We start from the raw sequence: 111,691 nt of genomic DNA, 5'->3' as shown, positions 1-111,691 counted from the left end.
GCTCACACTGAAGACACCAACACTGAAGACATAGCCATTCTTTTGTACTGCTTTTAAGTGAAACATCCTTCGGTCCTCGTCGGAGTGTCACCGAGGTTGTGGGCGGGTGGGTGCACGGGGGCTCAGCCCTGGCGCAGGGGGCCTCTTGTGCATCGACCTAACTGGGACGCTCTTCAACTGGCAGGGAGGTTGTTCCATCCTTGCAGGAGTCCACTCTGCAGGTGGGGAAGAGACATAGGAGAGGTGGAGACTAAACTTAACCTGGGTGTCTGTTGTCTTTTGTGGTCTGGGAGATGATTGAATATTGGGGTGGGTACAGTTTCCTCTGCGGTGGGGTAGGGTGGGCTGCCCCGGGTCCTGTGGGGCTTGGCAGTGCTGCTGCCGTAGGCCCCGGGCTGGATGGGCCTGGGCTCCCTTGCCTTGGTGGGTACCAGAGGACGGGGGTGCCTACTGGGGTCAGCGGGGGAGCTGGCCCTAGGGAGGGGCATCCTCCCCTCCCTCCTTTTCCTCCCCATCCCTGGCTATCTCCCTCTTCCCGCTGCACCACACCCACCCACACAGGTAGGGCCTTGGGGTGCGGGTGTGTCACCAGGGTGCAGGGGAGACACCCCGTCCCCCCGTCCCCTTCTGGCAACCTGTGCCTCAATTTTATCTCACAACTTAGACATCCACATTACTTACACTCTCATAACACACACATATATATAGGGCCTTGAGGGTGGGCACGTTAACAGCGTCCAGTGGACGGTCTGTGTACTCAAACCTACCTCTGGCGCCGGTGTCCACCTCTCAATTTTAAATCCATGTCGACATTGAGGGTTCTCGGGAGGGGCCGTGCTAACACCTGCTGCTCTCTGGCAGCAGCACCATGCTCTCCCTTGTTTTAAATGCACTTTAGAACAACACGCAGCAACACTACACATGAGCGGGAGGAGGGAGGTATGGGGTCTTCACACACCCCCGTTCTCTACTAGCCATTGGGGGAGGGGTGCTGGGAGGAGATGTTGGCTGTCCGATTGGCCTCCCTGCTGCTGCGGAGCCTGGGACGGTCTGCTTGCTTCCACCCTGGGGGGAAGGGTAACATCTCATGGGTCTGGGTGCCGTTTCCCCTCTCTGGGGGCGAGGGTACCTGGACCCGGGGTATAGAGTATGGTTGGGGAGTGTGATTGTGTGTACATGTCCATTTATGTCAATCCTTACGTTGGGTGAGTGCTGAGTGTTTGTATATGTGTGCATGAGGGTGGGAATGCATGTTTGTGTCTGTGTGTGCCTGTTTGTCTGTGTCTATATGTCAGGTTGGGTCTTAGACTCCACCTCTCTGGGAACTCCCAGGCCCTCCAAAGTGTGGAGGCCTATCTCCCCTCACCACACTCCCTGCCGGTGACTGATGCCCTCAGGGGTCGGTGCATTGGTGGTCCTTGGTGTCTTTGGCTGGGCGCTCAGGTATGTACCAGCTCACTCCCGGTGGCTACTTGGCGGGGCCTGGCGCCTGTTGCTCGGTCAGGCCTCTTCCGGGGCACGGGGGGCCCTCGGGCCTCCGGCCTCTGGGCCTGTGGCTTGGTTCACTCTGGCACAGCTGGCTGCCGGCAGAGCCGGCGGGCACTCCGGTGCAGCCCCCTCTAGCTTCTGCTCGGTGGCTACTGGGTGACCCCTCATCTGGGGATCCTTAGCCCTTCCCATGAGGGTGGCACGGATGCCCCTCCGGTGGTCCTCCTTGGGCTCTCGCACTCTGGGGCCTCTGGATGTCTGGGGCCTGGATCTCCTCCATGCCTGCTTCATGCCCTGGGGGACGGGGCTATGGCTCTCTACATCCTCTTGCAGACCATTACATGGGGAGACCATTTGAATACAAGCGCGCTGATCCACACAGGTATGCACACGGGTGTTCACTGTTTGTAGACTTAAATTACACCTTTCTTGGCTGCTACTTCAAAGCACATTGTGCGCTGTCTGTCCTGCGTGCTGCACAACAACATTCAATATTTAGTATTTACTGCTGTTTACACTTAGCTAGATTAATGCGATGGTGTTGTGTTTAGTATGTTGCTTTGTTTTGTTTTTTTTGCTTGTTTTCTATTCTTTCTCTCTCAACAGGTGATCCAGGAGATTTCTTTTCCCCTTTCTCACTGTCCCTCTCCCCTTCTGTTTTTCTTCTCCTTCCTCTTTCTTTCTCCCTTTCCTATCCCTCACTCATGTCTGTCCCGTCTGTAACAACTGAAAATAAAATAAATTAAATAATAAAAACAAAGGTCGATCAAATGGACCAATACGGCAATGCCATGATGATCCATTTGGCAAAATAAATCCATTGGGTATCCTTGTTGGTCTTCAGACAACAATTCTGATGGCTAAAGAACCAAATGGGACAGGCAAAAAAAACCCCCAAAAAAAACCAATAAAATGTTTCTGATTCATTTAAAATAGGGATGCACCGATACCACTTTTTTGGAAACAAGTACGAGTACTTGCATTTCAGTACTCGCCGATACCAATACCGAGTACTTAATAAAAACATGATTTAAATTTGCAGGTAACAGCTTTAGTCCTATAATTTAACAAAAAACAAACAAGGGAGTAGTTTGGAATTAAGAACATTTATTTAAAATGAAAAGCATGTTGTATGCAACATATTACAAAATAAATAATTATAAAAAAACAAAATTTAATTTTAAATTTGTTCGTCTGTTTCTCTGTTTAGAAGTCTCACTAGCCCAGTCACAGCTGGGATGACATCAGAGGCTAGTGCGTCGTAGCTGCTCACTTTTTTAGTTAGTTCCTCAAAGGGGGCGAGGATGGCAACATTCGTCTCCATAAGAGCCCATTGGTGAGCGGTGAGATAGTCAGGGAGTTCGTGGTCGTACACATACACGCCCAGCACTCGCTTTTGCTCAATGAGGGACTGGAGCATGTAATACGTGCTGTTCCAGCGCGTCTGTACGTCCTGCTGCAGTCTCTTTATTGGCTGGTTGAGCTGTCCCTGAATGTCCTCGAGGTGGGAGTAGGCTAAGGCGGAATGTTTAAAATGCCCAACTATTTTCCGTCCCACTGCTATAGCAATATCTATGCTCCTCTGTGCTAATAAGCGTGGGTAAACTCTTTGTACTCGTTGTTGTGTTGGGATTTTAGGTGCTTGATTAAATTGCTTGTGTTAAATGCGCTACCTTTAGAGCCTCCTCTGGACAATTTCGCTGAGTACAATTTGCAGTCCGCCTTTGTTTTCGCGTCTTCGTTCACTTTGAAATAGTTCCACACAGCTGATATGTCTCGCCTCGCTTTCTCCCCGCTCTGAGCTGCAGCCGGGGCCTGGGGGCGGGTACTCAGGGCCTGGGGGCGGGCACTCGGCGCCTGTGATTAACCCCTTACATTCCGCTCAAACATAGACAGGTCTCAGACCGTGGTATCGGTCCTCGGTATCGGGGGGCTTTTAACGAGTACGAGTACTTTAGAAAATGTGGTATCGAGGCCGATACCGTGGATCCCTAATTAAAAAAAAAAAAAAGCGAAACATCCTTTGTATGTGAGGCCAAGGATGTTCATCCTCTTCAGTTCTAGTGTAGACAATTGGCTCTGCCATGTTTTCATGTGTTTTTTCTTTCCTGTGTCCGCTACTTTGAAACGCTTGGGCCGCTCTGCCTGCCACAGTTTCAAACTGGTCATGTGACTGCATGGCCACATCTGATTGGTAAAAAAAAAGTTGCCGGAAACTCCACTGGTGGCATGTTATCTAATGTGTTAAACCAATTATTTTTTTAAATGTAACTAGTCGAATTTTGCAAATGTAGTGGAGTAAAAGTACCATTTCTTCTTCACAAATGTACTCAAGTAAAAGTAAAAAGTATCTTGCAAAAAAGGTACTTTAAAAGTAAATTTTTTTTCAAAAACTTACTCAAGCAAATGTAACGGAGTAAATGTAACGGAGTAAATGTAACTCGTTACTACCCACCTCTGTCAGTGAGTTACTGCAACCATACATAATATCTGGCTCTCTGAGGTCAGCTGATCAGTGCTTGTTGGCTGTCAAAGCTGTGGATCTCACTTCAATTAGACCCACAATCTGTGGTTCGAATGAATAATATACTGATGATGGGATTTCTATTTGTTATAAAGGGATAAAGCTTTATTACATTTAGTAAATGCATGTGAAGAGTGAAAGGATGGTATCAATATGTATCAATATGGATATATTAATAGGGTCATTTTATCCTCTTAACCCTTTAAAACCGGTCGGAGCGGGCACGCTCTCTTTTGCGTAACTATTTTTAAATCTCTGTAGAACTGGAACCACATAAGCTAGTGCAATAACTTCAAACTGTGATCCACTTACAAAACTGTCTCATTTTATTGGAACGATCCACATTTGCATCCATTCACGGTACATTTGACATCTGAACATGTTTGTACACATGATGAAAGGACAGATGGTGTTTGTGTGTCCTTCTTAAACTCAGTGTGAATGTTTCATCATGTAGAACTACTTAGAACAAAGTCTTTGGGAACATTTGGAGAACACGTTTAGGAAAGTAACATCCTGGTAGAACATTTTCTTAAAGCAAAGCAGAGCTGCAACATGACTGTGAGGATTCAGAAGAATAAAGTCAGAATACTTTATTATTATGAAGACTAACGTGCACCTTAATGCTGCCGATGAATACACATGTTCTTTGTGAAAGCATGTGTGAGCACAGCTGACATGCACCACACTGACCCCACTCGCCCCATTTCTTCATCCACTTCTTGCTCTTGTGCTTGAAATGAGACGCAGACGCAGCAAAAGTCAGAGGCTCTAAAATCCACACAAAGGGGGCTCGTTAGATCAGGATACTGGATGTGATCCATAGAAAACATGGATAATACACCACTTTATTTGAAGACATCTGTAGCACTGCCTCAGTTCTGGATGTTTCCACAGACTCCTCTGTGCACCTAAAGAAAAGGTCAAAGGTCAGCAGCACATGTAGTTGGGACAATTCTTCATTTACAAACAACAGTCGCACAAACTATACTATTATTTTCCTCCAATTACAAGTTTTCACTTGCAGAAATGGTCCTGTGTGATTTCTAGGTTGTGATATGAAGAACTAGTTCCTAATGGCAGCGATTTACTCAGTAAACATGTGTTTCCTTCACCAACCTCACACACAGGTCCAATAAGATCAGGAAGTGGGCAGTATAGTACAATATGTGTTATTTTGTACTGTACTGCCCAAACTAAAGATCTGCTGAAGTGTTGGAAATGATCCAGATGTTTATTTTGGACGATACAGCAGAAGATCAGACATGAAAGTGGAGATAACACAGAAGACCTGCAGCAAAGGTCAGAGGTCAGACTGGGCCACTGGATTCAACAATGAGCCAATGATCATAAAATAGTGACTAAAGCAGAGCCCTGACATTCTGACATTTATCACACAGTTAGAACAAATGTCTGCTGATGACTTCATCTCATGAAATGACTGATAGATGTCAGTTCATTGATCAGCTGAGCTGCTGATCTTCATCGTGCACAGAAACATTCAGCTTGTTTCAATCAGTAAATAACTCCCACTACTCTCAGTTCCCACTGTTCCCACTCAAAATGCTGTGAGAACAATGATCATTGTAGAACTTCACAAACATCACGTGTTGTTTTCCACATGTAAGATCAGCAAACACACAGAAACTTCCTGTTGCCACACACGGCCTCTAAAATCTCTTCCACGGTTTCTGTCTGAAGTCCACTCTCTGTGTCGGAGCCACAGGAAACAACAAGATCTTATTAACATGGTTTTCAATGTGTCTCCTTCCAAAAAGTCCAACCAATGAACAAATGTGTGTATTTGTGGAGGCCGAACAAAAGCATGACACATTTCTCTGTTTCTATAAACTGGTGTCAAACACAAATATGAAGAGTTTCACTGATAGACTCAAAAATGCCCCCACAGTGAATCAAAGGGAAATCCTACAGTGTGGCCAGAGAATCTTAACCCTTTAAAGCCGGTCGGAGCGGGCACGCTCCGTTTTGCGTAACTATTTTTAAATCTCTGTAGATCTGGAACCACATAAGCTAGCGCAATAATTTTTTTGGCATATGAAACCAGAGGAGTTGTACTTACATCTTATTCATTCAGCTTGTCTTAGGCCACGGTTTCCTTCCACATATAGCTTTGCAAAAATTGCATAAAAAGCACTTGCAGCAACAAAAACATAGTATTCCAGAAACACGCTTTGCCGATCCGATCAGCTGTTCATAACACTTCCTACATTGGAATAGACGTCAGCACGAACTATTGCATGTCCGAAATTGGAAGTGACGTCATTTCGCAGAAAATGTAGTTTTTTTTACATATGGGCCTTGCTTTATAAGCCTACACTGGTGTTTTTAAAACTCATGTTTGACTTCATGCTTTTCTGAATAGTTTCTGGGATGCTTAGAACTCAAATTGCATGAGAAGCTCATCTGTAACCGAAAGGTTGCCGGTTCGATCCCCAGCTCTCACTGTCCTGGTGGTTGTGTCCTTGGGCAAGACACTTTACCCTACCGCATACTGGTGTTGGCCAGAGGGGCCGATGGCGCGTTATTGCAGCCTCGCTTCTGTCAGTCTGCAGGGCAGCTGTGGCTACAACTGTGGTTTGCCTGCACCAGTGTGTGAATGTGAGAGTGAATGAATAGTGAAATTGTAATTGCAATCCATTATTATTTTGATGCACATGCTGTTTTTTTTTTTTTGTTTCAAATTTGCATTGTACTATTTATTTTCTTTTTTCCTGCTGTATATAAAAATTGGTGTATCTCAAAAATAAAACTATGAAGACGCTCAAAAGAAATTTCCTGTTGTTGGAAACTATTTTGTGCAATTTTTTTGTATTTACAGTTTTGAGGGATAAACCTCTTACATTTCTCTAACTATAAATATATGTAAAAAAAACAAAAAAAACAACGTTTTTTTTATTTTTTTGTAGTTTATTGCACTTTTTTGCAATTTATGTAGTTACTAGAGCAGAGCGATATAACCAAAAGTATTTATCACGATATACATTTGAAAATTTGCGATAACGATATAACTGATGATATAATTGACACTAGACAAAATAATTTACAACTTTATTAGTGTAAAACAAAAAAAACCAATGTATTTTCACTTAAACAAGCAGCTGTTTTTTTTTAATGTGCATTAAAAGTTATATAATATATAATAAAAATTTAACAGTGCAAATACAAATTCCTCGCTGACAGTTTAACCAAAAGGCATTTCCAGTGGAAACTGGCCGACAGATCCTGAGCATAATCATGTATACTATCTACAAAACTTAAAAAGAGGTTATACACACACAATACGGTAATATTATGTTGAAGCACAGTACATATTACTCCGCGAGGCTCCGCCTACGACAGCCGTAATGCTCCGACAATCCATCAAGCGGTGCGGGTTCGTAGCTTAGCAAAATTGTACTAAAACATTTGACAGATTTTCAAGCGCCGTGTACGTAAAATCGATTCGATGTCAGTAAACACAACCAGAGTTCATACATAAGACACACGGGATTATAAGAGGCACTGTCGATTTTCAGAAAAATCAAAGGATTGATTTGATGTGCTGTATTTTCCAAAAAATACAGTAATAACGACGGCCCGCTAGCATGCTCTACCAAAAATAGTGCTTTAATGTGTACGAAAGCTAAACCAGTTCCACACCACTGAAGTTGCAGCATTTTTACAAACGAATTCTGGTTCATCCGTTTCATTTAACGATCCACTTTCGCCCTTCTCATTCTCCGTCGCCGCCATGCTTTTTCCGCCATTTTCGTATGAAAACAAGGGCACTGCACATGCGTTTTATCCATATTCTATTGCGATATTTCATTTTCTTATCGTTGCCCAACATTATACCGGTATTACCGTGAACGGTATGATATGGCCCAGCCCTAGTAGTTACTATGGACTGAATGCATGCATATTATTAAAATTTGGGCTATAACGGTTGTATTGATATATAGGAACTTGAAATGCTCCCAAAAATGTCACGACAGCATGCAAAAATATAAAGATAAGTCACCGCCCTGACCCACTGGTGTCAAGACAACCATCTTACCCTCAACATCGCAGAGGGTAAGATGTCAAAGGAGTTGGAACATTTCCAACTGCCAACCTCTGTATATTTTATTGTTTATTCTGTTTGTGTGTGTGTGTGTGTGTGTGTGTGTGTGTGTGTGTGTGTGTGTGTGTGTGTATATATATATATACACACACACACACACACATAGATATACATATTTAGTATACACATTCAGTAATGCACGTACACTCTTATGTTGTATATTTATTCATATATTTCTCAGATTTACCCATTCTTATATTTTTCTTCTTCTTATGTTATTGTATTTTTACACACCTCTGTTGCTTGTGCAGCTTACACACAAGAATTTCACTCGCAATTTCACAGTGTACCTGCACACGTGATGTGACAATAAAAGTGATTTGATTTTGATTCGATTTGATAAGCTCTGGTGGACTTGGTTCTATGATAGGTCTTAAAGGGTTAAATAAAATATCTGTTTGTTGCAAACGACATCAAATCAAAACTCATTTGACCTTTTTTCTTTGCAACTGTTACATTTTTTTCAAACAGGGGGGTACCTACAGGGGGACTGTCTTCCTGCTGTACAGCCCGCAAAGGGGGGGGGGGGGTCATAGAATGACTAAACAGCTGATACATGAACAAAATGACTCACAAACTTTTTGATTTGGACTTGAAATCAGTTCAATCAGTGTTTTCTTCAAACAGGACACCTGACAAACAACAAATGTGATATTGAACAATATTGTCACTTTTAACAATGTCCAGAGTAACTAAAGTTAGAATCAGTGCTGTGCTTGTTTTGGCTCAGCCAAACAGTTAAATGTGCTTCACATCCACGATACAGTACACACATGTAGTCAGTTAGAGCCAAAAAGCCACCTCTGATTACTGAATGACATTCACTTCATCAATGAATGCCAATGAGAACTCTTTGGGCTCTTTACCTTACAATATAACGAGCTTTGAGACTAAACATGTTTGTTTACTGGTGCTGTATGAATAAAGCTGAACACATCTAAAGAAGGTGTTCCTGAAATGTATCTTTATTAGAACAGGACGGATGAATTAGCACAGCCCTCTCAGCACAGGGCTGACAGGATGTTTTTACACCAAACCTCAAGATCAAAGTACATTTACTGGATTTGTTGCTTTTCAAAGACTGTTAAGAGCAAAGTCAGAGTTCCACTAATGTAACCTTATTGTTTTATTGACATATTGGATTTGTATATGGTGTGTTTGGATAAATGATGTATCACACTGTGACATGTCCTGCAAAACAAACTAACACACTAACTTTGTGTTCTTCAAATACTGAGGAGTTTTTGTTAGGTTACCAGGTTAGCTTGTGTTGGCTTTTTTATATGAGAGAGAAGACAAATATGCTCCAATGATACGTTTTCACACTTTATGATCAAACAGAATTTCAGATGAGTTTTCCACAGCTCCATGGACCTCTCTGGCTCAGAGACAAAGGCTGCCTCACCCAGGCAGGAAATACTTTTATTTTATTTATTACTTTTATTTTATTATTGGTAAAAACTGATAGTTAATGTGATCGCTCAACAGCTGGAGGAAAGCCTTTAGACCCATGCACGGCTCACGTTTCATCTCCTGCACCTTTCCCACATCTCCCTACATGGAGATGTCGCTTCTCACATCACCATGGCAACCGTCTCTGGTCCTCTGGTCAGGCCTGTAGAGTTAGAGAGGGGGCCGTGTCCTAACAGCAGAATTTATAGGCCTGTTTTTCTCTGGGAGAGTCAGTCTCAAAGGTTTGGACCTTGAGGTGTCATCACGAATCCAGGCAGACCATCTTCAGAGAAGACAGCTTCTCTTTGTTTCTGTCTGTTAGTAAACTTGTAGTCAAGACCGCCTAAACCAAGACCAGAGGGTATCGATACCAAGACAAGACCAAGACAAAGTCGAAACAAGACCGAGACAAAAAAGCCTTTAAACTGCAGCCAGACGCTGCTTTGTTTACGGATGTCAGGCATATTTATGTGTTTTTGCGATGCACTCACACAGCCCTCCTCACTGCTGTCTACTGTCTCACTCACTTACTGAGAGGACAGACACACGCTCCACTTGACTGTCGCGTCTCTCACCCTCTGTTTTTCACATAATGATATTATCCTATATCCTCGCATGAGATTGGCCACCATATTAAGGGATAGGAGCATAGCTGAGCCACTGTGTGAGAGCTGAGCAGCGAAAGGAAATTAAGTGAGGAGCCAGCTCTCACTCAATGGGAGTCAACTCTTCTGATTCACTACAAAGCACTCTCTAAGCACGGCTCTTAAAGCTGATGCTTTCGCGCATGACATATTATCGAACGTTACATAGTGTGTCATGGATACTGTTGACTCCAAATCTCCCGACCACTACGTCGATCTGAGACAGCAAGACCAAGGGATCTGAGACTAAGACAAGACCAAGACCACATAAAAGTGAGACCAAGACTGGTCTCGACACATCCAACTCTATCTGTTAGTATCTGAGTGTAGCAGTCGAAATCCGAAACTATACTACGATGCACATCTGTGCATCAAAACACAAATATGTGACACAAACCACAAGGCAGCTGTGCAATATAAAATAATGGGGCTACATGAGCCTTAAAGTGTTTAGTAAAGCTCTGTGTTGGACAGGTGCTCATGGCCAGAGTTAAGTTACATCAAGTGTGGCAGAGATTTGTTGCATTTCAGCTGATAATGCTTAGATTGATTCACTCAGTTCAATCTATATACCAACGTTCTCCTGTCTAGTATAAAGATTGGATAGTGTGCTGTCAGCGTAGGGGATGGAAATCAGCTAAGGTAGCTGTGAAACATCTGTTTCCATCTTGTTGAATTCAGCTATTTAAATGAACAAAGAGCAGCAGGTCAGCTGATCACAGCCTGTACTGAAGCTCACATTAGAAATCATTGTGAGCTGTGATTCTGTTCTCCATGCTGAGCCACTACAAAAGCTCTGAGGGTTTCCCCCAACTTCCAAACCCTTTACCATGTAAACAACAGGAAAGAGTTCTGTTTAAATTTTCTTTCACTGCTTGTGTCCTAGTTGTTCAAGGGAACAACTAGGATTTACATTAGAACAACATTTGGATTTTCATCTAATTATTTTATATTATATTATATTATATTATATTATATTATATTATATTATATTATATTATATTATATTATATTATATTATATTATATATACATACAGTTACAATAGGTTACAATTGTCCTACAATGAGCTCCTTACTTTCAGTACATTTCAGAGTCGTTACTTTATATTAGAGTATTTTTCAACACTAATATCTGTACTTCTACTTAAATAAATACTGTGTGTACTTTCACCACCTGTGCTGACAGCTTTGCATTGTTAAGAGGTGTATTTTCTTGTACAAAAGGCACTCTCCAACATGGATATATGAAGAATGTGAAGGAGGAATGGAGAGCTGAACATCCGAGGGTGTGCGTGTGGACAGCCCGACCACCCGACTGTAAATGATTGCTGTAATAGGTGTAGGCTGCTGGGGGATTCCCATGATACACTGGGAGTTTCTTCTTCATCACTATGTGTTAATAGACCTCTCTACACTGAATCATACTTGTTATTAATCTCAGTCTCTCTTCCACAACATGTCTTTATCCCGTCTTCCTTTTCTCACCCGAACTGGTCGCAGCAGATGGCCTCGCCCCTCCGTGGTTCTGCCAAACGTTTCTTCCTGTTAAAAGGGAGTTTTTCCTTCCCACTGTCACCAAAGTGTTTGTTCATAGGGGTCATATGATTGTTGGGTTTTTCTCTGTATGTATTATTGTAGGGTCTACCTTAAAATAAAGCGCCTTGAAGCGACTATTGTGATTTGGTGCTATATAAATAAAACTGAATTGAATTGTTGAAAGTAATGTGCTAACAATGGTAGCATTACTGCGTTGAGCCCAACCAGCACTCATTAAAGATCATGTTAGTGTATGAAAATATTACGTCCCATGACAATATTTAGTCTCTATAATTGTGGAGACAAAATTTGAGGAAGAAAAATGAGAAGGCAAAAGATCCTTTCTTATTTTGATATCTGATAGTTTGAGATTCACTAACATAGACATCTACCTGGGTGTAGGCAGCCATTAACATTCAGTTTTATTGAGCTGACATGTTACAGAACAATACGCACAAACAAACACAGAAATTGTGTTCGAATGAAAACACGAAGCGGAGGACACAACACCGTGAAATACATGTATTAAGGTGAATCTAGTTCTTGTTTTTGCTGCCATGCACACACTGGTAACAACAAGAGCTGTCTCACAAATACTGCACTTAACATGACCTGTAATAACTCTGCCTGTTTGGCTGTTTTTGACCCTCAGGGGGATTTGTGTAGACATGAAGCCTCCACATATGAACCTCTGTGAGGCTAAGTTAGCTGGAAGGCTTCAAAGCCTGATGAAACTTTATCTCACCATCACAGGTGGAAACACAAACTCACACACAATGAACACAGTGTTTCCAGACCCATGTAATCTGATTACTTTTCTGTGAGTATTATTATTATTATTTTTCCCCTTTTTATTTATGCAAGTTTCAATTTTTTTTTTTACACAGTCACAAACAGCAGGACAGAGGAACACAGACAATAAAGACAGTGAGTATTATTATTTTTGAGTCTGCTAAATGTCTTTAATAAAAATCTCCTGCAGTTAAATTGTGGACGTTCCCTTTTGAACCCTCTTACAGGTGACTCCAGCCTTTCAAAGTAAGAGTCCATCGGGACTGTCCAGGCCTCTAAAACCATCCCAGGTAACAAGTTGGTAAGTCCATTTAAAGCTTTGAATGACAGCTATTAAAAGGAGATTCTTTGATCAGCACCAGATTCCTGTTGATTTTCAGAATAAAATGATACATCCTTTAATACGATGGCTGATAATTACCAGTTTGATTATTTCAGCCAAAGCTGAATCTGCTCAGAGAAACAGGACAGAAGAAGTCACCCCAAGTTACTTTAATTCTGTCAACACAAAGTTAAACAGTCACAAACCGTCAGCGTTACATTAGTGACAGAGTGCTCTTATTGTGAAAATCTGCCTCCGCTCAGGTGAAGCCCTGGCTTTCCAGGAAGCAGATGAACTATAATGAAGTAAGTGGAGCTTGTTGTTGGTGTGTGTGAAGAAACTGTAAGTTTGCTTAGTACACAGAGGACGCAGCATCCGTGATAACGTTATAGGCCTTTACCTCCTTTACTGTCACAGTAATTAACGATTAATTAATCACCTGCCAGAGCTCTAACGCTAAGCTAGCCACACGGCATGCTAACGCTAACGCTAATTCACAAGTTAAAAATGTGTTTGAGCACTTCGTGAATGAGAGCAGCAGCAGCACAGAGCTAGTTGATGGTCATATGGTTACAGAGAGAGCAGCAGACTTTGTAAATGATTATTTACTCACATTTACATTCATTTTACTGTCAAATACACGCAGTAACTTTAAACAGCTGTTGTTATCAAGTGAAAATAGCAAAGATGTCAGGACTGGGCTGAGTCCCAGTGTTTCATCATCCTAGTGACACTTCAGACAGTCAAAACTCACCAGAGCTTCTCATTATCATCAGGACAGATTTAGGTCAATAACATTTCACATTTCTGTGTCATCATCCATCAAATGTTGACACATAGTGGGTTTGTCATTCTCTCGGCTGACACTGAGATGAAGCAGGAAAGAAACAGCTGATATTTGGACAGCACACGGTTGATGTGCACATGAATGATTTGTGTTTCCTCTGCAGGTGAAGGTAGAAAGTGTGTGTGAGCTGATGTGAATTGAGCAGCATGGATCAGTGTGAGGACAGAGAGGAGGGAGTCCCTCCCTCTAAAAGCACTCTGTGTGGGGAACATGAGAGCCAGACCAAAGCTCAGAGGTGAGATGACCATCTCTAACTGTCCATGACTCTTCTCCATGTCACAGCTCAGCACTCACATCACTGCTCCATCATTATTCACAGGAATAAACGAGGAACAAAACGTAAATATGAACCTAAATCCGGCTGTGTGTCCTTGAAGAGTGATTTGTCTGCAGATCGTCCCATTAATTTTAAAGTCCAGCCTGTGTCTGCTGCAGAGAGGTGAGCTGTTGGTAACATGAACTCTTTGATTAACTGCTTGATGTTTTTGGATACAATTTGCAGTGCAAATATGTCATTCCCTCAATCCCATTTAAACTCTCTTAAAAACAATCTTTTGGTTTCTAAACAACTGAAAATCCACTTCAGCAAACAGGAAGTGATGCTTGTGCTCATGTTTTCTTCCATCAGTTATGTTGTGCTGTATGTTGTAGGAAGGTAGAGGAGGTAACACTAAGTTTGCTGCACAGATTTCACTTTCACTCATAAAACTCATCCATCCATCCATCTATCCATCTTCTTCCGCTTATCTGGGGCTGGGTCTCGGGGGCAGCAGCCTATGCAGAGAAGCCCAGACCTCCCTCTCCCCAGTCCCCCGGACAAAGTACTTACTACTATCTTTACTATCATCACAGTAGTAAGTTTGTAGTAAGTAGTAAGTTTCACAGAAGGAAATTTATGTTTTTCTTAATGAAAACTAACATCTCTACCTTGTCAGGTTTGAGCCTGTTTCTGTTCTCATCAAGGACGCTTGCAACGACACTAAAATATCTCTCACTGTCCACAGAGCTACAGGGGGCACTGAGATACTGGGTTTCAGCATCAGCCATAGAGGGAAACTGATTAAAATGTTCTTTCCAGTACTGAAGTGGGTCGCTTTTCTTAGAGGTGTTTTTTTCTGAGAGGTAGGTCTGCACTTGAGGTTCTGCTGATGTGGTACTCATGGACCATCTCTGTGACTGCCTCTCTTGCAAGATTTCCTCAAAGGCAACGTCCAGGCTGCTACGTGCTTCACGATGTGGTGCCTTGCTCACTGGCTCATTTTCCTCTGGCACTGCACTGACAGCCCTCTTCCCCTCTGTCTTTGCCACCTCCTGGATAAGTTGTTCCTTTGCAAGCAACAGGTTGGCTGACTTTGTGAAAAAGCTAGAAACAGATAAAAGTAACACACAATTCAAAACTATAAGACAAGAGGCGCCACATAGTGCAGCTCTTCAGTTAGGCAACTGCCTACGCACATACTTTTAATAAACAATTTTAAAAAAAATCCAACTTTAGAACTAAATTACCCAAAACTAAATTAAAAAGGAAGTAAAAAATAAATTGGCTTAATACTGGTGTCTGTTGATGACTTTACTTTATATAAACATGCTGTACAAAAGGTACATTTTAATTTCACTATACTTGCCCATCGTTGTATCTGGTATCTAGAAAAGTGGCTCAGTTCAACATCAGCATAGGGCTTCTCCACAGCCTCCAGCAGAGTCCTCTTAATTGTTTTTATTCCCTGGTCATCACCATCCTCCCGAGACAGAACACATCTGAGGACTCATGAGTGAATGGATGACTTAATGAATGCACTTAATGAGGTATTATGGTTTGTTTCAAACAATATAAGTAAGAAATAAAAATACCAATTACCTGTTATGGCGGGGATCACATCAGCTGCAGTTACAGTCTCCCTGCTCACGTCCCTGGTCAGTTCTTCAAAGGGGGAGAGCACATCAGCAGTCTTATCCATCAGCTCCCACTGGTGAGCTGTCACTGTTGCTGGTAGAGTGTGCTCAGCTGCAAAGACATTAAGAGCACGTTTTTGTTGCAGTACGCTCCGCAGCATGTAGAGGCTGCTGTTCCATCGTGTCTGCACATAAGAGAACATGATTCGCTTTATTTTTGTGCAAAGCAGGTAATGTATTAGTGCCTTACTAAATCAAGTGTATGGGAAATAATAATAAAATAGAAATACATTAAAGAATGTTTCGAGAGGACTGTCACCTGTACATCTTGCTGTAGGCACTTGATATCCATATTTAGGTCCATCTGTATGTCTTCTAGTCGAGAGTAGGCCTACAATCTTCCTTGCATTGGCCAGGGTCTCTGTCACGCTGCGCTAAGACAACAGGCCCTCATGCACACAGAGTTGACAGGAATGGGCGACACAGCCCACACTCGGAATCCCTCATAGCTTTCTTCATATTTTCCGCATTGTCACGCAAAATTACATGGACCCGTTGCTTGTCAATTCCCCAGTTGTTCATCTTTTCAATCGATTGCTGGATGCGCTCTGCGGTGTGCGATCTGCGAAATTCCTGGACATGTAGGGTCGCACGGCGAAAAAAAAACTTGAGTCAATCCATTGCGCGGTAAGGCTTAGTAGAGACATGTGAGATGTCTATGGTGAACGAAACACGGGGCACATCTGATAACAGGACAAGTAGTTTGTCAGAAATTAGTCAGAAAGTTTGTCAGAGCTTTCTCTGTGAAGTAATGGTGAGACGGCATTTCAAATGGAGGTTCTACATACTCCATAACTATAAGAATTCCAGGGTTTTCTACAAAGGCAGATGGCAGGTTACTCATTGCGGTCATTTGTGCTATCTTGGCTGTGATGTCCTGTGCCTTCACGCTGTCACCGGGCATTTTTTTTTCTCCTCTTCAACCTCTCCTGCAGTTTGAGCGGACTCGTCTTCAGCTGGGTTGCCTGGGTAAATTGGCTGTATTGTGTCGGGTGTTTGTTTTTGATGTGTCGTATCAGGTTTGTTGTGTTACATACATACATAGATACATATAGCTGAGTCCTGATCGGAAGGTAACGTCAGATTCCGATCGAGTCTGAAACCACGTGATCAGGCCCGATTTCCGATCACGTGATCGGATCTATACATCTCTAATTACAGTGGGATGCAAAAGTTTGGGCAACCTTGTTAATAGTCATTATTTTCCTGTATAAATCGTTGGTTGTTACAATAAAAAATGTCAGTTAAATATATCATATGGGAGACACACACAGTGATATCTGAGAAGTGAAATGAAGTTTATTGGATTTACAGAAAGTGTGCAATAATTGTTTAAACAAAATTGTTTAAACAAAATCAGGCAAATATATATATATATATTAGGGGTGCAACGATACACAAAATTCATGGTTCGGTTCGATACTTTGGTGTCACGGTTCGATATTTTTTCGATACAAAAAAAAAATGTTCATGCCTTTTTAATTTGTCATTTATTAAAATTATAAATATATATTTTAACACAAAAGTACAGTTTTTAAATTTAACCCTAACCCTTGTGCGTGTTGTTTTTTAGCTCGTCATATTGCAGCCACAGAAATTCTTTTGTCCATGAAACCATAAAGCTGCACTTTCTTTTTGCCTTATAGTCTGATTTGTCATAACTTCTCCGTTTTGTGGTAAGCTTTTCTTTGGCTGTCACTTCTTCACCCTGACCTGTCTTATTTGGCTCAGCAGAACTAAAATATATATCTGTCTGTGAAGGTTCTCAATCATCCAGGTCATCGTAGTGAAATATATATCCTGTCGCACTCAAATAAGCTCAGCGATTCTCTGCGCGATCAACCTCTCACATGTTTAAGCTGCGGGAGATTTCACTTGTCATGTTTGCATAGTAAGCTAACGATTAATAAGACGATGTCAGAGGAATTGGTGCACAAATTATCATCACTCACAGATCAGTGCTGTTGCTCTCTATACACAGTTCGCGCGATTGCAAAGTGAAAGCAAAAAAAACAAGCGCAAATTCAAACACGATTTCAATATGTCACATATTGACAGTGGCTCACCCAATGACATAATTACCCAGCTACATTTCTGAAAGAATGCAAAAGCATTGACATATATTTTTCCTTCCTACAATAGCCCGACAGGCAGGGGAGAGATAGCCCCGGGACGTCGGGCTAGCGATATTGATGGAGGAATCACTCATCTTTGGAAAAGAGAGTTTATTACAGAGAAATGTCTCTTTCCAAAATAAAAGCTATACTATCCGTTTCTTCTGGGCTATATTCTCAGCAGCATATTAAACATATCAGGTCTCCATAAGGAGAATCCTGTGCTAACAGCTGTCTAAATGACTCGGCTAAAGTTTGTAGCATGCATGCTTGTTTTTGTCTTTGCACTAGGATGATGTCGGTGTAAATGTGCAGTCATATTCGTTGTGTTCCCACTAGTGCTTTCAGGTTAATCTCGTTGAAATAACCTTAACGCCACAACACGGCAAATCTCCGTTAACGAGCTACCCTATACAGAGGGGCTAGACGGCCAACACGTTAACGAGCTAACTGCGCTAACACACTAGTTCCCACCCATGTAATTGAGCATTGCGTGGCACATCCAACATACTGTTTTACTTTAGTCCATGACTCGCTTACCTTCAGGGTCATACGTCACATGAAAACCAAAATAATTCCAAACGCCAGATCTGAATGAGGGTGGGGAGGTCCACTTCTGTCTCGCTAGCTTGCCCTGCGCTCTTCCTTCTGACCATCCTGTCTGTGTTGAGTGCTCAGTGAATCTGCATTTGACTACTCCGCCTAGGCTCGAGAGTGCAGCCTAGGCGGAGTAGTCGAACGCAGATTACAGATATAGATAGATAGATAGATAGATAGATAGATAGATAGATAGATATATGGAGAGCCGGAGGTGTGGCGCCTGATCTGGCATCCCACACCTCCCCGCCGGATCAGATTGGAAGGAAGCTCTACCTGGCTGCTGCATCCCAGAAAAGGGAAAAAAGAGCAGAGGGGAGAAGAGCGGAGCATTTTTACAGTCCTCTGTTAGGTTTCTCTACCAAGAGGTTAACTGCACAGCCCTCAAGAGGACCTGAGACAGCTGTATCAGTTAAACTGGGTAAAAGTACTGCTAGGTCGTTATCCTGTGAACTAATTCTTCGTGATTCCTCCACAGAGCAGACCAGGAGAGCTCAGATGTTCCCAGTGGTCAGTCTGCTGAGCAGCATCAAACACCGCTGGTCTCCATATTCATGGTCTGTACATGTAAAACAACTACTTTTACATCTATTGTGTTCACAATCATCTCCATGCTGCTCTTTGTAGAGATCTGATGTTTGGCTCCATGATTTCAGTCTGATTGGCTCATTCATAAAGTATTCTGTTCCAGCTGCTGGAGGACAACATCATCACTTTTGTGAAGGACGAGCTGAAGAAGATCCAGAAGGTTCTGAGTCCAGATTACCCAGAATGCTTTGAGAGTCAGAGGGAGGATGAGCGGAAGCAGAGCAGCAGAGAAGCATTTGTGAAGATAACACTGGACTTTCTGAGAAGAATGAAGCAGGAGGAGCTAGCTGAATGTCTGCAGAGCAGTGAGAGGATTTTTTAAAATTTAAGCTGCTGGATGAATCAAACATTTAGTAATGTTTTAAGAGATGGACCAACATGTATTCAGTCAGTTATTGGGGACATTTTCTAAAACATGAACTGATTGTTGACAATGTCTTTTTACTATTATTATTCAGAGCTTCAAGCTGCAGTTTGTCATCGTAACCTTAAATCTGCACTGAGGAAGAAGTTCCAGTGTGTGTTTGAGGGGATCGCTAAAGCAGGAAACCCAACCCTTCTGAATCAGATCTACACAGAGCTCTACATCACAGAGGGAGGGACTGCAGAGGTCAATGATGAACATGAGGTCAGACAGATTGAAACAGCATCCAGGAAAACCGACAGATCAGAAACAAGAATCAGACAAGAAGACATCTTTAAATCCTCACCTGGAAGAGATGAACCAATCAGAACAGTGCTGACAAGGGGAGTGGCTGGCATTGGGAAAACAGTCTTAACACAGAAATACACCCTGGACTGGGCTGAAGACAAAGCCAACCAGGACATCCAGTTCATATTTCCATTCACTTTCAGAGAGCTGAATGTGCTGAAAGAGGAAAAGTTCAGCTTGGTGGGACTTGTTCATCACTTCTTTACTGAAACCAAAGAAGCAGGAATCTGCAGCTTTGAAGACTTCCAGGTTGTGTTCATCTTTGATGGTCTGGATGAGTGTCGACTTCCTCTGGACTTCCACAAAACTACAATCCTAACTGACCCTAGAGAGTCCACCTCAGTGGATGTGCTGCTGATAAACCTCATCAGGGGGAAACTGCTTCCCTCTGCTCGCCTCTGGATAACCACACGACCTGCAGCAGCCAATCAGATCCCTCCTGACTGTGTTGACATGGTGACAGAGGTCAGAGGGTTCACTGACCCACAGAAGGAGGAGTACTTCAGGAAGAGATTCAGAGATGAGGAGCAGGCCAGCAGGATCATCTCCCACATCAAGACATCACGAAGCCTCCACATCATGTGCCACATCCCAGTCTTCTGCTGGATCACTGCTACAGTTCTGGAGGATGTGCTGGAAACCAGAGAGGGAGGACAGCTGCCTAAGACCCTGACTGAGATGTACATCCACTTCCTCGTGGTTCAGGCCAAAGTGAAGAAGGTCAAGTATGATGGAGGATCTGAGACAGATCCACACTGGAGTCCAGAGAGCAGGAAGATGATTGAGTCTCTGGGAAAACTGGCTTTTGATCAGCTGCAGGAAGGAAACCTGATCTTCTATGAATCAGACCTGACAGAGTGTGGCATCGATATCAGAGCAGCCTCGGTGTACTCAGGAGTGTTCACACAGATCTTTAAAGAGGAGAGAGGACTGTACCAGGACAAGGTGTTCTGCTTCATCCATCTGAGTGTTCAGGAGTTTCTGGCTGCTGTTCATGTCCATCTGACCTTCATCAACTCTGGACTCAATCTCCTGGAAGAACAACAGACAGCCTCCCAGAAGTCTGAAACAGGAGAATCTGCAGAGAAGTTCTACCAGAGTGCTGTGAACAAGGCCTTACAGAGTCCAAATGGACACCTGGACTTGTTCCTCCGCTTCCTCCTGGGTCTTTCACTGCAGACCAGTCAGACTCTCCTACCAGGTCTGCTGACACGGATAGGAAGTAGCTCACAGACCAATCAGGAAACAGTTCAGTACATCAAGAATAAGCTCAGTGAGAATCTATATGCAGAGAAAAGCATCAATCTGTTCCACTGTCTGAATGAACTGAATGATCATTCTCTAGTGGAGGAGATCCAACAGTCCCTGAGATCAGGAAGTCTCTCCACAGATAAACTGTCTCCTGCTCAGTGGTCAGCTCTGGTCTTCATCTTACTGTCATCAGAAAAAGATCTAGATGTGTTTGACCTGAAGAAATACTCTGCTTCAGAGGAGGCTCTTCTGAGGCTGCTGCCAGTGGTCAAAGCCTCCAACAAAGCCATGTAAGCAAATATATACTTATTCCTTTACTTTTAAAATGTTTATTATTGGTGGGTGGAACCAAAGATCTCCAATGTGGACTCATCAGACTAAAGCACAGATTTCCACTGGTCTAATGTCCATTCGTTGTGTTTCTTGGTCCAAACAAATATCCGTTTTTTAGACCATTCATTTCAGTCGAGGCTCCCCAGTATATCTCTGACCTGTTGAAACCTCATGCTTCATCCCGAGCACTTAGGTCGTCAGGTCAGAGGTTACTTGGTGGTCCCACGTACTAGGTTTAAAACACGTGGGGATCGAGTTTTTCAGGCACTGATACTTGCACAGTTTAACATGAGGTTTCTAAAACTGAACTAGAGTCAGAAATTTGGCACCAAGAAGAAATAGTAATCAAAGTTACAGTATAATTATCTGATGATGGGGAAGCATCTTGTGATTTTTATTTGTGAAATGTGCTATATAAATAAATTTTACTTACTTACTAATAGGGGTGGGCGATATAAACAATATACGATAGAAACTATATAAATTTGGCCAGCTGTACTATTCCCATGTTGTTGCAGTGTATTAATAACTAACCTCGTATTGTGGATGAATAATCTCAGTTGTTCTCCTGACGTTTGCCCCGTGTATAGCATCCTACTATACGATTGCATTTGTCCCTAACCACCAGAATCCCTCACGTTAACTTTTATTGATTGGAAAAAAAGTTGGTGTTCATCCTCCAGCTTCACTGTGCTAATGTTATGCTAACACAGCTGTGTCGCTAGCACGACACACACGTAGCACAACATTATATACCAGGTAGTCCAACTTCAGTAACCCTACAAATGCCACTGCTGTTTAATTTTCTGTCTTCATTTATGTTGGAAGTGGTAGCAGAGCTGTACGTTTTAATTAGTTTCAAAAATCTCTCAGTCAGAACATGGTATGTCATGTTTAGGTGGAAACTAGCGGGCTAACTTCCTGTTAACGTCTAACTCCGTTAAATTTAATAAATTTTGTTTTCATGGATGCCTGGATGTTAAACTTAATTGTTACACCTGATAAAGCAGCAACGCTGATGATTTTATTAAAGATGAAATAATTTAGACCGTTTTTAACTCTTAGTGTTCGTTTGACTTTGGGACCTGAAACGGACGGAGTTTTGGACCCAGATTGCTCCGCAAAGCTCCTCACTACGGCAGCCGTAATGCTCTGACAATCCATCAAGCAGTGCGGCTTACCAACGTTGTACTAAAACATTTTTAACAGATTTCTGCACGCCAAAATCGGTTCGAGGTCAGTAAGAACAACCAGACTTCATACATAAGGCACACTTGATTTTTGAGAAAATTAAAGGATTTTAAGTGTGCCTTATAGTGTGGAAAATATGTTATACAGAAGAAAAGAATATATCGCGATATATATGTTACCGCACATGCTTCAAATTATATCGCGACATGAATTTTAAGCCATATTGCCCAGCCCTACTTACTAATTAATTGTACTAGTTGCTCAGTTGCTTTTCCGTTTAGAGGTATAATGGTGATTTAATGAGCAATTTTTTCCTGACATTTAGGTTTTTTGTTAACAAGGACATCTCTTGTACTGATTTTTGTTTCTTTTCTCTTTAGACTGAGTGGCTGTTTCCTCTCTAAGAGAAGCTGTGAAGCTTTGTCCTCAATTCTCAGCTCCCAGTCCTGTAGTCTGACAGAGTTAGACCTGAGTAACAACAATCTGCAGGATTCAGGAGTGAAGCTTCTTAATGCTGCTCTGCAGAGTCCACATTGTACACTAGAAAGTCTGAGGTCAGATTAGTGAATATTTTATTTATTTATGTTGAATTATTTTAGCTGAAAAGTAAAGATCTTTTTTTTGTAGCTTAGCATTTTTAATATTCCTTAGTAACAGTAACCTGCCACATTTCTGTTTAAAATAAGGCAAAATTTTCAACCATTTCTGAAATATTAAATGTTGCCAGTAGTAACTGCTGATTGCATCATCAATTGTTATAAAGTCAGTGTTTGTTTTTGTTGTTTTGTTTTTTTTTGTCAGACTGAATTGCTGTAACCTCTCAGGGAAAAGCTGTGAAGCTCTTTCCTTAGTTCTAAGCTGCCCGTCCTCCTGTCTAAGAGAGCTGGACCTGAGTGACAATGACCTTCAGGATTCAGGAGCCAAATATATTTCTGCAGAACTGCAGAGTTTGCATTGTACTCTGAAAACTCTGAGGTCAGTGTTTAGTCCTTTTCACTCCATATAATTTGTAATTTGTATCATATTCTTACTTAAAAAGCTAAGTCTTATACAATTTTAGACTCTGAATTGCTGTTTATAAATATTTTTGTAAAAGTTTGTAAAAATTAGTCTTGGAGGGTTTTTTTTCCAGATTATGTCCTTTAATGAGCATACTAAAGATTAATATAGTACTAACTTCCTGTGATTAGTATTATTACAATTTAAAACATCTTAGCCTATAATAGCCTTGGAAAAACCTGAATCACACACTTACTATTTTTAATAATAATAATGATTACTTTATTTATGCCCGTGGGGAAATTCCTCCGATCATGGAGCCGCCACTCTACCTACTGAGCTATCCCTACCCCTGACTGATATATTGCATTATTTGCAGGTTGTCCTAAAAGTTCCATGAAAAGCTTTAAGCTGATCCAAATTGCTGCAGTGAGAGTACTAAACTGGTGATGGCCAGAGGGGCCGATGGCGCGATATGGCAGCCTCGCTTCTGTCAGTCTGCCCCAGGGCAGCTGTGGCTACAACTGTAGCTTGCCTCCACCAGTGTGTGAATGTGAGAGTGAATGAATAGTGGTATTGTAAAGCGCTTTGGGTGCCTAGAAAAGCGCTATATAAATCCAATTCATTATTATTATTATTATTAAAAGGGGCTAAATGGAGAGAACATATTTCTCCCATATTAGCTTGTCTCCATATATCCATATGTCCTCATATCTGATACTCCTACATTACCCTATTGCGACACTTCACTGTCAGACAGCTGGTTGACCTCTGGTTCCTTGAGTTTCTGAAAGTAAAATGGGAGGTGCTCCCTTCAGCTATCAACCTCCTCCCTGGTGAAACCATCTCACAATTTTGAATGAAAAGATAGACATTCTCTCTACTTATAAGATTAGACAGAAGACATTGGTTTATGATAAAGCAAGTGAGGGAAAAGTCAACCCTCCCTAACCCTGGAGGTCTTTTCCTGGGAAAAATGAGTTCCTCCTTCCAGCTGTAGCCAAGTACTGCTCAGTAGGATGAGTGTGATTGTTCATATATGTTCTGTGATATTGTAGGGTTTCCTGCTGTACAACTTGAGACAACTGTTGTTGCTTTATAATGCTTACTCAGTTGGAATGAATAAGGGTCATTTTATCTGGAAAAAATGAAACCCAAGACCAACCTTCACTGAAGTGTTCATTGATTGATGTTTGTTTTGTGTGTCTGCAGTCTGTCAGGCTGTCTGATCACAGAGGAAGGTTGTACTTCTCTGGCCTCAGCTCTGAGCTCCAACCCCTCCCACCTGAGAGAGCTGGACCTCAGCTACAATTATCCAGGAGACTCAATAGTGAAACTGCTGGCAGCTGGTCTGAAGGATCCACAGTGGAAACTGGACACTCTCAGGTATGGAGAGAATGTCTGATAGAGGAAGAAGAGGTGGAAACATTTCCCATGTCCTTCTCTTATTTCCTGTTTGTTTCGTGCAGATGTGAAATGAACAATCATTTATAATACATTTTATAAATGTAATATATAATACATATATAATAAGTTTTTCCTTTGCACACAACAAAAACACTCTTGTAACTGATCAAGTAGGGATAGTAATGTTGGAGGCCTCCAGCGAGAGCTTCTCCATTAACAAGCTGTATATATCTTAGTATATTTAACAGTGCAGTACTATGGTTCTTTCCAGTTACCCCGATTCAGGTTAGACTAATTTCTGTATAGATAGGCGGAGGACATATTTATCCTAGCTCAGTACAAACACTGGAAACAGGATAAATTGTTACACTTTGTTAGATTCTAATATTATTTCATGTCATGTTATACCCCGAATTAAAGATTGTGAATTATTATGTAGTTTTAGTTTGCATTATTCTCCTGAATTAGAAGAAGCTGATAACTATTACATTAGTTAAACTGATTTGCATTACATTAAATTGCTGACTTGTTGTGAATGAATGATATTGTTTTATGATGCATTATACTGCTGAGTTATAAGAAATACTGTTCGCAGAAAGTTATTGTCTAATTTGTCTGAGTAGAAGAGAACAGAGTGTGCTGGAGTTTTCTGCCCCATCTCAGCAGGAGCAGATAAACGGGGAGCCAAGGTCGTAGCTTAGGCGCTGTGTGAGAGAAAGCATGTGAATGTTTAGGTTTTATGATAAGGTGGAGACACCAGAGGCTATAAAAGTTTGAGCAATGCTCCACCATTTTGAGATTTTGAGGCTGTCTGCATCAGTGTCCATCTCCCACGCGTGTGATCATTAAAATCATCGTTTGACTCAACCCGACCGGACCAGTGTTGTTATTGTGGGTTTTTCCTCTGGTGTCCATCCCCAATATTTTTGAACCTTAACAGCTTGGGGGCTCGTCCTGTGGTATTGGGGTGGAATTTAAAAGTTTGGACGGTCCGAGGTTGTCGAACGGACAGGCACGAGCCAGTGGTCTGATGTGAGTGGACAAAAGCCGGCTTATCTAAAGGTAAGGCACTACCTGTTGAATTATTTCCAGGTAGTGCCTTACTATTTGAATTATTTCCAAAGTGTGCCAAATTGGATATGACTAAATTAAAGTTTTTTTGGGTTGTATGGAAGCCCCAAACGCAATTTCATTGTTCTTGACAATGACAATAAATAAATAAATACTAAATACTAATACTCACTGAAATTACTGGTAGAGTGTTTTGATTTTGATGAGAATCACCGTGTGTTATGCAGTTAAAGTTGCTTAAGAGTATTTAATGAAGTTGAAGAAATATGAACGTAATAATGTTGGGTTTGAGTCCCTGGATATTGAGTTAAAGGCTCAGGTAGTTTGGTAGGGAATTGGCTATGTGTTGTTATAGAAATTAGGTCAGAAACTGTTCCCAGAAGTAACAGATACTGTTTAATTGATTACAAAAAAGTTAACTTTCTTCGGTCGGACCCGTTATGATAAATTTGTCAAAATCGGTTAGGTGAAAATTATTATAGGACGGCACTGGAAGTTGCTAAGAAGCGCATAGCCCGGAGGTTACGCTCCCTCCTGGCCGTGGACGCGCGGCTTTGACCTGTCGTCGAACAGGGATAGTTCAGTTTGGCTTAGCTGTGGGGTACAGGGCATCTCGAGATTAAGCTAGGAGTTACCGAGTCTCCTCATCGTTGAAAACGGTGTCATGTGCTTGTTTGGACAAAGTTAAATTGAGTTAGGGACTTTAGAATTTAGGCCAGAGACTGTGGAAACAGATACTGGGATAAAAGAGATAAAAACCACTGAACAAAAAAATTCGGTATAAACTGACAACTACAGGGAGATGTCAACTAAAACTAATTCCACAAATTAAGGATTACAGACTTCAGACTTGTGAAGGGACGGTAGTAGAGGTACTGAGCAACAGCCTGTATAGTTCCTCTTGCCTGTTTCTGGAAGCTTCTGACAAAGAAACCAGCCAGTGCTTGTGACCAGTTGGAACTGGATGTGAGGGTGCAGAAAGTGTTGCTGCCTTCTGGAAAGTGTGTCTAACGACCTGATGAAGAAAGTGAAGAAAACATCAAAGACTGAGCAGAAGAAACTGGCAGAGGAAGTTTTTCACAAGTTATCTGTGTACAGGAAACATGATTTAAGCCAAGGTTAGATTTAGTTGTACATAGGCTTGATGTTGCTGTTGAAGCATCTGGCAATAGGAATATGGTTAGGTAGGGAAGCTCTCACTGTAATAAACCTTTAGAATCCTCGCAAAAAAAACTACAAGTTCACTGTTTTAAAAACATCAAAATGCCTCAAGAGTAAGAAGATAATGCTGTGTGGACACTTAAGTGCTCACATTGTACTCTGGGGAGGACAAAGAACAGATGGAAATGGTGAGGTGATTGGGCAGCTTATAGATAAGAAGGAATTAGTCAGTCTGAATGAACAGGGACTCTGGTCACTGTCAGCTTAGGGAAAGAGTCTTTACTGGATTTAAAATCAGGATCAAGAAACACAGCAGGTTTAATATTTAGTATTTACTGTTATATTCCCATAGATCATCGTGATGTTGTTTATTGTGTTGCTCTTTTTTTTCTGCTTGTTTTCTCTTTTTTCTTTCTCAACAGGTGATCCAGGTGATTGATATATGCATTTTTTGTCTGCTTATTTTGTTGGTTTTTGTTTTTTACCCTTTATCCCCGTCCCTCTTCCCCACTGTTTTTCTTTCCCTCTTTCTTTCTCCCCTTTCTTTTCCCCAGTAATTCTGATGGCAAAAGAGCCAAACGGGACGGGCCAAAAAACCCCCAAAAAGACAGAGCACAGCAGGAATTTAGAGCTGGGAAGTTTACCAGGAAGCAATAGTGGCAATTGATCACAATCCCATTACTTGTAAAATAGGACTTACAGCTGATTAAGAAAGAGTGAGGGGAAAAGAAAGGTGGAAGTTTGATGAGGCTTAGCGGTGAATATTTAAGTCTAACATTAAGCATGGGTTAGATAATGTTAGGATGGAGGAGGACAGAGATGATATCCATGAAAGCTGACTAAGCACAGAATAAATGCAGTTCAGGAACCTGCTCCAATGAGTAGCTAAAGAGTACAGAGGATGATGGTGCCATAGTGAGATCAAGAACGTAACACAGCAGTACTGGACAGAAACAGCTTTCAGGCAGCTTAAAAGAAGCACAATATAAAAAGCTCAGTAGTAGAGAGGAAACCGTTAGGAAAACTAAAAGTACATACTTGCAAGTACTTGCTACAGTACTTTAGGAAGAACTACACCAATTCAGAATGCATGGAGTACAGTTAAGAACATATATGGAGTCGGGAAACAACAACACTATCCAGTATTAGTAGATCAATGAGCTACAGGAAGTAAGCAGCTACAGGAAAAAGCAGAGATCCTGGTTAAAGAATTTTATCAGTAATTGAAGTGATGAAGAGACATGTGAGGAAAAAAATGAAGGAATAAGATTGAAATGTTGAACCAGGAAAATCCTGGAGAAGAGGATTGTTCTAATAATCAGTTTTCAGTGTGTAAATTAAATGCATGAAAATGACTTCCCCTGAGAAAGATCAGGTGTGTTAGAGGATGGATTGAATGCTCTGCTGCTCTTTTACAATAAAATATGGCAGGAAGCTGGAAAGAAGCTCTAATAATTCCAATTGTGAAACCAAGGAAAGACCTCACTAAGGCTACATTTACACTGCAGGTCTTAATGCTCAATTCCGATTTTTTGATCAATTCCGATTTTTTGATCAAATCCGATTTTTTTGTCTGCTTGTTCACACTACAAATAAAATGCGACAGCAAACGTGCTCTAGTGTGAACGCTCAAAGCGGCCCGCATTCCCAAAAGAAGACGTGACACACAACGCGCTCTGTTTAGACCCAGAGCAAACAATATTGTTTGACTGATGGCCCTTAATATAAAGACTTCGGACTTCACGTCTCCCAATTTTTGCTTTAAGTTATTTTGTTATTTATATAATAATGTAGATAACCTAATAATGATCCTTATTGCTGTTTTAGAGGAGCGGTGCTTCAAAGGATAGTTACAGATTTCTGTCAGAATCTGCAGATTATGCAGTACAAATTAACGTTTCTCCAACGTTGTCTTCCCAGCAGTTTCACCGGATGGCCAGAAAGCGTTCGCGATGTCTTATCGGGCGCTTCTCCGGCGCTGATAATTGGTGTCTGTCTTGTGTCAGTGACGTAAAAGACGGATTTAATGCGACTTGACCATTCAAACAGCAGTCGCTTTCTGAAACATCGGATATGTATCGGATTCAGTACCACATACGAAAGTGACCCAGATCGGATTTGAAAATATCGGATTTGTCCCGTTCACACGGTCATACCATGATCGGATATGGGTCGCATAGGGTCAAAAAAATCGGATTTGATGCGCTTTCGCCTGCAGTGTGAACGTAGCCTAAGACCACAGGTTATAGGCCTGTAACTCTAATTTCTTATCTAGGGAAAGTCATGGAAAGAATGGCAGTGGACAGACTGATGTATGTGACTGAAAGAAGGCACCTGAAAGAAGTGTTTTCACCTTTTCAGGAGGGGGAGGAACACCATGGACCGAGCAGTCTGCTTAGAATCAGAGATAAGGAAAGCTCAGGGGAATAATGGATTAGTGGGGGCAGTTTTTGGATATAGGATGTAGACTACAGACCTTAAGAGTGGAGAAGTCTGTTTTTTAGAGGAGACATGTCAGATACACCTGTGTAGACTTGGACAGGTAAATGCATTAGGAGATAAGGTGTTGCTTTTATTAGCCAGCTTAAATGATGGAAAATGAATGAGTTGTTCCTGGTTAATATTTTGTGTTTGCAAACAGTATCACATACCCAGGCCTAATCTGTACATACATCCAAAATATACTGATTTTATTGGAGGATAATCCACTAACATGTTTTAATGCACAAGTTCATGTGATTTCTGTGCCCGACTACTGCCGGACTTTGTCTGTGGCTTGCTGCTGATAATAAAAAGTTAAATTTAATGCAATTCAATTTTATTTATACAATGCTAAATCACAACAACAGTCACCTCAAGGTACTTTATACTGTAAGGTAGACCATAAAATGATCAGAATCAGGATACTTTATTAATCCCTAACGTAATTATGTGGCTCCAATTGCTCCAAGACAACAATAGTAACAGACTGAGCTAATTAAATAAAAGAATTTATTACAAAACACTTACAAAATATAAGAAATGGCTCTAATATGTAAACATTTTTGACATTTGATAAATAAAGTGGAAACATAAAGTATAACCTGATAACATCTGTGGACAGGTACTGAGAACTTGTGCTGATCAGCTGAGTGGGATTTTTCACTATATCTTCTCACTTTCTTTAGAGCTACAGACAGTACCTAAGATTTGGAAACATGCGATCATTGTTCCTGTTGCTAAGGGCAGTTCTCCTAAGGCACTGAATGATTTTAGGCCTGTGGCTCTGACTTCTTTAGTGATGAAGACATTTGAGAAGATAATTAAGAAGGAGATTTTAATGCAGGTTGAACACCATCTTGACCCCTTCCAGTTTGCTTATAGAGCAGGGAGAGGTGTGGAGGACGCTGCTGTCACACTCCTGCATCTCTTGTATAAGCATCTTGAGGCCCCCCACACCCATGCAAGATTATTATTTGCTGACTTTTCATCTGCATTTAATACAATTCAACCCCTCTTACTTGCTGACAGGCTTTACAATCATTTCAAGCTTGACACTAGTCTGGTCGGCTGGGTGACAGATTTTCTGACTAATAGGTCACAATGTGTGAGGGTGAATCGTGTCTTTTCTGATGTGCTCTCCTCCTCTACTGGATCACCCCAGGGTTGCTGCCTCTCCCCCCTTCTGTTCATTCTGTACACAAATGAGTGTCGCAGCAATCTCACAAACAGACACATCCTGAAGTTTGCTGACGACACAGTGATCGTCAGTCCTCTAGTGGGGGACGAGTCAGGCCATGGACAGGTTGTAGATGATTTTGTGAATTGGTGTGATGAGTTCTTCCTTTCACTTAACGTGTCAAAAACTAAAGACATGATTATTGATTTTACGAAGTCCTCTTATAGCTCATCACCCACTATCATTAAAACTGCCGATATTGGGATCGTTGAGAGTTATAAATATCTAGGTGTGGTACTTGACCATAAACTGTGTTTTGAATCTCATGCTGATGCCACTACTAAAAAAGTTCAACAAAGACTGTTCTTTTTAAGGAAAATGAGATCTTTTAATGTCTCATCTGAGATGTTGTCTTTGTTTTATAGAAGTTTTATCGAATCTGTGATGTCTTTTTGTATCGCTGCCTGGTTTGGTAACCTGACGGTGAAGAATAAGAATCGGTTGGGACTTCTGGTAAAAACCGCTAGCAAAATTTCAGGCCGCTGGCAAGATGGACTTTTGGCCATTTACAATAGAAACGTGCTTAGAAAGGCTCATTCTATTATTAATTGTGTGAACCATCCACTTCACAGTGAGTTTGAGTTGTTGCCTTCCGGCCGCCGTTTTAGAGTACCTCTGAGGAGGACTAAAAGACTCCAGGTCTCTTTTATCCCTACTGCGTCTTGTCTCCTTAATGGCAAATAATTATCCTTGAATTTTCTATCATTATTATTGTTATTATTGTTTTATAGTATTGTTCTGTTGTTCTTATCCTCCTGCTGCTAAACTAATTTCCCCTTGTGGGACAATAAAGAAAAATTGAATTGAATTGAATAATCTTATGTAAAACATTAGGAGCTATATATAGGCGGTGCAAAATTTTGTTCTGGGTTTCTAGCAGGGGGTTGCAAGTGAAAGTAGACCTAAGTATATTAATGGCTGCTTTCCAATCCTCCTCTGTGTATTGATTATTAAGATCTTCCCATTTTTGAATAACACGACTGTACAGCTACTATGAGCATACAGTAATGAGTAAAAAGTAGAAATAAAATGAGTTTGGTCCTTTATCATTTCTTTTTGTTGCAGACAACTAAACTCCACAGTGGAGATGGTTGTTTTGTTTTTGTTTTTACCTGTCCTGTCTGGCACTGGAACTTGAAGGGACAACAGTATTAGCATTAGCGGTTAATGCTAATTCACATCAAAGTACCATTAGCTGCTAATGGCAGCTTACTTAGCATTAGCTAGTTACACTTTTCTAACACAAGGGAAAAGGGTATTAGTGTTAGCTATTCACATTGTTAAAAAGGAAGGAAAAACAATATTAGCATCAGTGGATAGTGTTAATTCATTTCAAATTTGCATTAGCTGCTAACGGCGGCCTACTTAGCATTAGCTGCTGACATTGTTAATAAGCAAGGGAAAACGGTATTAGACGACTAATACTAATTCACCTCAAATTGACATTAGCCGCTAACAGCAGCCTACTTAGCATTAGCTGCTAAGATTGTTAGAAAGCAAGGGGAAAAGGTGTCTGAAGGTTCTCAGTCATCCAGGTCATCGTAGTCTAAGGAGTTTGGAAAGAAAAGCGTCTGGACTTCTTTAGGTTGCTTGAAAGGGAAGGTATTATCATTAGCTGTTTTTTCACCTTAAATTAGCATTAGCTGCTAATGGCAGCCTACTTAGCATTAGCTGCTCACATTGTTATAAAGAGAGGAAAAAAGGGGGTATAAAGGTCGTGTCCAAATTCATGGGCTGCATCCTCCTGAGGCCGCATTTGTAGACCGATTACGTCACAGCGACGCGCCGAAGGCTGTCCAAATTCGTAGACTCCTCCGAATGCAGTCGACAAATGCGTCCTCCTTTTCCCCGAATTTGAAGGATGGGTCGGGTGTATCCTTCATGGCCTACCATATCCCAGAATTCATAGCGCGGCCCAGCCAAACTCCAGTTTCCAACAATGGCGGCCGCTACTAAGTTTTAAAATTACTCATACTAATCTTTCTGGGTCACAACATAAACTTTTAACATATTTTCAGGCAAGAAAGTAGCTATGTAAACATCAAATATCTGCTCGTTTTATCAAGATATCGCATATTTGCAAAAGTGCTTCGACGTTTTCGGAGACGTCTACCCACCAGCTCGATAGCTAGCCGGGAGCTCGAGGGTTACTGATGCGGCCGAGAACGGCACAACTCCCGGCACATCATTTTCAGATCACCGCGGACTTTCGCTGCTCGGGTTAAACGTAATATATAAGTCACTTAGACAACCTAAAAATGTTATTGTTGGGCTTTTTTCAGTGTTTTGTTTGTTCGTGAGTAAATCGGTTTGGCTGAGATTAAAGTTATTAGATTAGATTAGATAAAATAAAACTTTATTAATCCCCCGGGTGGGTTCCTCCTTGGTTTTTACACAGCTGACTAAACGTGAAACAGAAAACTGATTAAACAGAAGTATGAGACAGTTGAGAATTTACGCCAGTGTCCTGTTATACTTTAGATAGCAAGGATTAGACGGCTGAGTTTATTAAACTCCACCGAGACAGCGGTGACGCTAATCAGAAGGCTAGACCGTCCAATTTCACGGCCGTTTACTTCCGGCCTACCCGATCTTCTGAGGACCCGGCCCACATAGACCGCGAAGGCCGGGTCCTCAGGAGAATGCAGCCCATGAATTTGGACACGACCAAACATTAGCTGCTAATGCTTATTCACCTCAAATTAGCTTTAGCCACTAATGACAGACTACTTATCGTTAGCTACTCACATTCATATAAAGCAAGGAAAACTGTCTTGTCATTAGTTACTAATGCTAATTCACCTCAAATTAGCAATAGAAGCTAACAACGCTAATCAGAGCTGTTAACCCTGCTAATCAGATGATAATATTCACATGACTCAACTCCTTAACTGTTATTGGTTGTGTCAGACGAGCTGTTCAGTTACCATGGTTGCGTGAGCTCTGCTTTATGTTGTCGGTGTGTACAGTACTGTATAGATGCACAGTAACAACAATGACACCAAAAGGAAAAAAAAACAGCTGGCAGCAAAGGCAGGGAGGTGTCCTTTCCAGCTTAACAGAAGAGGAATATAAAGATAGTGAAGGTGACAGTGTGAATCAGTCATATTTCATTTAATACAGGGTGTACTGACAGATCCAGGATCAGTCCAGTCATCAGCAGTTTGATCCACATATGGATTGAAGTGTATTTGTGAAAATGTTGGACTGTTCCTTTATCAGTGTCTAACAGTATGTGTATGAGAGCCATGTAATGTCCATGTGTGCATGCTGAAAGAGACTGTGCTGGTCTGACCCCCCTTCTCATTTCAGGGTGGAGCCTGCTGGAGTCCGATGGTTGAGACCAGGTCTGAGGAAGTGTAAGTGTGTTTTTATTGGGATTCCTTCACATCTCTGATGTGAGGAGTCATCATCAAAGTGTCAATCAATAAACAGATGATGGATCAATAACTGCAGCTGGATTGTGTTTGTTCTCTCCATCAGATTCCTGTCAACTCACAATCGACACAAACACAGTTCACACAAAGCTCAGACTGTTTGACAACAACAGGAAGGTGGCACGTGTGGAGGAGATTCAGTCATATCCTGATCATCCAGACAGATTTGATGTTTATCCTCAGTTTCTGTGTAGAAATGGTCTGACTGGTCGCTGTTACTGGGAAGTCGAGTGGAGAGGAAACATTTATATATCAGTGAGTTACAGACAAATCGGAAGAAAAGGAAACAGTGAAGACTGTTTGTTTGGACACAATGATCAGTCCTGGAGTTTGCACTGCGCTGGTGATGGTCCTCGTTGTGTCTGGCAAAATAAAAGATACACATCCATCTCCTCCTTCTCCTCCTCCTCTGTCTCTAACAGAGTAGCAGTGTATGTGGACTGTCCTGCTGGCACTCTGTCCTTCTACAGAGTCTCCTCTGACACTCTGATCCACCTCCACACCTTCAACACCACATTCACTCAAACTCTTTATCCTGGATTTAGGTTCAATCCTGGTTCCTCAGTGACACTGTGCTGAGTTGAGTGTAAAGAGTGTTGTTCTGTTAGAGAAACACTCTGACTGTTGAACAGGTAGTTCAGTCTGTACATGTCTGTCTCTTTCAGTCAGAAACGCATTTTCAGATTCATGGATATAATCAGTTGATGTTTTAAACTGTTCTAAATGATATTATGATGTCAGTAGACTCCGGAGAATACACAGTCCTAGTCTTGTTAGACCTTACCTCAGCCTTTGATACAGTCAACCATCCTGATAAACAGACTGAGAGACCTGGTTGGGATGTCTGGCTCTGTTCTAGACTGGTTTTCATCTTATATATCTGAAAGGAGTTTTAGTGTGTCTGCAAACCAGATCATGTCGGAACCTACAGAGTTGTTGTGTGGAGTTCCTCAGGGCTCTGTGCTGGGACCTATTCTGTTTTTAATATACATTCTTCCTTTAAGTCAGATAATACAGCAGTTTCCTGAAGTATCATCATCTTTTTGCTGACGATATTCAGCTATATTATTCGTTTAAGCCTGCTGAAGCTCATAAGCTCTCCAATCTGATTGACTGTTTAACCAACATTAAACAAAAACATGAAAGGGCTAGCCCGCCTACAGGTTGTTCAAAACTCTGCAGCGAGGCTACTGACCCGCTCGAACAAGGGTGCTCATATGACCCCTGTTTTAAAGTCGCTGCACTGGCTACCAATCAGATTCAGGTTCCATTTTAAAATTCTACTTTTAACTTTTAGAGCATTACAGAGACAGGCACCCCCCTACATTGCTGATCTGATTCATACACACACCTCCACTCGTAACCCGAGGTCAGCAAACCAAAACCTTTTCGTGGTCCCCCACACTCGTTTTAAAACCCGAGGGGACCGATCTTTCCAAGCTGTTGCACCCAGATTGTGGAATGCACTTCCCCTATTTCTACGGGGTTTGGACTCAGTGGAGACCTTCAAAAAGCAGCTAAAGACATTTTTATTTCAAAAAGCTTTTAATTAGACCAGGGTTTTCATGGTGTATTTTATGACTGTATTATGTTTTTACCTTGTAAAGCACTTTGTGACATATGTCTGTGAAAGGTGCTAAATAAATAAAGTTTACTTACTTACTTACTAAATGATTCCTTGTAAACTTCTTCCTCTTCAGTCCTTTAAAGATGTAAACTCCCATTATTCCAGGATCCACATGTTGTTTTTCTGTCTTTTTCCACTCAGCGCTTCACAGTGAATACCAGTATGTTGTGTTTCTCTGAAGCTCAGTTCTCAACCAGCTCCTCTGCATTTTCATCCCATTAAGAAAGAGAAATCAAACATTTGGATTCATTTTAATGAGCTCAGACTTGTTTCCATCATGGCTGAATAAGTGGACATCCAATAGTAGAATAGAATAGAATAGAATTCAACTTTATTGTCATTGCACATGCACAGGTACAGGGCAACGAAATGCAGTTTGCATCCATCCAGAAGTGCTTTAGTGATATAGATATATTACAATATATATTAGCAATAATATAGATATGTGAGTATATTACAGAAATGGGTCTATTATGGTATGTTATAATGTACACGGTATGAAGTATGTTGTGAATATTCTATAACTATAAGTATGTACAGGCTGTAGTGAGTACAAGCTATGTACAGGATATGAACAGGATATAAATATGAAAAACTATACAGAATATGAAATAAATAACTTTACAGAAATCTGAGATATACAGCTATACAGAAATGGGAACTATGCAAGTTGTAAACAGTTGTAGGATTAAAGATTATCGAATGTACAGAATGATTATTTACACAGAGCTATACAGTAGTGCAGTTAAGATAAGTGAGGGTGTAGATAGTTTCTACAGAGGCTATATAAAGTGCTAGTGGTTGTGAGTGGTGGTTCAGTCCATGTTATTATTGTGTTTGAGGGTACAGTTGTCCATTGTGGGTGTGTGTATGTTCAGTCCATGAGTTTAACGTGGGTCAGATGTCAGGAGGCAGAGTTCAGGAGTCTGACAGCTGTGGGGAAGAAGCTGTTCCAGTACCTGGTGGTCTTAGTCCGGAGGCTCCTGTGGCGCCTCCCAGAGGGCAGGAGGGTGAAGAGTCCATGTGATGGGTGACTGGGGTCTCTGATGATTTTCCCAGCCCTTTTCAGACACCGCTTCCTGTAGATGTCTTTTATGGCAGGAAGTGGTGCTCCGGCGATGCGCTGGGCAGTTTTCACGACCCTCTGCAACGCCTTCCGGTCCGAGGCAGAGCAGTTCCCGTACCAGACTGTTATACAGTTGGTCAGGATGCTCTCGATGGTGCAACGATAGAAGTTCACCAGGATGTCTGAGGACAGGTGGTTCTTCCTCAGAGTCCTCAAGAAGAAGAGGCGCTGGTGAGCCTTCTTGACCAGCTTGGAGCAGTTGGTCGTCCAGGTGAGATCCTCGGAGATGTGAACTCCCAGGAACTTGAAGCTGCTCACACGCTCCACAGCCGTCCCCTTAATGTGGATGGGTGGATGTGGGTCAGCATTCCTCCTGTAGTCCACGATGAGCTCCTTGGTCTTCTCAGTGTTAAGCAGCAGGTTGTTTGTGTCGCACCACTCAGCCAGACGATCCACCTCCTCCCTGTAGGCGGCCTCATCGTTGTCACTGATGAGGCCAGTGTATCAAATATTAAAGATATTTTGCATCTCTCATGTTTCTGTTATTCTATAAAAACAGCTGCTTTAAAAACCGATCCAATCAAAGAAACATGAACTTCCATATTGATTAGATCAATACGTACAGCTCTGATGTCACTAAAATCTCCTTGAACTCTTCATTGATGGTGATTTGTGGTCCTCTGCTGGTGAGAAGATGAACTGCATGATGTCAGTTTAATGAGCACAGATGAGATGAAGTGTTTTTAAGTCTGCTTTTTCTAATTGCTCAGGGTCCTGCTCCAGGAAACAGCTTCAACAAACACTGGCTTTCAAAATAAGACCTCAGTCTGAGTTTTTAAAAAAGCTCTTACCTTGGAAGGAATTGACATTTAATATTCATGTTATCAGCCCATCAATGGGTGTTATTAGCAGTTATCAGCTTCATAGCTGTGGCTGAGATTGGCCCTCCTGCACCTGCTAGCAGGCTCAGTTGGTCATTATCACCAATTGGTGAGCTGGATCGCTGTTGGAGGGACGATGATGAATCCAGATCCAGTACAGACAGACTCCACTTCACACTGAGATGGGCGCATGGCAGCTAATGTTACACCCCTGAAAACGGGGAAAGAATCACGAGAGTGATTTTGACTTGCGTCTCTCATGCAGTTCTTTATTGCAATCAAAATGAACATAAATGTTTCACATTCTGTATTGCTTAATGTCACATGGTGGAAGGAAAAGCTAAATAATAAACCAAAATGATAAAGTGCTTACTATACATATACCTGAACATGTTTCCTGACAAAATGGTTGACAATAGAAACGTTTCTAGCTCCTGCCGTTAGCTTAATGGACATTATACAGTACCAAACAGAGGCTCAAAACCACCTTGTCTCTGTGCACAAAACGACTGTGATATAATGCTTCTAAAGCTTACAAAACAATGAAGGGTTACCTATTAAATATCTTAACAATGTACAGATTGCCTATATATGAACTTTGAAACACTTTTACCTGAAAACAGTTGTGTCTGAGATTGTATGTGCAGTTTTTGTGTCTGAGCAGAGAGTGAGCTGGATGGTGTGAGTCCCTGATAATTCTCTCTGCTCTTTTTTGGCCGTGTTGTGTGCACAGAAGGGCCATGGGGGCAAGTTTTGTTCCCATAATCCTCTCTGCAGACTTTATGACTCTTTGCAAAGCCTTCCTCTCTGTCTGTGTAGTGTTTCCATACCAGACAGTGATACCTGCGGTGAGGATGCTCTCTATCAGTCCTCTGTATGCCTGGGTGAGAGGGCGCTGATTTCTGGCTTTCCTGAGCAGCCGAATGAAATAAAGCCTTTGCTGGCCTTTTTTCACTGTTGTTGTGGTGTTGAGAGTCCAGCGCAGGTCTGATGAAACCTGCAGTCCCAGGAATCTGTGGCTGTTTGCCTTCTCCACCTCTGTCATTTTCACGATAAGAGGTTGCAGGGGAGGGAGTTCCTCCTAGAGTCCAGTATTAATTCCTTGGTCTTGCCATGTTGAGGATGAGGTCGCTTTTCACACCATAGACAAGAACATTGTCTACTCCCCCCTTGATGAGCCACAGGATGGTGGTGTCCTCAGTGTATTGGAGTTTTCCTGGGTGGAGACACAGTCATGGGTGTACAGGGTGAAGAGTTTGGGGCTGAGGCAGCAGCCCTGTGGAGATCCAGTGCTGACGGTGAGCTCAGCAGACACGTGTCCTCCCATTCTCACCACCTGTTGTCTGTCTGTCAAAAAGTCTGGAATCCAGTTATGGGTGGGTGTTGGGAGGTATATCAGCTTGCCTGGGCGGATGGTGTTGAAAGCAGAGCTGTAGTCCAGGAAGAGCATCCTGACATATGTTCTGCTGCTTTCCAGGTGTTGCAGAGTGTGGTGCAGGGCTAATGCTGTTGCACCATCCACTGATCAATTGGGGCTGAATGCAAACTGGAAGGGGTCTATAGTTTCAGGGACAATGTGATTTGAGTCCCTCAAAGGAAGAATTCTGTATCTATAAATGGATCATGGACTTTCTGACCAACAGACCCCTATTTGTTAGGTCAGGGCATAACAGCTCTACCACCATCACACTCACACTGGCGCTCCACAGGGCTGTGTGCTGAGTTCGTTCCTCTATGAATGCAGACCTAGGTATTGATTCAACTCCATCATCAAGTCTGCAGATGACACCACGGTGACTGTCTCATCAGGGACAATGATGAGTCTGCTACAGGGAAGAGGTAAAGCACCTAGCTGTGTGGTGCTGACAGTAACCTGCTCCTGAGTACCAGCAAACCAAAGAGCTCATTGTGAACTTCAGGAGGGAGAAAACAAACACCCATGTCCCCATCTACATAAATGGCACAGCTGTTGAACGGGTCTCCAGCTTCAAGGTCTTGGGGACCCACATCTCTGAGAATCTGACCTGGTCAACTAAGACCTCCAGCCTGACCATCAGCGCTTCTTTTTCTTCAGGACACTGAAGAAGAACCACCTGTCTACTGACATACTGGTTAACTTCTACCACTGTGAGATACAGAGCATCCTGACCAACTGTGCCGCAGTTTGGTATGGAAATTGCTATGTTGCTGACCACAAGGCACTGCAGCGGGTGGTGAAAAGACGTCACAGGGACTCTACTTTCTGCCATTGAGGATGTCCACAAGAAGAGATGTCTATGCCGAGCACACATCATTCTCAGGGACTCCTCTCATTCTGCCAATAAACCCCTCCAGCTCCTCCCCTCCAGGAGGCGCTACAGGAGCCTTCAGACTAAAACCAGCAGGTTTAGGAACAGCTTCTTCCCCACAGCTGTCACTCTACTGAACTCAGTCCCCTGCTGAACCTTTCCATCCACACTCACTGTCCATCCACACCCCCCTATCCCTCCCAGTGACAATGATCATGACTGTCATTCATTCTCAACATTCACCATGTGCACACACTGGTTACTGCTATAGTTTAGGACACTGACATAGTATGGTCTCTGTGATAGTGCGTACACTGTTATCTATTATAGTCTGCTCAGAGAGCTACGCTTACACTGCGTTAGATGTATTCATAGCACTCTGTAGATCTGTTTACCTCACACCTCTACATCTGTATATATTTAGCAAATCTGTATATTTGTTCATAGTACATCTGTTTATCTGCCGATCTGTATAGCAGTATAGAACATCTGTATGCTATACAGATTATCTGTATATCTCTACATGTGTATACACAGTACATCTGTACATTTGTCTGCAGTTCATCTGTATATTTGGTCTCTCTGTACATAAACTGTTTATAACTATTCCACCTTTTACACTACCCTTATCTGTATATATCAGTATATTGTGGACTAGAATATGTTTGAGATGCCTCTGAGGATGTTTAGTAAGAAAAAACATTACATCATAAATATTAAGGTGCTCTACTGGAGTGAAGCAACTGGAAAGCTGCACAAGCAGAAATGAACGTTCACTTTTCAGCAACTATTATAGTGGAGCCTGAAGCCTGAACCTACAGCGAGTGCAGCTCTGCAGCCAGATCTGTGAGCTGAACTAAGTGGCAGCAACATAAGCATTTTTTTCCCACAATTTTAAGCTGTTTTTTAGGAATCATATCATGAGATTGGTGTGACTGAGGAGGTGCGAGAATGTATCTGGAAAAAGAAATAAAATTGCCTAATACAGGGGTGGGGAACTCCAGGTCTCAAGCTCCAGTCTCCTGCAGGATTTAGATGTGTCCTTGATCCATTACAGCTGATTTAAATTGCTAAAATACCTTCTAATGGTGGGTGTGCATCCTGACACTACCCCTCAACAGGTCTTGAAGTTCACTAGAGGCCTATAAATAAACTAATCATTTGATTCAGGTCTGTTCACCAGGGTGAGATCTAAAACCTGCAGGACATCGGCCCATGAGGCCTGGAGTTCCCCACCCCTAGCCTAATACATCTAGGACACAATTTAAAGCTTTACAAACTTAATTACGATTATGTTGTCTGAGAACTAACACAGAGCAGAAAACGTACCTTGTGATTGAGCTAATTTTTTATTATTCCTCCACAGAGTGGACCAGCAGAGCTCAGAGGTTCCCAGTGGTCAGTCTGTCCAGCAGCATCAAACACAGCTGGACTCCATATTTATGGTCTGCACATGTACAACAACTACTTTTACATCTATTCTGTTCACAATCATCTCCATGCTGCTCTTTGTAGACCGGTGGATTGTCAGTGTGTCCAACATGGATCTGATGTTTGGATCCATGATTTCAGTCTGATTGGCTCATTCATAAAGTGTTCTGTTCCAGCTGCTGGAGGACAACATCATCACTTTTGTGAAGGACGAACTGAAGAAGATCCAGAAGGTTCAGAGTCCAGATTACCCAGAATGGGAGGATGATGAGCAGAGGAGCAGCAGAGAGGCATTTGAAGATCACAGTGAACTTCCTGAGGAGAATGAAGCAGGAGGAGCTGCCTGACCGACTCTAGAGCAGTAAGAGGATTTTTGTAAAAAGATTTAACCTTCTGTGTCATGGCACTTGGTCTTCGACCCAGTCTTTCTATCTTTCTGGACTTTACTGGGTTATTGAAATATCGTATGAGGCTAGTTTCATGGTTATGTTTACATCATGTATAACGTATGATTTGGTGTAACAGCTGAATCTTTTACAAATATTGAACAAGTTCGCACAATCACCTCTTTACAATGGACTATAATGTTTAAATGATTTTCCTGTGTATAATAAACCATAACAGGACATTTCACATATCTGTAGTAAGAAAAATCTCTTTCTGAAAACACTGCACGTCTTTAATGTGCTGCTTGCTTGTGACTTCTTGATGTTGGTAAATACAATAAATGAAAAATACATGTACAACTGTTACGGATTCAAATATTGGGGATGGAGACAAGAGGAAAAACCACAATAACAACACTGGTCCGGCCGGGTTGAGTCAAACGATGATTTTAATGATCACACGCGTGGGAGATGGACACTGATGCAGACAGTCTCAGATCTCAAAATGGTGGAGCATTGATCAAACTCTTATAGCCTCTGGTGCCCCCACCTTATCATAAAAGCCTAAACATTCACATGCTTTCTCTCACACGGCGCCTAAGCTACGACCTTGGCTGCCTGTTTATCTGCTCCTGCTGAGATGGGGCAGAAAACTCCAGCATGTTCTCTTCTAATCAGACAAATAAGGCGATGACTTTCTGCAAACAGTATTTCTTATAACATCATAAAACAATATCATTCATTCACAATAAATCAGCAGTTTAATGTAATGCAAATCAGTTTAACTAATGCAATAGTTATCAGCTTCTTCTAATTCAGGAGAATAATGCAAACTAAAACTACATAATAATTCACAATCTTTAATTAGGGGTCTAACATGGCATAAAGTAATATTATAATCCCACACATTATGCTTCTGCTGTGAAGTCCTTTTTTTTTGTTATTACTGATATATGATATTCCATCGGGAAGACATGATTATTGAACAAATAATGAACAAGTTCTCACAAACAATTCAGCTGTTACACGTTTCAGTATCTGTTTGTATTTCGTGGAATCAACATTTGTGTGCGAGTACACAAAAATCAGTACAGTTATTGCAAAAGTACCAAAAATAAACTAAGCCGACTCACAACTGTACAATAAAACTGTTACAGCCTCATTTTGTTTTTTCACTAATTGAAAACATTTTAATCACAATAATACAACCTGATGTGTAAATATTGGGATGACCACTAGATGGCTTCAGATCTCCATAAAATAAAAATCCGCAGAAACATGAGACGTGCTCGTTTCTACACAAATAAATAAAACAAAGCATTTTAATTACGACATGAAAAAGAAAATACTCTACAGCAGTTGTTAACACTTACTACGCTGACCTATTATTGCTCTTGTATATTACAGATTAGTATGAAGCAATTGTGAGAGTTTTTACTGAGACCATAAAACTACATCTCCCTGATGATGACGACCATGACGACGATGTTAAAGATGATGGCGAGCGCTTCACCAGATCTTAAACTGCATGTGCTCCTTGAAGGCTGCTCTGATGATGATGATGATGATGACGATCATGATGATGATGACGACCGTGATGATAACGATGACCAGGAGGATGATGATAATGGCGATGGTGATGATGGCGAGTGCTTCACCAGATCTCAAACTGCGTGTGCTCCTTGAAGGCTGCTCTGATGATGATGATGATGATGACGACCGTGATGATAACGATGACCAGGAGGATGATGATAATGGCGATGGTGATGATGGCGAGCGCTTCACCAGATCTTAAACTGCATGTGCTCCTTGAAGGCTGCTCTGATGATGATGATGACGACCATGATGATGATGACGACCATGATGATGATGACGACCATGATGATAATGATGACCAGGAGGATGATGATAATGGCGATGGTGATGATGGCGAGCGCTTCACCAGATCTCAAACTGCGTGTGCTCCTTGAAGGCTGCTCTGATGATGATGATGACGACCATGATGATGATGACGATGGTGATGATGGCGAGCGCTTCACCAGATCTCAAACTGCGTGTGCTCCTTGAAGGCTGCTCTGTGCACGATGTTGTTGCTGAAGAGTCTAGAAAGAGACCAAAGCAGAGAGCAGACGTCACTCACACAGAACAACATGAATCCACGTGAGCTCAGGCTGTGAATGATTCCTCTCAGAGTCTGAGAAGAAACTCCTTCATGTTGGCTCACCGCACACAGTGGATGGAGGGGTTGATGGAGAGCAGCTGCAGTAACACATCGGTCGAAGCATCAGTGATCTGATTGTGACTCAGACTGTAACACAAACACAACATGTGGCTCTAACTGATCGCTGCACATTATATTACTGTAGTGTGTGTGAACAGGCTGATGGTTGTTGGTGCCTCCCACAGGAGGATCAGTGTGTGACACTCACTCTAGGACTTGGACTTTGTGCAGATGTGTGATGAGAGGGAGCAGCAGCTGGTCAGTGAGCTGACAGTGACTGAGGTCCAGCTCTGTCAGCCCTTCACACGAGTCCAGCATCTGGACCAAAGCCCCGCAGACCCTCTGATCCAGCGTGCTGTGACTGAGATCCAGCTCTCCACCCAGGGCTGTACACAGGGACACCGCCCGCCTCACTGCGTCCCTCTCACTGTTCACAGGAACCAGAGACAGCAGCTGGAGGAGGACAGTGTTACTGACTCTAAACAGGACAAACAGAGAAACTGTCAGGATGCATCAACACCAGCGTGAACAAGGTTCTCTCTGGTTCAGACTCTTCGGTGGTCTTTCCCACCTGAGGCGGACCCTGTGGAGGACAGGAAACAGCAGGTCCAGCACGCTGTCCTCCACCTCACAGTCTCGCAGGTCCAGCTGTGTGTCCCGGCTGCCCTGTGTCAGGATGGTGGAGACGGCCCTGCAGTCATCAGCAGTCAGACTCAGAGGCTCAGTCTGATCCTCCTCCGGTAGCTCCACACAGGAGGAGCAGGACAGATCCAAGCTGTGCTGCAGAGTCCTCAGCAGGCCTGACGCTGCCTCCTGCTGGACGTCACAGGCAGCACAGCAGTGGATGAACCTCAGCAGCTGGTTCCTGTCAACACTGGAAAGAAACGCATGGAGACAGAAAATCTCAAATGATAGATGCTGCAAACAAACTGCTGGCTCCAATAAAATGTGTTGATCTTTAAAACTAAAGGATTTTAAGAACAGCATCTATGAACTAGCAGCAGACACATTATTGTAATTAGATGTTGGATTTATGCACAGCACTCATGTTATTAAGACAAAGTCACACTGAGCCCAGTTTCCCTGCTTGGGCTGATTGTGCAGGTGGATGTTAACAGATAACAGCTTTAAATGAATAAGGACTCTGTTCATCTGGTAACTCGTTGTTCATAATTTACTGCATTTATCAGATTAAAAGCATCATTTGTCAGCAGTGATGAAGAGTAAATGTCTCCTTTGTGTCCAGGAAGCCACAGAAACACAGCATGTAGCAGATTATTTTAATGGGTCCAGTTCAAATGTGTCTGCAGACAAACTTGTGATTTGCAGCCTTCAGCTTGTTGTTCGAGCAGCTGATAAAAGTAGCCCAGGAGGTGTAATGACAACACTTGATAATAACTATAATTAATACAATTAAATTGTTAATTCGACCAATTTTAATTCACTAAGATTAAAATGACAATAACGCTGATGATACCATTTGGTAAAACCACAAATGAGACACACAAATCAGAAGCAACAAGTCAGAGGCTGCAGTTTGGGAAACACTGAAGATCACCAGAAATGTTTGGGCCTCATTTGTAAACGAAATGATTTCCAATAATATATTTTTAAACAATTATCTGTATAATTAATGAGAAATTGCAAAGCTGACATTTGTAAACTTTGTAAATAATTCATGAATATTGTGTGACATCTAAAAACAGGACGGCTAATGCTAAGCTGCAGTGTGTTCAGCGATAAGTCGGCCCTTAAAAAAAAAATGAAACTTTTGATTAGTCTGAATTTCTTTGTTGTTTAGTAAAGTTTGTGTTGGATTAAAATACAACAAACGGCTCTCACTGTTGCCATGACAGCGGGCTAATGCTAAAGAAAAGCGTGTGTGAATCTCTGAGACTAAACAACAGTCGGGGGCGGGGCATCTGTGATGAAACCCTCGATGATAAGTAGTGAAATAAACATCTGGTCATCATTAAAGAACACATACCATAGTGAGAACATGTTGTTTGTGTCATCAGAGTGTAATTATCGTCTCTTTCCAACTATGATATATAAGATATGAAGCTTCACCACATTGTTGTTCGTACATGTCGCCACTATGAGCACCACTATCAGCGGCTCTGGGATTCTTTTCCAGGGAAACTGAACTCAAAGCCGTCTTCAAACCAGCTTACTGTCTGTAAACATCAACATGAACCAGTTACTGTTTGATCCTGTTTCCTGTTCTGTGTTTGCTACGGTGACCCTGGGTTGTTAGACAGGCGCCCACTAATAAAATGTGTTATTGTTGCTGTTGTTGTTATTATTACTGCTCTACCTTTAAATGATCTTCACTCTGCCTGCTGTTTGAAACTTTCCTTGTAGTTTCTTGTTCAACTGTTCATGTAATCTGTTCCACACTAACAGTAAAATGTTAGCTTGTTTTTGAAGCATTATGTTACAATAAAGTGTGTTGTTCAGCAATCACACAGTGCAGCACAGAAACGAGCTCTAATATCTGACCTGAGACGAGAAACGCTGTCCAGCATGAGCAGGATGGACTCTACTCCCCCTGCTGGTATGGAGGTCCACAGCAGGTTCAGTCTGACTCCGTCTCCGTGTCTGAGGATGAAGATCAGAGCAGCACAGTCCACTGAGTCCAGCTGTCTGCAGCTCAGGCTGATCACATGACCGAGTGACCTCAGCAAACTGGGAACAGCGTGACTGTCGTGAGCTCTGTAGAGCTCTCTGATGGAGCTCATCACAAAGCTGGGACTGGGCCTGAAAACAAAGAGTTTATTTCCAACTTTGTTTAAAGGATCCATGAAGTGCTGATTAAAGATGAGACAGCATTTCAAATCCTCCTGATTAATCAGCAGAAACTGTGTAAAAGATCAAACCACATTCAGCACCTTTTAAACACAATCCTGTCCAGAAAGGGAAGCAGACGTGTGGTCTCCTCCTGTAAGAACAGGTTCTTCCTCAGGTCCACAGTGATGGTCGGAGCCGACGGCTGCTGCAGCAGATAGTGAAGCAGCTCCCAGCTCAGGCAGCAGGAGGTCAGGTCTCCACCAACCTTACTCAAGAAGGACAACGTCAAGTCCTTGTCCTGGGTTTCATGGAGGAGAGACAGGAGCTGCTGGAAGCTCTCTTCACTCAGTCTGCAGAGATCATCAATATAAAATAAGCTTTGAAGTAAAAATCGACATTTTATTTGTCCTGTGATGTTCAGAAAGACATTTACTTGACTGTCAGAGGACCATGATGGAGCAGCAGTGCAATGAGACCCTGAGCAGGGATGCAGGTCTCAGTCAGGTCTAACCGTCCGACTGTCCAGTATCTCAGCAGGGAAGCCAAACTACTGACGGCCCTCAACAATACTCTGTGTGATGGTCGGGCTTTCTTAGGCACAAGAGAAAGCTCTTCAACAGCCAGCCGACGGGCCGCTCTGCCTCTTCTTACCCACTGAGACAGCAGCAAGGACATGTCGATGGAAAGCCTGAAGAACGAAGAGACGAAAGAGCAGAAATGATGAACACCAAGAACTAAAGATTCACATAGAAATGATGTTAGAAGAGCAGGAGAGAGTCATGGTTTCACTTCCTGCCTCAGACTGTGTAGTTGTGTTGTGTGTCTGAAGAGCAGAGCGCCTCCTCTGGCAGACATCTTGCTGGGTGTGAGGATGAGATCCACTTTAGAGCCGCACAGGTTGAGAACTCTCCCCACAGACCAGCAGCTTTTCCTGTGTAACGCTCCTGTTAGCAGCAGCTGGAAGCCCAGCAGCTGCAGCAGAGACTCCAGCTGCTGGGCCTCCTCTCTGGATCTTACAGACATGGATGTGCACACACTCTGGAAGAACTCTGGATCACAGCTGGAACACAGCAAAGATGGGATCAGAGAACATGCTGGAAACGTTCTGCAAATGAAACCATCATCACTTATTTACCTGAGCTGTGAGATAAAAGGCAGACACTGCAGCAAAATCCTCACTTCACTCTCTTCATGTGAGCAGTCTCTCAGCTCCACTTGTTTCTTCTCTGGTTGGAGTTTCAGCAGCTCCAGGAGGATGGAGGTCTTTCTCTCTGAGAGGTCTATGGACCAGACTGCAGGAGCTGACTGGAAAACTGACTGTAATGATGGAAGGACACTCAGACCTGTTTTAGTCTCACAGTCCTTCACATGGGAGCACAGATCCAACAGGAAGTTAATCTGATAATCTTCATCCATGTATCTCTCATGAAGAGGGAATGTCTGATATGTGCACACTGATGCTAACAGCTCCAGGATCTTCTCTCCTGTCTGCTGCTCTCTCTCTGCTGCTGCACAGAACAGACTCACAAAGATCCTGACTGCTTCCTGACGAAGTGACCTCAGAGGAACAACACTGTAACAATAAGAAGGAAACATTCAGAGATGATTTGATGTGAGCTGCATAAAAACACACTGCTGATGGACTCCATGTTGTATATAATGAAAGTCCATTTAAAGCCATCTTCCATCAGAGCAGCTGAGCATAGTATTTAGACTGTTACTGACTCACAGCCAGTGTTGGGAAGGTAAGTTTTCAAATGTATTCCACTACAGATTACAGATTACATGCCCCAAAAGGTATTTTGTAACGTATTCTGAATACTATGGATTACTTAATATATTATCAAGATTTTACAACTACATTAATGTCTCATTGCTGTGTGATTTATTACTATTACTGAAGGTTACTTTTTAAAGTTATTATAGATGTTTGAAGGCTGTAAATAACCTCACTACAAGCTGTACACTTTCCTCAGACAGGTATGAACATTTTCACTCTTCTCTGGCTTGTTTAAACACAAAGTTCAGACCTTGTTAGAAAAATAAGTCCAGTATTATAGAAGAAACCAAAGATCAAACCCTGTTTTCAGAACATGGGAACAGCTGCAGAGAGTTCAACATTAATGAATCAATGGTACAGAAGTAGACGAAGCAAGAAGAATGAGTCAAGTTTGACTCCTCTGACTGTTTGGCTTTGCTTAATGCGTCTTATAATCTGAAGAATGCGGTAACTTCTACCTTCCTTTAGCATGTGCAGAAGTCAAACTTTTGGTGCCATAGTTAGCGTCTTCCTCAGCCTTTTGGGAGCTACCACAGGAGCCTCTGACGGTGCAAAAGGTTTCGTCGACATTGTTGTGTTTGTGGGGGAGAAAACCTACAAACAAACAGCACTGCTGCTCGAGGATTTATGTAAATTTGACAAGCTGAACTCGTTCTGTACTGGACAGGAGACACGGCTCAAGGTTGATTGATAATGGTCTGCAACAAATCAGGATGCACAACACAATGCGCTGTTAAAAAAAAGAAAGTAAATCTGCAGAATTGCACGGACCACACTGCCCACGAGGCTCCCGTCTTTAGGGCTGTGCCTGTAACACTGCTCATATTGCCTTACTATTAAAATAGTTTTCAATAATAATTTTTACAAATATTTCTTACAGCTCTAATGTGCAGCACAGAGCGCTCAAACACATCTATTCATTCACTTCTTCACAGATGTTTATCATCCATTCATGTGCTCATGTTTGTGACTGATGAAGGCGGCATTCGATTGTTCCATTTAGTGTGGAAGAAGAGAGAAATAGCGAATCAAAAGGCCTCCTTTTATGTGAGTGTGGACAGAGACTGAAGCTGAGTGAACACAAAGTTTCCCCCACATTGTCACAGCTGTCATCTCTGACTGCAGGTTTAGCTTTCATCAAGCCAGCTCACACAAAGAAAGCCTGCTTATGATCAAGCTGCTTCACTCTTCAGCCGTCTGTACAATTATACAATTATATTAAAATGCATATACTGAAAAATGTTTCCACTGCTGACTTCAGGGAGCATCTCGTCTTCTGAAGAATTAATCATGTAAAGAAGAATTCATGTACCTGAGCTGTGAGATAAAAGGCAGACACTGCAAGAAACTCCTCACTTCCCTCTCTTCATGTGAGCGGCCTCTCAGCTCCACTTGTTTCTTCTCTGGTTGGAGTTTCAGCAGCTCCAGGAGGATGGAGGTCTTTCTCTCTGAGAGGTCTATGGACCAGACTGCAGGAGCTGACTGGAAAACTGGCTGTAATGATGGAAGGACACTCAGACCTGTTTTAGTCTCACAGTCCTTCACATGGGAGTACAGATCCAACAGGAAGTCACTCTGATATTGCTTCAGATCATCATCATCATCATCATAGAAGTATCTCTCATGAAGAGGGAATGTCTGATATGTGCACACTGATGCTAACGGCTCCAGGATCTTCTCTCCTGTCTGCTGCTCTCTCTCTGCTGCTGCACAGAACAGACTCACAAAGATCATCACTGCTTCATGAGGAACTGAACACCCATCATATGCAACACTGGAACAATAAGAAGGAAACATTTAGAGATGATTTGATGTGAGCTGCATAAAAACAGCCACACACTGCTGATGGACTCCATGTTGTATATAATGAAAGTCCATTTTAAAGCCATCTTCCATCAGAGCAGCTGAGCATAGTATTTAGACTGTTACTGACTCACAGCCAGTGTTGGGAAGGTAAGTTTTCAAATGTATTCCACTACAGATTACAGATTACATGCCCCAAAAGGTATTTTGTAACGTATTCTGAATACTATGGATTACTTAATATATTATCAAGATTTTACAACTACATTAATGTCTCATTGCTGTGTGATTTATTACTATTACTGAAGGTTACTCACCAGACCAAAACCAACTCGACTTAAAATTTATTTCAAACCTAAAACCTTTAGTGAACAATGAAACAAATAAGAGTAAAAATGCAATCATTTACTGGTAGCAATAAAATAATCTTGTACGTCTTAAGCTCTGTCCACACCTATACAGCTTTTTCTATGTGTTTGGGCCTTTCGTTCACACGTAAACGGCATTTTGAATAATCTAAAACTGAGATTTTTTAAACTCCTTCTTTGCATTTACGTGGACGAGGAATACGGGGTTCATCACGCAGCGTCAAAACTTGTGCGTCTTTTTTCATGTCTCACTATCTGCAGTTTTTACACACTTACACACACACAGTTACTGTCCCCCCATTTAAAGGCAGAGGCCTCATTATTTTATGTGTAAAGCGGACCCTCGTTTATTGTGGCAGTTAGGTTCTAAAAGATCCCGCGATAGGTGAAATCTGTACAGTAGTCAGCTTCATTTTTTAAAGTTATTATAGATGTTTGAAGGCTGTAAATAACCTCACTACAAGCTGTACACTTTCCTCAGACAGGTATGAACATTTTCACTCTTCTCTGGCTTGTTTAAACACAAAGTTCAGACCTTGTTAGAAAAATAAGTCCAGTATTATAGAAGAAACCAAAGATCAAACCCTGTTTTCAGAACATGGGAACAGCTGCAGAGAGTTCAACATTAATGAATCAATGGTACAGAAGTAGACGAAGCAAGAAGAATGAGTCAAGTTTGACTCCTCTGACTGTTTGGCTTTGCTTAATGCGTCTTATAATCTGAAGAATGCGGTAACTTCTACCTTCCTTTAGCATGTGCAGAAGTCAAACTTTTGGTGCCATAGTTAGCGTCTTCCTCAGCCTTTTGGGAGCTACCACAGGAGCCTCTGACGGTGCAAAAGGTTTCGTCGACATTGTTGTGTTTGTGGGGGAGAAAACCTACAAACAAACAGCACTGCTGCTCGAGGATTTATGTAAATTTGACAAGCTGAACTCGTTCTGTACTGGACAGGAGACACGGCTCAAGGTTGATTGATAATGGTCTGCAACAAATCAGGATGCACAACACAATGCGCTGTTAAAAAAAAGAAAGTAAATCTGCAGAATTGCACGGACCACACTGCCCACGAGGCTCCCGTCTTTAGGGCTGTGCCTGTAACACTGCTCATATTGCCTTACTATTAAAATAGTTTGTCAATAATAATTTTTACAAATATTTCTTACAGCTCTAATGTGCAGCACAGAGCGCTCAAACACATCTATTCATTCACTTCTTCACAGATGTTTATCATCCATTCATGTGCTCATGTTTGTGACTGATGAAGGCGGCATTCGATTGGTCCATTTAGTGTGGAAGAAGAGAGAAATAGCGAATCAAAAGGCCTCCTTTTATGTGAGTGTGGACAGAGACTGAAGCTGAGTGAACACAAAGTTTCCCCCACATTGTCACAGCTGTCATCTCTGACTGCAGGTTTAGCTTTCATCAAGCCAGCTCACACAAAGAAAGCCTGCTTATGATCAAGCTGCTTCACTCTTCAGCCGTCTGTACAATTATACAATTATATTAAAATGCATATACTGAAAAATGTTTCCACTGCTGACTTCAGGGAGCATCTCGTCTTCTGAAGAATTAATCATGTAAAGAAGAATTCATGTACCTGAGCTGTGAGATAAAAGGCAGACACTGCAGCAAACTCCTCACTTCACTCTCTTCTTCTTCTTTTCCTCGCCATATCAACAGCTCCACTTGTTTCTTCTCTGGTTGGAGTTTCAGCAGCTCCAGGAGGATGGAGGTCTTTCTCTCTGAGAGCTTTATGGACCAGACTGCAGGAGCTGACTGGAAAACTGGCTGTAATGATGGAAGGACACTCAGACCTGTTTTAGTCTCACAGTCCTTCACATGGGAGTACAGATCCAACAGGAAGTCACACTGATATTGCTTCTGATCATAATAATAATCATCATCATCTTCATTTATGTGTCTCTCATGAAGAGGGAATGTCTGATATGTGCACACTGATGCTAACAGCTCCAGGATCTTCTCTCCTGTCTGCTGCTCTCTCTCTGCTGCTGCACAGAACAGACTCACAAAGATCCTGACTGCTGCATGGAGACGTGACCTCAGAGGAAGAACACTGCAACAATAAGAAGGAAACATTCAGAGATGATTTGATGTGAGCTGCATAAAAACAGCCACACACTGCTGATGGACTCCATCTGGTCCATGTTTCCTGTACATAATGACGCGCCATGTTAAATATAACATAAACGAGGGAAACATATCATCTCAGTTGCAGCACATAACTAATTTATTAATCCTCATAAAAACAAGAAAACACAAATATTTTAGAAATTTGTCAAAATTCCACTTTTAGAAGCTTCTTTAAATCAAGAAGAGACGGTAAAAACTTTACTTTAAGATTAAATGAATAGAAAAGTTGTTTTCTGCTTTCTTTGTAAAGTAACTATATACTATGTGTATACTGCATGTGGTGAACGCATGTTCTCCATCAAAACTCTTCACTAAGCTTCTGAATACAATCTGACTTACCTGAGCTGTGAGATAAAAGGCAGACACTGCAGCAAACTCCTCACTTCACTCTCTTCTTCTTCTTCTCCCCATATCAACAGCTCCACTTGTTTCTTCTCTGGTTGGAGTTTCAGCAGCTCCAGGAGGATGGAGGTCTTTCTCTCTGAGAGGTCTATGGACCAGACTGCAGGAGCTGACTGGAAAACTGGCTGTAATGATGGAAGGACACTCAGACCTGTTTTAGTCTCACAGTCCTTCACATGGGAGTACAGATCCAACAGGAAGTCACTCTGATATTGCTTCAGATAATCATCTTCATGTTCATCCATGCTTCTCTCATGAAGAGGGAATGTTTGATATGTGCACACTGATGCTAACAGCTCCAGGATCTTCTCTCCTGTCTGCTGCTCTCTCTCTGCTGCTGCACAGAACAGACTCACAAAGATCCTGACTGCTTCATCAGGATCTAAGCACCCATCATATGCAACACTGGAACAATAAGAAGGAAACATTCAGTGATGATTTGATGTGAGCTGCATAAAAACAGCCACACACTGCTGATGGACTCCATCTTGTATATAATGAAAGTCCATCTTAAAGCCATCTTCCATCAGAGCAGCTGAACAGTGTTCTTAGACAGTTACTGACTCACAACACAAACACTCAGCCTGTGTGTGAAATCACTGCGTTCTGAACTGTAACTGTTATTTTGTTCGCTGTCTGACTTTAGAGAGTCAAACACTAAACATCAACAATGCAGAAACACACAGAGGGGAACAACAACATCTACAACAGCAGCTTCACCTGCTGCTCACATCACACACCTCTCTGCTGTCTGACATCTTCATCTGCTCACTATAGAGCTGCTACCACCATCATCATCATCATGCTCAGTAAAACAAAGTCAGAGATAAAGTCCAGCTTCATGTAACTCATTCATTTACTGAGTTACGTCACTGAAGGACTCGTTGAGTTTGCTTTCATGCTGTTTCCATGGCGATGATGGATTCAGGTGTAAAGGATGTTTCTGGCATGTGTGCACTCCAACACTCTGCAGCAGGAGCTCAGTCACATGATCCTATCAAATATAAATCTAACCTTTCTGATGAGAACGTCTTTATTCTAGATGCTGATAAGCATTAAAAGTCGTCTGATATTTATAGAAAATATGAAACTTCATAGCAACAAACAGCTGAACACGTCAGTGAAACACAGGGATGGACTGAGAACGTTTCCCTCTGAAATATGACAGAGTCTGAATACATTTATAACATGATCCATGTAGATGAGGTCAAACATATGATGCTGATGACAAACAGGCAGCACAAGACAAAATCATCACTTTACAATTCATGGAGCTCCAAATATTTCCATCACTTATTTTCACAGCAAATCTTCTCTTACAGATATTTGACTCGTGTGAAGAGCATGTTATTTACCTGAGCTGTGAGATAAAAGGCAGACACTGCAGCAAACTCCTCAATTCACTCTTTTCTTCTTCTTCTTCTTCTCCCCATATCAACAGCTCCACTTGTTTCTTCTCTGGTTGGAGTTTCAGCAGCTCCAGGAGGATGGAGGTCTTTCTCTCTGAGAGCTTTATGGACCAGACTGCAGGAGCTGACTGGAAAACTGACTGTAATGATGGAAGGACACTCAGACCTGTTTTAGTCCCATAAGAGTACAGGTCCAGGAGGAAGTCACACCATTTCTCTTTAAGAGGACTGTTTTTGTATGTGCACACTGATGCTAACAGCTCCAGGATCTTCTCTCCTGTCTGCTGCTCTCTCTCTGCTGCTGCACAGAACAGACTCACAAAGATCCTCGTTCGGTCTTCATCTGATGTCTCAGCATCAACTCTGCAACAATAAGAAGGAAACATTCAGTGATGATTTGATGTGAGCTGCATAAAAACAGCCACACACTGCTGATGGACTCCATCTTGTATATAATGAAAGTCCATTTTAAAGCCATCTTCCATCAGAGCAGCTGAACAGTGTTCTTAGACAGTTACTGACTCACAACACAAACACTCAGCCTGTGTGTGAAATCACTGCGTTCTGAACTGTAACTGTTATTTTGTTCGCTGTCTGACTTTAGAGAGTCAAACACTAAACATCAACAATGCAGAAACACACAGAGGGGAACAACAACATCTACAACAGCAGCTTCACCTGCTGCTCACATCACACACCTCTCTGCTGTCTGACATCTTCATCTGCTCACTATAGAGCTGCTACCACCATCATCATCATCATGCTCAGTAAAACAAAGTCAGAGATAAAGTCCAGCTGCATGTAACTCATTCATTTACTGAGTTACGTCACTGAAGGACTCGTTGAGTTTGCTTTCATGCTGTTTCCATGGCGATGATGGATTCAGGTGTAAAGGATGTTTCTGGCATGTGTGCACTCCAACACTCTGCAGCAGGAGCTCAGTCACATGATCCTATCAAATATAAATCTAACCTTTCTGATGAGAACGTCTTTATTCTAGATGCTGATAAGCATTAAAAGTCGTCTGATATTTATAGAAAATATGAAACTTCATAGCAACAAACAGCTGAACACGTCAGTGAAACACAGGGATGGACTGAGAACGTTTCCCTCTGAAATATGACAGAGTCTGAATACATTTATAACATGATCCATGTAGATGAGGTCAAACATATGATGCTGATGACAAACAGGCAGCACAAGACAAAATCATCACTTTACAATTCATGGAGCTTCAAATATTTCCATCACTTATTTTCACAGCAAATCTTCTCTTACAGATATTTGACTCGTGTGAAGAGCATGTTATTTACCTGAGCTGTGAGATAAAAGGCAGACACTGCAGCAAACTCCTCACTTCACTCTCTTCTTCTTCTCCTCGCCATATCAACAGCTCCACTTGTTTCTTCTCTGGTTGGAGTTTCAGCAGCTCCAGGAGGATGGAGGTCTTTCTCTCTGAGAGGTCTATGATCCAGACTGCAGGAGCTGACTGGAAAACTGGCTGTAATGATGGAAGGACACTCAGACCTGTTTCAGTCTCACAGTCCTTCACATGGGAGCACAGATCCAACAGGAAGTCACTCTGATAATGATTGTTCATGTGTCTCTCATGAAGAGGGAATGTCTGATATGTGCACACTGATGCTAACAGCTCCAGGATCTTCTCTCCTGTCTGCTGCTCTCTCTCTGCTGCTGCACAGAACAGACTCACAAAGATCCTCACTGCTGCATGGAGACGTGACCTCAGAGGAAAAACACTGGAACAATAAGAAGGAAACATTTAGTGATGATTTGATGTGAGCTGCATAAAAACAACCACACACTGCTGATGGACTTGTCCATGTGTGTCCTGTATATAATGAAACAGACAGTGTTGGGAAGGTAAGTTTTCAAATGTATTCCACTACAGATTACAGATTACATGCCCCAAAAGGTATTTTGTAACGTATTCTGAATACTATGGATTACTTAATATATTATCAAGATTTTACAACTACATTAATGTCTCATTGCTGTGTGATTTATTACTATTACTGAAGGTTACTCACCAGACCAAAACCAACTCGACTTAAAATTTATTTCAAACCTAAAACCTTTAGTGAACAATGAAACAAATAAGAGTAAAAATGCAATCATTTACTGGTAGCAATAAAATAATCTTCTACGTCTTAAGCTCTGTCCACACCTATACAGCTTTTTCTATGTGTTTGGGCCTTTCGTTCACACGTAAACGGCATTTTGAATCATCTAAAACTGAGATTTTTTAAACTCCTTCTTTGCATTTACGTGGACGAGGAATACGGGGTTCATCACGCAGCGTCAAAACTTGTGCGTCTTTTTTCACGTCTCACTATCTGCAGTTTTTACACACTTACACACACACAGTTACTGTCCCCCCATTTAAAGGCAGAGGCCTCATTATTTTATGTTTAAAGCGGACCCTCGTTTATTGTGGCAGTTAGGTTCTAAAAAATCCCGCGATAGGTGAAATCTGTACAGTAGTCAGCTTCATTTTTTAAAGTTATTATAGATGTTTGAAGGCTGTAAATAACCTCACTACAAGCTGTACACTTTCCTCAGACAGGTATGAACATTTTCACTCTTCTCTCGCTTGTTTAAACACAAAGTTCAGACCTTGTTAGAAAAATAAGTCCAGTATTATAGAAGAAACCAAAGATCAAACCCTGTTTTCAGAACATGGGAACAGCTGCAGAGAGTTCAACATTAATGAATCAATGGTACAGAAGTAGACGAAGCAAGAAGAATGAGTCAAGTTTGACTCCTCTGACTGTTTGGCTTTGCTTAATGCGTCTTATAATCTGAAGAATGCGGTAACTTCTACCTTCCTTTAGCATGTGCAGAAGTCAAACTTTTGGTGCCATAGTTAGCGTCTTCCTCAGCCTTTTGGGAGCTACCACAGGAGCCTCTGACGGTGCAAAAGGTTTCGTCGACATTGTTGTGTTTGTGGGGGAGAAACCCTACAAACATACAGCACTGCTGCTCGAGGATTTATGTAAATTTGACAAGCTGAACTCGTTCTGTACTGGACAGGAGACACGGCTCAAGGTTGATTGATAATGGTCTGCAACAAATCAGGATGCACAACACAATGCGCTGTTAAAAAAAAGAAAGTAAATCTGCAGAATTGCACGGACCACACTGCCCACGAGGCTCCCGTCTTTAGGGCTGTGCCTGTAACACTGCTCATATTGCCTTACTATTAAAATAGTTTGTCAATAATAATTTTTACAAATATTTCTTACAGCTCTAATGTGCAGCACAGAGCGCTCAAACACATCTATTCATTCACTTCTTCACAGATGTTTATCATCCATTCATGTGCTCATGTTTGTGACTGATGAAGGCGGCATTCGATTGGTCCATTTAGTGTGGAAGAAGAGAGAAATAACAAATCAAGGCCCCTTTTATGTGAGTGTGGACAGAGACTGAAGCTGAGTGAACACAAAGTTTCCCCCACATTGTCACAGCTGTCATCTCTGACTGCAGGTTTAGCTTTCATCAAGCCAGCTCACACAAAGAAAGCCTGCTTATGATCAAGCTGCTTCACTCTTCAGCCGTCTGTACAATTATACAATTATATTAAAATGCATATACTGAAAAATGTTTCCACTGCTGACTTCAGGGAGCATCTCGTCTTCTGAAGAATTAATCATGTAAAGAAGAATTCATGTACCTGAGCTGTGAGATAAAAGGCAGACACTGCAAGAAACTCCTCACTTCACTCTCTTCATGTGAGCAGCCTCTCAGCTCCACTTGTTTCTTCTCTGGTTGGAGTTTCAGCAGCTCCAGGAGGATGGAGGTCTTTCTCTCTGAGAGGTCTATGGACCAGACTGCAGGAGCTGACTGGAAAACTGACTGTAATGATGGAAGGACACTCAGACCTGTTTTAGTCTCATAAGAGTACAGGTCCAGGAGGAAGTCACACCATTTCACTTTAAGAGGACTGTGTTTGTATGTGCACACTGATGCTAACAGCTCCAGGATCTTCTCTCCTGTCTGCTGCTCTCTCTCTGCTGCTGCACAGAACAGACTCACAAAGATCCTCGTTCTGTCTTCATCTGATGTCTCAGCATCAACTCTGCAACAATAAGAAGGAAACATTCAGTGATGATTTGATGTGAGCTGCATTGTAACAACCACACACTGCTGACACACTTTGCAATGTTTGTGAGTTTAATCTGGATCTTTGCTGATTTTCTGTCTTCAGTAAAATGAAACTTTGATAAAAATCAGAGTCTGTTTATTTCTTTGGAAGTCAGCAAACTCATAAATTGAGCAGAGGATCAAATAATTATGTCACTGCTGTAAAAAGGTAGAACACTGTGAGAACAGCTGTAATACAGTGTTGTATTATTCATGTACGTCGGAGTATTTGGAGAGTTTAGATTTTATATTTGCTATGGTCACTGAATCCTGGTGTTTCTTGGTTTAATGCAGTAACGTCTGTTTTCTACAATGTTTCTATGACAGGAAATGCTGTTTGCGCTGGATTCTCTATGATGAAGGAGATGGCGAGCCACCTCTGAACCTCATCACCTCCTTAGCCTGAGCAGCTGCTCTGAGCTTTCACTGTGCCAGACGAGGAGGCCACGCCCCCTTTTCCAGCCTTCACCTGAGCTCACCTGTGTGAAAGCACAGCACCAAACAGCTTAGCTGCTGTGTTTCACTCAGGAGCACTTTGGAAGTGAACCTGACTGGACGTCTTTACTAAAACTGACTGACTACAAACCAGAGGAGCCAACGACAGAACTTCCAAACTCTTCAACATCCCAGAGACACTTTCCTGCATCATCAGGTGACTCCTTGGTGACTCCTTGTGATGAGGGAGCAGCTAAAGTAGCCTTGATCACTTCAATATCAACACTGTGTTCGTGCTGTTTACACTCGTCTGTGACGCTGTGTGAAATATTCACTAGTGTTTTGTGATCATTCACATTTGATTTGATAGAAGAAGTTTCAGGACATTGAAGTTACAGCTCTGAGTGGCTGCAGCTGCTCAGTGAGTCTCTTCCTCTCTTAAAGCCTCAAACTCACACTCTGGCCCTGCTCATTTAATATTCTGCAAACCTTCAGTGAGTTATGTTTGCACTGTGTGATCAATATTTGTATGTTCTGTATCACTTTGTGCGTTTTCCTTTTCCTGTCATGAAGACAGCTCAGACCTGCTGGCGTCTCCAGGTCCTGCTGAGCTTTCAGGTTATGTGATAAATGCTTTGGAAGTCATGGATGGGCCTCACTTTAGACCAGCTCACACAACATACTTCACTAACAACCAGTAACTGTCTGAATTAACTCAGGAATATCTGTAACACATGTACAACTTTATAAAGTGTTCATCCATCATTGGAAAAGTATCAGACTGCTGTCATTGAACATGTTATATTTGAGCATCTTCAGCAAAACTTCATCATGTGTATCCATGTTTATGAACGACATACTGAGGAGGAGCAATGCTTCATAAATGATGAAACAAGTATTAACTAACACTAATGCTGAAGAGTGTGCAGCTGTTATAAAGTGTTAGCAGCAAAACACTAAACATCAACAATACAGAAACACACAGAGGGGAACAACAATATCTACAACAGCAGCTTCACCTGCTGCTCACATCACACACGTGGAAATCACATATTTACTAACATTTGTCGAGGAGGGAAATTATTTTACTGCTATTGTCAAATAATTGTCATTGCATTAATAATATAATCTGCAGCATGGATATTGCATTCCAAGGTTTAAACAGTGTCTCTTTCAGAAAGACTGAGTTGCAGGCTGACAGGAAGTTGTATGCAGAAGTGAAACCAGGAAGTTATTTTGAGCCGCAGGCTAAGACGAGGCTTTAACAATGTAACAGATAGCTTTAAGAAGGCCTTAAGCAGCTATGACTATTTTATACACAATGCATATCTGTGCTTATTAAAGAGTTGGAGCTCGGTCAATTAATTGGGGGTCGGAAGCTTTGTTCGGCGCGATGTTCGGACAATCTATTGTGCAAGTGACTTGGAGCCAGAGAAGGAATTGCAATACATGCTTACAAAACACTTATATATCAGATCATTTTATATTAAGGTTTTAGTAGAGGTTCTTGATTAAAACATTTATTTAGTAGAAGACATACACATAGTCTCAGTGAGCTTCTGGTCTGGTAAAAGGTCAGAAGTGCAACAGGTGAATTGAGAAAGAGCATTTGAGGACGAGACACAGACAGTAGGTGAAGAGATGACACAAAGAGCATGTGAGGTCAACACACACACACACACACACACACTTTAAATTAGATTTATTTAGAGGAGAGGTTAGTTATGTTTGGCTGTAACTGCAAAATTGTCTTGGTAAAAGAGGAACCGTTTCTTGGTGTCTCGGCAAGAAAGAGGAACAAGACAAGAACTGAAAGGTAGACAGGAAGGGCTAGCCATGAAAATAGAAGATGATTTTCTAGGTGAAAAGTCAATGATGATGTTGATCTGATCTATGTATAAAATGTATCTGTGACGTATGAAGGGGCGTCAGTAAATAAACCCTGATGCTATAAAATATCTGTTCATGCTTTGATTAAGTCGAAGACTACTTCCTGTCTGCGTACAGAGTTGTCTTCCCACATGTGAATTAAAATCTTCGTTTGACTTCACCCGGCCGGATTGGTGTGGTTATTCTTCGATCACCTCTTGTACCCTTCCTCAATATTGAATCTTAACATCTGGGGGCTTCGTCCGGTTATTGAGGAGGGAGAGTTGGAGGTTTGGACGGAGAAATCCGGGGTCTTGGGTGGTCTGACGGGCAGACATGAATTCCAGTGGTCTAAGTGAGTGGGCATAAGCCGGCTTATCCAAAAGGTAAGGCACTACCTGTTGAATTATTTCCAAAGTGTGCCAAATTGGATATGATAAAATTTAAGTCTACTCACTGAAGTTACTGGTGGATGTCTGTTTTGATTTTGATTTTGATGAGAATGTCATGACAGTACTGAGGATTTAAAGCAGTTGGACTGCTGGTAATGGTTGAATGCGGTTGGACCGCTAAAAGGAAAAGCAGTTGGACTGCTCAATGTTTTTAGTATCTTAGGGAATCTGGTTATTTTTTGGTTATAAGGTTGGACCTGCTTCAGTTATACACTTGTTTCGGGTGTTGATTGTTGTTTCAAAGTATTATAAATTATTCTAGAACGGCAGTTCGAGTCTGCTAGGAAGCGCAGTGCTCAGAGGTAACGCTTGCCAATGCAAAGGACGCTTATGCATTGTCCTCGAAGAGGGATAGTCAGTTGGTCACTGTGGAGCTTGGGGCACTCCAGAATAACTAGGAGATAGAGTCTCCTTACCGTTTGGAACGGTATCTGCGCTTTTTTGGGCAGCAAAGGTTGGACCTTGGGTGTTGGACACTTTTAAATTGAGTTAGGGACTTTAGAGATGAGGCCAGAAACTGTTGGACAGATACTGGTTAATTGATTACAAAAAAGTTGGACTTTTATCGGTTAGACCGTTAACTTAAATTTTTCGAAATTCGGTAGGTGTTAAAAGGCAGAAAATCTGTGCAGTTGTAAATATAAGACGTCTTTGTGAATATTAAAAAAGATCTCTGTGGGTCGAGTCAGCAATGCACTGACTGCCTGCTGCTATTCTTAGATGAAGAGTGTGTGTGCATGCAAATGAGGCAGCTGATGCAGAGCGCATGAGAGGATTATGCTTTCGGTTTTGTGTGTCATTCAGCTCTATAACTATTGTTTGCAAATGTGGATAAATGTCTGCAATTAAAATGCTGGCTTAGTAAATAATAACATTGTAAATATATGAATGGTGACAGCGTTTCAAAATAGAATATAAGAATTGTTTGTGTTTAAAACCAACGTTTAGGTAAAGAAGATTTAAGGTGGATTTGAAGGCATAAACAAAAAATAAAAGGGTTACAGTCTGCAAGGGTTGTTAATTCATGAGCTGACTGGATGCAGAGTAAGTGGAGTGGTCATCCTGGGAGGATTGAATGATGCTCTAACTCTGTGGTCAAGTCAGACATAGGCTTTAAGCAACCATGAGCCACTAATAAGCGTGACAAATTAATGAGTATGTGTAAATTGAACTTGTTAAATAGTTTTGATAGGAGTAACTCAATGAGCACGCAATAAAGTGGACTTTTTAGGGGCAGTTTATCACTGACACCATAAAAAGCAACTTAATTAGTAGTTCAATAACAAATTGTAAAGATAACCGTTGTTATTTGAAGAGAGAGAGAAAATTCAGGTTACGTATAGTGAATAAATAAGGAAATGTTAATCTCTGCGTCATTCCACACTGAAATTTCAATTGTAGGGGATCATTTGGAGGTGAATTGTGCAGGACACGGGGAGACAGAAGAATCTCCCCATGAGTTTTCAGTGTGCATAGAAATTGAGGAGGCTGAACCGGAAGCCTGCCTGGGTCGTTGTTTTTGTTTATTTGAGGGTCTGCTGGAAGTTTGTGAAAACGACCACCTTGATATGTGGGAGCCTTCTCGGGCAGCGATTTTTTTGTTAAACATGTGGCAGGCTGTGCAACATGGAGAAAGCTTTGACATAATGTCATAAAGGTGATTTCTTGGTTTTAGATTTATTAGTATGGGATGCTTGAGGGTGTGTTGCTGTAAAGTATATAAGGGACGCGCAGCGCCGTTAATGGGTTTAAAATAAATGAAAAAACACTAATCCGAGGAACTATTGGAGAGGTAAGTATACGGAGATGAGCGCGTTGCGCATAAGGGTTGCTGGTGTCATATATTAACACTTTGAGGGCGAATAATTTTGATTGAGTGTCAACGCTTGAGAACGCGAGGACAGCGTCTAAAGGGCTGGGTTAAACTTTGTGTATCACCGAGCAGGGGAAGAGGAGCCAGTGGTTGCGAGAACAGCGAGACGAAGATTGAAACCGAAAGTTAAGCGTGTCTGGGTGACCTAGACCAAGAAGGTGGAGTCGACCAACGCCATTGGAAGAGGTAAGTCTGTGTTTCAGAGAATGGCTGACAGCTCGGGTGCGACACCTAGTAGGAAAAGGGGATGCAAACCTCTGAAGGATCAGCTCGAACAGCGTAAGAAAGTTGTTCGCTTGGCTTCCCCTGGAGTATTAAAATCAGCAGAGAAAGAGTGCCAAGCGATGGAGGTTGAGGTAAGTAAACCTATTATATCCCAACAGAAAGGGCTGGGTGATAAAATACCTCTGAGCTTGGTGTTAAAAACTGAAGGAGAAGTGTATGGACAAATGCATGAGGCCCTACGTGCGTCCATAGAGGCATTAACGGCATTGGAGGTTATAAAGCAGAGAGTAATGCAGGGAGGGCCAGAAGAGGAGAATGAAGGCCGTGCGACGTCATCAGAAGAAGAAGACGATGAGGAGGACGAAGATGGAGGAGCTGAACCTCAACCAAGTACAAGCCTAATTTTGAGGAAAAGAAGTGTGAAGAGAGACCAAGCACAGAGACAGCCCATATTTAGGAGCTCAAAGGGAAAAGGAAAGTCGAGGAAGAGTAGAAAAGTGAGTTTTGAACAAGGAGCTCCTGACCCTGGTTTAAGTCTGCCTCTGATAGCAGGTCCAAAGAACGAACCAGTTTATCGCGCCTATAAGGTGAGAGATTTGGAAGCATTGGTTAAACAACTTCCACCAATAACCAAGGGAGAACATTGGGAAGGAGAAGAATTAGCGCTGGGCGACTTTCGCGCTTTGGCCGGACGTTGTATGCTGGGTGGTGGGTTAGCAGATGTAGAGCAGATAGCTCAAACAACCAGATATGCAAATGACCTGAAATATCATGAGGTGCAGAGTGACTTAGCAGATGCAGTTCGGGAGAAGGACCCAACTCCTAACTCTGGAGCCATTCCAAAAATTATTTGGGATCCCAAAAACACACCCAGAGAGTGTTTAGCTAAAGCAAAGGAACAATGGTTGTTAGGAACAGGAATACATCCGGGGAAGGAGGGTGAAAGTAGAGCGTGGTTTCGTTCGGCAGTGCTGGCAGGGCTGCCCAACCAGGTTGCAGTTGACTTGGAAAAGAACCCAGATTTTGCCGTTGCAGACTCGGTGCAGTGGGACAGACATGTGACCCACAGACTTCAGCAGGAACAGGATTTGGCAAACAAACAAAAGAAAGAGTTGGAGGAAGCCCAGGCGTGGCTGGTCAAGTTGCAGCTGGCAGAAGCAAAAAACAAAGCAGGAGACAGAAAGAAAGAGGATAAAGAGAGCGCAAGGAAAATAATGGTGGCAAGGCCTCAGCCCGATCCTGTGCCTGACTGGCCAGATCAGGATCCGGGTCTCTACCCTGATGACCGTTGGCCCGCCAATGCACCAAGGCAGCGTCAACCCGTAGGGAATTGGGGGACCGGTGGACCGCAGAGAGGGCGTGGTGGATCCGTGAGGGGAGGACAAAGGGCTCGGAATCCGGGGAATCCTGGCAGTGTGTCTTGGACTGGCTGTTACAGCTGTGGAGCAGAAGGACACTGGTCCCGAGAATGCCCTGAATCGCAGCGAAATTATCAGAGGCGAGGCTATCAACCCCAGGCACGAGGAGGCCCAAGACAAAGAGTTGCTTACAGGGGAGCACATCAAGCTCCAAACCCGAATGCAGCACCAGCCCCCAGTACCCAGTAGCCGACTGGGGCTGGGAGGGGGAGCAATACTGATGGAGCCCGGAGAAACTGAACAGCGTGGGGACGGTAGAACCTATGCTGTCAATGATGATGATCCAGCATTGACACAGCTGGGAAAACAGACTTTGAAGCACCAATATGTGGTGTCCTGACAGGTGCCTGGAAAATCTCATGGGCAGGGACCTGCTTGTGAAACTGGGATCACCTTCAAAGACTCAATATCTAGTCCAGAACTCTGAACAACCCACTGTCGAAATCTACTGGGGGAGGCTAGTGGAAGAAGGCATTTTGAGACATTATCAGCTGTGGAAACCCTGGGTAATGAGCCTGGCCGTCTATTCCCCCCCGCGAGATCCTTTCCACGTTACACTCTTTTATGATAGGGAAGATAATGATATCTATCGGGAACAGTTCCAGTCTGATCTTGAGGGACAGACGTGGAATGTGCAAACACATAACATTTATGTTGGACCAGAAGGTGTGGCCGCGGCTGTGAAATTTACTGATGAACAACTGCCTTGGTACAATGTGGGAGAGGATTCAGCCCCTCACATTACATTGGCGGTCCACGAGGGTCATGGGCCAAGAGATCTGGGACCAATGGTCAAGCGGGCGCTGGACAACGCACGCTGGCAAAGCACCCAAATTCCAAACGTCTGGTATGCACCAAAATGTAAAATATATCGCATAACTTGTTTGTCCAACGATGCAGTGATCTTAGAACATAAAGAAATCTCCAGAATACATGGCAGGGAAAGAATGGATCATCCTGATGCAGTAGCTGAGCTCTCAAAATTGCCTGGTACTTTGTGGTCCGCAGGGCCCACAGATGTAGGTCTAGCTAACTGTTCGCCTGTCCTGTTCCGGCTGAAGTCTGACATACCATTTAACAGACCATAATAGAAGCACAAAACTGAAGACCAAAAGTGGTTCACATGTATTGACCTAGCGAATGCATTCTTTTGTCTCCCACTGCACGAGTCACTCAGAGACACTTTCTCATTTACATACAGAGGCCGCAAATTTAGGTACACACGCCTACCACAAGGCTTTGCACTCTCACCAGGAATTTTTAATCAGGTGTTGAAAGAGGCATTGTCCCCATGTCAACTGCCAGGGGGCTGTAAATTAATACAGTATGTTGATGATCTTCTTATTGCAGCCCCGTCAGCAGCGGCCTGTACGGCAGCATCGCTTGTGGTGTTGAACAGATTGGCGGAGTGTGGCTTCAAAGTGAGCAAAGAAAAACTGCAGTTGGTCCGGCCAGAGGTAACATTCCTGGGCCGGGTGATTGCACACAGATCAGTGGGGTTAATGAACACACACAGAGACCAAATTCTGACACATCCAAAACCAAGAACTGTGAAGGAGTTGCTTTCCTTTCTTGGCTTGACAGGTTACAGTAGGCAGTTCATTCCGAACTATGCGGGTAAAACGGCCCCTTTAAGGGACCTGATCAAGAAAGTTGGTGTTCGAAATCTGAAGGCTGAATTGCCTTGGACGCCGGACACAGAGACAGCGTTCATTTCACTAAAACAGGATTTGTCAAGAGCCACAGATCTGGCCACACCTAACTATGATGAGGCATTTTATCTTGATGTTTCAGAAACAAAGGGAGTTGTGAATGGTGTGTTGTTTCAGAAAAAGGGGGAGGTAGGGATGTACTTATGTATGTTAGCATAAGATTAAATTCAACAGAAGTAAGGCATCCCACATGCACACAACACGCAGCAGGAGTAGTAAAGATAATTCAGAAAACAGCACATATAGTGAGGGAACACCCACTGAAAGTGCTTACTACACACAGTGTAGTGGCCTATGTGAACTCACAGGCATTCACAATGACTCCACTGACGCAACAAAGGTTGAGCAAAATTTTAGAGGCGCCAAATTTGATATTCACACATGAAGGAATAAATATGGCAGACCTAATGGGGTCAGGAGAACCACATGACTGTATTAAGAAAGCCCAGGTTGAAGGAAAAATCGAGGGACAACAGTCGGCCCAGAGAGCTGAAGTGATAGCCCTAACTCGAGCCCTGAGGTTGGCTAAAAACATGAGAGTGAACATCTACACTGACTCAGCATATGCGTTTGGAGCAGCTCATGTGGAACTGGCTCAGTGGAAGAGAGCCGGGTTCAGGACGGCCACTAATGCACCCATCTGTCACAAAAAGGCCCTGGAGGACCCAGACGAGGTAAGTATTATAAAATGCAAAGGCCACTCACAAGCAGACAGTATGGTGGCAAGAGGAAATCAGAAAGCTGATGAAGCCGCAAAGGAAGCAGCGGGCTACAAAGGACAGAGACAACTGGTGCAGGTAACCCCAGAAGAGGAGGTTAGCACTAACAGCATGGAAGAAGTTAGACAGGCTCAGGAGGAGACATCCCCAGAGGAAAAGGGGGTGTGGGAAAACAAAGGAGCCTGGCAAGATGGCGGTTTGTGGAGGGGGCCAGATGGGCGTCCCGCTTTAACGGCCAAAATGGCGGAACAAAAGGTGAATGAGGCTCACGGGCTTGGTCACGTGGGAGTGGAACAGATGGAGAGAAATTTGTGCCGATGGTGGCATCCTGATTTGAGAAGGATGATACTGGAAAAGGCCAGAACGTGCCTAATTTGTGGGGCACACAACCCAAAGCCAGCAGTAAAACCTGAAGCTGGTAAGGTTCTCATGCCAGGAAGGTCAGGAGAAGAGGTCGTGATTGATTATACCGACATGATTGATACAGGCCCAGGTGGGGTGAGGTATTTGTTGGTGTGTGTGGATGTTCTGACTGGATGGCCCGAAGCATGGGCGACCAAATGTGAAGATGCGAAAAGTGTGATTAAGTGCTTAACCAATCATTACATTCCAAGGCATGGGTTTCCCAAGAGAATTAGATCAGACAATGGTGCTCACTTCAAGAATAAAGATTTGCAAGAGGTAGAGAGGATGAACCTAAATTTGAAAAGCAAGTTGGCTAAAATTTGTGCGCAGACAGGGCTAAATTGGGTCGCAGCCCTGCCCATTGCTTTGATGACCATAAGATGTTTATGATGATGTTAACTTTGTATTTCAGGTGCAGTTATAACTATTTTATACATATTGCATTTTGTGCTTTTAAAGGAGTTGTGGCTCAAATTTGTCTCTGGAGGGTCATGAGCCTTTGGCTAGCGCTATGATTAGCCAATCTACTGTGAGGATAATATGAGTTCATGAAGGATTGCACACGCTTACAGACACAGAGTTAAGAAACACACATGACAGTATTGATTCCAGGCAAAAGGCCCTAAATTCATTTAGCTTTTAACGGAACTTAAAGAAGGACCAAAGAGGTAGGACAGCATATATTTTGGTTAAGTCTGATACATTAGAATTAGAAGGTATTGTTACATTAAGGGAGCAAAATGAAATAAAAAGGTTATACCAAAACAGGTGATAACATAGAAAATGTGAGGTTTTAAAATGAAGTTAGTGTTAACACATAGGAGTTGTTTCAAGGCAGCATTTAGCTATGATGTAATGTATACAGGAGTAATTGCTTATATGCTTAAACTTAATTGATTAAAGTGGTTGTTTTCTTTTGGAGTAGATTAACTTGCAGCAGCGACAACTTGTGCACAGGATGTTGATGATCAGATAAGGGAAAGTAGAGCGAGCAACTGGACGTGAAACCAGCGCTTAAAAGAATTTTAAAGTGATGAGTGATGTTGAAGAGTATACATAAATACAAGTCAATAAGTTAAGAAGATAATTAGGATCAGGCTTTTGATTAAAGAGTCCCAGATAGGATAAGTTAGGGAGATGCAGGAAAGGTGTTTTGTTTCCTTTGCAGAAGATCGATCTCGGCGACCACAGGAGGGGCGAGGATCCTGGAGATCTCGAGGTTCGAGACCACCAGAGAAGGGTCTGCGTGAGGACACAATGTATTGTGACCTCTGGTGTTCCAGAGGTCAAAAGGGGGAGTGTCGAGGAGGGAAATTATTTTACTGCTATTGTCAAATAATTGTCATTGCATTAATAATATAATCTGCAGCATGGATATTGCATTCCAAGGTTTAAACAGTGTCTCTTTCAGAAAGACTGAGTTGCAGGCTGACAGGAAGTTGTATGCAGAAGTGAAACCAGGAAGTTATTTTGAGCCGCAGGCTAAGACGAGGCTTTAACAATGTAACAGATAGCTTTAAGAAGGCCTTAAGCAGCTATGACTATTTTATACACAATGCATATCTGTGCTTATTAAAGAGTTGGAGCTCGGTCAATTAATTGGGGGTCGGAAGCTTTGTTCGGCGCGATGTTCGGACAATCTATTGTGCAAGTGACTTGGAGCCAGAGAAGGAATTGCAATACATGCTTACAAAACACTTATATATCAGATCATTTTATATTAAGGTTTTAGTAGAGGTTCTTGATTAAAACATTTATTTAGTAGAAGACATACACATAGTCTCAGTGAGCTTCTGGTCTGGTAAAAGGTCAGAAGTGCAACAGGTGAATTGAGAAAGAGCATTTGAGGACGAGACACAGACAGTAGGTGAAGAGATGACACAAAGAGCATGTGAGGTCAACACACACACACACACACACACACTTTAAATTAGATTTATTTAGAGGAGAGGTTAGTTATGTTTGGCTGTAACTGCAAAATTGTCTTGGTAAAAGAGGAACCGTTTCTTGGTGTCTCGGCAAGAAAGAGGAACAAGACAAGAACTGAAAGGTAGACAGGAAGGGCTAGCCATGAAAATAGAAGATGATTTTCTAGGTGAAAAGTCAATGATGATGTTGATCTGATCTATGTATAAAATGTATCTGTGACGTATGAAGGGGCGTCAGTAAATAAACCCTGATGCTATAAAATATCTGTTCATGCTTTGATTAAGTCGAAGACTACTTCCTGTCTGCGTACAGAGTTGTCTTCCCACATGTGAATTAAAATCTTCGTTTGACTTCACCCGGCCGGATTGGTGTGGTTATTCTTCGATCACCTCTTGTACCCTTCCTCAATATTGAATCTTAACACATTTTACAGTTAATTCATTTAGATTAAGATTTGTTTACTTTGAAAATTAGACTCAATTAATATTTTCTGGTTCAGAAAAGTCTTAAACACAAAGATTCACATGTTAGTGGCCACGTTGAGCCTCCTGTCAGTGTTTAGTTTCACCAGACTAGCTCTCTGTACCTGGCTATATCACCATGGTAACAGATGCTGAACACAGCCTGGTGTAGATCAGGTTATGTTCAGTGTCAGATTTAAATCAGCTGTAAGTGACACATTTTCTCTGAGTCTTTTATGTCCAGTCTGCTCTGAGCTGGAGCTCATGATAACATGAACGTCACAAACTCCTTCACCAGATTGTGTGTCAGAGCTGAATGCAGCGAGTAACCTTTCATGTTTAAGTGGATCGAGGTCAAAGTGTCACAGCTGTCAGCTTACAAATAAACTGCAGCACAGAGCGCTCACACACATTCACTCATTCACATGTTAATGATTGCTACCAGCATCGCTTAGTCTCCTTTGATGCAGCAACAGTGTTGCCTGTGTTGTTATAGTTACATATTGTTTATAGCTCTGTGTCACCTGTTAATGTAACAATATTTCTTATTAATGGAGGTGAAATCAGTGGGTCTACTTTGTGTGGAAGAAGACAGAAATAACGTATGAATGGTCGTTGTGTGGATGTGGAGAAGAGAGGCCCCAAATGCAGGCTGAAGCTGAACATCCTGGATGACTCAAACTGTTTCCCTCTGCAGTGACAGCTGCTTGATGCTGTTTTGTTTTAAAGCCCATCAGAAACACATAAATACCTTAACAGTACAACTTTTATTAATATTTGTAATGAAGCTTTTTTCCCAGGAGGTCTTAGTGATGCTGTAAATGTCACTAAGTGCAGTTTTATTCTCACAGACAAACTGTCACATGTTAAAAAACTGTTGAAGGTAAACGTTACAAATTTGTGGACTCATTTCTATAAACTGGCTTCAATCAAGCAGCAACTAAATTGTCAAATAGAGCTAAAATATTTTCATGAATTATTTTCAGCACTCATTTATTGTTAGACAGACAGACTTTATTGTGTGAAGAGCGTGTCGTTTACCTGAGCTGTGAGATAAAAGGCAGACACTGCAGCAAACTCCTCACTTCACTCTCTTCATGTGAGCAGCCTCTCAGCTCCACTTGTTTCTTCTCTGGTTGGAGTTTCAGCAGCTCCAGGAGGATGGAGGTCTTTCTCTCTGAGAGGTCTATGGACCAGACTGCAGGAGCTGACTGGAAAACTGGCTGTAATGATGGAAGGACACTCAGACCTGTTTTAGTCTCATAAGAGTACAGGTCCAGGAGGAAGTCACACCATTTCTCTTTAAGAGGACTGTTTTTGTATGTGCACACTGATGCTAACAGCTCCAGGATCTTCTCTGCTGTCTGCTGCTCTCTCTCTGCTGCTGCACAGAACAGACTCACAAAGATCCTCGTTCGGTCTTCATCTGATGTCTCAGCATCAACTCTGCAACAATAAGAAGGAAACATTTAGAGATGATTTGATGTGAGCTGCATAAAAACAGCCACACACTGCTGATGGACCATCTGGTCCATGTTTCCTGTACATAATGACGCTCCATGTTAAATATAACATAAACGAGGGAAACATATCATCTCAGTTGCAGCACATAACTAATTTATTAATCCTCATAAAAACAAGAAAACACAAATATTTTAGAAATTTGTCAAAATTCCACTTTTAGAAGCTTCTTTAAATCAAGAAGAGACGGTAAAAACTTTACTTTAAGATTAAATGAATAGAAAAAGTTGTTTTCTGCTTTCTTTGTAAAGTAACTATATACTATGTGTATACTGCATGTGGTGAACGCATGTTCTCCATCAAAACTCTTCACTAAGCTTCTGAATACAATCTGACTTACCTGAGCTGTGAGATAAAAGGCAGACACTGCAGCAAACTCCTCACTTCACTCTCTTCATGTGAGCAGCCTGTCAGCTCCACTTGTTTCTTCTCTGGTTGGAGTTTCAGCAGCTCCAGGAGGATGGAGGTCTTTCTCTCTGAGAGGTCTATGGACCAGACTGCAGGAGCTGACTGGAAAACTGGCTGTAATGATGGAAGGACACTCAGACCTGTTTCAGTCTCACAGTCCTTCACATGGGAGCACAGATCCAACAGGAAGTCACTCTGATATTTGTCATTGTAATGAGAATGAAGAGGGAATGTCTGATAAGAGCAGACTGATGATAGCATGTTGAGGATCTTCTCTCCTGTCCTCTGTTGTCTATCTGCTGCTACAATGAAGAGATTCACCAACAACTCAGTTTGATCTGAGAGATTTCCTGATGACTGACAGAAACTGGAAGAAAGAAAAGGAAACACGATGTGATGATTTGATCTGAGCACAACAAACAGAAACAAGCAGCACTGATACCGTCCTAGATATGTCTCAGATAAATATCTCCAGCATTAAAAGTACATTAAATCCATAAGGTCAGTACTACAGTTGGTTCAATTATTTCTATAAAGTAACTCGACTGGATTTTAAACCACAATTGAAGATCACATGAAAACATTGAGTGTTTAATAAGTAAAACCAAAGAGCATACCTGAGTGAGTGGATGTGGGGTAAATGGTGTAAGAGGAACGAGCTCGCACTTTGACAGACTCTGTGATCACAGTGAAGGCAGACTTTCACCTTCCTCTTCCTCTTCTGCAGGACTCTCACAGCTCCGTCATACAGTTGTGTTTCACTGTTGACTGGGAGGTGCAGCTGATTCTCAGTGAAGTCAAGTAAACTCACGTAATCCACGTCCCCATCAGTCAGAAGAGAAATGGTCCACAGCTGGCGTGACAAGGAGTCACTCCTACAGTTGGAAGGTTGGTAGAGAACTTCATTAGTTCACATGTAATCAGCTGCTGAGAACTATTATTATATTATATATGATTATTTATTATTATTATTATATTATTATAGTCTATTTGTGTAGATTCATGCTGAAACTGAAGAACCATGTTCGCCTTTTTCATGCAAAACTCCTAATTTGTGCAAAGCTGCCAGAGGCTTAAGAGGATTGACTCTGCATACGATATAAACCAGAGACGGGTGAGCTGATGTGAGTTTGCAGCCTTCAAGGTTTAGAAAGTAAATCTTAAACAAGTGTAAAATGTACATTCAAAATACGAACAGATATAGTCAGCAGAGTCACCGCAGTTTGAACAGGATGTAAGAATCATTCTGTCTACAGAAATAACACCATATAAGACACATGTGGAGCTTCAAATGTTAGAGATCCTGCAGCTGGCTTTTGGGGCTGTGCAGGGCTCTCTCTTCTGGAAGATGATTGAATAAAAAGAAATATAAAATGTTTTGACCACTATGAGTCAGATTTTCTCTGTTCTATCATGGGGACAAAAGAATCTGGGTTTAATACAAATTTACCTCTTGTAGCAGTTTTTGTCTCTGGTTATAAGGACAACTTTAACCTCCTAGGATGTGGCGTCCACATATGGGGACATCACAATTTGGTTGCCTACTAGACAACAATACTAAGTTTTGCTCTTTCAAATGAACCACGTGGCTCAAAGGGGCACAATTGTTGTTTCTCCTTTTGTTTTTGTACTCAGGAAAAATGCTGCTGTGTTCAGACACCAAATAAAGAGTTTTGTACATCATTACTCAATTGTGACTGTATAGTGTTCTACTATAAAGTCACAAGAGCAAAAAGAAATGTAAAATGCATGAAAGAGTTTGGGTGTTAGGAGGTTAATGGACTGATCATTGCTGACGTGTTTGGGTCTTGCTGTTTGGTTAGAAACTAAAAAACAAAGATACTTCTCTTAAATCTTAAAGGTTTTGACTCACTGTCAGCTTGTTTGTTGTGTTCAGGAGACGAGCTAATATTTATAATTGATTGTACATTAATGAGAAAACTGTATTGAACTAGCAGACTAACAACATGAAAATTTATCTAAACACATTTTTGTAAAGGAAATCCTTATATTTATGTTTATATGTGAACTAGAGGGTGAGACATTTTGACTTAGTGGATTTTAACTGAACACAAGGTAACAAAGGCAGTATGTTTCTCATTGGAGAATAAAAGCTATACGTGTCTGCCTGATAACTCAGGAGTAACAGCTACAAATGAACACAGCATTAATCTGGCAGATAGGTCTGTTACTCTAACCTTACTTTGGGTTGTCTTTAGCACTGCTCATGGCCTCTGATCATGAAATTAACTTCACAATAATTATGAGACCATGGGTCAGTGTGATGCAGTGGTGCTAGTTTACAAGTTAAATGTGCTTCAGCTGAGACTGAAAATGTCTTAAATAAGTAATAAAATCTCTCATTCAAATGACAAACGTCCAGGTAAAAGTTAGTTAGCTTTCTGGGATCCCCTCACCTGGATTATTATGTATGCATCAAGACTAAAGAATAATGTTACCAAATACCTAAAGACTACGTACAAACTTTCTGCTGTCTACAACTCACTGGAAACATGATGAAACAAAGCTGAAACAAATCATTCTCACTACTATGTTTTCATTTTTCACTTTAAGAAAAACACATACTGCTCTAAATCACTGAATGCTTTACATTTAAAACATTAAAAACAGATGTACAGAACCCTTTAACTTCAGATCTAAATGTTCTCACTTACCTTTGAAGTTTGCTGAGGCATCCCAGCAAAGGCCTCATTCCCTGTTTTGATGCTGTTGTATCCTCCAGGTTCAGCTCTATTTTCCTCTCCTGACTCTGGCTGATTACATAGGCCAGAACACAACACTGCTGAGGATCAAGAGTCTCTCCACTCGCATCAATACAGTAGTCCAGTTTATCCAGGAGGCAGAGGCAGGCATCAGGTGACTGAGACTCATAGAGGCATTGACATAAGAACATTAAGTCCATTTCACAGTCTTCACTGTCACTACAACCTACAAAGGTGGTCACCAAGTGTTTGAAGAACCAGCCAGACGTGTCTCTGAGCTGCTGAGGAGGAAGGAGACCTTCTAACAAATCAGTGTTCTTCTCATTCAACAGTCCACACAGGAAAGGGACCAAGTGTTTCATGTGTTTGCTGCCCTGAACCAGACACTGCTGTAGAACACATCTGGTCTTCTCTGGATCCTTTAAGACCCACAGAGCTGCAAAAAACTCCTGAACCGTGTAGTGGAGAAAGGCACACAAGGGTTTCCTTACAGTTGGGCTGATTTGAATTACATTCCTGCTCAAAATGACCAAATTAGCACAGCTGTCTAGCTTGGGCAGTGATGTTAGGCTCACATTTTTCCCTTCTGTTGCACAAAAAGCTGCCTGAGATAAAGACAGTATTGCATCCCATTTAGTGCTTTCATTTTCAGGTGTCTTGGAAACATTCCTCTGATTGCAGAAATGGAGGATATTGAGGTATATTTCAGTAACTGTGCAGGGATGTGGAGAGAAATCTGAGCCCTCAAAGCTAAAGCAGGCGACCACCATCAGGGCGTACATGGGGACGTGGCAAAGAGAGAATAACTCCAGGTTACACAAGACTTTGTTGAGGTGGTTCTCACTCAGATTCTTGGATAAGTACTCTCTGATGCCCTGCTCACTGAAGCCTTTCACTTCCACTCTGAGACAGTCCCAATCCAACAGGAAGTCTGCTGACTCCACCTCTGGTCTGCAGGTGATGATGATCTTTGCTTCAGGTAGAAGGGTCTTCTGTATGAGCTCCAGCACTGCAGACTGAGTTGATGTAGAGGGAACATTTGGTACTCCATCAAAAATGATGGTAACACTGTCAGCATTATTCTTTATGTCCACTAAGACCTCATCGTTGCCTTCATCTGGTTCACAGAACACACTGAAGAGAAGATCCTCCAGTTTATGGACCTCTGTGATGTTGGGTGTTTCTCTCATATCAAAGTAGAACATGTAATCTAGATCCTTGTTATCTTTCTCTGACCACAGTTTCAACATCTGATGGACCACAGCTGTTTTCCCAGTTCCAGGTTTTCCTACCAAAAGTATTTTTCTTTCATATGTTTTCAGCAGTTCACTGGGAGAGGTTCCATGTTTGTCCTCGGGTATGTAGGCCTTGAGTTTTTTAGTGCGAACCTTCCTGCTTTTCTTGATCTTTGACTTTTTTATTTTGGATGCTGAAGCCTGTCCTGGTGTGTCTAACACAAGTGAAGTGTAGGACAAAGACGTCTCCTTGTTGAACAGGACTGCTTTACTTTGGATCCATGATCTTTCTGAAATCTTCTGAGCTTTAAATTTCAACTTTTGCTGGTATCTGTGACACGGTTTAGGGCCTGAAAGAAAAGAGGTGTAGGAGAAATTTATTAAAAATTGATTTAGGGATTTAACTCATGTGTCACTGAACAACACTGCATTATAAAAGAGTGTGATCACGAGAAATCTTGCCACAGACTTCAGTTTGTTTAAAAATACCTTGTAAATCTGTTACATCCATGTTGGTGTCATCCTTGAAGGAAAAGCAGCTGATCCAATAGTTCAGGTTAAATTTGTCTCGTGAAGAGGAATCTGATGCTGTAATTTCCAGAAAAGATGGCGGCCTTTCTGTTCTTCTCTTTCTTGTTATGTCAATAATCCTGAGAAACTCATAGCAGGCTGCTTCCCCCTTTTTTATGACACGGTTCACAATCTCTCTGGTTTTGTCAAAGTCGTCACCCGCTGTCTTTATTTTACTGACTTCTTCCTCTGAGAAAACTTCTTTCTGGTAGAGATGCTCTACAATCCCATTGAGCCCCTTTAATGTTCCCACCAGTTTGGGCTTGGCCCTCCTGACGTACTCCACAGCGGACTGAGATGTACAAGCCATGTTTCCTTTATTTCATGTACAAGCCATGTTTCCTTTATTTCCTGGGTTTCTGTTGAAAAAAATGTGGATTTAAACAAAATGTAATTCATTTCAAAGATTCAGACTAATATATAATTTTGATGTTGCTCCTGTTCCTAGCATTGCTAGGCTTTGTTTTAAATTGATGTGAAACATCAAGATGGCGCCGGTGAGGTCGGCTGCCGTCACGACTGCTCCGACCACTTTTTCTTTGTCTTTGCTTTTTAAGTTAGTTTTCAGCGTTTCTAAATCGGCAAAATCATCACCATTGGGTACATTAGGTATGACCGTGACACTCTTGTTTCTATTGGTATACAATGTACTCACATTTCGAAGTTTTTAACTCCGGATCCGAGCTGGCCGAGTGAGATCTTGAGGGAGAACAAAGGGAAGCGGCGGCCTAGAGGGAAGCGAGCCGGCGTCAGGAACAGGCTGAGAGCTCGTGCACACCGCACACCTCTGCCTAGCATCCTGCTCGCCAACGTCCAGTCACTGGAGAACAAGCTTGACGACCTCAGGGCCAGGATAAAGTTCCAGAGAGACATTCGGGACTGCAATCTCCTCTGCTTCACCGAGACATGGCTGAACCCAGCGGTGCCGGACCACGCCATCCAGCCGGCCGAGTTCTTCTCGGTTCACCGCATGGACAGGACACGGGACTCGGGGAAGTCAAGGGGAGGCGGCGTGTGTTTAATGGTGAACAACAACTGGTGCAACAGTGCGAACGTTGTTCCTCTCACACGCTCCTGCACACCAAATCTGGAACTACTGTCCATCATGTGTCGCCCTTTTTATCTACCTCGGGAATTTACATCGGTCATTATAAGTGCCGTTTATATTCCACCACAAGCGGACACGGTCACCGCCTTATGCGAGCTGCATGAGGCACTCACACAGCACCAGACACAACACCGGGACGCTGCGCTTATTGTGACGGGGGACTTTAATAGCGCCAACCTCAAACGCGCAGCGCCGAACTTTTATCAACACATCACCTGCCCCACCAGAGGTGAAAGGACACTGGACCACTGCTACACTACGGTCAAGGACGGCTACAAGGCACAATCCCGCCCTCCGTTTGGCAAATCTGATCACGCCGCCATCTTCCTCATGCCAAAATACAAACGAAGGCTGAAACAGGAAGTTCCGGTTCAGAGGAAGGTCGCGCGCTGGACGGATCAATCAGTGGCCGCGTTACAGGACGCACTCGATGACGCAGACTGGGGCGTGTTCAGAAACAGCTCCGATGATGACGTCAACGTGTTTACGGAAGCGGTTGTGGGATTCATCCGGAAACTAGCGGATGATACCGTGGAGACAATGACTATCAAAACGTTTCCCAACCAGAAGCCGTGGGTGGATAAAACCATCCGCGACGCTCTGAGATCCCGCACCGCTGCCTACAACACGGGACTCACGACGGGGGACATGGACCCGTACAAAGCCGCGTCATATAACGTGCAGAGGGCGGTGAAAGAGGCGAAGCAGCGCTACGGGAGGAAACTAGAGTCACAACTCCAACAGAGTGACTCTAGGAGCCTGTGGCGGGGACTAAGGACAATAACGGACTATAAAGCACCAACGACCGGTATGACGAACGCGGCCGTGACTCTGGCAGACAAGCTGAACACTTTCTATGCTCGCTTCGAGGCTGCAGCTAAGGACTCCAACAATGCTAGTGTTAGCGGCGCTAACGGCTGCAGACAGGAAGATACTGCCAGCACCGGAAACGTGCTCGTCATCTCCGAGCATGAAGTAAGGAGAGCCTTCAAGAGAGTGAACACCAGGAAAGCAGCAGGACCAGACGGCATCCCAGGTCGTATCCTAAGAGACTGCGCATACCAGCTAGCTCCTGTGTTCACTGAGATATTCAACATCTCTTTATCTCAGTCGGTGATCCCCACATGCTTGAAAGAGTCCATCATTGTCCCTGTCCCGAAGAAACCCCACCCTGCTTCTCTCAATGACTATCGCCCTGTAGCCCTCACCTCAGTAGTGATGAAGTGCTTTGAACGCCTGGTCAGAGACTTCATCATTTCTTCACTACCAGACACACTGGACCCACTACAGTTCGCTTACCGTCCAAATCGTTCCACAGACGATGCCATCTCTCATCTCCTCCACACATCACTCACTCACTTGGACACTAGAAGGGGGATTATGTTAAAATGCTCTTCATAGACTACAGCTCTGCATTTAACATCATAATTCCCTCCACACTCACCACCAAGCTGGAGCATCTGGGACTCAGCTCATCTATGTGTCAGTGGATCTCCAACTTCCTAACTGGCAGACCACAGGCAGTAAGGATGGGCGGACATGTCTCAGCCTCCACCACTCTCAGCACTGGAGCCCCCCAGGGGTGTGTTCTGAGCCCCCTGCTGTACTCTTTGTACACATATGACTGTGTGGCCACTACCAGCTCCACCACCATCATCAAGTTTGCTGACGACACCGTCGTGGTGGGCCTGATCTCTGATAACAACGAGACGGCCTACCTGAAGGAGATTAGGAATCTGGAAAACTGGTGCCAGAGGAACAACCTCCTTCTAAACGTCAGTAAGACAAAGGAGCTGATAGTGGACTTCAGCACTAAGCAGGAGAGGAACTACCAGACCCCCGTCATCAACGAGTGCCCAGTGGAGAGAGTGGACAGCTTCAAATACCTCGGAGTTCACATCACGCAGGACCTGTCATGGTCCTGTCACATCAACACCGTGGTGAAAAAGGCCCGTCAGCGTCTCTACCACCTCAGACGCTTGAGAGACTTCCAACTGCCCTCCAAGGTGCTCAGGAACTTTTACTCATGCACCATAGAGAGCATCCTGGCGGGAAACATCTTAACCTGGTTCGGGAACAGCACCATGCAGGACAGACGAGCTCTACAGAGGGTTGTGCGATCAGCTGAGCGCACCATCCGCTCCGAGCTCCCTGACCTGCACTCAATCTACAGCAGGCGGTGCTGGACCAAGGCCAGGAAGATGGTGAAGGACCTCAGCCATCCCAACAACAGACTGTTCTCTCTGCTGAGGTCAGGAAAGCGATTCCGCTCCCTGAAGACCAACACAGAGAGACTGAGGAGGAGCTTCTTCCCGCAGGCGATACGGTCTCTCAATCACACCACCACACAGTACTGACCCACACATATGGTTCTTACACACACACTGGACATTCTGGACTTTGTTTTCACTTCATCACTTAAATCACTGCTGCTGTTATTGTGTATATATTTATTTATACTTCTTGTGTATTTTGTTCATACATTCTTATATAGTTCTATATTGTGTATTGTGTATTTTGTTTTACAGTTATTTTATTTTTTTTTCAATTTAATTTATATATTTTATCTTATTCTTTCCCAGTGTGTTGTACAGTTATTTCATGTTTAACCTTAATTTATATTTTATTCCTTCCTAGTTAAATTTACCCTTTTAATTTTTCATATTTATTTCCTATCTTATTCATAGCCTTTTCCTTTTTTGTTTTCTTTAGGTCACGAGCAGTTGTCCAAGCATTTCACTACATATCGTACTGTGTATGACTGTGTATGTGACAAATAAAAAAATTTGAATTTAAGTGTGTTTATAATTTATCCTCAGTCTTTGACTTTTAGTTTTTTCAGCATTCTGGTTTTTGATTTTATTTTCTTGTCTTCTTTAAATGTTTTTTTTTCTTTATTATTTTGCAAGTGACAGCGCCACCACTCTCTTGGTGGCGCTGTCACTTGGTGTTCGCTCGCTCTGCGTGAGAGTATCACTTCCTGTTCCTGCTGAACCACAGTGGTGTTTCTGAGTAGCTTATCTGCTTAGCAATTTAATTAAAAACTTTTAGATACATTTTTTTCATAGTATAATCTTCGCGTGCTTCATCCGAAGCACACTCTCTGTGTACTCACTACCTGATTTATAGCCAAAGTATTCACTTACTGTGTATTTACTGTTTCGCTAGCTTAGCTTAGCTCTCTGTCTCTCTTCCACAGCATGTCTTTATCCTGTCTTCCTTCTCTTACCCCAACCAATCACAGCAGATGGCTGCCCCTCTTTGGGCTCTCACACTCTGAGGGGCCTCTGGATGTCTGCCTGGATCTCTCTGCTTCATGCCCTCATTGGAGGGGCTATCACTCCCCACACCCTCTAGCATATTGTTAAATGGAGAAATGTCTTAAAGCATTCTCAATCATCCAGGAAAGTAAATCTCCAAAAGTTGATTCTGTTCATCTGGACGTAGCGTTTTGTGGGAGAAACGTTTCATCATCATCCAGGTGACTTCTTCAGTCTCAGCTGACTGCAGGTTTCAATCTTATAAACAGTACATTTGCATATTGACTGAAACCAGCCCACTGAAGGAACAATGGGCTGGGAGATCAGTTTCTTCATCATTAATATGCAAATTGTCATGACCATTGATCAAAGACCATTGATCAATGTGATGAAATGTTGCTCCCACTGAAAATGCTACCTCCAGATGAACAGAATCAACTTTTGGGTACATGGAGAAACCTTTTGAATACAAGCGCGCTCACGCACTTAAGCAATGCGGTTGAAAAATGTGGGTGCGCCTAACTTTTGTGCTGGTTTTCTTAGGCGCACCAGTGCAATCATGGCAAAAAGTTAGTGTAGAGCCCTGTAGATGAGACCTAAACTAAACACAACTGTAGCGACTTCCACAGTTGCTAGAGGTCGGGGATGGAGTCTGCCTATTTGCCTGACGCGCTGTCAACTTTACGCAATAATGCGAGAGGTGGAATTGCTTGCTTGTTTATTAAAGTGCTTTGAGAGTTTACAGAGTAATGTCATCGGCTCCTGATTCAGACTCTTAAACATCACAGGCTCTGATGCAACAAGGGGAAACTTGTGCAGCGGTCAACAAAAACTGCGGCTCCAGCCCTCCTCTCACAGAATGACAGACTGACCACGCCCTCTTAATTTCACCACTAGCACCCACGTGACTCCCGTTACACATCACCATAGCAACCAAACAAATGAAAACCCAGTGATCATCAAAATTTAACACATTTAGTTATGGCTGCTACAACAACAAAACCCTGACTAAATAACGGCACAAGAACTTAATATATTTCCAATATAACATAAGAAATCAGAAAATACAAAATAAACTCAAACAGCTGGGTCACACACCCAGCCCCTGACAAATTGTCTGATTAGAAACATCTGGAAAAACACAAGAAGACCCTCACTGTTGTTTAACTTCCACAGCTGAAAAGACTCTCAGCTGATCTGCATGTTTCATCATTTCCTCTTATTGTTTTTTACTAAATGTTTATTGCTTAGTGTTCAGTCCATCGTGTCAGTGAGGGGCACAGACCAGAGGGAGGAGAGCAGGTAATCATCATATCTGTGAGCTTTAGAGCAGACTGAAAATTACTACTTTAAATATTCATAGATTATTTTGAATAGGAAGAAGAAATCATCTGTGGTTCTCATGTCATGTTAAGAAAAAATAATATTACAATTGTGTATTAAACAAGTAGATTTTAATGTTTATTACAGTCACTAACTCATCATGTAAAATAAGCCACAGAAATTAGCATTGGTTACACCGCACAGTGCAAAAGTCTTGAGCCACCCATGACATCATTATATTTCCCTTCTAAGGATCCAGATGTTTTTCTAATTTCTTAATGCAACAAGTTTCCAGCTTTCTTTGAATATGGTGTAAATGTTTGTTTGTTTCTCTGCCTGCTACACATCTATTGTAGGATTTGCCCAGCTCGCCTCTCCCGGACAACCTTCTGCTCTAAGCTTCACCTCCACCCGCGTCAAGTAAGGCTGCTGCAATCTGCTGCAGGTTCACTGAAACCACGTCTAGCCTGCTTTCAACACGTCCCTGTCACAGTGACTCTGAGGTCTCCAGCTCATAACTGCACTTGCCAATAGCTTCAAGGTTCCTGCTGGATGTTACCCCGTGCCTGGTTCCCCATTCCTCGTCCTTGATGACCCCCCCCCCCCCCTCCCCTTTGTGACTCTTAGCCCTCACCCTAGCACATGTGGGGACTCCTGCCACTATGGTGGCTCACTGAAATGTTTACTCATAGTACTGTTTCATAGTTTATAGCGTTTTTCTCACAGTACTGTTCATACCGGTTCCTTTAGTGCTTCGACAGCATCTCATAGCTTGTAGATCATTTCTAGTGATTCATTTTGTTTCATGCAAAGTGATGTGACTCCTTGTAAAAGAACATCCCTCAGAACTGGTTTTTAGGCTCTCGTCTTTAGTTTGTCTTTCACTAAAAGTCTTGTTTTCATTACTCTCTTTTGTCACACCTGACTTCCTGTAATAAACTTTGAGATCTGAGAGTTATTTATTTCACACTTGGTTCAACAGTTTCCCTTCATACACACACAAACTGTGATTTCCCTTAATATCACACTGCACCCCTGAGTGAACAGGAGCAGGAAGAAGAAAATATTCTTATTAAACCGTGTCCCCTATCTGCACTCCAAATGATATTACAAGTGGGCACCATCAACCAAGGAACACATTAACGTTTGTCTACAGTTCGTAGCACAAAGCACACAACAAGAATATAAGCAGCAATATACCCCACCGCATAATAGCAAGGAGAAGAGAATGACCCCCAGTTAACTCACATTTCTTTCAAATTCATCATATTGATTTATCATTTTAAACATAGCACATTTTAAAACAGCGCATGTTTGTACAACTCTTACAATTATAATGAGCAGTTCCACAATCTTATAACCGTTGGACTCATTTGTGTAGTCCTGCCAACTGATGCTAAAAATGATATTTCCTTCTGTCCTCACCTCCTAAACAAATTGAAAATGATATTTGTAACTTGAGGGCTAATATATTATTTTTAGCCTTATTTTGTCTGTAATTTCACTAAATCTTTCAATAGTTTCAATTTTATGAACAAATGATTCGTTTGTCCTCTGTATTTAACGTGAATATGAATCCTTTGTGTCACTTTCTTCTGTAATAAATATGGAGGTTTTATGGTATTTACATATGTATCCCCCCAAATTTCTACACAGTAACTAAGATACAGGAAAAAGTATAAAGTATGCATCGCCTTGTAGTCTAATAAATCTCTAACCTTACCCAAAATATAAATGTTTTTAGCCATCTTATTTTAAGTGCTTTTGAGTTGTGTCCACTCCCTCGTTTCGGGCGTGACAATCTGTTTTATTTCTCCACTATTAAAAACACTCTGGGATAACAGCTGAATGATTACTGGTTGATCTCCGGGATTTCACAAAAAACATTAAACAACATAAACTTTCTTTACTGTTTTGTAATGTCTGTAGTTTCTAATTATTGCTTTTAAATCGTATTACTTCACTACTTAAACTCTTCTGCACAAAGTTTGAAGTCAAAAACATCCCTGGCCTTTGATTTGGTCACTTCCTGTAACCGTGACGGGAAAAACACGAACAGCTGTGTCTGTCAGAGACCCTGCAGTACTGTTAGAATGGTTTATGGATGTATTTGTTGATTGTTGTTATTAACATTATACATTTCTGTGTTACACTGTCTGCTGTAATGTACAATAATCCTTCCCCTGAGTAGCCCGGTATGGCCGACGCATCGCCGTAATAAAGGCAGCCATATAGATATGACCTATATATTTTACAAAAAACCAAAAAACGTTTGCCGTACATACAAGTTAGAGTCGTAACACTTGTGTCTCTCTTTAAACGTTTACAGCTCAGTTTATGGTTCCCGTGTCTGCAGGAACACCTTATTTAACCTCAGCGTATCCTATCATATCCTGAACACATGCGGAGAGTTTACGCGTGGATCAAGTTTAAAGCGAAAATAACTGAATGTGACGATGTTATGAAACACACACTCGAAGTAACGGCGGGAGTCTGACCGCAAAACATCTTTAAAACTAAAGAGAAAACATACCTGAGCAGCGAAGCAGAGTCTCCGAGCTGAAGCTACTTTTATTCATAAAGAAACACTTCCTGTAGTTCCTCCTCAGCTGTGTAGGTCCTGCTGGTGTCCACACGATGGCGCCATTGTAGTAGCAGACAGATGACACAAACCACTTCTGTGGACTTTGAAAATGTTTTCAGTGAGAAACGGAAAACATTAAATGACTGAAATAGAAAGATCATTCTATAAATACACTAACAACAATAAATAGTGTGATATACACAAGGGCACAAATATAAAGAGTGAAAATGTGTAGTCAAAAGCTTCACACTGTCAGCTTTCACCAATACAAAGATCGAGCAGATGCAAAACGAGTACCAGCAAAATATCATTGCTCACTCACATCACTCAGTCGTTACACTGCACCGACAGTTTGCAGCTGCATGCCTGAATGTCTTCACATCACGAAGGATTTAATGTATAGATTTATTTTGACATGTTATTAATATACTGTACTACTTGTTGTAGTTAAAACAAGTCAAACTTGCATCAACACAACTAAATTTCTCTCCACCAGTCTAAACCAGTCCTACAAATATCTCCCAGTGTGGCAGCACAGATAACCACTGGTGTATAAGGTGCTTCTGAATTCACAATACTTTGATGAAGAACCTGCTGAGTAAACAATCAGCCTGTTATTATTGCTTCCTACATCTGCTTTTTGAAAACCTCCCAAAGGCCCGTTTAAGAGCCACGTCAGTGTATTTGTATCTGTTCTTGCTGCATCTTCATTGGTCTGTCTCTCTGTTGCTATCTGCCGTTTTGTCTCTTTAGCTCTTCATCTTTTTGTTTTTGTCAGTTTTTGTCAGTGAGCTGGTGAACTTTTGTGTGTCTGCTGCCTTTGTTTGTGTGTTCTCAACAAGATTCGCCCCAAATTCAAGCCCTGCACATCTTGCCAGACTCCCAATCAGGAAGCAGAAAAACCTGCTGTCTCCGCTCTGGAAGTCTGTCCACCAAGAAAAGCTCTGACTTCTGCTAAATGGGCCAAACTGGGCAGAAAGTATACAAACACATCCTTATAGAATATGATGTAACACTATAATTCTGAAATATAGTGGGCCATGAAAGATACATCCGACTCATCCTGCAGCCTTCAATTGGAGCCTCCAAAGGATGCAGACCCTGGCTGCGTCCCAATTCAGGGTCTGCAGCCTTAAAGGCCACATTTTGAGGCCAATTGCATCACAGTGACGAAATGAAGGCTGTCCCAACTCAAAGGCTGCTCGAGATGCGGCCTTCATTTCCCTGACAACAACAGCAGACACGTGGTGTGTGTGCGGGTGTCTGCCTCTTATAACCACAGTGATTCTCCTGTGGTTTGAAATCTCACGTGATCTTGTGACGTGATCACGAGTCCAAACACTAACAGGTCACCTCAACAAGAACAGATTCAATCCTAATGATTTAGTTACCATAGAAACATGAAATGGTTTGGTTGACAGCACATGTTAGACTGTTGTAAACGTCGCAGCCACACAGTCACACTTCCTGAGTGTTTCTAACATGATGGATGTGAAACACTGAGTGATGCTTCATCACATTCACACTCACAGCTCCTCTGTCAGTGTCTCAGCTATGCTGGCAGCCTGGAGTCACCTGTAACATGACTGTGGGCTGATGCTGAACTCTGACTCTTATATGTGTCTTATTAACCTCAGAGCTGCTCAAACTGAGGGAGGCGGGACTTACAGCACAGGAAGTGATGTCAGAATATAAAGGCTTTTAGTCCTGAGTGAGTGACAGGTTTGACGGTGACGTGGATCTCCTTCAGACCTGGATCACAGTCTTCACACTAAACCCTTTAAAAAGTGTGTCGTTGTGCAGTTAAAGCTGTTTGTGTGACACTCTGCTGCTGCCTCAAACCACATTGTGCGCTGTCTATCTTGCGTGCTGCACAATAGCGTTTAATATTTAGTATCTACTGTTATCTACTGCTAGCTAGTTTATTGTGATGGTGCTGTATTTATTATGTTGCTCTTTTTTTGTTTGCTTTCTCTTCTGTTTTTTTCTCCATACAGGTGATCCAGGTGTTTTTTCTCTCTTCCCCCCCTTCTCACCGTCTCTTCTCTCCTCTGGTTTTCTTTCTCTCCCTCTCTTTCTTTCATTCTTTCTCCCTGTCCTATCCCTCAGTCATGTCTGTCCTGTTTGTAACAACCGAAAATAAAATAAACTCATAATTATAATAAAGGTCAATCAAATGGACCAATATGGCAAGGCCATGATGATCCACTGGGTAAAATAAATCCGCTTGGCATCTTTCTTGGCCTTAAGACAACAATTCTGATGGTAAAGATCCAAACGGGACACAAAAAAAAAAAAAAGTAGAATGGGAGGCAGAGCCTTCAGTTTTCAGGCCCCTCTTCTGTGGAACCAGCTTCCAGTTTGGATTCAGGAGACAGACACTATCTCTACTTTCAAGATTAGGCTTCAAACTTTCCTTTTTGCTAAAGCATATAGTTAGGGCTGGACCAGGTGACCCTGAATCCTCCCTTAGTTACACTCCAAAAACTCTGTTGTTGGATGAACACAATTTAATCATGGCACCTTTTTCTACGTGATTTAACCAAGTACAATAACCGATTTTTGACTATGTCAAACCAACACATTTGGCATTTGGTTGTTTGATGTAATCAGATTACCTTGGATCATTGTAGTATACTCACATTAACTTGAAGAGATTTATTTAAGCATGTAGATTGAAAGTTTTAATTCATTCAACACAAGTTAAAAACTTCAGGAGAACACAATGAAATCTTGTTGTTTGAACAACTACTTTGTTAATCAAGGGAATTGCTGCTAGTCTTGCTTAACGAACCAATATGTGGGTTGATGGTTTAATAGAGACAAACAACCATTTACACTTACATTCATGGGTAACTTAGAATCACCAATAACTCTAATTACACCCTGCAAACCAGCCAGATTGTGGATTTGAACCCAGGCCCTTCTTGCTGTGAGGCTTAACAAAACTAGGAAAGTTGTGATTGATGCAGAGTTTTCTGTATGTTTTTGTCTTTGACAGGTTAAACCACAATAAACAGCAAACACGTAGTGTGGGTGTAGTTGTCTGTCTCTTAAAACTCCAGTGATTTTCCTGCAGTTTGACATCTCATGTGTCATGGTCCCCGCACCTCGCCAGCTGACAGCAGTCAGGCTTTGTTTTGTTTATTCTCCTCTCTCGCCTCTGCTCTCCCTTTCTCTCTCGTCCTCTTCCACTCTCTCTTTCTCCTGCCGGGGCGGAGCTCAGTATGGGCTCCTGCTCCTGGCCCACGCACCTGGAGATGATCAGCACACCTGCCGCTGATTATGAGAATTGGAGTCCTACTTAAGATGGCGAGTCTGCTCTACTCGTCGCTGGATCGTTGAGCCGTCAGCGTCAGTCGTCCTGCACTCTGCAAAGTTTGTTCGTGAGTACGTCTGAACCAGGAGACTAACTGTTTCTCTGTCTGTGTATAGATTTCCCCTGGACCTGTTTTCCCTGTGCACGGTGACTGAGCGTGAGCAAGAGTGATAGAGGAAAGAAGAGGAGCTGTGTGTGGTTGCGAGGGCTGTATGGAAATCTCCCGTCCCTGGACTCCTGCCCCTTTCACTCCCGGACCCTGGAACCACAGCCCCTTTTCCCCAGACACCGTTGTGTGTGTGTATATATTTCACCGTGGAGAACACTGTAAATAAATTCACTTTTGATTTGAAGAAACTTGTGGTCTGCGCCTGAGTCCGCTCCACTAATCGTGACATCATGGTATCTTGTGAATTTCGTGAGTCCAGGCAACAAACCACTCTTACTAGATTGTATCCTGTCATCTCAACATGAACAAGAATTAAGTTGCTGAGTTTCATGCAGATGCTACATGATTTAATTATGTTCACCATAGAAAAATGAAATTATTTAGTTCAAATTACAAGTTTGAATCTTGTACATGTAACAACCACCCAATAGGTGTAGGCTGCTGGGGGGCTCCCATGATGCACTGGGTGTTTCTTCTTCACTCACTATGTGTTAATACACCTGTACGTCTTTAATCATTAGTTATTATTCATATCTGGCTCTTCCACAGCACATCTTTGATGTCTTCTTTCTCTCACCCGAACTGGTCACATGGCTGCCCCTCCCTGAGCCTTTGGCACATCCTGTGGCTGCAGAATAAGCAGCAGCTCAGGAAACAACACCTACAAAGTGTTTTCAGTTTGACCCACAGAGCTGCAGAGCATGATGGGACCCGGTGATAAACTGGAGCAAAGCTCATGCTAACATCACACACAGCAAACATGTTAAACAGGGAGGACGGTAACAGAGGGAATGATCAGGACAGTGAGCTGCGGTCACCACAGAAACACTGTTTACACAGACTCCACAACATTGTGTCGGTGTTGTGTAATCTGTGCCGAACACAGAACAGAGACGTGATAAGAAAACCTCTGATCAAACATGATGAATCCTCAAGTGTCAGTGAGAATAACAGAAAGGGAAAAGTGAGTCATTTGTCATGAGAAGTGGGGCTCAGGAGGTGGAGCAGGTCACCTGACAACAGAAAGGTCGGTGGTTTGATCCCTGGCTGCTCCAGTCTGCATGTCAAAGCATCTTTGCTGGTCATGTTACTATGGTAACCCAGAGGAGTTTAATATGATAAGTATCAATTTATTCATTAAATGAGACAATCAGTCAAAAGTCAATCAGTCATTTTTAATCAGCAGTGTTTTTGGAATCATCACATAAATTTAAAACAAAACCAAAAACGCTGAACAAGTTTGTAAAGTTTCTACAGTGTTTCCACTTTTCTTCTCTCACTTCTTCTTCTTCTTGGTCTCCTCTCTGGGCAGACATGCTTTCACTTCCAGCAGCTGAAACATGAAACATGAGCTACACTTTGCATGTTCACAGTGATGCACGCGTTTGTAATTGTACAAGATTATAACTGATGATGCTGTGACAACATGTTCTGTTGAAATAACTTCACCACAGCTGACACAGAACGATACAAACACATATTTTAAAGCTATCATTTTATAATTGAATGTTATGAACAGTAACAGAGTTACAGTGTAAATGAAACATATTCACAGCGCTGTTTGCTACGATGAGTCACCGTCCTGTACTTTATGAGTGTTTAAGTTCTTTGAGTCGTCAAGTTTACGTCTCACGGATTATTCTGGAACTCCTGTTTGTCTCGGTGTCTGTTTCCCTTCCTCTCTGTGTCGAGTCTGCGTCTCTGTCTTCTGTACTTCCATCTTATTTTGCCCGTCTTTTCTTGCATTTAGTTTCCGCCCCCGTGCGTCTGTTCTCTTCTATAGAGTCTCCAAAAGTTGATTCTGTTCATCTGGACGTAGCATTTTGTGTGAGAAACGTTTGGTCACTCATCCAGGTGACTTCTTCAGTTTCAGCTGACTGCAGGTTTCCATTTCTTTCCATTTCTCTCTGATTTGGTTCCGATCACCATCTCCGTGTCCCAGATCTTCTTCCTCTTTCTCTCTCTGTCCCCCATCTTGCCACCATGGGGAGCAGGGCATTCAGCTGCTCTGCTCCTCGACTCTGTAATTCCTCCTGATATAAGGAATATCACTTCCTTCTCTCTTTTTAAAGTGTAGACTCAAAACTCACATGTTCAAAATAGATTATCCCACATAACCTCTCAACTCTGCTAATTTAAATCTGTTTTACAATTTTATGTGTAAACTTCTTGCTTTGATGTTGCTTTTATTATTCTGCTTTGTACAGTGTCACTGAATGCACTGAAAGGTGCTTTCAAATAAAATGTAAAATAATAATAATAATAATAATAATATATCATCAACAACACAAAAAACATCACCCCTGCAGGGATGACACCTGACAGGTTTGTTTAAGTGCACTGTTCCAAAATTAAAAATACATATTAGTCCTAGTTTCGGACATGTCCAAGCACAAAGGCTGTCTTTCTCTTAGAAAGAGAGAAAAACCCTAAACTAACTGGCAGGATCAACCTAAGAACACAAAAAACCATCAGACAGATAAATGACGCTGAGGTTTCGCTTCCTGGTGGAACAATATCAGAACTTCGGGTGTCATGACGGTGCTGCACTCACTGTTTCTGGCTTTAACTGGTTACTGATGTTTACTTGGTCTGAACTCAGACCTTAGAGTAACTACCCCCGTTCATTTCCCCCACATAATATTTACTGGTTGCCCACAAGAAATGTTCTTGTTGGCAGCTGCACAGTTCACACAACACTAATGTTTACTGTCAGATGCTTCTGAAACATCACAGTGTTTTATTCCTGGAATGTGAGTTTCTTCCCCGGGTCTGTCTGTTTGTGTGTGTGTGTGTGTGTGTGTGTGTGTGTGTGTGTGTGTGTGTGTGTGTGTGTGTGTGTGTGCGTGTGTGTGTGTTTGTCACTTTTACTGCTACCTTCCAGATGTTAGCTGCCAAAAGATTTAGTAAAATGTTTATTATCAACTTGTTTTTTATTTTCCAACCTAAATATCACCTGCTTTAAAGCAGCCTGGTTGTCTAGCAGTACTTTTTTCTTTTTTTCTTCTTTTATTTCTGTCCCGTTTGGCTCTTTTGCCATCAGAATTGTTGTCTAAAGGCAAAGAAAGATGCCCAACGGATTTACTTTACCAAACTGACCATCCCAGCCTTGCCATAATGGTCCATTTGATTCACCTTTTATTGTTTATTTTATTTTCACTTGCTGAATACGGGACAGACTTGACTGGGGGAAAGAAGGGGAGAAAGAAAGAGGGAAAGAGAAACAGCTGAGAAGAGGGACGGGGGAGAAGGGCAAAAGACAAAAACCAACAGAACGGGCAGAGAAAAGAAAAAAAAGCATATATCAATCACCTGGATCACCTGCTGAGAAAGAAAAAAGAAAGCAAGCAGAAGAGAACAAGAGTAATAGAATAAACAGCATCACAATGATATATGTGAATATGACAGTAAATACTAAATGTTAAACATTATTGTGCAGCACATAAGATCAACAGAACACAGTGTGCTTTGAGGTAGGAGCCAAAAAGGGTGTAGTTTGTGGGTGTGATCACCCGTGTGTACACCTGTGAGCATGGACGCGCTTGTTTTTAAAAGGTTCCTTCATGTAATGATCTGCTAGAGGGTGTGGGGGGGCCACAGCCCCGTCCTCCAGGGCATGAAGCAGGTATGGAGGAGATCAAAACTCCAGACATCCAGAGGCCCCCAGAACACAAGAGACCAAGGAAGACCCACAGAGGGGCAGCTGCACCACTGTCCCAGAAAGAGCTGAGGAGAGTCCCAGATGAGGACTCACTCAGCACCTGCGGAGCAGAAGCCAGGGGGAGTTGCAGTGACGCGCCCGTGAGCTCCGCCGGCAGCCAGCTGCGCCTGAGTGACCGAGCCCCAGGCCGAGAGGCCGGGGGCACCCCACCTCCGAAGTGGCCCGAGCGAGCCCCAGGCTCCAGGCCCCAATAAGCGGCCGCCAAGGAGTGAGCCGGTGTGTACCTGGACGCCCATCCCCAGATACAAAGAACCACCAACGCACCGATGTCTGAGGGAGTCCGCCACTGGCAGGGGAAGTGGTGGTGGGTGGAGATAGGCCTCCAAACCTTGGAGGGCCTGAGGTGTCCCCAGAGAGGTGGCGCCTGATACCCAACCTGACATATAGACACAGACATACAGGCACACACAGATACAAACATCCATTCCCACCCTCATGCTCTCATATGCACTTACTCCACACTCAACCAACGTGGAGACAGACATAAAGAGACGCTGTATACACGATCACACTCCCCAAGCGTACTCTACAAATCGGGTCTAGGTACCCTTGCCCCTGGAGGGGGGAACTGCACCCAGACCCAGGTGGTGTTACCCTTTTCCCTGCGGTGGGGGGAGGCAGACCGCCCCGACTCCGCAGCAGCAGGGAGGCCCCACACTCCAGACTGCAGTCGGAAGCCAAACTTCTTTCTGCAGAACTGCAGAGTCTGCATTGTACTCTGAAAACTCTGAAGTCGGTGTTTAGTCATTTTCACTCCATATAATTTGTAATTTGTATTATATTCTTACTTAAAAGCTAAGGCTTATACAATTTTAGACTCTGAATTGCTGTTTATAAATATTTTTGTAAAAGTTTGTAAAAATGAATCTTGGAGGGGTTTTTTTTTCAGATTATGTCCTTTAATGAACTAAAGATTAATATAGTACCAACTTCCCGTGATTAGTATTATTACAATGTAAAACATCTTAGCCCATAATAGCCTTGGAAAAACCTGAATCACACACTTACTATTTTTAATAATAATAATGATTACTTTATTCATCCCCGTGGGGAAATTCCTCCGATCATGGAGCCGCCACTCTACCTACTGAGCTATCCCTACCCCTGACAACTTCAGCCAAACCAGTGGCCTCTGCTGGGATCACTGGTGAGCCAACACTTGTCCTTCCTTTAGATTTCAGGGCTTCCCTTTGCTCCTCCGTTATAACTGTTCTCTCTTCTCAACAAATGATGACACAAAGGAATCAGCAGTGACGAAGATGATGCTGAAGAGAAGCACACACTTCACACATATAACAGACCAGTGCAGTTACACACACCTCTGCTTGACATCAGGCCTCAAACAAAGACACAAAACACTAACTTGACTCTAAACAGAAGAAACGAGCAGCTGTTTCTGTTCTGTGCTTATTTATACGAAGCAACACAGAAACACTGAGAACAAAAGACATCACACACACACACACACACACACACACACACACATGGAAACATTGGAAACCTGTTTTTGGTGCAGCAGCGGTCCCAGCTGCTCGCCTTTATCTAGACTGGGTCGGCTGCTGATCTCAATATAATCAATGTTTAAACTTTTGTTCTCAGTGTTCCTGTGTTGCTGCGTATAGGATCTCCCAGCATCATCACTGTGCTGTCCAGTCATTGTGTGCTAGGTTACCCTTATAGTGCGATGTGTGTTTGCACAAAGAGAAGCATGTGTGTCAAATATAAATAAGCTCAGAACAGAAACAGCTGCTTGTTTCTTCTGTTTAGAGTCAAGTTAGTGTTTTGTGTCTTTGTTTGCCTGGAGTTCCCCACCCCTAGCCTAATACATCTAGGACACAATTTAAAGCTTTACACACTTAATTACGATTATGTTGTCTGAGAACTAACACAGAGCAGAAAACGTACCTTGTGATTGAGCTAATTTTTTATTATTCCTCCACAGTGTGGACCAGCAGAGCTCAGAGGTTCCCAGTGGTCAGTCTGTCCAGCAGCATCAAACACAGCTGGACTCCATATTTATGGTCTGCACATGTACAACAAATATTTTTTACATCTATTCTGTTCACAGTCATCTCCATGCTGCTCTTTGTAGACCGGTGGATTGTCAGTGTGTCCAACATGGATCTGATGTTTGGATCCATGATTTCAGTCTGATTGGTTCATTCATAAAGTGTTCTGTTCCAGCTGCTGGAGGACAACATCATCACTTTTGTGAAGAACGAGCTGAAGAAGATCCAGAAGGTTCAGAGTCCAGATTACCCAGAATGGGAGGATGATGAGCAGCGGAGCAGCAGCAGAGAGGCATTTGAAGATCACAGTGAACTTCCTGAGGAGAATGAAGCAGGAGGAGCTGCCTGACCGACTCTAGAGCAGTAAGAGGATTTTTGTAGAAAGATTTAACCTTCTGTGTCATGGCACTTGGTCTTCGACCCAGTCTTTCGATCTTTCTGGACTTTACTGGGTTATTGAAATATCGTATGAGGCTAGTTTCATGGTTATGTTTACATCAAGCATCAAGTATGCTTTGGTGTAACAAATATTGAACAAGTTCGCACAATCACCTCTTTACAATGGACTATAATGTTTAAATGATTTGCCTGTGTGTAATAAACCATAACAGGACATTTCACATATCTGTAGTAAGAAAAATCTCTTTCTGAAAACACTGCACGTCTTTAATGTGCTGCTTGCTTGTGACTTCTTGATGTTGGTAAATACAATAAATGAAAAATACATGTACAACACATTATGCTTCTGCTGTGAGGTCCTTTTTTGTTATTACTGATATATGACATTCCATTGGAAAGAGATGATTGTGAGAACTTGTTCATTATTTGTTCAATGAACAATTCAGCTGTTACACGTTTCAGTATCTGTTTGTATTTCGTGGAATCAACATTTGTGTGTGAGTACACAAAAATCAGTACAGTTATTGCAAAAGTACCAAAAATAAACTAAGCCGACTCACAACTGTACAATAAAACTGTTACAGCCTCATTTTGTTTTTTCACTAATTGAAAACATTTTAATCACAATAATACAACCTGATGTGTAAATATTGGGATGACCACTAGATGGCTTCAGATCTCCATAAAATAAAAATCCGCAGAAACATGAGACGTGCTCGTTTCTACACAAATAAATAAAACAAAGCATTTTAATTACGACATGAAAAAGAAAATACAGCAGTTGTTAACACTTACTACGCTGACCTATTATTGCTCTTGTATATTACAGATTAGTATGAAGCAATTGCGAGAGTTTTTACTGAGACCATAAAACTACATCTCCCTGATGATGACGACCATGACGACGATGTTAAAGATGATGGCGAGCGCTTCACCAGATCTTAAACTGCGTGTGCTCCTTGAAGGCTGCTCTGTGCACGATGTTGTTGCTGAAGAGTGACTGTCAGTGAGTTACTGCAACCATACATAATATCTGGCTCTCTGAGGTCAGCTGATCAGTGCTTGTTGGCTGTCAAAGCTGTGGATCTCACTTCAATTAGACCCACAATCTGTGGTTCGAATGAATAATATACTGATGATGGGATTTCTATTTGTTATAAAGGGATAAAGCTTTATTACATTTAGTAAACGCATGTGAAGAGTGAAAGGATGGTATCAATATGTATCAATATGGATATATTAATAGGGTCATTTTATCCTCTTAACCCTTTAAAACCGGTCCGAGCGGGCACGCTCTCTTTTGCATAACTATTTTTAAATCTCTGGAGAACTGGAACCACATAAGCTAGCGCAATAACTTTTTTGGCATATGAAACCAGAGGAGTTGTACTTACATCTTATTCATTCAGCTTGTCTTAAGCCACGGTTTCCTTCCACATATAGCTTTGCAAAAATTGCATAAAAAGCACTTGCAGCAACAAAAACATAATATTCCAGAAACATGCTTTGCCGATCCGATCAGCTGTTTGTAACACTTCCTACCTTGGAATAGACGTCAGCACGAACTATTGCATGTCCGAAATTGGAAGTGACGTCATTTTGCAGAAAATGTAGTTTTTTTTACATATGGGCCTTGCTTTATAAGCCTATACTGGTGTTTTTAAAACTCATGTTTGACTTCATGCTTTTCTGAATAGTTTCTGGGATGCTTAGAACTCAAATTGCATGAGAAGCTCATCTGTAACCGAAAGGTTGCCGGTTCGATCCCCAGCTCTCACTGTCCTGGTGGTTGTGTCCTTGGGCAAGACACTTTACCCTACCGCATACTGGTGTGGGCCAGATGGCGCGTTATTGCAGCCTCGCTTCTGTCAGTCTGCCCCAGGGCAGCTGTGGCTACAACTGTGGTTTGCCTGCACCAGTGTGTGAATGTGAGAGTGAATGAATAGTGAAATTGTAATTGCAATCCATTATTATTTTGATGCACATGCTGTTTTTTTTTTTGTTTCAAATTTGCATTGTACTATTTTCTTTTTTCCTGCTGTATATAAAAATTGGTGTATCTCAAAAATAAAACTATGAAGACGCTCAAAAGAAATTTCCTGTTGTTGGAAACTATTTTGTGCAATTTTTTTGTATTTACGGTTTTGAGGGATAAACCTCTTACATTTCTCTAACTATAAATATATGTAAAAAACAAAAACAAAGATTTTTTATATTTTTGTAGTTTATTGCACTTTTTTGCAATTTATGTAGTTACTAGAGCAGGGCGACCAAAAGTATTTATCACGATATACATTTGAAAATTTGCGATAACGATATAACTGATGATATAATTGACACTAGACAAAATAATTTACAACTTTATTAGTGTAAAACAAAAAAAACCAATGTATTTTCACTTAAACAAGCAGCTGTTTTTTTTAATGTGCATTAAAAGTTATATAATATATAATAATATAATAAAAATTTAACAGTGCAAATGCAAATTCCTCGCTGACAGTTTAACCAAAAGGCATTTCCAGTGGAAAATGGCCGACAGATCCTGAGCATAATCATGTATACTATGTACAAAACTTAAAAAGAGGTTACACACACAATACGGTAATATTATGTTGAAGCACAGCACGTATCACTCCGCGAGGCTCCGCCTACGATAGCCGTAACGCTCCGACAATCCATCAAGCGGTCCGGCTTCGTAGCTTAGCAAAGTCGTACTAAAACATTTGACAGATTTTCAAGCGCCGTGCACATAAAATCGATTCGATGTCAGTAAACACAACCAGAGTTCATACATAAGGCCCACGGAAGTATAAGAACCTATAACCTATCTGGTTATAGGTTCCATTGGAAAGAGATGATTGTGAGAACTTGTTCATTATTTGTTCAATGAACAATTCAGCTGTTACACGTTTCAGTATCTGTTTGTATTTCGTGGAATCAACATTTGTGTGCGAGTACACAAAAATCAGTACAGTTATTGCAAAAGTACCAAAAATAAACTAAGCCGACTCACAACTGTACAATAAAACTGTTACAGCCTCATTTTGTTTTTACACTAATTGAAAACATTTTAATCACAATAATACAACCTGATGTGTAAATATTGGGATGACCACTAGATGGCTTCAGATCTCCATAAAATAAAAATCCGCAGAAACATGAGACGTGCTCGTTTCTACACAAATAAATAAAACAAAGCATTTTAATAACGACATGAAAAAGAAAATACTCTACAGCAGTTGTTAACACTTACTACGCTGACCTATTATTGCTCTTGTATATTACAGATTAGTATGAAGCAATTGTGAGAGTTTTTACTGAGACCATAAAACTACATCTCCCTGATGATGACGACCATGACGACGATGTTAAAGATGATGGCGAGCGCTTCACCAGATCTCAAACTGCGTGTGCTCCTTGAAGGCTGCTCTGTGCACGATGTTGTTGCTGAAGAGTCTAGAAAGAGACCAAAGCAGAGAGCAGACGTCACTCACACAGAACAACATGAATCCACGTGAGCTCAGGCTGTGAATGATTCCTCTCAGAGTCTGAGAAGAAACTCCTTCATGTTGGCTCACCGCACACAGTGGATGGAGGGGTTGATGGAGAGCAGCTGCAGTAACACATCGGTCGAAGCATCAGTGATCTGATTGTGACTCAGACTGTAACACAAACACAACATGTGGCTCTAACTGATCGCTGCACATTATATTACTGTAGTGTGTGTGAACAGGCTGATGGTTGTTGGTGCCTCCCACAGGAGGATCAGTGTGTGACACTCACTCTAGGACTTGGACTTTGTGCAGATGTGTGATGAGAGGGAGCAGCAGCTGGTCAGTGAGCTGACAGTGACTGAGGTCCAGCTCTGTCAGCCCTTCACACGAGTCCAGCATCTGGACCAAAGCCCCGCAGACCCTCTGATCCAGCGTGCTGTGACTGAGATCCAGCTCTCCACCCAGGGCTGTACACAGGGACACCGCCCGCCTCACTGCGTCCCTCTCACTGTTCACAGGAACCAGAGACAGCAGCTGGAGGAGGACAGTGTTACTGACTCTAAACAGGACAAACAGAGAAACTGTCAGGATGCATCAACACCAGCGTGAACAAGGTTCTCTCTGGTTCAGACTCTTCGGTGGTCTTTCCCACCTGAGGCGGACCCTGTGGAGGACAGGAAACAGCAGGTCCAGCACGCTGTCCTCCACCTCACAGTCTCGCAGGTCCAGCTGTGTGTCCCGGCTGCCCTGTGTCAGGATGGTGGAGACGGCCCTGCAGTCATCAGCAGTCAGACTCAGAGGCTCAGTCTGATCCTCCTCCGGTAGCTCCACACAGGAGGAGCAGGACAGATCCAAGCTGTGCTGCAGAGTCCTCAGCAGGCCTGACGCTGCCTCCTGCTGGACGTCACAGGCAGCACAGCAGTGGATGAACCTCAGCAGCTGGTTCCTGTCAACACTGGAAAGAAACGCATGGAGACAGAAAATCTAAAATGATAGATGCTGCAAACAAACTGCTGGCTCCAATAAAATGTGTTGATCTTTAAAACTAAAGGATTTTAAGAACAGCATCTATGAACTAGCAGCAGACACATTATTGTAATTAGATGTTGGATTTATGCACAGCACTCATGTTATTAAGACAAAGTCACACTGAGCCCAGTTTCCCTGCTTGGGCTGATTGTGCAGGTGGATGTTAACAGATAACAGCTTTAAATGAATAAGGACTCTGTTCATCTGGTAACTCGTTGTTCATGATTTACTGCATTTATCAGATTAAAAGCATCATTTGTCAGCAGTGATGAAGAGTAAATGTCTCCTTTGTGTCCAGGAAGCCACAGAAACACAGCATGTAGCAGATTATTTTAATGGGTCCAGTTCAAATGTGTCTGCAGACAAACTTGTGATTTGCAGCCTTCAGCTTGTTGTTCGAGCAGCTGATAAAAGTAGCCCAGGAGGTGTAATGACAACACTTGATAATAACTATAATTAATACAATTAAATTGTTAATTCGACCAATTTTAATTCACTAAGATTAAAATGACAATAACGCTGATGATACCATTTGGTAAAACCACAAATGAGACACACAAATCAGAAGCAACAAGTCAGAGGCTGCAGTTTGGGAAACACTGAAGACCACCAGAAATGTTTGGGCCTCATTTGTAAACGAAATGATTTCCAATAATATATTTTAAACAATTATCTGTATAATTAATGAGAAATTGCAAAGCTGACATTTGTAAACTTTGTAAATAATTCATGAATATTGTGTGACATCTAAAAACAGGACGGCTAATGCTAAGCTGCAGTGTGTTCAGCGATAAGTCGGCCCTTGGGTGTAAATAAAAAAAATGAAACTTTTGATTAGTCTGAATTTCTTTGTTGTTTAGTAAAGTTTGTGTTGGATTAAAATACAACAAACGGCTCTCACTGTTGCCATGACAGCGGGCTAATGCTAAAGAAAAGCGTGTGTGACTCTCTGAGACTAAACAACAGTCGGGGGCGGGGCATCTGTGATGAAACCCTCGATGATAAGTAGTGAAATAAACATCTGGTCATCATTAAAGAACACATACCATAGTGAGAACATGTTGTTTGTGTCATCAGAGTGTAATTATCGTCTCTTTCCAACTATGATATATAAGATAGGAAGCTTCACCACATTGTTGTTCGTACATGTCGCCACTATGAGCACCACTATCAGCGGCTCTGGGATTCTTTTCCAGGAAAACTGAACTCAAAGCCGTCTTCAAACCAGCTTACTGTCTGTAAACATCAACATGAACCAGTTACTGTTTGATCCTGTTTCCTGTTCCGTGTTTGCTACGGTGACCCTGGGTTGTTAGACAGGCGCCCACTAATAAAATGTGTTATTGTTGCTGTTGTTGTTATTATTACTGCTCTACCTTTAAATGATGTTCACTCTGCCTGCTGTTTGAAACTTTCCTTGTAGTTTCTTGTTCAACTGTTCATGTAATCTGTTCCACACTAACAGTAAAATGTTAGCTTGTTTTTGAAGCATTATGTTACAACAAAGTGTGTTGTTCAGCAATCACACAGTGCAGCACAGAAACGAGCTCTAATATCTGACCTGAGACGAGAAACGCTGTCCAGCATGAGCAGGATGGACTCTACTCCCCCTGCTGGTATGGAGGTCCACAGCAGGTTCAGTCTGACTCCGTCTCCGTGTCTGAGGATGAAGATCAGAGCAGCACAGTCCACTGAGTCCAGCTGTCTGCAGCTCAGGCTGATCACATGACCGAGTGACCTCAGCAAACTGGGAACAGCGTGACTGTCGTGAGCTCTGTAGAGCTCTCTGATGGAGCTCATCACAAAGCTGGGACTGGGCCTGAAAACAAAGAGTTTATTTCCAACTTTGTTTAAAGGATCCATGAAGTGCTGATTAAAGATGAGACAGCATTTCAAATCCTCCTGATTAATCAGCAGAAACTGTGTAAAAGATCAAACCACATTCAGCACCTTTTAAACACAATCCTGTCCAGAAAGGGAAGCAGACGTGTGGTCTCCTCCTGTAAGAACAGGTTCTTCCTCAGGTCCACAGTGATGGTCGGAGCCGACGGCTGCTGCAGCAGATAGTGAAGCAGCTCCCAGCTCAGGCAGCAGGAGGTCAGGTCTCCACCAACCTTACTCAAGAAGGACAACGTCAAGTCCTTGTCCTGGGTTTCATGGAGGAGAGACAGGAGCTGCTGGAAGCTCTCTTCACTCAGTCTGCAGAGATCATCAATATAAAATAAGCTTTGAAGTAAAAATCGACATTTTATTTGTCCTGTGATGTTCAGAAAGACATTTACTTGACTGTCAGAGGACCATGATGGAGCAGCAGTGCAATGAGACCCTGAGCAGGGATGCAGGTCTCAGTCAGGTCTAACCGTCCGACTGTCCAGTATCTCAGCAGGGAAGCCAAACTACTGACGGCCCTCAACAATACTCTGTGTGATGGTCGGGCTTTCTTAGGCACAAGAGAAAGCTCTTCAACAGCCAGCCGACGGGCCGCTCTGCCTCTTCTTACCCACTGAGACAGCAGCAAGGACATGTCGATGGAAAGCCTGAAGAACGAAGAGACGAAAGAGCAGAAATGATGAACACCAAGAACTAAAGATTCACATAGAAATGATGTTAGAAGAGCAGGAGAGAGTCATGGTTTCACTTCCTGCCTCAGACTGTGTAGTTGTGTTGTGTGTCTGAAGAGCAGAGCGCCTCCTCTGGCAGACATCTTGCTGGGTGTGAGGATGAGATCCACTTTAGAGCCGCACAGTTTGAGAACTCTCCCCACAGACCAGCAGCTTTTCCTGTGTAACGCTCCTGTTAGCAGCAGCTGGAAGCCCAGCAGCTGCAGCAGAGACTCCAGCTGCTGGGCCTCCTCTCTGGATCTTACAGACATGGATGTGCACACACTCTGGAAGAACTCTGGATCACAGCTGGAACACAGCGAAGATGGGATCAGAGAACATGCTGGAAACGTTCTGCAAATGAAACCATCACGACTTATTTACCTGAGCTGTGAGATAAAAGGCAGACACTGCAGCAAACTCCTCACTTCACTCTCTTCATGTGAGCAGCCTGTCAGCTCCACTTGTTTCTTCTCTGGTTGGAGTTTCAGCAGCTCCAGGAGGATGGAGGTCTTTCTCTCTGAGAGGTCTATGGACCAGACTGCAGGAGCTGACTGGAAAACTGGCTGTAATGATGGAAGGACACTCAGACCTGTTTCAGTCTCACAGTCCTTCACATGGGAGCACAGATCCAGCAGGAAGTCACTCTGATATTTGTCATTGTAATGAGAATGAAGAGGGAATGTCTGATATGTGCACACTGATGCTAACAGCTCCAGGATCTTCTCTCCTGTCTGCTGCTCTCTCTCTGCTGCTGCACAGAACAGACTCACAAAGAACATCACTGCTTCATCAGGATCTGAACACCAATCAACACTGTAACAATAAGAAGGAAACATTTAGAGATGATTTGATGTGAGCTGCATAAAAACAGCCACACACTGCTGATGGACTCCATCTGGTCCATGTTTCCTGTACATAATGACGCTCCATGTTAAATATAACATAAACGAGGGAAACATATCATCTCAGTTGCAGCACATAACTAATTTATTAATCCTCATAAAAACAAGAAAACACAAATATTTTAGAAATTTGTCAAAATTCCACTTTTAGAAGCTTCTTTAAATCAAGAAGAGACGGTAAAAACTTTACTTTAAGATTAAATGAATAGAAAAGTTGTTTTCTGCTTTCTTTGTAAAGTAACTATATACTATGTGTATACTGCATGTGGTGAACGCATGTTCTCCATCAAAACTCTTCACTAAGCTTCTGAATACAATCTGACTTACCTGAGCTGTGAGATAAAAGGCAGACACTGCAGCAAACTCCTCACTTCACTCTCTTCATGTGAGCAGCCTGTCAGCTCCACTTGTTTCTTCTCTGGTTGGAGTTTCAGCAGCTCCAGGAGGATGGAGGTCTTTCTCTCTGAGAGGTCTATGGACCAGACTGCAGGAGCTGACTGGAAAACTGGCTGTAATGATGGAAGGACACTCAGACCTGTTTTAGTCTCATAAGAGTACAGGTCCAGGAGGAAGTCACACCATTTCTCTTTAAGAGGACTGTTTTTGTATGTGCACACTGATGCTAACAGCTCCAGGATCTTCTCTCCTGTCTGCTGCTCTCTCTCTGCTGCTGCACAGAACAGACTCACAAAGAACATCACTGCTTCATCAGGATCTGAACACCCATCATATGTAACACTGTAACAATAAGAAGGAAACATTTAGAGATGATTTGATGTGAGCTGCATAAAAACAGCCACACACTGCTGATGGACTCCATCTGGTCCATGTTTCCTGTACATAATGACGCTCCATGTTAAATATAACATAAACGAGGGAAACATATCATCTCAGTTGCAGCACATAACTAATTTATTAATCCTCATAAAAACAAGAAAACACAAATATTTTAGAAATTTGTCAAAATTCCACTTTTAGAAGCTTCTTTAAATCAAGAAGAGACGGTAAAAACTTTACTTTAAGATTAAATGAATAGAAAAGTTGTTTTCTGCTTTCTTTGTAAAGTAACTATATACTATGTGTATACTGCATGTGGTGAACGCATGTTCTCCATCAAAACTCTTCACTAAGCTTCTGAATACAATCTGACTTACCTGAGCTGTGAGATAAAAGGCAGACACTGCAGCAAACTCCTCACTTCACTCTCTTCATGTGAGCAGCCTGTCAGCTCCACTTGTTTCTTCTCTGGTTGGAGTTTCAGCAGCTCCAGGAGGATGGAGGTCTTTCTCTTTGAGAGGTTTATGGACCAGACTGCAGGAGCTGACTGGAAAACTGGCTGTAATGATGGAAGGACACTCACACCTGTTTTAGTCTCACAGTCCTTCACATGGGAGTACAGATCCAACAGGAAGTCTCTCTGATAATCTTCATCCATGTATCTCTCATGAAGAGGGAATGTCTGATATGTGCACACTGATGCTAACAGCTCCAGGATCTTCTCTCCTGTCTGCTGCTCTCTCTCTGCTGCTGCACAGAACAGACTCACAAAGAACCTGATTTCACCATCTTGAGTCTCCAAATAAACACTGGAACAATAAGAAGGAAACATTTAGAGATGATTTGATGTGAGCTGCATAAAAACAGCCACACACTGCTGATGGACTCCATCTGGTCCATGTTTCCTGTACATAATGACGCTCCATGTTAAATATAACATAAACGAGGGAAACATATCATCTCAGTTGCAGCACATAACTAATTTATTAATCCTCATAAAAACAAGAAAACACAAATATTTTAGAAATTTGTCAAAATTCCACTTTTAGAAGCTTCTTTAAATCAAGAAGAGACGGTAAAAACTTTACTTTAAGATTAAATGAATAGAAAAGTTGTTTTCTGCTTTCTTTGTAAAGTAACTATATACTATGTGTATACTGCATGTGGTGAACGCATGTTCTCCATCAAAACTCTTCACTAAGCTTCTGAATACAATCTGACTTACCTGAGCTGTGAGATAAAAGGCAGACACTGCAGCAAACTCCTCACTTCACTCTCTTCATGTGAGCAGCCTCTCAGCTCCACTTGTTTCTTCTCTGGTTGGAGTTTCAGCAGCTCCAGGAGGATGGAGGTCTTTCTCTCTGAGAGGTCTATGGACCAGACTGCAGGAGCTGACTGGAAAACTGGCTGTAATGATGGAAGGACACTCAGACCTGTTTTAGTCTCACAGTCCTTCACATGGGAGCACAGATCCAACAGGAAGTTAATCTGATCATCATCATCATAGAAGTAGCTCTCATGAAGAGGGAATGTCTGATATGTGCACACTGATGCTAACAGCTCCAGGATCTTCTCTCCTGTCTGCTGCTCTCTCTCTGCTGCTGCACAGAACAGATTCCCAAAGAACATCACTGCTTCATCAGGATCTAAGCACCAATCATATGTAACACTGTAACAATAAGAAGGAAACATTTAGAGATGATTTGATGTGAGCTGCATAAAAACAGCCACACACTGCTGATGGACTCCATCTTGTATATAATGAAAGTCCATCTTAAAGCCATCTTCCATCAGAGCAGCTGAACAGTGTTCTTAGACAGTTACTGACTCACAACACAAACACTCAGCCTGTGTGTGAAATCACTGCGTTCTGAACTGTAACTGTTATTTTGTTCGCTGTCTGACTTTAGAGAGTCAAACACTAAACATCAACAATGCAGACACACACAGAGGGGAACAACAACATCTACAACAGCAGCTTCACCTGCTGCTCACATCACACACCTCTCTGCTGTCTGACATCTTCATCTGCTCACTATAGAGCTGCTACCACCATCATCATCATCATGCTCAGTAAAACAAAGTCAGAGATAAAGTCCAGCTTCATGTAACTCATTCATTTACTGAGTTACGTCACTGAAGGACTCGTTGAGTTTGCTTTCATGCTGTTTCCATGGCGATGATGGATTCAGGTGTAAAGGATGTTTCTGGCATGTGTGCACTCCAACACTCTGCAGCAGGAGCTCAGTCACATGATCCTATCAAATATAAATCTAACCTTTCTGATGAGAACTGTCAGGTTTTGTATTGTTGATTGTCATTTATGCTTAGAAATATCTACTTATATATGCTTAGAGTTTTATAATTAGTTGTAGATTGGTAGAGGTTTGATCCTTAATAGTCTGCAAACTTTGTGTGCACACCTACATCCTGGGAGCATGGGAGAGGTCGTACATTTTCTTATTGTTTTATGGCAGGATAAACATGGCTGTATCTGTTTTAGGCTAAGTGCCGTTTGTTTAGATGAACTGCTGGACTTCCAGACCAGCAGGTTTAGGGAAGTCATTTATGGGGTCACACTCTGACCCCACACACACACACGCACACGCACACGCACACGCACACACACACACACACACACACGTTACTCTTTGTGTGTATGTAGACGTCGTATGTTAATGACCCTATGCATATTCATGTAACCTCAATAAAAGAGCAGTGTTACGGGGGAACGGACGAGAGCAACTGGGGTCAAGCGAAGGAACGGCGTTTGTCCGGTTCTCTCCCGTGCACGAGAAACATGAAGAACTTTGCCTACTTCGTGTCTTGCTTGCTGTGTAATTATATTGTCTTCAACGTTCCTGCAAATAGGTTCAAGCTACAAACCTATCACAGTGCACTCCAACACTCTGCAGCAGGAGCTCAGTCACATGATCCTATCAAATATAAATCTAACCTTTCTGATCAGAACGTCTTTATTCTAGATGCTGATAAGCATTAAAAGTCGTCTGATATTTATAGAAAATATGAAACTTCATAGCAACAAACAGCTGAACACGTCAGTGAAACACAGGGATGGACTGAGAACGTTTCCCTCTGAAATATGACAGAGTCTGAATACATTTATAACATGATCCATGTAGATGAGGTCAAACATATGATGCTGATGACAAACAAGCAGCACAAGACAAAATCATCACTTTACAATTCATGGAGCTTCAAATATTTCCATCACTTATTTTCACAGCACATCTTCTCTTACAGATATTTGACTCATGTGAAGAGCATGTTATTTACCTGAGCTGTGAGATAAAAGGCAGACACTGCAGCAAACTCCTCACTTCACTCTCTTCATGTGAGCAGCCTCTCAGCTCCACTTGTTTCTTCTCTGGTTGGAGTTTCAGCAGCTCCAGGAGGATGGAGGTCTTTCTCTCTGAGAGGTCTATGGACCAGACTGCAGGAGCTGACTGGAAAACTGGCTGTAATGATGGAAGGACACTCAGACCTGTTTTAGTCTCACAGTCCTTCACATGGGAGTACAGATCCAACAGGAAGTCACTCTGATATTGCTTCAGATCATCATAGAAGTATCTCTCATGAAGAGGGAATGTCTGATATGTGCACACTGATGCTAACAGCTCCAGGATCTTCTCTCCTGTCTGCTGCTCTCTCTCTGCTGCTGCACAGAACAGACTCACAAAGATCCTGATTTCACCATCTTGAGTCTCCAAATAAACACTGGAACAATAAGAAGGAAACATTCAGAGATGATTTGATGTGAGCTGCATAAAAACAGCCACACACTGCTGATGGACCATCTGGTCCATGTTTCCTGTACATAATGACGCTCCATGTTAAATATAACATAAACGAGGGAAACATATCATCTCAGTTGCAGCACATAACTAATTTATTAATCCTCATAAAAACAAGAAAACACAAATATTTTAGAAATTTGTCAAAATTCCACTTTTAGAAGCTTCTTTAAATCAAGAAGAGACGGTAAAAACTTTACTTTAAGATTAAATGAATAGAAAAGTTGTTTTCTGCTTTCTTTGTAAAGTAACTATATACTATGTGTATACTGCATGTGGTGAACGCATGTTCTCCATCAAAACTCTTCACTAAGCTTCTGAATACAATCTGACTTACCTGAGCTGTGAGATAAAAGGCAGACACTGCAGCAAACTCCTCACTTCACTCTCTTCATGTGAGCAGCCTGTCAGCTCCACTTGTTTCTTCTCTGGTTGGAGTTTCAGCAGCTCCAGGAGGATGGAGGTCTTTCTCTCTGAGAGGTCTATGGACCAGACTGCAGGAGCTGACTGGAAAACTGGCTGTAATGATGGAAGGACACTCAGACCTGTTTTAGTCTCATAAGAGTACAGGTCCAGGAGGAAGTCACACCATTTCTCTTTAAGAGGACTGTTTTTGTATGTGCACACTGATGCTAACAGCTCCAGGATCTTCTCTCCTGTCTGCTGCTCTCTCTCTGCTGCTGCACAGAACAGACTCACAAAGATCCTCGTTCGGTCTTCATCTGATGTCTCAGCATCAACTCTGCAACAATAAGAAGGAAACATTCAGTGATGATTTGATGTGAGCTGCATTGAAACAACCACACACTGCTGACACACTTTGCAATGTTTGTGAGTTTAATCTGGATCTTTGCTGATTTTCTGTCTTCAGTAAAATGAAACTTTGATAAAAATCAGAGTCTGTTTATTTCTTTGGAAGTCAGCAAACTCATAAATTGAGCAGAGGATCAAATAATTATGTCACTGCTGTAAAAAGGTAGAACACTGTGAGAACAGCTGTAATACAGTGTTGTATTATTCATGTACGTCGGAGTATTTGGAGAGTTTAGATTTTATATTTGCTATGGTCACTGAATCCTGGTGTTTCTTGGTTTAATGCAGTAACGTCTGTTTTCTACAATGTTTCTATGACAGGAAATGCTGTTTGCGTTGGATTCTCTATGATGAAGGAGATGGCGAGCCACCTCTGAACCTCATCACCTCCTTAGCCTGAGCAGCTGCTCTGAGCTTTCACTGTGCCAGACGAGGAGGCCACGCCCCCTTTTTCAGCCTCCACCTGAGTTCACCTGTGTGAAAGCACAGCACCAAACAGCTTAGCTGCTGTGTTTCACTCAGGAGCACTTTGGAAGTGAACCTGACTGGACGTCTTTACTAAAACTGACTGACTACAAACCAGAGGAGCCAACGACAGAACTTCCAAACTCTTCAACATCCCAGAGACACTTTCCTGCATCATCAGGTGACTCCTTGTGATGAGGGAGCAGCTAAAGTAGCCTTGATCGCTTCAATATCAACAATGTGTTCGTGCTGTTTACACTCGTCTGTGACGCTGTGTGAAATATTCACTAGTGTTTTGTGATCATTCACATTTGATAGAAGAAGTTTGAGTACATTGAAGTTACAGCTCTGAGTGGCTCCAGCTGCTCAGTGAGTCTCTTCCTCTCTTAAAGCCTCAAACTCACACTCTGGCCCTGCTCATTTAATATTCTGCAAACCTTCAGTGAGTTATGTTTGCACTGTGTGATCAATATTTGTATGTTCTGTATCACTTTGTGCGTTTTTCCTTTTCCTGTCATGAAGACAGCTCAGACCTGCTGGCGTCTCCAGGTCCTGCTGAGCTTTCAGGTTATGTGATAAATGCTTTGGAAGCCATGGATGGGCCTCACTTTAGATCAGCTCACACAACATACAGTGGGGCAAAAAAGTATTTAGTCAGCCACCGATTGTGCAAGTTCCCCCACCTAGAATGATGACAGAGGTCAGTAATTTGCACCAGAGGTACACTTCAACTGTGAGAGACAGAATGTGAAAAAAAAATCCATGAATCCACATGGTAGGATTTGTAAAGAATTTATTGGTAAATCAGGGTGGAAAATAAGTATTTGGTCAATAACAAAAATACAACTCAATACTTTGTAACATAACCTTTGTTGGCAATAACAGAGGTCAAACGTTTACTATAGGTCTTTACCAGGTTTGCACACACAGTAGCTGGTATTTTGGCCCATTCCTCCATGCAGATCTTCTCGAGAGCAGTGATGTTTTGGGGCTGTCGCCGAGCAACACGGACTTTCAACTCCCGCCACAGATTTTCTATGGGGTTGAGGTCTGGAGACTGGCTAGGCCACTCCAGGACTTTCAAATGCTTCTTACGGAGCCACTCCTTTGTTGCCCGGGTGGTGTGTTTTGGATCATTGTCATGTTGGAAGACCCAGCCTCATTTCATCTTCAAAGTTCTCACTGATGGAAGGAGGTTTTGGCTCAAAATCTCACGATACATGGCCCCATTCATTCTGTCCTTAACACGGATCAGTCGTCCTGTCCCCTTGGCAGAAAAACAGCCCCATAGCATGATGTTTCCACCCCCATGCTTCACAGTAGGTATGGTGTTCTTGGGATGCGACTCAGTATTCTTCTTCCTCCAAACACGACGAGTTGAGTTTATACCAAAAAGTTCTACTTTGGTTTCATCTGACCACATGACATTCTCCCAATCCTCTGCTGTATCATCCATGTGCTCTCTGGCAAACTTCAGACGGGCCTGGACATGCACTGGCTTCAGCAGCGGAACACGTCTGGCACTGCGGGATTTGATTCCCTGCCGTTGTAGTGTGTTACTGATGGTGACCTTTGTTACTTTGGTCCCAGCTCTCTGCAGGTCATTCACCAGGTCCCCCCGTGTGGTTCTGGGATCTTTGCTCACCGTTCTCATGATCATTTTGACCCCACGGGATGAGATCTTGCGTGGAGCCCCAGATCGAGGGAGATTATCAGTGGTCTTGTATGTCTTCCATTTTCTGATGATTGCTCCCACAGTTGATTTTTTCACACCAAGCTGCTTGCCTATTGTAGATTCACTCTTCCCAGTCTGGTGCAGGTCTACAATACTTTTCCTGGTGTCCTTCGAAAGCTCTTTGGTCTTGGCCATGGCGGAGTTTGGAGTCTGACTGTTTGAGGCTGTGGGCAGGTGTCTTTTATACAGATGATGAGTTCAAACAGGTGCCATTCATACAGGTAACGAGTGGGGGACAGAAAAGCTTCTTACAGAAGACGTTACAGGTCTGTGAGAGCCAGAGATTTTCCATGTTTGAGGTGACCAAATACTTATTTTCCACCCTGATTTACGAATAAATTCTTTACAAATCCTACCATGTGGATTCATGGATTTTTTTTCACATTCTGTCTCTCACAGTTGAAGTGTACCTCTGGTGCAAATTACTGACCTCTGTCATCATTTTAAGTGGGGGAACTTGCACAATCGGTGGCTGACTAAATACTTTTTTGCCCCACTGTACTTCACTAACAACCAGTAACTGTCTGGATTAACTCAGGAATATCTGTAACACATGTACAACTTTATAAAGTGTTCGTCCATCATTGGAAAAGTATCAGACTGCTGTCATTGAACATGTTATATTTGAGCCTCTTCAGCAAAACTTCATCATGTGTATCCATGTTTATGAACGACATACTGAGGAGGAGCAATGCTTCATAAATGATGAAACAAGTATTAACTAACACTAATGCTGAAGAGTGTGCAGCTGTTATAAAGTGTTAGCAGCAAAACACTAAACATCAACAATACAGAAACACACAGAGGGGAACAACAACATCTACAACAGCAGCTTCACCTGCTGCTCACATCACACACGTGGAAATCACATATTTACCAACATTTTACAGTTAATTCATTTAGATTAAGATTTGTTTACACTGAAAATTAGACTCAATTAATATTTTCTGGTTCAGAAAAGTCTTAAACACAAAGATTTACATGTTAGTGGCCACGTTGAGCCTCCTGTCAGTGTTTAGTTTCACCAGACTAGCTCTCTGTACCTGGCTATATCACCATGGTAACAGATGCTGAACACAGCCTGGTGTAGATCAGGTTATGTTCAGTGTCAGATTAAAATCAGCTGTAAGTGACACATTTTCTCTGAGTCTTTTATGTCCAGTCTGCTCTGAGCTGGAGCTC

The 111,691-nt window shown here is 42.3% G+C and overlaps 4 protein-coding genes and 1 long non-coding RNA gene across 6 annotated transcripts; 2 read left to right on the top strand and 3 right to left on the bottom strand.

Annotated features, from left to right (window-relative positions):
• The first annotated feature begins 18,602 nt into the window (after positions 1-18,602).
• LOC113019583 (protein NLRC3-like) lies at positions 18,603-35,932 on the top strand. Of its 2 annotated transcripts, XM_080299406.1 has the most exons (8): positions 18,603-18,950; positions 19,085-19,286; positions 19,440-21,234; positions 22,849-23,022; positions 23,270-23,443; positions 24,680-24,853; positions 34,137-34,183; positions 34,308-35,932. In XM_080299406.1, exons 1-8 carry the CDS (start codon positions 18,948-18,950, stop codon positions 34,838-34,840), a joined length of 3,102 nt encoding a protein of 1,033 aa, XP_080155532.1. In that variant the 5' UTR covers positions 18,603-18,947; the 3' UTR covers positions 34,841-35,932. The 2 variants fall into 2 exon arrangements, with proteins under 2 accessions (XP_080155532.1, XP_080155533.1); XM_080299407.1 differs by lacking the exon at positions 22,849-23,022.
• Positions 35,933-41,453: 5,521 nt separating this feature from the next.
• LOC145425928 (uncharacterized) lies at positions 41,454-48,008 on the bottom strand. The gene is made up of 8 exons (XM_080299421.1): positions 47,748-48,008; positions 47,385-47,639; positions 47,053-47,301; positions 46,664-46,921; positions 44,733-45,035; positions 44,370-44,639; positions 44,165-44,248; positions 41,454-44,042 (listed from the first exon to the last, which is right to left on the bottom strand). Exons 1-8 carry the CDS (start codon positions 47,972-47,974, stop codon positions 43,976-43,978), a joined length of 1,713 nt encoding a protein of 570 aa, XP_080155547.1. The 5' UTR covers positions 47,975-48,008; the 3' UTR covers positions 41,454-43,975.
• Positions 48,006-85,305, bottom strand: LOC145423549 (uncharacterized). Its single transcript, XM_080296190.1, has 17 exons — positions 85,209-85,305; positions 76,904-77,343; positions 75,132-76,764; positions 73,074-73,331; positions 72,389-72,823; positions 71,777-71,973; positions 65,695-65,759; positions 65,134-65,599; positions 58,768-58,902; positions 56,408-56,557; positions 55,032-55,166; positions 53,608-53,793; positions 52,718-52,912; positions 50,252-50,437; positions 48,310-48,459; positions 48,087-48,091; positions 48,006-48,011 (listed from the first exon to the last, which is right to left on the bottom strand). Exons 2-17 carry the CDS (start codon positions 77,292-77,294, stop codon positions 48,006-48,008), a joined length of 4,593 nt encoding a protein of 1,530 aa, XP_080152316.1. The 5' UTR covers positions 77,295-77,343; positions 85,209-85,305.
• An 8,939-nt stretch (positions 85,306-94,244) lies between these two features.
• On the top strand, positions 94,245-100,747 carry LOC145425956 (uncharacterized). Its single transcript, XR_013906725.1, has 3 exons — positions 94,245-94,489; positions 94,653-94,840; positions 95,706-100,747. It is a non-coding gene; the product is annotated as an uncharacterized LOC145425956 (long non-coding RNA).
• LOC113019567 (uncharacterized) lies at positions 97,083-102,305 on the bottom strand. The gene is made up of 8 exons (XM_080299419.1): positions 102,045-102,305; positions 101,682-101,936; positions 101,350-101,598; positions 100,961-101,218; positions 99,023-99,325; positions 98,660-98,929; positions 98,455-98,538; positions 97,083-98,332 (listed from the first exon to the last, which is right to left on the bottom strand). Exons 1-8 carry the CDS (start codon positions 102,269-102,271, stop codon positions 98,266-98,268), a joined length of 1,713 nt encoding a protein of 570 aa, XP_080155545.1. The 5' UTR covers positions 102,272-102,305; the 3' UTR covers positions 97,083-98,265.
• Positions 102,306-111,691: the final 9,386 nt, after the last annotated feature.

This window comes from Astatotilapia calliptera, chromosome 3, assembly GCF_964374335.1.
Source record: "Astatotilapia calliptera chromosome 3, fAstCal68.1, whole genome shotgun sequence".
NCBI lineage: Eukaryota > Metazoa > Chordata > Actinopteri > Cichliformes > Cichlidae > Astatotilapia > Astatotilapia calliptera.
This window is presented reverse-complemented; position numbering and strand designations above follow the sequence as displayed.

Bases quoted from the DNA above. Each gene is read 5' to 3' on its own strand.
- LOC113019583 (XM_080299406.1), top strand. The intron at 19,287-19,439 runs GTGAGAGGATTT...ATTATTATTCAG, and splicing joins AGCTGAATGTCTGCAGAGCA to AGCTTCAAGCTGCAGTTTGT. The intron at 21,235-22,848 runs GTAAGCAAATAT...TTTTCTCTTTAG, and splicing joins AAAGCCTCCAACAAAGCCAT to ACTGAGTGGCTGTTTCCTCT.
- LOC145425928 (XM_080299421.1), bottom strand. From the start codon at position 47,974: ATGTCTGTAAGATCCAGAGAGGAGGCCCAGCAGCTGGAGTCTCTGCTG. The intron at 44,249-44,369 runs GTGAGTGTCACA...TTTGTGTTACAG, and splicing joins CACAAAGTCCAAGTCCTAGA to TCTGAGTCACAATCAGATCA. The intron at 44,043-44,164 runs GTGAGCCAACAT...GTCTCTTTCTAG, and splicing joins CCCTCCATCCACTGTGTGCG to ACTCTTCAGCAACAACATCG.
- LOC145423549 (XM_080296190.1), bottom strand. From the start codon at position 77,294: ATGGCTTGTACATCTCAGTCCGCTGTGGAGTACGTCAGGAGGGCCAAG. The intron at 65,600-65,694 runs GTGATCCCAGTT...CTGTTTTCCCAG, and splicing joins TAGATATTGAGTCTTTGAAG to CTGTGTCAATGCTGGATCAT. The intron at 53,794-55,031 runs GTCTGAGTGTCC...TGTTCTGTGCAG, and splicing joins CTCTTATGGGACTAAAACAG to CAGCAGAGAGAGAGCAGCAG.
- LOC113019567 (XM_080299419.1), bottom strand. From the start codon at position 102,271: ATGTCTGTAAGATCCAGAGAGGAGGCCCAGCAGCTGGAGTCTCTGCTG. The intron at 101,599-101,681 runs GTAAATGTCTTT...TGATCTCTGCAG, and splicing joins CATGGTCCTCTGACAGTCAA to ACTGAGTGAAGAGAGCTTCC. The intron at 98,539-98,659 runs GTGAGTGTCACA...TTTGTGTTACAG, and splicing joins CACAAAGTCCAAGTCCTAGA to TCTGAGTCACAATCAGATCA.